At 55.6% G+C, this 111998-nt stretch overlaps 6 protein-coding genes across 8 annotated transcripts; 3 read left to right on the top strand and 3 right to left on the bottom strand.

Moving 5' to 3' along the window:
- Positions 1-455: 455 nt before the first annotated feature.
- LOC103535856 (nuclear envelope pore membrane protein POM 121C) lies at positions 456-13170 on the bottom strand. The gene is made up of 13 exons (XM_030462663.1): positions 12923-13170; positions 12616-12831; positions 12143-12301; positions 10284-10364; positions 9798-9969; positions 8623-8714; positions 7781-7851; positions 6985-7109; positions 6478-6580; positions 5995-6168; positions 3972-5690; positions 3207-3335; positions 456-2979 (listed from the first exon to the last, which is right to left on the bottom strand). Exons 1-13 carry the CDS (start codon positions 13168-13170, stop codon positions 2885-2887), a joined length of 3384 nt encoding a protein of 1127 aa, XP_030318523.1. The 3' UTR covers positions 456-2884.
- A 1261-nt stretch (positions 13171-14431) lies between these two features.
- HIP1 (huntingtin interacting protein 1) lies at positions 14432-61940 on the bottom strand. Of its 2 annotated transcripts, none has more exons than XM_030462717.1 (31): positions 40499-40683; positions 33133-33196; positions 32454-32596; positions 31998-32054; positions 31470-31550; positions 29386-29462; positions 29092-29153; positions 27434-27574; positions 26963-27020; positions 23685-23760; positions 23208-23339; positions 22490-22587; positions 22235-22307; positions 21743-21926; positions 21572-21660; positions 21375-21491; positions 21186-21287; positions 20333-20527; positions 20046-20193; positions 19819-19905; positions 19617-19724; positions 19282-19418; positions 19064-19174; positions 18894-18952; positions 18667-18760; positions 18185-18285; positions 17963-18068; positions 17522-17645; positions 17249-17310; positions 16611-16722; positions 14432-16310 (listed from the first exon to the last, which is right to left on the bottom strand). In XM_030462717.1, exons 1-31 carry the CDS (start codon positions 40514-40516, stop codon positions 16300-16302), a joined length of 3027 nt encoding a protein of 1008 aa, XP_030318577.1. In that variant the 5' UTR covers positions 40517-40683; the 3' UTR covers positions 14432-16299. The 2 variants fall into 2 exon arrangements, with proteins under 2 accessions (XP_030318577.1, XP_030318576.1); XM_030462716.1 differs by lacking the exon at positions 40499-40683 and adding an exon at positions 61801-61940 and having other exon boundaries at positions 16159-16310.
- A 2137-nt stretch (positions 61941-64077) lies between these two features.
- LOC103535853 (C-C motif chemokine 4 homolog) lies at positions 64078-74405 on the top strand. 2 transcript variants are annotated; one of them, XM_030462760.1, is made up of 5 exons: positions 64078-64178; positions 66175-66315; positions 72920-73124; positions 73376-73490; positions 74079-74405. In XM_030462760.1, exons 3-5 carry the CDS (start codon positions 73052-73054, stop codon positions 74176-74178), a joined length of 288 nt encoding a protein of 95 aa, XP_030318620.1. In that variant the 5' UTR covers positions 64078-64178; positions 66175-66315; positions 72920-73051; the 3' UTR covers positions 74179-74405. The 2 variants fall into 2 exon arrangements, with proteins under 2 accessions (XP_030318620.1, XP_008500180.2); XM_008501958.2 differs by lacking the exon at positions 66175-66315.
- Positions 74406-74846: 441 nt separating this feature from the next.
- Positions 74847-79548, top strand: LOC103535852 (E3 ubiquitin-protein ligase TRIM39-like). The gene is made up of 6 exons (XM_030462737.1): positions 74847-75355; positions 75878-75973; positions 77496-77726; positions 77857-77879; positions 78145-78257; positions 78542-79548. Exons 1-6 carry the CDS (start codon positions 74921-74923, stop codon positions 79111-79113), a joined length of 1470 nt encoding a protein of 489 aa, XP_030318597.1. The 5' UTR covers positions 74847-74920; the 3' UTR covers positions 79114-79548.
- Positions 79549-84173: 4625 nt separating this feature from the next.
- Positions 84174-85453, bottom strand: LOC103535822 (C-C motif chemokine 4 homolog). Its single transcript, XM_008501925.2, has 3 exons — positions 85257-85453; positions 84797-84911; positions 84174-84405 (listed from the first exon to the last, which is right to left on the bottom strand). Exons 1-3 carry the CDS (start codon positions 85324-85326, stop codon positions 84318-84320), a joined length of 273 nt encoding a protein of 90 aa, XP_008500147.1. The 5' UTR covers positions 85327-85453; the 3' UTR covers positions 84174-84317.
- Positions 85454-93660: 8207 nt separating this feature from the next.
- LOC115599398 (C-C motif chemokine 4-like) lies at positions 93661-95160 on the top strand. The gene is made up of 3 exons (XM_030462763.1): positions 93661-93780; positions 94303-94414; positions 94723-95160. Exons 1-3 carry the CDS (start codon positions 93708-93710, stop codon positions 94808-94810), a joined length of 273 nt encoding a protein of 90 aa, XP_030318623.1. The 5' UTR covers positions 93661-93707; the 3' UTR covers positions 94811-95160.
- Positions 95161-111998: the final 16838 nt, after the last annotated feature.

Below are 111998 nucleotides of genomic sequence, written 5' to 3'. Positions count from 1 at the left end.
TCACGGAAAGGGTGATCAGCCATTGGAACGGGCTGCCTGGGGAGGTGGTGGACTCTTCGTCCCTGGAGACATTTAAAAAGCGACTCGATATGGCACTCAGTGCCATGGTCTAGTGACTGTGGCGGTAGCTGATCAAGGGTTGGACTCGATGATCTCTGAGGTCCCTTCCAACCCAGCCTATTCTATGATTCTATGATTCTATGAAATAAAAGGCTTTCTCTATTTGATAGCTTTTCCAGCATGTTTGTGCAGTCTCCTCCTAGAACTGCTACTTACAGCAAAGTGGGGAGGAGAAGTGAAGGAACACTGAAGAAAATAATACCAATATTCCTGTCCATGCAAGTTGCTATTGCACAGGTGGGGGACAAAGACAAACGCCAGATGGTGGTGGAAAGCAGCACCTTGTGTTGCACCAGCAGTGCTGGTCAGGCCCAGGAACCAGGCACAGGCAAGACCAACATGAACAGTCTTTTATTTTAAATCAGGGACAGAAGAAAGGAAAAAAAAAATAAATTGCACATTCACACTAAAATCCTCAGCAGCCACACCAGGAATGATCCAAGTCTTGAGTTAAAACCCAGCCTCCCCCTGGATCCGTGCAGCAGCCAGGCACAAGGGTCTCTCCTGGCAGGGTCTGTGTGGCAGGAATGAGTCTGTGGGCAAGGGACCCAACCTTGCTGCTGGCTCCTCAACGGGGCAGCTGTGTGGGGGGCAGCCCCCTGGGATCAGCCCCCCCAGACAGTGCTCCCCAGGGCCCCCTCACCCTCTGGCACAAGGGTCTTGCTGAAGCAGAGCTGGCTGAACCCCAGCTCCCTTGCTGCACCCCAGCTCTCCTGCTGCTCTCCTCCCCTGTGCCACCATCATCCCTACAGCTGAGGACGTGTTTGTCCAGGCCAGCTCCTCCTGCCCTGCTCTGACAGTCCCCTACACCCCCACCTCCTTGACCACATTTTTGGGGGAAGGCTCTAAACCCCCTCCAGCAGAGGCAGAGGGGCTGCCAGCACATCCCTTGCAACCCTGCTCCACAGAGCCCTGTCACCTACAGCAAGAGACACCTTGTTCCTGGCAGACACTGAAACGTGCAAGAGCTCCTGCTCCTCACCCTCGGAGAAAGAATAAAAAATTAAGTTTAGTCACATTCACATACATCACATTTTAAAATGAAGGAGATGCTGCTGCAGGGGGTGCAGCACGGCAGTGGAGCCTGCGGGGGTCCCGGCCTTTCCCGGCACAGCTGGGTCCTGCGGGACATCCCTGGCTCCACCTCGGGCTGCAGGGACACAATGAAACACTGACAGCGCTGCTGGGTATGGCAACCTCACTGAACCAAGCTTGAAGGAACTCAAAGGCAATTTAGCTTAAATATAAAAATAAATTTTTACTTTGTTAAAAAACGTTTAAATATTTGTGATTTTTTTTTTAAACTTTTTTTTTTTTTTAAATTTAGACTTCAGCAGACACACACACTCACACGGCTCCGAGAGTAAAAAAACCTGGCAGCCAAAGCACTCCTGCAAGTGGTGGGGAGCCCCTGGGCAGGGGTGCCCATCCATCGCCCAGGGCAGGGTGGGAGGCAGCTCCCGGGTGATTCCCTGCTCCAGCAGTCTCTTCCCACTGGGGCTGTCAGTCAGGGAACGGCCCCACTCCTGGCTGGCTGAGAACAGGGGTGGCAGCACCACAGCTCCTTGGAGCTGGTAAAAACCAGGATGGGGATGAGCTTAAAAATGGAAAACCTGGATTTTGGGGTGTGTGGAAAATTCCCCCACCCTGGACTCCTTCAGCAGCTCCAGAGCATCCCGAGGTGGGGAAGGGCACTAAGAGAAGGGAGAGACTGCCAGGGCCAGAGCCCTCACGTCTGGGGGTCCAGGCTCCCTCTCCCCCACCCTGGCTGCCTGCCCATCGGTCACGACGACGAAGGGACAAGTCCCCAGCAGGAGTAGCCACGCAGTGATGCTACTGTCAACACCCAATTAGCCAGGGCGCATTCTCCCCAAAGGGACAGGCGCCCCCAAATCAACCCCAAACAGCAAATCCGGCATAACCAACATGCCGCCACGCACACGCTTCAGTTCTTCCTCCAAACTGGGTTCAGTGAGCGCACGGAAACGGGAGCATGAATACAGCAAAACAGAGAGGGGGGCTTCACACGAGTGGGGCGGGGGGAGCCACAGCCCGGCAGGCAGCAGAGAGGGCTGGGGGGGCTCAGGGGCTGGGAGAAGAGTGGAGGGACCCCCACCCCATGCCTCCAGCCCAGCCCCAGCTATGGCACATCCTCGACTGGAGGGGTTGTCACAGCTGCAGAGGCTGAGCTGGACATCCCCAGCACTGAGATGCCCACACCTGCTGGCACCAACCCCAGCTCATGTTTGGCAGGGATGGCACCACCACGGAGCCATCTGGAGGGAGTGTGTTCACCAGGGCATGGGATGAACCACTGGGGAAAGACTTGAGGACCTGGTGAAGACAGATCCCTCAGCAAGCTGGAAGAGTGGCCAGTAGAAACCAGCACATTTCCAGCTGCGCTCTGATGGGGCTGTGCAGCTCTGCTGGCTGCCATGGGCAGGGGGCTAACACAGGGGGCTGGGAAGAGGGCAGGGAACAGCTAGAAGCAGAGAGGGAAAAATTTACACATCATGGAACATGGCAAACTAGTGAGGGACGAAACACTGCAGATATGTACAGAGGTTCATCCAATCTTGGCTCTGTAACTGTTCAAGTAAGAAGAGTTTGATTTCTCCTGTCCCACACCTGTCTCTGGCTGGTGTCAGAGACGGGGGCCTGGCCCCATCACCACTGGTCCTGCCATGGGGACTGCTCTGGACCGAGCCCCCCCCACACGCAGGGGTCCTGGCAGGCTGGTGGCAGGGGCCCAGCAGCCTGGAGGTTACTTTTTGCGGGTGTGCTGTCTCCGTGCCTGCAGCCGCTGGCGAGTGCCCATCTTGGATCCTGCCCCGATGGAAAAGGCAGGGGTAGAAGAACCTAGAAGCAGAAAGGTTGCTCAGGTCTCAGCAGCCTCACTCAGAGCTGGCACAGGGGGAGTGTTATACCCATCCTGGGGAGAATGAAACATTCTGCGCCCCTCCAGACCTCAAGAGGTACCACCCAAGCCAGCCCAGAGCCCAGCCTGGCCCTTCCTGCTGTTCCCAGCCTGAAGGAACAACACAACCCATCACCCCTCAGGGCTGAAGCACCAACTCCTTCCTTACCAAAGGAAGTGCCAACTCCTCCAAAGCTCAAGGCAGGAGCATTGGGTGTCCCGAAGGAAAGGCTACTGCTCCCGCTCCCCGCTACTCCTGGGACAGCCGTGCTCTGCCCAAAGGTGGGTGCAGGAGTTCCTGGAAAGCAACACACCACTATGAGCTGGGGTTAGCAAAGCAGGGAGAGCCTGGGCCTCAGGAGCTGGCTGCATCCAAGGAAATGGTGGATCACCCTCCCTCTGGAGGCTGAAGCACCTCTGTGCCCCTGGACCAGCCTCTTCGCCCGAGAAGCCCTTTTAATGCAAGAAGTTGTGATTCCATGGTAATTCTTGGGCTCTCCTGGCAGGCCAGGAAGGAAAACAAAGGTCTCTGCCCTTCTAGATCAATTGCTAAGCATTCAGCTCTGTGGGAGGAGGCAGCCCAGTGGGGGTGTAAGGCAAGAAGTGACTGTAATCACTGGCTGGCAGCATTTCTACTAGTCCAGAAGCTCCAGATTGCTTTTAAACACTGGCAAGACCTCAGCTTCTGAAGGGCATCTGGCTGGGCTCCGCGTTGGCCCAAGACCAAAATTTAAGGATTTCCCTTCACCACTGAGGGCCAGGGGACACCAATGGTGAGTGACAGAAGCTCTTTGCATTTGCACACAAGGCTCCACACAGCACCAACACCAGGGCAGCTGAACCCAGTGAGCTAAGCATGGTCTGACAGGAAAACTGCTGCCCAAATCTAGCCCAACCCTTCAAGCCCTGAGAAGGCCCCTGCTCTCTGACTCACCTCCAAAGGCTGGAGCATTGCTGGGGGTGCTGGGCACGTTGAAGGCAAAGGGTGTGCTCTGACTCCGTGCACCCAGGGTGCTCTGCCCCAAGGAGGAGCCGAACGGCGCTGCCGCTGGAGCTGCCCCACTCTGCCCGGCCCCGAAGTTGAAGGCCACAGCGGGAGAGCCACTGCTCAGAGCGGGTGTGCCCACCCCAAAGGCGCTGGCCGAGGGGCCTGGCTGGGCAGCCTCCCCAAAGGTGAAAGGAGAAGGGGTGGTGCCGAAGATGGTGGTGCCAGCACTGCTGCTTGTAGTCTGGGTGGTGGATCCAAAGCTGGCGGTGCTGGGGGTGGCTGTCCCAAAAGAGAAGACCGATGTAGTGGTCCCAAACACTGTCTGGGTGCTGCTGGTGCCAAAGGATCCCTGGGAGCTGGCTGTGCCGAAGGCAGGCAGAGCAGTGCTGCCGAATGCTGGCTGAGCAGCTGATTGGGCTGGGGGGGCTCCAAAACTGAATGGGGGGCCGAAGGTGACAGGGCCAGTAGCGGGCTTGCTGGCGGGGGTCTGGCTCTCTGCAGCAGCTGCACTGAAGCTGGGCTGACCAGCTGCTCCGGGATAGGCCGGAGGCGGCTTCGTGCCTGTACTGAAGGTGCTGCCAAAAGCTGAAATGGAGGAGCCAAATGTCAACGTCGCTTGACCTGTGGTAGCTGAGGTGGTAGAGGTCAGTGTGGTGGTCCCAAATATACTAAAGCCCACAGTGGTGGCAGGAGCTGTTGAGTTTGAAGGTGCTTGGCCAAAGGCAGGGCCTCCAGGGATACTGGTGGTGGCAGTGGCCGTGGCCGGAGGTGGCTTTCCGAACTGAAACACAGGCCCTGGGGTGGCAAAACTGGTTTCTGTGCTGTGAGCTGAGCTGGCCGGGCTCCCAAAGAGAAAGGGCTGTGAGGTGCTGGTGGAGGTGGCAGCGGTGACAGTCAGGCTGGTGGTGGAGGTCGTGGAGGCAGGCGGGTTGAGTCCAAAGCTGAAGACAGGTTTGATGGTGGCATCTGTGGAAGCGCTCTGCGTGGTGGCGGTCGTGGCTGCAGTGGTGAAGATGACGTTTGGGAGAGCTGGGAATCCTGCCGGGGCAGTCGTGGAGGCTGCTGGCACATCTGTGGCTGAGGCCAACTCTGATGTTGGTTTGAAGGCAAAAGGAGAGACCTTCACTGGAGATGAAGCTGTGGTGACACTGCCAAAGACAGGCTTGAACATGGTGGAGGATGTCGAGGAAGGGCCTGAGCTTGCAGACACAGTGACTGTGGCAGAGCCAACAGCTGTAGAGGGTGCTGTGCTCTCGCTCTTTGGCAAAGCACCAAAGATGGGTTTGAAGACAGGGGCTGTGGTGGGCACTGCAACCGTTGTGGTGGGCACTGCAACTGTCGTGGTGGGCACAGCAGCAGCTGCAGTGGCTGCAGGCAGGCTGGCAGGAGGGGTGTTCGGTGTCCCAAAAAGGATGCTCGGCTTCGGGAAGGAGGGTGGCTTGCTGGGGGTCTGGCCCAGCTCGGTGAACGCAGGAGGTGCCAGGCTGCTGGGGGTCTGTGCCCCCAGGGCAGGAGCAGCAACAGGGACAGAGGTGCTCAAAACGGGCACAGGTTTGGTGTCAGCAGAGGTGGCAGGCAGAGGACTCTGTTCCAGGGATATGGCAGGAGCAGGCAGCTGTGCAGCTGAGGGAGGCGGCTGGGATGCTACTGTAGTTCCAGCTGATTCTGGAAAGGGAGACAGAGCTTGTTTAGGGACAGGGGACACATCCAACAGCCAGGTCGTCTGTCAGGCACCCACTCTGTTGTTGCAAAGCAGAGTACCTGCCTCTACCAGACCCAGCCCCCCACACATAATGCAACTCCCAACAGGACCATGGGCTTAGTGTCCCCAGAACTGTCCTCCTAGAACCTCTCTGCCAGCTCTGCTGCCGGCAGTGTTTCAACAGGGAGTTTTGCCACCTCTCTCCCAGAAGGAACACACAGAGCTCCCCTGTGCCTGCTTGGCTCTGCCCACCCTCCTCCTCCTCACCTGCTGGCACAGATGCAGCCTGGCTGCTCTGCATCTTCTTCAGGCTGTCCAGGAGCGTGTTGGTGCTGGCTGGGGCTGGAGCTGTGGAGGGAGGTGCAGGACTCAGGGAGGTGGCAGTGAACACCAGTGGTCCGGAAACAGGCACACTCTCTGCAGTGGTGCTGGGGACTGCATCTACTGGGAAGGATTAAGAAATCAGGATCCACAGCTTGTTGCAGGGCTCTATCTCTTAGCAGAACCTCCCTGGTGGGCAGGGAAATGGCATGAACATCCCAAAGTTCCAGCCCTGAGGAATGTACCCATCACCCTGAGGACTCTGGGCATGAGTTCCCCTGAATTTGGAGGCACTAAGAGCATTCCCAGAGCCAAGGACCAGGCAGGACTGGCCCAGGAGCTTCCCCATCCTGTGCTACACAGACACCCTGCTGCCCTGCAGGGTTTCCACTCCTCGCCATCCCCTCCACTGTCCCAACGTGCCCTTACCAGCCTTATCCTCCAAGACTTTGTTGAACCACTGCAACGCTGCCGCCTTCTCCGCGTCCAGGTCCTCCGACGTGATGGAGTAGCCCAGCTGAAGCGGCGGGGGCTGCCAAGAGAGAGCAGCAGCTTAGCTCCTTCTCAGGGAAGCCAGCAGAGCCTCTCTGAAGGTGTGCTGAAGGTTGGCCATCGCGAGACCCGTGAAGCAGGTGGCTCTGCCACGGCACGGCACCGCGGAGCTCTGATCATCCCCATCCGTGTTGGGCCCCCGGCTTGGCGCTGAGGGCACGGCAGGCCTTCCCCAGGCCATTACCTGGTCCGGCAGCAGGCAGCACAATCACGCACAGCCCACCAGACACTGGGGCTGGGGATAGCGTCACTTCCCACTCGGCCAAGGACGGGGCCTCCTTCCTGAGGGCAGGCAGGTCAGTCTCCCCCCAGCCCTGCAGAAATTGCAGTGAGCACATTCTATCGCCAGAGGAGGGCAAAAGGGGCTGCGAGACAGCGACGTACCAGCACCAGCTGGTCCCCCCGGCAAGATGACAGCAGCTGGATCTTCCGCTTGCGCTTCCCGCTGCTCCCCGAGGCCGACGCTGGGCTCAGGGAATTCTGCTTCTTCCGCACCGGCGTCTCCAACGCTACGGGAGGAGACAAGTCAGGACCAGCTATGGGCAGAGGAAGTGTTTGGCCTGTACCAACGCTGTCGTCCCTTCGAACTCCTCTCCAGGTGACCCACCTCAGAGGGCAGAGCCAAGTGCGTGGTTTTAAGGACAGAGGACGAGGCTGCAATGCCTTGGAAAGGCAGCGGGCAGCAGTGCGTCCCAGGGCAGTCTGCAGGGCAGTGCCACTTCCCACCTCCATGGACAACCCTTGCACATGCCCACCCAAACCCCAAACCATGCAAACTGCATGAGCAACATCCAGCACTGTGCCTCAGGACCCTCCCTGCGATGGGCACGTTTTAGCTGAGAAAATGCTGGAATAAGGTCAGTCTGGAAATATGAGCAGGGTGCTACTTGGATGACAGCAGATCTTGCCCCAGGGCTGTGCCCTGGACATGTGCTGGCTTGGGGGCCTGTGCCCCCTTTGCAGGCCAGTCCCCATTATCTGCCAGCACCCCTGGAAATCCCTTCTGGGCAGTCGCTGTGGGCAACACAAGCACCAGCCCCTCAGGACCAGCACATTCCTAGTTCCCAGGTGACATCTCAAACCAACCCCACCCGCAGACCTCAGCTACCTCTTGTCCTGCTGCTTGCTGGCACCAGTGGCCCATCCAACCTGGGCACAGAGGTGGCCCACTGATGCTCACCTTTCTCTGTCTGCAGCTCCTTGTCCGACTTCACCGGAGTGGAAGTGTTGGAGCGATGAAACTCCTCTTCCCTGTGCAAGTGGGAGAGCCAGTTAGGGTCAACCCTGGCTTGGCCCTGTCCCCACTTAACTCCCCTCCATATTCCATGGAGCACAAAGTCCTAAACTGAAACAGCTCTGGGACCAAACAGCCTCAAGACCCAACATGCTAAGGACTCTTTCCAGCATCCCTGGCACCTTTATTTGCCTGTGCCAAACAACAGATCTCAGGACAACAGCCTCACCCTTACCAGCCTTAGGTGGCTGCAGGCAGAGGAGCTGCTCCTCTTCCCAGGATCTTAGCCCAGCCGAGCTGCTGAGCCCACACCTCATCTGCAGGACCAGTAAGCCCTGGGGCTGAGCCAGCCAGGAGCTGCTGCCCCTCATAGGCTTGGACCCACCCTGTCACCAGGGCAGCTTTGAAATAAGATCAAGTCCTCCCTAAGCCAGGAGAGGGGAGAACAAGGGTCTGTGCTCCAAGGTAGGCATTAAAATTACTGTATTTTTGGTGAACTGGTTTTGAAGAGGTGGCAAAAATCAAGTCCTGTCTCTTCCTAGTATTCTGGCAACACAGGCCCAGCCAATGCCCCAGGGCAACCTCAGCTCAGCTCTGCCACCACAGGGACTCAACAAGGGAGTCTTCACACTGCTGGATGACCAAGCAGCCACAGCTCAGGAAGGGGCCTGAACTGTCCCAGCCCTGGTGGTGAGCAGGACAGGGGCACCAGGATGGCTGGGAAGGCAACTGCTCTCTTCCCAGCTGGCAACGAGGAGCGGGCACTCGCCAGGCAAGTGGCTACTGACCTGGCTCTCTTGAGAGGCCACTCTGGTGTCTGGGAGCGGGAGGACGCTGGGCTGGAGAGTGGGGACACGCTCACACCACTCCTCTTCCTCAGCTGGAAGGTAAAGAGAGACCAGCAGTAACTCAGTATGGGAGCTGGCAGGCAGGACAGCCTCTCATCCTCCTGCTCACCTGCAGATTAAATCCCATCTCCCAGGGCTGTGGCAAACAAGCCCAGAGTCTCGCTTCAACTCCCCTCCATGTTCCATGGAGTGTAAACTCTGGCCACCCCAAAATGAGTCTGCTCTGGGGGCAAGTGGCCTCCCTGGCTTGGCCCTGTCCCCACTTAACTCCCCTCCATATTCCATGGAGCACAAACATGCCTAAACTGAAACAGCTCTGGGACCAAGCAGCCTCAAGACCCAACATGCTAAGGACTCTTTCCAGCATCCCTGGCTGGAAGTTCCTACCTCACGGCCTGGCTGAGGACAGGGAGAAAGGATGCTGCTGGCCAGACACCAGCTCTTGCCATCATGTGGCACAGGCACCAGGCTGCCTTAGCTGCCCTCACAACACCCCTCCAACAGCTCTGAGTGGACAGACCCCACCTCAAGAATTCCAGACTCACCCCAGCCAGAGGAAACTATTCCCTGCCAACATAACCTGGAGGAAACCTTTTCTCACACAGATGGCAGAGCTCCATCAGCCATGGCTACAGCCCAACACTCTATCTGCAAGCCTGACCAGGATGTAAGCAGCATTTTACAATAGCTCAGCAGCTGCTGAGGGGACCTGGGTCAAAGTGGGAGCACACAGCTCCAATATTTGCTGACTCCAGATGAAAAGGTAGCAGTAAAAAGGATTTTTTTTTTCCATTCACCTGGCTCTATCCACCCTACTAGACTGGCCAAGTAGGGACAGGGAAAAAACCTCCTTCAAGCTCTGCAGCAGAACAGCTCAGCCTGGGGACTCACCCAACAGATACAGCTGGATATGAAGGATATGGCTGCCTGATGCTGCAATCTGGGCAGCCTGCCCGACCCAGGAGGAGGGGAAACTGCCCAGCAGAGTGGGGCTGGAGAACTCCTCACCACTCCCTCCTCCTCTGCCCAGGCCTGAGTTACAGGGGGCGATCCCATGGGAGCATGGAGCTGCTCTGCACTGGGCTCCAGCACTGCCCCTGCCCCACGTTTCCTACCTGTGAGAGGCCCCTGCTGGAGCTGTAGGAGCTGGCGATGGCGTTGCGGGTGGAGCTGGGGATCCCCCCAGCATAGGTATTGTTGAGGGAACTCATGGAAGAGGTGCGGGACCTCTTGTTTGAGCAGTCATCTGGGCAGTGAGACGCAAGGCCCCTCTTCAGAGAGCCAGGCCTAGAGAAGGTTAAGGAAGATTTTATGAGTTTCTCATCACTCTCCCACCCTTTAAGCATCCACTACATTTAAAAAGCCCTTTAAATGCATGGAGTGTGGAGGAAAGCAGTCCCACTCCTTCTCACAGCACAGGGCTTTGAAAGAGGCCTCAGCAGTGGCACAGCCACCAGCTGGCATTCAGGGGGACAGACTGGTGACACAGCTATGGTCCCTCTTGCTGGGCTCTCCAAGCAAAAGCCAAGTGCCCTTCCCAAGAGCCCACAGGCTTCCAGACCCCTCTCTCAGCAGCTGCTTTTGGCCAGTTAAACACTTACTTGGGTATAAGAGAGGCAGGGGTACCGTTGGCTACCAGAGGCTCAAACGCTGAATGCCCACTTCCACTGCTGTCGTGGCGCCTGTGGGAGAGATGGCAGAAACCTGTGGCAGTCCAGAGCCAGCAGAGGCAGTGGCTGCCCTCCCAGTCTTGGTAGAAGAACCCTTCCTGCAGGCTCAGCACTGAGAAAACAAGAATTTTGCTTTTTTTCTTGTGACCCAATGCCCAAGGACAGTGGCTTTCCCCATCCCCATCCTGCTGGGGATTTTCTCTCCCCCTGTTCCCATCCTGACTAACTCATCCCAGGTTCCCACCAGCAGCTCTACCAGCTGCCTACTGGGCAGAGTGGTTTTGATGTCATGAAATCTTTGTTCAAACCCATTATTCTAAGCCAAAACACTTCAGAGAATCTCAGCATCTCGTTTCAGACATGGACTTGAGATCCAAAATTCAGATCTCCTACTGCCTCCTAGGCAGTACCCTGGGCTGTACAAGTCAGAAACTGAATCCCCCCTTCACACAGTGATTCAATAAACATCTTGAATTCTGAAAGTCTTAAAGCAAACCCTACTGTGAAGCAGAGCTGGTGTATGACCAGTCCCATCACTGAGCCCAAGGGCTCAAACATGCTGACCCCATCACATGGGCACTCCAGTGCTCTCCAGCTGATGCAGGCTCCTTTCTGCCCTCCAAGGTCTCAGGATTTTCTGCCTACAAGCACTCTTTGTGCTTGCAAGGCTTTAATACCTTTGAAACTGGCCTCCATGGCAGAGCTGGGCATTGGCATGTTAAAAAAAAACAACAGAGTAAGTAAAAAATGAAGCTGATCTTGCCTGTGCACCCATCCTGTTGTCATTCTCAGCTCTTGTGGGGCTCAGATCCACCAAGGCAAGGTAAAGGTTCCAAGGAAGAGGGAAATGCAGAGATGGAGAAGGGGAGGGCAAACTGCAGCTCATCCTGCCACGTTCCCAGGGCCACTCAGCTCACAGCCCCAGCACAGCACATGGGGCAGAGCACTGGGTGCTGCCCCAAGCAACTCTGCTGCAGTCCTTCAGCTACTCTGCTGCAGCCTGGGCAGGCAGCACCAGCAGACAAGGGGCAGAGGTGCACAAGATGAATGGCCTCCATGCACCCAAGCAGGCAGAATAAAAATCAGGAGGGGAGGAACAGTGAGGCTGCGCTGTGCCTGGGCAGTCAGAAAGGTTCTGGCACACCTTGGCACCCAGGATTTGTGTCTTGTCCTTCCCAGAGCATGGGAAAAGACACTGTACACACTTACTTCTTGAAGCTCAGAGATGGAAATCCCTGACCTTGACTAACAAAAGCATAAGACAGTCTCATTTACCCTCATGTTTTTACCTCTTTTTACTAGCTACAGCCCACAAAGGAAGCAGACAGATCTTTAAAAGTGCTTCCACCTAGGGCTGTAAGGCTCAGAGATTCTGTCTCTCCTGGAAGCTCTGGGGCTGACTGAAGGATACAGATGATGAGCTACAGCAGAGCCCAGCATTTCCCACCATGTTTCACAGTCTGCAAACCTCTGTAATGACAGAAGCCTCTTCCCTGCCATGCTTCCCCAAACCACATCCCAATCTCTCCCAACCCCAGCAACTCAGGGAAACACACTTAATCAGACAAAAACTTAAACCACGTCCCTTTTTCATCAAGGGCAAACCAAGTCTCATAGGACTTTCTGACACAGACCAGAGACTGGTGATGGGTTGTGCTTCCCCTCTGCAGCTCACTTCCCACAGCACTTTTCCAGCCCAAACTCCCACTTGTCACCATTGAGGTATCAGCCCCATTTATAACCTTCCCAACACACTGGCAGTGCAGTGACCTGGACTGCTGGCTTATTACCTCCTCTTGCTCTCCTGATCATTCCCAAAAGCCTGCTCCTCCTCCTCCACCTCCACAGCCCTCTTCCTGCTCTCCTTGATGGCGTTCAGCACCGTCTCTCTCGCACACGGGTCCGGGCTGCTGGCCGGGAAGGCGGTGGGTGAGGTGAGCTGCTCCAGGCTGTGAGACAAAGCCAAGCAGGGAATTATGTGAGCCAAGTCCCCGAAGGGACACCCGGGGCTCCCAGGGAAGGGCTGACAGAGCTCTCCGGTGAAGCCTCTGCAGGAGATTCAGCTCACACCAACCCCCCTGTAAAGCGACGGATGCTGCCGCCGGGAACCGTGTGCTCCCCCCGGGGCTGCTCATCCAGCTACGGGCCCGCTAACCGGTTACCCACCCCCGATCGGTCCCACCAGAGAGAAGCTCCCTCGGCGGAGCCCACGTGGGGGGCGGACCGGGTCCCCGCTTCCCCTCCCCGGCCCCCCGGGACTCACGCTGAGGAGCGGGCCAGGCGGGAAGCCGGCGGGGCGATCCTGACGGTGACGGGGCTGCGGAGCAGGGTGGCCCGGCGGGCCCAGGGGGTGCTGCGGCCCCAGCAGCCCTCCCAGCGAGCGGCGGGCAGGCCCACGGGCACGGGGCTCCGGGCCTGCGGCAGCGGGTAGCGGCGGCGCGGGGCCTGCGGCGGGCAGCGTGGGGCGGCCGGCAGGGCCCTGCGGGGACACAGGAGGGGTCAGCGACACCGGAGTCCTGCCGAGCTCCCCGACCCCCCCCTCCCACCCCGCTCCCTCTCCCCCCGCTTACCCCAGGCCGAGGCGGCGCGGCGGGGCTCTAGCGGGCCGGCCCGAGGCGGCGGCCGGGCCACCGTTGGCGGCGGTTTTGGCGGGCGGTCCGGGCCGCATGGCGCACCAGGCCCCCGCCGCGCCCAGCGCCGCGGCCACCATCAGCGCGCCCCGCAGCAGCAGACAGGCCAGGGCCAGGCCCAGCGCCAGCCCCAGCGCCGCCGCGCCCCGCCGCCCCCCGCGCCCCGCGCCCGGCCCGGCCCCCGCCATCGCCCGCCAGAGCCAAGCCGAGCCCAGCGCCCGCCGCGGGCTCCCGGCATACACCGCGCGGGGCGGGGCCGGGGCGGCCCAGAGCCTCCCTGTCCTTGTCCCCTTCCCCGCCCCGGGGACCTTTCCCCAGCGGTGTTCCCCGGCCTCACCCGCACTCACTGGTGTCCCTACCCGGACCCCTGCGTCGCTCACCCCAACGCTGTGTCCTCCTGTCCCCAGCCCTCTCCCTCCGTCCCCACCATCTGACTCCTCCGTCTCTCCCTCCCCACATTCCCGTTTCTCCATCCCCACTCCAAACCCACTCTCCTTGTTCTCATCCCAATCCCCGTGTCCCCCCCTCCCCGATGTCTGTGTTCCTGACCTGTCCCCTACAGCCTCCCACACCGTGCCGCCCTCTGTGTCCCCCCCGTGTCCCACTCCCCACGGTCACCTGCCTGTCCCCACAGGGCCCACCCGGACCCCATCCCTGGCCGTGTGGGATCCAGCGCTGCGGACACTCCCGGCCACCAGGCCCCGGTCTGGCACCTTCCTGTCCCCTGTCACGGGACTGTGCCGAGGGGCCAGCATGGACAGCCCTGTCCCCCTGCCCCGGGGTGACACCACCACCACCAGCCTGCTCCATGGGGCAGGGCCCGTGGGGACACGGGAATCCAGGGGGTGTGGGTACTCAGGGGAGTGCTGCCTGCACTGCTGTGTCCCACAGAGCAGGGACAGTGGCAGGGACAACAGCAGGACCATGCAGAACACGGCCGTGGGACCAGGCTGTCATGGGGGGGGCTCCTCGCAGGCCAGGGGACTGGGTGGCCCTGGCAGGGCTGCTGCTCAGGGTGGGAGAGCAGCCTGGGGTGATACTGTGCTGCAGCATCACGTCTGGGAGGGGACATTCCTCTGAGCATCTCCTTGTCCTCAGGATCCCTCCTCCCCCCATGCCATGGCCCTGCTAAGGTCACCTGCAGCACGGCAGGAGGGTGAGGTGGTCTGAATGCCCCCCCCCTGCAGCATCACCCCCTCGGAAAGGGACTGGGTCAGTGGGGAGGCCAAAGCCAGCCCGGCTCCACGGGGCTGAGCAGGGACCAAGCCCATGTCCCCTCCCATGGAACAACAGAGTGGCCCTGGGGGCAGAATTAAGAGGGGGGCATCACTACCAAAATACAATCCATGTCACCTCAACAGCATTTCCTCCAGTTATTTTTTTGAGGCATACTGATCCTACCCCTGAGGGCAGAGCCCTGGGACCTCTCCAGTGACACCTCCTGAGCAGGGCAGGGCTGGCCTGAAGGCTTTATTGAAAAATCCAAAACACATGACATAGGAATTATTATTATACAATGAAAAAAAAAAAAAAAAAAGAAAAGAAAAAAAAGAAAAAAATTCAACCCACCCTGCAGTGGGTTGTGTCCCCTGCCATCCCCCTCACCAGCTGCCAGCACTGGGGAACACACAGGGGACAGTCCCCCCGCCAGCAATACAAAAAGGAGGAGAAACGGTTTTGGCCGAGAGCAGTGCCACTGTCCTCATAACCCCCCCACTGCCCCCCAGCCCCGACCCTGCCTGGAGGCCTGAGGTAGTTGGGGGCACCCCCATGCTGGCAAGACCCCCCCCTAGAAGAGCAGGGAGAGCTGTGGGGCTCCCCAAATCCTGCAGGAACAGGATGGTTGGCATTGCATCCAGAGGGAGTCCGCATGGGTCAGGGTACAGCCAGAGGGGTTCCCGGCAGGATGGGTGTGCTGGCGGCTGCAGTGACACTCTGGTGGTCCCTGCATGGTGACATTGCACTCTTGGCAGGCCTGAGGCCACGGTGAAGGCCCGGTGGGGCAGAGGGATGCAGGTGGGTCCCACTGCTCAGAGCGGCCCCAAGGGCTGCCCTGTGTCACTGGAAAGCATGTGGTGACAGCCCAGCCACTCTGGGCCATGCCACTGCTTCCTCAAGGGAGAAAAAACCAAATCCTGGCCCCTGGCACTCCAAGGGGGGTGGTCTGGCTGTCCCCCCTCAGAAGCAGTGGCTGTGTGAAGGCAGGTTCTGGGAAGGACACCCTGGCCCCACACAGACACTGGCAGGACCACGGCGGCGGCTGCAAGATGAGCTGGGGGGTCTGGAGCTGGCAGGCACCCCCTGCCCTCTGAGCCCCCTGCTCAAGGCACAAAGGTTCCTCGGCCAGTGCCAGCCTCATGGCAATGCTGGCACCAGTCCCCTGTGCACCAAAGAGGGTGGTCAGGACACCAGGATGGCACCAGCTCAGAGTGAGTGGGCACAGGGAACTTGCTCACCCTGGCTCCCCCTCAAACCCTCTGTGCTGCTGCCCTAGAGCCAGACCCTGTCCCCAGGAGCTGGTGGCTTGTGCGGTGGCACCAGGGTTGCCCCGACCTGCACCCAGCACCTTGTGGAGGGTTTATTGCTGGCATGAACACAGTGATCTGTTGGGACAGGGCAGCCCAGCTCCAGGGCAGAGGGGACATTGTGGGGACCTGGCATGGGGGCAGTCATGGCAGCATCCCTCCTACTGCCCACCCCACTCCCTCCTTGCTGCTGCTGACACCAGGATCTCACTGGCCAGGTTGTCCCATGGGAAGCCTCCTCCCCACCCTGCAGCAGACAAAGGCACTCGGTACCCCTGCTGAACAGGGGATCACACCTAGCACCAAGCCCAGCAGCACCCCAAAAGCTGGCTCACGACCCAGCAGCACCCCTAGGGCCCTTGACAGGCTCCTTTGCAGGGGCAGATGCTCGTGCCAAGTTAAGGCTGGAGAAGCAGCAAGAGGCAAAAAAGGCCCACACCGCTCTCACTCAGCCAGAGCTGGGCTCAAAGAGCTCCGAAAATCTGTGCAAAAACAAAACTAAAGGGTTAAAGACCCCCCTGGAGCCCCCCCCAACCCCAAGCAGCTCTAATAAATACAGGTGTGGTTTGCAGCTGGCGATGTCTCACTCCAGCCCTGGGGTCTGGCCGGGCAGCTCTGGGTGCTCTGGCGCTGGAGGTGGCTTGTGGCAGGGGGGACATGGAGGACATGTGCTTGGGGGGGGGAGGGGGGTGGCTTTTGCACCAGTTTCTTGTGGATCTTCCCAAAAGGCTGCACAGAGTTGGGCCCCAGCCCACTGCAGGGTGTTCCCTGTGGGCCGCTTCTCTGCCTGCGTTACTCTGCATCTGGAGCAAGGAAAGAGTGAGGGAGTGTGCAGCAACATGGTGCCCCACAGCATCTCCCTGGGGGATCACCCCCTCTCCCCCCTGGGATTTTTAACCCCTAGGAGCCCAGCACCCTGCTCAGGGCAATGTGGAGCCAGCAGGCTTTTGCCCAGATCAGGGCTTTGTCCACACGTCCCCCAGGCTCTGCTTGTGGATGCAGGAGCAAAACCCATGCCAGCTTGCTGCCTGGGGTGCAGGCAGGGCTTCCCCCCAAACCTGCCCCACTTCCTCCCGGTGGGAGCAGCACTGGGATCCACTCACCATCCTCCTCCCAGCCCTCTGCCACTCCTGCCAGCTCGTAGTGCTTCTTGCGCAGCTCCCCCAGCTTCTGCCTCTCCTTCTGCAGATGGTTTTCCAGCTCCAGCACCCGCACCTGAATGACACCATGAACACCATGGCCACCCTGCACCCTGGCACAGCACCTGGGACTCATGTGGGGCTGGGCACCCCCAGTATTGAGCCCAAAAGACCACTGAAGGGGCTCTGTGAGTGCACTGTGAGTGCTCTGATGGCAACTGTTCCTGGGAAGGGCACGGAGCCTGTGCAGGCAAGTGAAAGCAAGAGAGACCTGTGTGTGCACCTAGGTACAGGGAATTCCCTGGGGATTCTCCCTGCTGGGTTGCAGTGGGTGCTGTGGGGCAGCCCAGCAAGCACAGAGGGACAAGGGGAGGTGATGGGACTTGCACCATGGTGGGCACAGTGCTGGGGGAAGGCTCGAGGACCAACTACACTCAGCTACTGGGCAAGTTGCCTTCACACCTTGGGCTTTCCCCAAGAGCCGGTGTTGCTTGATGTCAGGCAGTGGGCAGGGTGCTCTCACCCACCTCCCCCCCAGCCTGAGCAACCTCTTGTTAGCCCAAGCAACCAGTGGGTGCTTCCCAAAACGTGGGGAAACCTACCTGTGAGTCCATCTCCTGACGCTTGATCTGGGTGAGTGTCATGCTGGAGAAGTCCATGTTGTCTGTGGAGAAAGACACATCCAGTCACTCCTGGAGCTCCACTACCTACCTTAGACCCCCCAGCAGCTTCCATTCTGGGTCTGCCACCACAGAACATGCAGGTGGCAGGAAAAGCTGCAGGCAGAGACCACTGGGACACAGACAACTGAAGATGGCCAGGGCAAAACCCAGAAGTTTCAGGGCAGGTCTGCACTCCTGCAGCCCTACACTTACCTTTGTCCTCCACCTGTGACTTGGCAGCCTTGGTGGAGGCCACCACACCAGCTGTGGCCTGGTTGACACCTCGGGAGGCTTGCTGGAGCTTGTAAAGGTTGGCGCTGTCTTTGTCTGCTTTCACCTGCCAGAGCAGTGAGGGGAGGTGTGTATGCTCCCCAAGCAAGAAGATGACCAGCCCAATGTTCACAGTGACCACATGGTATCCCCAGGGTCCCCCCAAAACCATGGCCAGGGGAGCTGCCTTGATGGATCACCTCCCAGAGCTGAGTGCAGGCAGTGGTGTGGGGGTGCTGCAGGCAGAGGTGTGGGGGTGTTGCAGGCAGAGGTGTGGGGGTGTTGCAGGCAACGGTGTGTGGGTGCTGGAGGCAGCAATGTGAGGGTGCTGCAGGCAGTGCTGTGGGGGTGCTGCAGGCAGCAGGGGGTGACCCGGGCACCTACCTTGGAGGCTGCCACCAGCTGAGCAGTGCTGGCAGCGATCTCCCGGGAACAGACCATCAGCTCTTCAAACGTCCCCTTGCCTTGCACCACCAGGTCAGCAGCGTCACTAGGGGGAAGGGTGCAGAGGGTCTGGAGCACCCTCCTGCCACCCCCTGTCCCCTCATCGTGGCGACAGCAGGACCCTGCCATCCTCTCCCCTCCCCTGGTGATGGTGGCACTTACACCATGACAGTGGCACCCCAGCCCACGGCCTTGGAGGCAGAGATGAGACCCTCGGTCCAGCGGGAATTCTTGGCGTAGAATTCCTTGGGGGATGCGGCACCCTGCCATCAGGAAAGGCACAGTCACACCTTGGGGACAGGGGCTGGCAAATCCAAACTCCCATACTTGGGGGAATGGAGTAGGTCAAGCTTTCATTTAGGATGTGCACAGGAGCTGGGGGGGACACTGAACCCAGGGGGTAACAGTGTCCCTTATGTGAAGAGGGAGGTCAGGGACCTCTGTGACACCCTGGGGACTGCAGCCAAAAGGAAACCCTGGGGCTGGGACAGGAGCTCCTGGCAGCCAGTGTGGGGCCAAGGCTCAGAGCAACATGTCCCCAGGGAGTGCACGGTGAACTCTGGCTGGCCGTCTGCCTCACACATCCCTGCCTGCACCCCTGCCTCACTCACACACCCCTGCCTCTGCCCCTGACCCCAGCTCACCCGTCCACTCTCCACAATCTCCCTCTGAAGGTCCTTGGAGGCCAGGACCAGGACGTGGATGGCCTGCATGAGACCAGTGCAAGAGCCCAGGATCCTGTGGGACAAACTCCACTGAGACCCACCTGTGGGGCAGAGGGACCCCAGAGCTGTGGGGCAGCAGCTCTGCCTGCAGCTCCAGGTCCCATCCTGCCTGCCTGGCTCTCTCCAGTGCTCTGGCCACTGCTCACCTCTCATTCACTTCCAGTTTGACCCCGGTGTCACCAGCCCGTGCCTTGCTCAGCATCTCCTGGAGGAGGAAGAGGCCAGGCTGAGCTCTGTGCACCATCCCAGCCTTGTGCCAGTGGTCCTGGCAGGCCCAGGTGCCCACGGGTGCCTCATGGCAAGTGGTGACCCTCACCTCGATGCGGGCAGACGCTGTTTCGATGGCTGCCGCTGTGGCTGCCATCTCCTTGTCCACCAGGTCACCCAGCTCCTCCTGCTTGACATCCAGCCCTCTGGGCCGCAGCTCCTGGGGACAGGACAGGATGAAAGGGACCATCCAGCGATGTCACAGCCCCTCTGGCAGTGCGTGCCACAGCCTGACCCTGTCCTGCCAAGCCCTCCCAGGTCACCCACCTCCCCGATAGCGCTGATCCGGCCCAGGCAGGCAGTCACCAGGCTGCAGTCAGCAACTTTCACTGTACCCGGGTCCTGCAGGGCACTGAGGTAGCTCACAGCTTCGCTGCCACACTGCCTGCACATCTCCAGCAGACCTGTACGCACACCATGACAGGCTGAGGGACAGAGATCCCCAGCCTCTGCCCCCCCATAATCCTGCCCACTACCCACTCCAGAATCTTGCCCACCTCAGCATCCTACTTGCCCCAGTACCCTGCCCACCCCCACCCCTGCCTGCTGTTGCCTCAGCCCACCCCAGCCCCTGCCCCTCCCCCTCCTCTGGCAGCACTCACGGTCAGCGGGCTCCATGGGGGCCATGTGGGAGGTTGCGCTGCCCTGCAGGAGTGTGTCACTGACCAGGTGGGCAAAGAGGGCCAGGCAGGGCAGCAGGGAGCCCACGGCTGCGGGCAGAACATGCACACACCTCAGCCCCACGCTGCTGCCCACCAGCACCCGAGCTGCCCCTTGGCCCTGCCCAGGGCCGCTGGCTCTCACCTGCACCATTGGAAAGGTATTTGCTGTGTGCATCCCGCAGCCGCTCCAAGCACTCTGAAGCCGCCAGCGTCCGGGACAGGAGACAATCTGTGAGCAGACAGCAGGCAGGGCCCAAACATGAGCATGGCTGCATGTGGCACGGCTGCTCTGCACTGCCAGCACAGCCCAGCGCACAGTGGGGCCGGGTTTGGGGTAATGCCAGGTTTGGCAAATCCCGAGGAACCCACCGGCCGAGCCGGTGCAGCCGATGTGAGCGGGATCCTCCATGTGAGTGAGGGCGTCCTGCACCATGCGCTGGGCCTCCCGTGCCGTGCCCTGCAGCAGGGCAAACTGCTCCGTGGCCTGGCGCTGCTCCAGCTCCTGCTCCCTGCTCTCCTGCAGTGCCAGAGAGGTGTCACAGCCCCACTGAGCCGATGGGAATCACACCCCAAAACCATGGCTGCTCCCAGCCCAGCTGAACCCCCGCAGCTCGGGGGGATGCTGGGTGTCCTGTGCCAGCAGTACCCCGGGGTACCTTGTCTCTCAGCTGGGTCTGCAATGTCTCCAGCTCCCTCCTGCTGCTCTCCTGCTCCTGGCTGAGCGTATCCCGCAGCTGCTGCAGCTCAGCCCGCAGAGCTGCCATCTCCTCCCCGTGCCGCTCCGCTGCCTGCCTCAGCTTCTCTCTCTCCTGCTCCAGGCTGGCAATCTGGGTGCTCTGCTTTGCTCCTGCCTGGGTGGCCATGAAACAGCAGTTGGGGCTGTGCTGAGGGCAAACCCTCCAGGTTGGGGGATGTGTTCATGGTCCAGGCTGTGGCCAGCCTGACTGTCCCTGATGGGTGTGTTGCAGCACTGTATCACCCAGCTGCACCCCTGCAGCACTGATGGCCTCACCCGGGACTGGCCAAGGCTCCTTGGGAAGACTTTTGCTTTTATCAGTGGAAATTCACTTTTACCATGACAGTCAGCACCCCAATGGAGGAGTGGATGAAGGGTGCTGGCTGTCCTCCATGGCCTTAGAGGCACGAAATACCCCCTGGCAGGGCAGCAGTCCCATGCAAAGTATGGCACTGTGATGGCACACTGCCTACACAGGTTCTACAGCTGGCAGAGCCGCTCTGCCAGGACCTTGCTCCTGCAAGATTCTCTGATGAACCCTACTCCTCATTCTTGCACCCAGAAGCCTTGAACCCCACAGTGCAATCATTAAATCCCTTTAGATGTGGGGAAGAAGAAGACAAGGAGTTATTTCTCAGGCTATCTCTCTCCTGCCAGGGGTGGGTCATGACTCCTGGACAGGTATCAGCTCACTAAAGGCCTGCAAAGGCAGGAGAACCCCCCCGGGACCCAGGCTGATGGTGGGGTTGATGGGGCCACCCACAGGCTCTCACCTGAGTGCTGGACTCCAGCGTGCCCTGGAGGACCTGCAGCTCCTGTCTGCTGGCTGCCAGCTCCCGCTTCAGTGTGTCCAGCACCTCTGCCTGCTCCTGGGACTGCAGGCAAGACGAGAGGTTGCTGGCCCCAGAGCCTCACAGGGAAGCCCAGCACCCGCTCCTGCCATGTCCCACATCCCGACTCACCTTCCTCTGTGCCTGCTCAGTCACTCGCTGGAAGGAATCCTCCAGCTCCTTCTTCTCCCGCTCCACGTCCCCTTGGGCCTGCCTGGCCACTGTCACCTGCTTGGTCACCTCTGCATTCTGTTGACAGCAGAGAAGGAGCTGAGCAGTCCCTGCTGTCAGGGTGTCAGGATGCTGGGCGGGTGTTTCTGGGAGCCCACCTTCCGCAGCAGGTCAGCATGGTTCTGCACCAGCTCGCTGTACTTCTCCTTCAGCTTGCTGTACCGCTGCTCGTTGGCCTGCGCCCGCCCTGCCACGCACAGACACCAAAGTGACCCCCAGCCCAGGGCTCAGCACCACCCTGAGGCAGGTGCCAGCTCTCCCCTGCTCACTCTCGATCTCTGTCAGGCTCCTCTGTGCCTTCTCAGTGTCCTCTCGCTGCTTCTTCAGCTCCTCCAGCTCAGCCCGCAGGAACTCGCTCTCATCCTGTGCCTGCTGCTTCAGGTGCTGCTGCTCAGCCAGCTCAGCCTCCAGCTCACTGCTGCGGCCCCGCAGCTGCACGGTGGCCCGGCCACTCTGCAGGGATAGCAGGCAGCAGCTCCTGGTGCTGTCTGACAGCTGCTGGCACCACTCGGTACCGTCCAGGCATCACCCTGTGGGTTGCATCCTGCAGAGCCCCACGTGCAGCAGGGAGAACCACTGAGGGTGCCGGGCAGTGGGGTTGGGTCTGGCCCGCACAGCTAGGATGTGTCCCCCACCCTGGCACACCTGGGGGCCCCCCACACAAGCAGGCACACTGTCACTCCCAATGTGAGCCACCAAGGACTCATTCTGCACCTGGAATGCCACGGAGGTGCTTGCTGCACCCAATGGGGGTCACCCACCTCAGCCTTGAAGTTCTCCATCTCCTCCTTCAGGGCTGTGATCTCCCCGTAAAGCTGCTCGATTAACCTGTCCCTGGGAAGGAGAGACACCAGGAACATTCTCAGTGCCACTGGTGCCATGGAGACACATCCTGAAGGGGAGGCAGCCCCCGAGCCTCCATGGCTGCTGTGACACAGCAAGTTGGCAGTGCCATGCCAGGAGAGGGCTCCAGGTCTGATCTCAGCTGCCTCTGCAGCATCCCTGGAACTGCTCACTTGTCATCCTTCTTCATCCCATTCTGGCTGTTGAAGTTGAAGGGATCGGTGCTAAAGGAGCTGCCGAAGATGTCATCGAACTTATTGTCAAAGAGGCTCTGCAGGGAGAGCAGCACAGACCTGGAGTGAGCCCACCACAGCCCAGAAGCCCTCATGTCCATGTCCCCTCTCTGTCCCAGCCAAGCCAGAGCTGACACTCCTACTGCCTGCTCCTGCTGCCTGGATACTGGGGCTGGATCCCACCCACTGCTCCCAGAGCACTGAATGGATTGAACATCTTGAACATGGAGCATCTCTGGGCTGTCCCCACCTAACTCTCAGGGGAGAGAAGATCCCTCAAGCAATGTCATGCTCCTTCCCCTCCCTCTGCCTCAGCACCTGGGGACAACCCTTGGTGGAGCAGGGTGTGAAGACAAGGCAAGCAGGCAGAGTGGAGGGGTGATGCTGAAAAGCCAAACATCATCACTGGAGGGCACCAAACCACCAGGAGAAGCATGGGGAGATGAATTTGCCTGGCTCAGACCTAGCAGCACCAACACAGGACACCCAGCACTCACAGAGCCCCCTGCAGTGGTGCTCCCCAGTAGAGAATGCTGTCCCCACTGTTTCAGCACCCAGCATGGCACCATTTTAGAGAAAAAAAAAGGTTTTGGAGCCAAAGGGCACCTGCTATCCCCTCCACAACCCGAGGGGCAGGGGCAGGGCTGTGGAAGCTCACCTGTGAGGCTGTGTCCATCTCCACCAGGTCCATGATGGGCTCACTGTCAGGGGAGGATGCCTCAGCAGGGATGACCACCACGGGGCTGATGTGCTCTGACAGCGCCGAGGCACGCAGGAAATTGGGAGGGTTCTGGGGAGGGAGAGGAGCATGGCTGGGGCAGGGGGAGGACAAGCACTGCTTGGGGTATGCTTGGTCCAAATCCTGCCCCCACACTGAGCTGGTTGTGACCAGACCCTTGGGAATGGAGCCAGGACCCCCAGGGATGGAGCCCATCAAGGTCTGAGGGTCAGTGAGAGGAGACCCCAGACCCATTCCACAGGATCCTGCCCAGGGAAGGAGGCAAAGATGAGCCTCACATTGCCATCAGCCCTGGGAAGCAGGTCATGGTGGAAGGCAATAATTTTTGGGCACTCTCAGTGCCACTGGCCATGTTGCTGTTCCTGGCCATGGGGTCTGGGGATCAGAGGGTCTCACCTCTGGCAGCTGCGGGATCTGAATCAGGCGCTTGAAGTACTGGAGGTTGCTGGAGCGGTAGAAGAGATCCTTGAGCCTGCAAGGAGCAGGGAACACTCAGGGATGGCTCTTGGCCAACCCAGACACCCCACCCCACATGTGGGGAGCTTCAACCCCTTGCCTGGCTTCACGAGGGTGTGACTAGGCCACCACCCTGTGTCAGAGAGGACTGTTGTGTGTGTTGTCACCAAACCCAGGATGGTTCTGGGAAAACCCCATCACAAGCCTTCCACCTCCAGCAAAGTCTGACTGCTGCAGCCTTTCTCCCATAAACCCAGGACCTGATGAGCAGAGAGAAGGACCTGAAACTTGAGTGACCTACTCTAGTAGGAGTAGGTCCCACTCCCACTCTCACTCTAGTGGGAGGTGTCTCTGCCCTGTTGGACTAGCTGACCTTCCAAGGTCCTTTCCAACCCAAACCACTCAGTGAGCCTATGAAACCTTTAAACACAGCAGAAAAGCTGCACTGGGTGGCACGGAGGTACAACCCCCTCTGTGCTGATCTCACCATGGCCAAAGCTGAAAGGGACATTGAAGAAACATCAACATTGCTCCCACTGCAGCCCCAGACATCAGTGGGCTCGGGGCTTACCCAGAGGCCACGTCTGCATCACCACCCTTACTTCTGGGAGGAGCAGGGCTGCCTCTCTCCAGGATTTCCAGAGTTTGGGAGCAGTGGCACTGCCCAGCTGTGCCTGTCCTTGCTCCCCTCCTCCCAACCACCCTGGCACCCTTGTGGGTATCTCAGCACTGGCAATACCTACCCCCAGCTCTCTGCCCTGGGTGGTCAGAGCCCACACACAGCCCTGCTGTCTGCTGACATCTATGCCTGGTGTTTTACCCACAGGCACTGCTTTACAGTTTGTGATCTTGAACTGAGCTGTCCCTTGGTGCCCTAACATCCTCCCAGTGGGTTCTCATTTCAGCTACCCCAAATAATCATGCACCAGAGACCACAGCACTGCACTGCCTGCTCTTTTTTCATCCTAGGTGACTGGTTCCAGCCCCATCATTGGGGGGGGGGCTGCTACAAAACCCAACCCAACCGTGGCCTCACAGAGTGATTTGGGTTGGAAGGGACCTTAAAGCTCATCCAGTCCCAATCCCTTCCATGGTCAGGGACACCTCCCCCAGCCCAGGGTGCTCCAACCCCCATCCAACCTTCAACACTGCCAGGGATGGGGCAGCCACAGCTTCTCTGGGAAACCTGGGACAGGGTTTCCCAGAATCAGTAAATAGTTGTGGTTGGATAGGACATCTGAGACCATTGAGTCCAACCATACACATGCAACAAGCAAAAAAATAAACCCAAAACCTGTACAATCTCGGCCACTAGAGCATGCCCTGAATCCACCACCCCCACCGTAAAACATTTCTTCTTATCTCCAGCCTAATCCAACCTTCATTCAGTTTAAACCATTGTCCCTTGCCCTGTCACTGCAGGCACTGCTCAAAAGTCTCTCTCCCTCTGTAAGAACTGAGCAGCCACAGGAAGGTGTCCCAGGAGCCTTCTCTCCTCCAGGCTGCACAACCCCAACTCTCTCAGCCTTTCTCCAGAGCAGCGGTGTTCCAGTCTTGAAACCATTTTGGTGCCTCCTCTGCACCTCTCTACCAGGTCCCTGTGTGTGCTGGGGACCCCTGAGCTGGGGGCAGTGCCCCAGGGGGGGTGAGGAGAGTGGAGCAGAGGGGGAGCATCCCCTCCCTTGGCCTGCTGGCAATGCTGCTGGGGCGGCTGCCCAGGAGACACTTGGCTTTCTGGGCTGCCAGCCCACAGTGACACCTGATGTCCCATTTGTCACCCACCAGTGTCCCCCAGGCCTTCTCCACAGGGTGCTCTCCATCCATCCCTCCATCCCCCAGTCCATGCTGACCCTGGTGCAGGACGTTGTACTTGGTCTGGCTGAATTTTAAGAACTTGTCAAGGACCAGTGGATCCTTGAGACCAGTGGGGGACAAGCTCCAGCCTGTCCAGGTCCCTCTGGATGCCATCCCTTCCTTCCAGTGCATCCACTGCACCACTTAGCCCGTGTCATCTGCAGTTCTCATGGTAGTTCCATTTTTATCAGAACTTCAGGAAATGAAAGTGTTCACTCCCACTGTGTCACCTTGCAGCAGCTCAGGACTTCCCATGGACCCAACACTCACCCCATCCCAGGCTCTGTTGTGTGAAGACTCTATCCCATTCCTCACTCCCTGGGGTGCCAAGTGCTGAGATAGCCCCTCCACTGCCTCCCTCCACTCTGCAGCCCTTTTTATCAACCAGCACCATGAGACCCCTCAGTCCCTGGGAACTGGCAATGGTCCAGCAGCACCAAAGCCACCCTCATGGCCAAGGTCTTGGGTCACTGGGTGACCACTTGGGTTCTGCCTCTCTCCTCTTGTACCTTTTATGTACTGATCTCCCTTTATTGATATCTCCATCTGGGACAGACACAGGTGCCACAGCCTCTACCCTGTCTCCCTGTGTCTCCACAGGGATGACTTTTCCCATCCAAAAGCCACCCCTGCTCCACTGCACCAGTCCTGGCACCCAGGCCTCTGTATGGACCACTCTGCTCTGCAGCACCTGAAGATTTCATCCTTTGGCAGCCCCATTTGATAGGCTCCCCTGGGTTTGTTTGAAATTCAGCAGGACTGGGAGGAAAATTCCTTTTCCCTGTCCTCTAGTGCCAGGGCAGACCAGTACCCCCCAGGGCCTGCAGCAGCTCCAATCACCTCCATCTGCTCATCCCATTCTCCTGCCAACACATCCCTCTCCCAGCCAAGCTGACAATCCCACAGCAAGCAGAAAATGCCATGGAGGGTGCTGAGCACCCTGCTCACTGAACACTCATCCCAGGGTGTCCCCTGGGTGTCCCCACTGGCAACACCCACTGCTTCTCAGCCCACGCCCAGCCTTTCATCTCAGCACATAAGCTGCAAATTGCACTTAAAACAGCAATTAAGGGGCTTTTCAATCATTGGATGTGCCCTCAGCAGCTGAACATCTTGTTAGAATTAATAATGCCATTATCTGGTAATTCCAGAGCTGTGGATTAGCCAAGCAGTGCTTGTCCTGGAGGGAGCCCCAGGGAAGCTGCAGCAGGATGGATTTCAGAGCCTCAAGCCAGATGAACTCCTGTCCTCCCTCTGTCTCCATCACTTGGCTGCTGAGCCTCCAGCATCACCCCGGGCTCACTCTGCCCTGGGAGCAGTCCAGGAGCATGGCCAGCAGTGGGATCCTGGGGATGGGCACTTACTTTCTGAACTGTTCCAGGAAGCGATCCCGGTGGCCTTGCAGTGTATCCGCTGGCAGACCTGGAAAAAGCAGCATGCAGAAATGTCCCCAGGCTGGGGAGGAGCACGGAGCAGGGGACAACCCATCGGCACAGCCACCTGGGGATGGATCTTTCCCACCCTCCTCCCAGGCTGTGAATACTCCAGGCTCAGCATCCCGCTGCCAGAGGGGATCAAGGACCCCCTGGACTGCCCCAGCTCCTGGTGGTCACTGGCCCCATGGCCCAGGGGCAGGGCAGGCTCCTGGGACAGGCTGTTCCCCTAGCACTTGCACCCCCTTGTTGCTTGCCCTGGCAACTCCCTTAACACCCCAAAAATGTCTGGGAAGGAGATGGGAGAACAAATGGCCCAGATTGGTGATCCCCAGTGTCCCGTCCCGTCCCCTCCCCTCCATGTCCTCCCCATCCCGGGGTGGTGGTGCTGGGCACACTCACAGGAGTGGAGCTTGAAAAGCAGCTTGACAGTGTAGTCGTAGAGGTGGCTGGAGTCCAGGATGACCTGGATGAGGGGGGCCAGGCGGCACTGCCCTGCGGCCGTCACCGACACCGAGCGGGACATGTCCAGGGAACTGAACACTGCAGGGAAGGAGCAGAGGGTCAGGCTCCAGCAGTGCCACGATGTGCTGGGCACAGCCACAAGTGTCACCCAGAGCAAGAGCCTTCAGTGTGATATGGCTGTTAAAAAGCCAAATCAGAGAAACATTTTGATTTGAAAGATTTTAAAGAGCAAGTCCAACCACCAACCCATCCCTGCCCAGGCCACCCCCACCCCATGTCCCTCATCCCCACATCTCCAGGGCTCTCAAACCCCTCCAGGGATGATGGGGACTCCAGCCCTGCCCTGGGCAGCCTGGGCCAGGCCCTGACAACCCTTTCCAGGCAGAAATTGTTCCCCAGCTCCAACCTAAACCTCCCCTGGCACAACTTGAGTTGTGCCAAAAGTTCCTCTTGTCCCATCCCTTGTTCCTTGGGAGCAGAGCCCGACCCCCCCTGGCTCCAACCTCCTCTCAGGGGGTTGCAGAGAGCCAGAAGGTCTCCCCTCAGCCTCCTCTGCTCCAACACCCCCAGGGCCCTCAGCTGCTCCTGGGCAGACTTGTGCTCCAGACCCTTCCCCAGCTCCATTCCCTTCTCTGGACACACTCCAACCCCTCAATGTCCTTCTGGTTGTGAGGGGCCCAGAACTGACCCCAGGACTGGAGCTGCAGCCTCAGCAGTGCCCAGCACAGGGGGATGATCCCTGCCCTGCTCCTGCTGCCCACACCAGGGCTGGTACCAGCCAGGGTGATGGTGGCCACCTTGGCCACCTGGGCACATGCTGGCTCATATTTAGCTGCTGGGGACCAACATCCCCAGGTCCATTTCCTCCAGGCAGTTTCCAGCCACTCTGCCCTCCATTCAGCAACTCCCCTCAGATGGGCAGAACACCAGAGCTCCTGGCATTGCTGGGCTCTGGGTCTGCACTGCACAGAGGAGTCCCCAGCACTGTCCCCATCTTGCTGTGCCCGTGTGTGGCCACCAGGCCAGGGTGCTGCTCCTTACAACGAAACACAGCCCTGTCCTGCTGCACCCACAGCCTGGCACCCGTGGCAGATGAAGGCTTCCCCTGAACCTGATGCTGCACAGGGAGGGGTGTGACAGTCCTGAGGGTTGGGACCAGCTTGTCTTTGCCCCCCTCCTGCCTGTGGGAGGGCAGGAGGAATGCAGGGTGCCCCCCTGTTTCCCCCAGCTCCCATGGAAGCTTACGACCACCACTAACAAAAATGAAAACTTGGCACAAGCCCACAGGTGAGACAGAAGAATTCCAGCCTAGGAAAATTCTGGGAGGAGGAGAGCCCTGTGTCTGGGTGGTGGAACAGATGGACGTGGTGGTGAGCAAAGGGATGGAGGATGTGGGGAGCGCCACAGCTGTGCCATGAGGCAGCACAGGCATGCAGGGATGTCAGCTACCAGTGATTTGGATAAAGTGCCCAAAAAAAGAGAAGAGATGATTCACAATGCCCTGAGAAAACATACTTTCCAGAACCTGCTCCCAGTGCAGTCCAGCCCCAACAGACCCCCCTGCCCACCCTCTGCCAGGGCTGTGGGGACCTCACCTGTCTGGAAGAGGTTCAGCTCACACTCCAGGTAGTCAAACATCTCCACTGTCATCTGGAAACTAGGAGAAAGCGGGGATGGTTGGGGATCATCCCTGGAGCCACCTGTGTGCTTCAGCCTCTGCCCACTGCCACCCCGGAGAGAGGAGCAGGGGCTGCAGTGTGGATGCACCAGCCCTGGGGGGTCCTGTCCCTAGCCTGGCTGCGTGATGCTCAGGGGGGGCAGTTCTGTGGCACCACCCTGCCCAAACCCACCCTCCTCCTCCCTCACCCCCACCCCACTCCTGAGCTCACAAGTTGTTGACATCGTTCTCCCCCGCCTCGTCGAGCTGCCGGTCGGACATCTGGAGGTTGCCGGGAAAGCGGGGATTCTGCAGCAGGAAACAGGAGTTGGGAAAGGGGTTTGGATGATCTGCTCTGGGAGCACGGGGGTTGCTGATCCTGCTGGTGGCCTTGGCACAAGAGACTGGGATGGCTCTTGGAACAGCGGGGAGGGGGAGCTGACAAACTCTGCTGAGCCCCAGGTGACCTCAGCACCCCCAAGCCATGGGGTCTGCATTTTACCCAGCCAGAAAAGCTGATTCTCCCTGGGCTCAGAGACCTGCAGAGGAAGGAGATGCTGCTACCAGCTCAGGCACAGCATCACTGAGAGAGGAAGGGGAAATAGCTGCTTGGGGAGGGCAAAGCCTCTTCATGCTGCACTGGCCCTTTGGGGAAGGTCACAGCACAGCTCCAAACAGAGCTGGGAGATGGGTATGGCCCAGCTTTGGGAATCACCTTTGGAAAGGTAGAACGTGCAGTGGAGACCAAACCACAACCAGTTGTTACTGTGAAGATGAGGATGCCCAAAGCCACACGTGGACAGGTCTGTGTCCAACCTCACCATGACTTTCCATCCTGCTCCTAGCAGGAGGAGGCCCAGTATTTTTTTAACACCAGATTCTATTTTATTCTACATGAAAGTAGCTGCCTCACTAACAAGCTCCAGTGATGGAGCAAGGGAGCAGCACTCATATCAACTGCAGCCAGCACAGCATGGGTGGAGCAGCCCCAGAGCATCATCTCCCAAGGCCAGCCCAAAGGGACATGCCCAGCACTGCTGCTCCAGAGGCTGAGAACAAGCTCCTGATGATGGGGAAAAGATCCCCTCTGCCAGTCCCCTGGATGTTCCCCCAAGAGCCCGATGGGGGGAGAGACAAAATGGTTTTGGTGATTGACACTGATGACTTCAAGCTGGGACAGAACCAGGTGGGACAGATGGGAGACTGTGGTGACTCTGTCCAGGACTGACCCCACAGAATGCTGTGTGCAGTGGTGGCACCAACAGGGCAGGCACTGGAGGGCAGAAGCCCTGGGAACACCAAGGGTGTTGGGGAGCAAGATGTTTGTCCTCGTTTCCTTGATAAATCTAAGGTGAGATTTATGGACTGGGTGTTCCTAGAGAAACCTTAATCCTGGGGCTGTGCAGAACTCTGCTAGAGAATGAAGCTGTGCAGGCTCACTGGTGCTCAGATTGAGTTCATCATTATTTCCCCATTGGTTGAATTTCCAAGCTGAAGTTCCAAGTTGCTACCACCCCACTTTTCCTGCTTATATCAGAACCATAGTTTAGGAAGCACTGGAGTAAGTTCCTTACATCCAGACTTCGGTCCCAAGCAAAGGGAGGTTTCTACAGACAACAGATATATTGAGTTTCTCCTTTGCTGACCACAGCAAATAACCCTCCATGCACCCCACCAGCCCAAATCCCAAAGATCCCTCCCCCCATTTGTGGGGATACAGAGGAGTCAGGCTCTGCTGCAGGGCTCCTCAGAGCATCTCCACCTTGGTGCTGGGCTCTGCCCTGCCTGGGCTGGCTTTAACCCTTTAACCCTTGCAGATCTTGCCAGGGCAGCACTGGGGATGGGCAGGAGCTGCTCCTCTGGTGTGGCACAATATGGCACAGCACACATAATCCCTCCTGACTCCAAAACCCCATGGCCTCTTCCACCTTTGCCCAGCTATAGTACCTGGGAGGGGACATGCACCCCAAAGCCGAGGGGCTCTTACTACTTTTTGTAGCCTCTCAACTCCCAGCCCAGGTGCCTCCAAGAAGCCCTGATTCACCACAAAACTGTCCATCCCTGAAGTGTTGATCCTTAGGCCACTTTTTATCCAGGCCTAAGGGAGATCCTGGAAGCCCAGAACATGTTTCATGGAGGCAGTGGAATGGCCAAGATGGAGGAAAAGACCCTTGGGGGTGACAGCACTGGGAAGGGTCTGCCAGCCCCTCTCCTGAATCATAATGTTGTCACTGCTTTTGCCCCAGCACTTCATCACCCACCCCTCGTTGTGCCCATGGAGCACAGGGGACAGGATTGGGACAGGATGACACTCACCTTGGTGTGAAACTCCATCTTGGTTCTCAGGAGTTTGAGGTAGATGCTGCAGAGCTGTCCATAGCCCTCACTCAGGTGGCCCTGGAGACACCAAAAAGCTGCTGCAACCTGGGGCAAGCTGTAAAAAACCCCTTCTCCCCTTGTAGCATGAGCAATTCCCCTCTTATCTCCCCCAAATCTTTGCCAACACATGGGCTGCAGCCTGGCTTCAAGCAAACGTGCCAAAATCATTTGGTCAAGACCTTCTCATCATCTCTGCAGACTTCAATGCTGCGTTTGACAGCCAGTGCCAGGTTTTATGGGGGTTTTGCCATAAAATAGGGAAAAGGCATTTGATTCTGGTGGAAGGAGGTATTGAACAAATCCAGCAAAGCCAGTCCAGGGAGGTCACAGCAGCCACAGATCAGAACCTGGTTCCTCCTGGGTGAGACCAGGGGTTGAGTCCCCCAGTCTCACTGGGGTGCCAGGTGCTGCTGAGGGACATCTGGGGTGTCCCCACTGCAGTGCCTGGGGGTGTCAGCCACTCACCCACATCCTGCTCATGTCAGTCAGCTCATTCTTGTATCTCATGGAATCTTTCAGGACCTGGAAGAATGAACATGAGAATGAGCACGAGCAGGCAGCATGGGCAGCAGGCAGAGCACCCTGGAAAGGCATGGAGCCAGCAACTGGGATAAGGAATGGGAGGTCTGGGTGTATTCCTGAGCCTGCAGCCTGCCAGTGGTGCCACTGCCAACAGCCCTAGGGTGCCTCAGTTTCCCCATTTGCACAAAGGGCAGGGGAATTCTTTGCTGATGGCTCCTGCACCAAACCCAACACCTGGTGCTGTGACACTGGGGTTGTAGTGAGGGGGCTGTGGGCAGAGCAGGGAGGTCCCCGCCCAGCACTGACCCCCACGAGGGCACAGACCCACCAGCAACCCCACCACCCTACACAGCCCCACGGGGAAAGGGTTTGGCCCTGAGGTGGGTGCTGGGGACTCACGTTGGAGTGGCCATCCCGGAGGAGTTTGTGGAAGACGTGGCAGAACTTCCAGCAGAGCACGGCGTTGCCTGACAGCGGCAGGCGATTCACCACCGACCAGAAGGTCTGAGCCCCCTTCTCGTGGTGTGTGCCCAGGATGCACGGTGGAAGGTGGTCAAGGAAAGGCTCTGCTCCCCTCAGCAGCCTGCCCGAAGCCAGCTGGTACCCCCAGCCCTCCCAGGACACTGTGGGGGCTGAGAAGCTGCCAAGCCCACACTGTCCCCAAGCGTGGCACGTGCTGTCCCCTCTCCTCCAGCCTCACACTGCTGCCCTGGGAGCAGCTCAGCCCTGGGGCTCTGTCTCTGCCCTGCAGGGTGCTGGGATGTACTGTGACACATACTTCTGGGGACTGAGCACCCTGTCCCCAGGCAGACACCCTGCTGCAGTGCCCACGGTTGGCAGCACACAGCCAGGCAGCCACGGACACGGAGAGGCCACAGCAACGGGAGCTGGGATGCCATCCCACGGCAGAAAACCCTGGATCATCATCAAGAGCCCCCCAGGATCCCATCCAGCCCCCTCAGCACCCCAGTGGCCAGCTCGTGGCACTGGCCCAGCACCTCTCCCCATGTGCCACTGTGCCTCTGCTCCCTCTCCAGGCCCCGCTCCCATGTCCCGTGGCCAACTTTGGGAAGGATATTTCTGGCATGTTTCTCCTTGACAGCCACTTCCTGGGCATTAATGGCCTTATTGATGCTGACAGTCTGCAAAAGAGAAGCGGGGCAGGGGGGTGAGATGGGAAGGGTGCACACTGTCCCCCTGGTCCCCCCCTCACCCGCTGAGAGCCCCCCAGCTCCACCAGCACCTGCTGGGGTCTGGGTCTCATCCAAGCCCCCAGCCCCTGCCCGTGCCAGCTGGATGCTGCCCGCTGCCGGATGCCTCTCTGGGATGTGGTTGGCATCCGCCAGGTTCAGCTGCTGCCAGGACTCACTTATTCAGCATAATAACGAAGCAATTAAAGCAGTGACAACAAAGGACCCTCTCCTGCCCTCAGGGTGCTGGGATGGGAAGAGAGAAGGCGATTCCCTCCTCTGCCCTTGGATCACAGGCAACAGCCACTGACTGGTTCCTGCTCTGCTTTCGGGGCAGGCTGAGAGGAGAGGGTGTTTTGGGAGGTGCAGAAATCTGGCAGGAGGACAGCAAGACCCCCCCAAGAGCAAGGCCAGGGCTGTCTGTGCTGTCTGGCAGCAAAGGACACAGCCCCAGCTGCAGTATTAGAGGGGCAGGAGATGGACCTGCTGCAGGCAGTGTGGGCAAGGCAGCTGCACCCCACTGTCATAGCACCACTGGGTCCCAGTGCTCAGAGTCCCCCAGCTGCTGGCAGGCAGCTCTCCCCAGCACATCCCTGCTCTGCTCCACCAGGAAGGGCAGAACCTTCTCCCCAGGTGTTCTGGACATCGAGATCTGAGGAGTGCAGGCAGAGCCAGAGCTCCCATTTGGCCTCTGGAGCAGCAGCTGCTGGAAGGATTTGCTGGGCATGATTTCTGCCCTGCCCCATTTCTGCCCCTCCAGGGAACTGGGCCAGGACACTGGGGCTCATCCTATGTGGCAGTGGGGATGCCAGCATGGAAACACCCTGACCTCAAGCTCCAGTGGAGCTGAGCACTTTGCTGGCACCTGCTCTGTGAGGATCCTGCTGCTGAGGGCCAGCACTCAGCTCAGCACTGCCAGAAGCAGCTAATTACTGATACAACCCAATTAAAGGAGCAGGATGAACCCCAGCACCTCCCTCTCTGCAATCCCTTTGGCACCCACCCTGCTCAGTCACTCCCATAGCCCCACTACAGCTTCACTGTGACCCACCCTGAAGATCTGGAGCAGAGTGGGGCCCACGGGCACCCCGTGTACAGCTGGGCATGGCCCAAACCCCCAGGGAGTCCCTCTGCCATCACTGCACCTGCCAGACATGCTGGGGATGGGATGCTGAAGGGCTGAGACAGCTCCTGATCTCACCCACCATTGCCCATGGCACCCCCACCCTAGAGCCAAGCACCCCCTCAGCCCAAAACCAGCAGCTGGGTTCCGCTGTCCCAGTATAACCCAGTTCTGCTGCTTGCTGAGGCCATGCTGGCTGCTCTCGAGCAGGACATGGATCTGCTGGGGACAGCTCTCCAGCCACTCCAAGCCCCTGCTTATGGGTGACCAGAGAGGTGACCAGTACAGACCATGGATATGGCCAGGAAGATCAGCAGGAATATCAGGAAGCTCATTTTGGGGTGGTAGGGGATGTGGATAGCTGGCTCCAAGGCACAAGCATCTCAACACAGACCAGACCCTGCATCTTAGCTTGGAAAGAAAGATGAGCAGTGGAGACACCTGAGCCCATCTGACATTCCTTCCTGAAGGCCTGGATGGAGCTGAGCAGATTCCCGAAGAGGACCGAGGGTAGGAGCCACCTCTGCAGCTCTGCCCAGCCCTGGGGCTCTGCCCTTTCTTATTTATAAAAACCATAAAATAAAATTTAGCATCAAAAAACTCCCAACAAAATTCTCAGCGAGGTGACAAACAAACCTCTCAGCCAGTGGTGGCAGCCTGGTCCATGCTCCAACTACCCTTGGTGACACACACCATAGATACAGCTCCAACCTGTCCAAAGCCAAAATCCCAGCCTACAGGCAGCCAGGAACAGAGTTCAAACACATCCTGCCCTGGAATGGGGGTTCTGGACCAACGGGAAGATGCCAAGAAAAGCTGGAGGTGGTGAGGGGAAGCTGGGGCTGGACGTGGGATGGGGGCACCATGGTGGCACAGGGCTGCTCCCTCATCCTTGACAGACTGGACAGGGGGCCTGGGGAGGGCAGTGGTGCTGGGGCTTTCACACTCCTGGGAAGGCCGGAAACTGAGCTCCCAGTTTAATAATAGTTTCCTGATAGCTTTTCCTGGTAAAGCAAGGACAAGTTTTTCCAACCAAAGAGGCTCCCAGTGCCACTCCAGAGTGGGGAGATGTGATGGCCACTCCTTGGCCTCCAGGAGCCCCCATCCCCAAGCCTCCTCCTCTGTTTGAAGCACATGTGATAACCTCAGAAAGGTTTTCTGAGGAAAAGCTGGATCCTGGGTTTCTGCCCTTGCCAGTGCTGGGGCAGCCACCTCTGCACCCTGGGAGGGCAGGGCAGGGCAGGGCACCCATCCTGGGAGCCCCTTGGACTTGGAGGTGCCCAAAGTGCCACCCCAGTGGCCCTGGCAGTGTCCACATGAGCCAGAGGAGAGATGGGCAGCAGCAAGGGACCTGCAGGTGCTAGTGTCACCTCTGAGGGACCAGCAGGGTCAGGGAGGGCAGCAGTGGCTGCAAGACTGGGGCAGGAATGAGGGAGATTTGGGGCTGCCTTGAAAAGAAGGCTCAGGCCTCAGCCAGAGGGAGGGTTTGTCATCCCAACCCATAGGCACCACCTCCCAGCATCATCCAGCACCTGCAGCTGATGCTGTTTTCATTTTGGTCCCCTGGCTCTGGTTCCTGTCTGATGGAGGGATGTAAACCTCTGGTTCCTGTCTCCATGCCTCTGAGCAGCTGCAAGTGCCAGGAATGCTGGAAGCCCTGGGAAAGCTGTAAGAACTAGAGTGGTACAAGGAACCCCCACAGCTCAGAGTAGGGAGAGTCTCAGGGGGTTTAGGGAAGGAGCAGGTCAGATAATACAGACCAGGGATGATCCAACCTTATATCTCTGCCCCAGAGCAGTGGGATATGCCCCAGCAGCTTCTCAACCTTTCTCCAGCACCCAAGGGGGGACCCTGAGTCTTTTCCTGTGCTTGGATTTGCCACCACAGCACTGTCCTGGGGGAATTTTGTGCTGTTCCTGTGGGACTCCAGGAATTCCACTGGCTGGGAGTGCTGCCAGCCCTTGGGGTGAGCTGGTCCCTATCCCACCAGACCTCTACAACTCTCAAACCTCACAGGAAGATTCCATGGCAGAACAGAGCCATGGGCAGCTCTGCACCAGGGGCACCCCCAAACCCTGGCTTGTGACAATCTCCACTCCAGGCACACACCCAGAGGAGGCCAAAAATGCACAGAGGGACCCAGGAGAGTGACAGAGTCTTTATGAGCCTCGGGAGACACCTCTCTCATCCACATGCACGTAAACCCACCCTCCTTCCATGCCAGACCTCCCCAAATTCCACTCTTGGTCTCCTCTGAAGAGCAAATCTCCCATCCAGCAGCAAAGAGCAGAGCTCTGCCAGAGCCGCACGGCACCTTCCCACTTTTCTCCTTCCATTTCCAAAAGGAAATCCAGTGTTGATTAAAGAATCCAGAGCTATTGCAAATTATTCCGAGAAACTGAGTAAGTCACGGTGCAAATCCTCTTAGTAATGCTCCTTAATTTCTTCTTAATTCCTTTCTATAAATGGAGCCCAGGGTCGGACCGTACCTCCAGAAAACCACGCGCAACCAAGCCCTGCAGTCACAGGGCCCCGGGGAAGCAGGCAGGAGACCTGACTACAAGTCTGGAGAAAAAAAAATATCCAGCAGCTTAATTAAAATGCAAATCCCAGGGCAGCAAAGCTTCACTCCAGTCTCAGAGGTGTGCAGGACCCAGGGTGTGGGGCAGCTTCTCAGAGGGCACACATCTCTCTGGAACCATCACTCCCCAGCAGCTAAAAGCAAATTGCAGGGGCTCAGGAAAGGTTTTTCTCTGTAAAAAATCCCAAAGCAAAGCAGGGACCAGGCTGGGTGACGCCAGGCTGTTCGATGTCCTGCTGAAGACATTAAAAATACCCTCCCATTGCTTCATCCAGGCTATTTGGCTTGATCTGCTGCCAGATCCATGAGTTTGGAAAAGCATGCACTCCTCTCCCAGTTATGTGCCAGAGCTGCTCTTGGGATGGAGCCTTTGACCAGGGCTGCCTGAGCATCTCCCTGAAGGTGCTGCCACCCTTCTCACCTCCAGCTCCCATCAGATGAGAAATAATCCCCCAGATGATACAAGTCTCAGATTTTCCTTTGCTTGGGCCACTGGAAAAAACACATTTTCCCCAAAGCAGTCTTGCCCTCTGGTGTTGGAGATCCAAGTACCTCACTGGTTTGCTCCAGTGGCAGTGGCTTGAGATGCCAATGCCAGCTTGAATGAGATGCCACCAGCTTGGATGTCAGCGGGAGAAGGAGGGAGAAGGGGACCAAGGTGTGCCAGAGACAGCCTGGAATCCCAAGGGATACCAGCATAGGAGCCTCAGAGGGTGTTTGGGGTCCCCTGCTGCCCCATGGCACATGGGATGCCCGAAGAGAAACACCAGGAAGGTGGCCACAGGCTCCATGAACCACACTGGAAGCCGACAGCATCGCCATGAAGCTCCCTACCCTGGCACTGTTGTTTCTGGGTCTGCTCTTCAAAGGTTGGGAGGATGATGAAATGCTTGCTCTACACTTTAAGCACTCTCTGGTGTATGGCAAACCCTGAGATGGTGTTTCCCAGGGAGAAACCACTTCAAGTCAGGCCAGGAAGGGGATGATGGTTCAGAGGTCTTCACCCCAGAGGGAAACATGAGAGCATGACAGCTGCCATCCTACTCCCTCCACGGCCTTTGCCTGCATCACCATGGCAGAAAGATGAGAATAAGTGAAGGACACACATTTGGATTGTATCTGAACAGATCACCTGACTACTCCCAGACTCTCCTGAGTGCATCAAAGCAGAGGCTGGGATCCAGAGCATGATGTATACCTGAGCTCCACGTACAAACACCTAATCCACAGCTCCTCCTTGACTTGCCAGAGCTTCCAGCACAAACAGTGAGTTCAACACCATCACCAGAGCTTGGGCAGGATGAGGCAGCACAACCTGATTGTTCCTTCACGGAAAGGTCAAGAATGAAGACAACCACTTAACCAACTTGTGGTGGGTTGCAAGGGCTCCAGTGAGATATCCCGTGGCAGGAGGGGAAAGCCAGGTTGGTCACCAGCAGCTGGAAGGGTTTGGTTCCACCAGTGCCAGAGATGAGAGCTGGCTACGTTGACCACATCACTGCCTTCCATTGGGAGACCAACACCAGAGCTGGACCACAGGGTTTCTCCAGTACCATAAACAATTTACACACATTATTACTTGGACATAGGGATTTTTAAATCCAGTTTTAAGAATATGGAGTTTTCCAACATATAGATAAACCTTTCAGGACAAGAAGACTGAGTTTGGGGAGAAGAGTTGGCCAGAAGGAAGGCCACAGCAGAAGGCAAAGCTCACCAATGACCACAGGGGAAGTTGACACCTCCCTTTGAAGGCTCCTGCTGAAATAACATCAATAAGAGAAGTCAACAAAGGCTGCAGAAGAGCTTGGGGAGAGCTTTGGTCACCTCCAGCCCTGAAATGGTTTTCAGGCCCTGGCCCAGGCTGCCCAGGGCAGGGGTTGAGTCCCCATCCCTGGAAGGGTTTCAAAGCTGTGGAGATGCTGAGGTCCCCAGCCCTGGTGCTGAGGGACATAGTTTAATGGTGGCCTTGGCTGTGCTGGGTTAACAGTTGGACCTGAATGATGTTAAAGGTCTTTTCCAACCAAAACAATTAGATAATTCTATGGAGCATCAGCATGGACCATGGTTCCCACTGCCAGGCACTTCCAACCCACTGCTACCAGGGAGCCAGGGCACAACCAGACCCCAGCACGGGTGGCTGGATCAGAGGAGAAGCAGAAAAGCAAGAGGCTCCTCAGAACCCCTGCACCCCTCCAGAGCTGCTCCCATGGAAACCAAGCGTTACTCTCCTCACTTAATTACTGCTACAGGATGCCCAGCTGGCCATGGCTGGGGCTGCTCTGCTAGTCAGGCTTTTCATTGTAAGTGGGGATTTTCTGTGAAGATAATCTCCTCCAGCAGTGATGATGTCTGTCTGGGAAGGGAGGATGGCTGTATTTTCCAGGGTCAGTGGCTCTGGAAGGTCTTCCATTGCCTTCAAGGATTCCAGAAACATTCCCAGTTATCCCAATCAGAATCTTCTCCTTCCCAGCAAAAACACTTTCGGGCAGTTTTTGGAACAGAAGGAAATAAATGAGCAAGGCTGGAGGATATGGGGAGCAGGCAGCAGGAGCTCACCTCTGGATGTGCACTGTGGTGCCCAGCTGCTGTCCCAGGACTCACCTTCCTTGGGAAGTTCTACCCCATCAGGAAGGCCTGGGCTGCACCTTGCCCTAGCAGGATGCTCCCAAATTCTGTGGCTCCAAGGATGGGGAGCCCAGGGCTGCCTTGGCAGTGTTGGGAGGTATCCCCCTGTGTGATGCCTCCAGCCAAGCAGCAGCTCAGTGCATGGGATGGGACCGGGTCTGGATCCAGCCCTGGAACCAGGACCATACCCAGGGGACCTTTGTGTCCCTAACCCAGCTCTGCCACAGCACCCTGAACACCAAAATCCCTGCTCCCCGGTAAGCATCGCAGGGGATGAACATTCCTCCCTGCAGAAACGGACCCTAGAAAAACCCTTTTTCATCCCAAACTCGTTTCTAACCCTAATGCCCCGGTGAATCGCTGCCCCCGGGGACAGCACCACACGTGGGAACAGAGGTATGCGGGGACACGCGGGGAAGTGGGGACACAGGTATTTGGGGACACGGGGACACGCCCATTTGTGTCACCACCCGCCGAGCCGGGGGACAGCGGGTGAAACTGATGGCGAGAGCAACCCTCGGCCCGGGCTGCTGCAGCACCGGGAGACGGCCGTAAAGATGGGGACCAGGCCCCCCCCCCCGACACCCGGAGGGGGTTGCCCAGCGACCGCTGCCATCCAGTCCCCCGTTCTCCCTGACCCTTCGCCGGCAGCCACCGGCACCGGGGCGCGCGAACTTCCCCGGGAAGGAGTTTCGGTGGATGCAAAGCCGTATTGCGGGACTGAACCTGGATGCTGGGGGGGCGGAGGCTTCCGGGGGTGTTCCGGGGGAATCCTCGGTAAGGTGCGGAGGTCCCGGGGGGGTTATATGGCGGGGTTCTGGATGGATGCCTGACGAGGGTTCCGGGGGGGTCTCGAGGGCGTATCCCGGGGGGGTCCTGGGGGGAGCTCCCGAGGGTCCGGGTACCGCGGCCGCGCACTTACCACCTTGCCCAGCTCCATGGCGGGGTCCGGCCCCGCGGCCGCCGGCGCTGGAAGGTTCTGCCGGGCGGCGCCGGCGGCGGCGGGGGGGGGGAAGGGGGGGTGGGAGACGCGAACCCGCACGGGCGCGCTCCCGCAAGGGGCGGCACAGCGGAGCCGGGGGCAAGGGGGGGTGTGCAGAGCTCCGCCGGGATAACAAAGGAGCCCGGGGGGGCGGGGGTAACACCGCCCCCGATGAACCGCTCCCCCCCTCCCCCCTTCCCAGTGCCGCCGCAGCACCGCCCCCAGCCCGCGGGGGGGGCGGCAGCGGGGGCGGAGCGGATGGGGCGGGGCGGGCGGGGGGCTCCGCTCCGCTCCGCTCCGCTCCTGCGGCCGCGATGCTCGGAATCTGTGCCACGACGCCTGACCCCCTCTGCCCTATCCCCTGCCCCATCCCCTGCCCCATTCCCTGCTCCATCCCTTGCCCCATCTCCTGCACCATCCCCTGCCCCATTCCCTGCTCCATCCCTTGCCCCATCCCCTGCCCCATCCCATTGCCCGGGGGGGTTGGGGGGCAGACTCCCCATCTCTGCCTGCTGACCTCACACGGTTCCCCCGGCCATCCGAGAGCAAAAGCAATTAAACGGGGCGGGGGTAAAGGAGCTCCTTGCCCTCAGACCCCCCCGTACTGGCGCCCTCCTTGCCCGCACGCCGGGAGGAGCGAACCCCCAGGCAGGGGGATCCCCGCTTTGCCCCCGCTCCTCCCAGCGCTGGAGGGGCACTTCAGCATCTGCTGACGGGGGACACGAACAATTCTATCGCTCTGCGAATCCCTAAAAACAACCCCCGAGCAGGGAGGAGGAGAAGCATCGCGGCTGCCCCTCGGCTGCAGGGGGAGAAGCTTCACAGCCCTAAAAAGCCTGGGGGGTTTTATCCTTCGGGGGTGCTAGCCTGGGCCTGGATTCCTACATAGGACCCGATGACCCGGGGACCACTGCGATCCACTCAGTGCTCACCACTGCCCCTGGGATGGATCTTTCTGAGATCATGGGATCCCACATCCCTGCGGGACCCCTGGTGGTTAGGATCTGCCCCCCTGCACCCTGCCAGCACCCAGCATCTCTGCACCCACCCCCCAATTATCCACAGCCCCTGGGGGGACAGCGTTGAGAGCCAAGCCCCAGGCTGGGTGCTCCTTAGGTGGCAGCTGAGAGTCCTGGGAGAGATGGGCAGACAGACAGACAGACAGATGTGCTGCTCTGCACGCACAACTCCTCTGTTGGTTTTTTTTTTTTTCTTTTTTTTTCTTTTCTTTTTCTGGACCAAGTATGTTTTGCTGGGCCAGATGGTTTCCAGAATCAGCCAAACTCCTCCAGTAGTGGAGTGTGGTCCCTGCTCTGAGCTTGGGGGAATCACAAGAGCAGATCCCAACTGTGGATCCCTGTCCCCAGCATGGATACCTGCCCCTCTGGAGGGGATCTGCCCCTATCACAAAAGTAATGAGGGACCTGACAGCCCCTGCCACAACAGGCATGACAGCATGTGTACTTGGAAGGCAGAGCTATGGGGGGGCACAGCACTGAGCCTGGCATCCCTGGGACAGGGCACCCCGGCCCCAAAAGTGGAGGAGACCGACCTGGAACTGAGCACCCTGGCTGGGAAGGGGCAGTGGGGTTTGTGCCCACCCCACAGCCAAGCCCTTCAGAGATTCTCAGCTGTGATTCTGGCATGGAAAATGAGACCCTGGGTCCCCACTGTGTGGCCAAGACCCCAGTCTGGTGGTCTCCCTGGATTAATGGGATACTGGAATTAATTAATTCACCCTTAGCTGGGTTTAGCATTGGTTTGAACCTGACACTGCAAGTGCTGCTGCCTTGCTTTTCTCAGGATATCCTATGAATGCCATACCCTCTTCCCAGAGCATCCCTGCCCTCTGGAGCAGACAAGAAGCCCCCAGAGGTCCCCAGAGGCCCCAGCCCTGCAATTAGTGTTTGGCCATCAGATTTTCATTTGTCATTTACATGAAGAAACCTTAAGGCAGGTATGCAAAAAGCACACCCTGCAAGGCAAGGTAACTTTTCCTATAATGCCATCTGCATGGCAAATAGATAAATATTGTAAACTCCTGTGCAGGATCCATGCTTTAGCTGTATTTACTGGTGACACCCTGTAAATACCACCAAAATGCATGTGCTGCCATGCCAAGCTGCCCACCTCCCACCAACGGGCTCTGTGCTCCCAACATCCCTCCTTAATCCCACAGATTGAGTCAACTCATCATCATCAACCTTGTTTTTCAAATTCAAGCTTTTACACCAACCAGCTCATCCCTGACCCAAACATCTTGCCTGTGCTAAAGGCAGGTCTGAGAGAAGATGGTTCTGGCTGCTGTTGATGCTGTGTCCTGTGGATGCCACTGAGCCTGAGTGTCTGATGTGTCACAGCCCTGGTCACTGTGTGGTTCCCTGCAGATGAGCCACTCCAGACTGGCAAATCCCAAATTCTGGGGTCCACTGGGAAGCACTCAGGAAAAGGCAGAGAGGACCAGGACCACTGGCTTCACAGCAAGGTGGGTCAGGGCAAAGAGCCAGGGCAGCTCTAGAAGAAAACCTGAAAATTAATTTAAAGGAAATTTTGGGAGGGACCCTGGAGCAGAGGGAAACTCAGATTCTCTGGGGACAAGCAAAGCTGTGCTCAACAAGCAGAGAGCACTGAGCAGGCACAGAGCCCAGGAAGGATCAGTGTGACCCGAGGAGACAAATCCCACCAGGAGACAAATCCCACCAGGGCAGGGGTGCAGCAGGGCACAAGGAGATTCCTTCTTGCTTTTCCCAGGGGAGTTCCCTGCTCTGGTTCCCTGCATCACCATAGGGAAATGCCAGTGCCAGCACAGAGATGCCCCTGCCCCACATGGTGCTCCTGGGCTGTTCCCAGGGGCTCTGTGAGGATGCCCAGGCTCTGACCTGCTGCTCTGTGCAGCTGCACAACCATCAGCTCTGCTCCCAGTTTCCTCAAACTGGAATTGTACTGAACTCCCTTGCACAAATCCACCCAGGGCTGTGCAATAGGTGAACTTAGGGCCCTGGTTTAGGGTGGCCTTGGCAGTGCTGGGTTAATGGTTGGACTTGATGATCTTAAAGGTCAACCAGAGGTCATCATTTTCCAACCATCATGATTCTGTGACTCTGTAATTTGCCCTAAAGCTCAGTGCCACTGTGGCACCCCAGTTCCACAGCCTCCATCCCAGGCTCCTGCATCCCATCCCAGCTCTTGGGTTTGAGCTTACAGAGGACCAGCCCTGGCAAGCCTCTCCAGGGCAGATCCCCGTGGGATGGGGGGAATTCCCCTGTGGATGAAGGCAGAATGGGATGCTGTGGCTGCAGCTGACAAGCCCCAGAGCATCAAAGGTGCTGCCCCCACCCACCCCTTCAGCCCAGGAGGAGGAAGGGGCATTTCCCAGCAGGGAATAGGGAAGGCAAAACAGCAGCTGCTTCCCTGGGGAACCAGGGGGTAGGCAGCCCCTTGCTCCTCCCTGCTCTCTGGGTTCCTTCATCAGGCTCCTAGGTGACCCCAAGAGGTGGAGAGCCCCCTCCTCTCTCCCCCTGGCTCTATTTAACCTCCTCCAGTGCTTCACCCCGAGACCCCTTACACCACCCTGGGAACAGCCCCTGTCCTCCCACAGCCCTGCTGTTCTCCTGGGAGCTGCCAGGATGGTGTGTGTATGCCAGGGATGTACAGACCAGAACACGATGGATGAAGATGAGAGGTTCAGCATCTTCCCTGAGCCCAACAGAGTCTCCACACACAGCTTTTAAACTATTTTGGCAATGGACTCCCACTGAAATGAAGGGAATTAGAGCTAAAACATCTTGGCAAATACGCCCTTTTGTCAATACAGCAGCTTGGCAAGATCTGTTGAGTAATGACCAGAAGGCATTCTCTCTACCTCTGTTTGAGCAAACCTCTGCCTGAGCTGGTGCTCTGGAGCAGGATGGAGCTGGAAGCCCAGGCCCCTCTGCTCCCTGCAGCATTTACATCTCTCTCCAAGGTCTCCTGCTTCATCCCCCACCTCCCTACTGTTCATTTTACCAGGTCTAAAAATACTCTGAAGCTTTTAAACCCTCTTCCCCTGCAGCCACCTCCCTCCTGGATGACTAATAATATCTCTTGCTCCCTCTTGATCTCTGCCCAAGTCTTCCCTGAGGGAAGGAACTGAATTGGTTGCTCTCAAACCACCCCTTGGATTCACAATCTCTTAAATTCATTTTCCCCAGGGAATGCCATTTTTTTCCAGCTGTCTCAGTGTAGGAGCAGTTTAAAGCCCCTCCCCAGTGCAGCTCTCTTAGATCAAGATAAACTTAGTCCTGTCCCACAGCTTAACTGAGCAAGATGCTGCTGGAGCATCTTCCCACTATGGGATTTCCAGGATCCTGGGGTTTTCAGAGCTCCAGATATAAAGCAGAATAGGAGAATCGTTGGCAAAACTACTTAGAAAATTATTTATTTTCCATTTTTCAGTTTTCAACTCTTTTCAGCATCTCTCCAGATCTGGAGCACTCTATAGCTCATTAAGCTGAGTTTAGTTTCTGGAGCTGACTGAGCATCACTGGCTATGCAAGGAGTTTTTTTTTTCAGGAGAGGGGAGCAATTGCCATGCACTGGGGTGTATTTGTGACAGGGTGATTTAGAAGGAACACTGTCCCCACCACCCCTCTTCATGGCAATGGCTTTTTTCCCCACTGATCTGGGAGGCTGGAGCTTCCAAACACTCAGCACTGATCCCTGTGCTGCTCCACATCCTTCCAAAGTGGAGCTGGGACCTGCCCCAGGCACCCTCCCCAGCATTGCACCCCAGGTTATTTGGGGCACAGGGATGGAGCAGCTGTCCTGGCAGCAGCTGAAGGTGCCTTGAGTTCCTCCAGACTCAGACACTGCAATATGGCCAAACACCCTGGGGCTGATACCACCCCACCCCACAGTCTTCAAAAGGGATCTAGCAACCATCAGCCTTCAGAAAACCCTCACAAAAAATCCGCCAGACCATCCCAGTTTGGAGAACCAGCTGCTTTCCAGTAACAGACCTGTTACTGGACAGACCTGTAACAGACTGGCACAGGAGGTGGCTTTACAGGGTGTTTGGGTGCTTCTGAAAATCCCCCTGGCCAACTAATGCCCAAATACCTTTGTAAATCTTGATTTAGGGAAAATATCCCCTCCAGAGTGGTGCTTAAAAAAGATCAAGGCCATTTTCAAATCCCTGTAATGCCACAATTTCCTGGGCATGTGAAACTGAGAGGAAAAAGCAGCTCAGGCTGCAGCGGGCGCAGGTCCAGGGCTGGGCTCAGCACCAAAGCAGAGCAGGGGGGGTTATTTCAGGGGGTACTGAGCTCCCCCAGCTCCACACCAGGTGGGACCAGTGAGGAGATTGCTGCCCTTCCCCATCACCCCAGCAGAAGGGACCCAAAGGGCTCGGGGGGCATCATCTCCCTGCTGGGCTGGGGAGGATCAGTGGGGATGCCATCCCCAGGGCATGGAGCCTGCTCCATTATCCCTCCTGCCTTCCCGGGAAGCTGCTTTGTTGTGTTGTCAATATACAGATTTTCTTGAAAAAAAAAATAAAACCAAAAATAAACCAGCCAGGGTTAGTGCTGCCGTTATTGATTGTTTGTTATTTTTAGCTCCTTGTTCAATCTTCAGCCCTTGGTGTTACAGGAACTGCACCAGACTCACAGACACCACTCAAAAAGCATCTGGGGGGAGCAGGAGCTCAGCCACCAGCTCAGCAAAACCAACAGGATTAAAAATCTGAGAGGGAAATAGAATGACAGAACAAACCCCCTGATAGGAGTCAGGACAGGACCCTCCCTGCTTGCTGGTTCTGCCTCCTGATGGCACTGGAAAAGGGAGGGATCCTCTCATCCAAACCTGGAGCAGAAGAAAGTCCTGTTCCCTGCCTGGCACAGAGGGCAGGAAACCAGAGAAAGGATGAAACTGAGCTGAGTGGGAAGGGGTGGCATCCAGAGGGACCTGGCCAGGCTGGAGCTTGTTCCCCACTGGATTAGGTGGGTGTTGGGTCCATGGGAAGTCCTGAGCTGCTGCAAGGTGACACAGTGGGAGTGAACACTTTTATTCCTGAAGTTCTGATAAAAATGGAACAACCATGAGAACTGCAGATGACATGGGCTAAGTGGTGCAGTGGATGCACTGGAAGGAAGGGATGGCATCCAGAGGGACTTGGACAGGCTGGAGCTTGTCCCCCACTGGTCTCAAGGATCCTGTGGTCCTTGAGAAGTTCTTAAAGTTCAGCCAGACCAAGTACAACGTCCTGCACCAGGGTCAGCATGGACTGGGGGATGGAGGGATGGATGGAGGGATGGATGGAGAGGACCCTGTGGAGAAGGGTCCACCAGTGGGACACTGGTGGGTGACAAATGGGACATCAGGTGTCACTGTGGGCTGGCAGCCCAGAAAGCCAAGTGTCTCCTGGGCTGCCCCCCCAGCAGCATGGCCAGCAGGCCAAGGGAGGGGATGCTCCCCCTCTGCTCCACTCTCCTCTCCCCCCCTGGGGCACTGCCCCCAGCTCAGGGGTCCCCAGCATAGGACAATGGTTTTAAACCAAAGAATGGAGGGGTTCAGTTGGGCATACAGAAGAAACACAACATAAAGTTTCTGAGCCCATACCCCAGGTTTCCCAGAGAAGCTGTGGCTGCCCCATCCCTGGCAGTGTTGAAGGTTGGATGGGGCTTGGAGCACCCTGGGCTGTGGGAGGTGTCCCTGACCATGGCAGGGGGGGTGGGACTGGATGAGCTTTAAGGTCCCTTCTAAGCCAAATGATCAAGATCAAGTCAATGATCAAGAGATGGACAGGGAAGGCAACAGCCAAAGCCCCAAAGAACAGCCTCCAGTAGCCATGTAAGTGAATGGTGGCAGTGGGATGGAATCCTGCATGCTTAACCTCAGCTGCTTTGTAGATGACCACTTGCACATCACCTGCAGATACTTTCTGTGTCCCTGGTGTCCCCATCCATACGTGCAGGTCACCTGTGAACCCTTCTCTACTGCAGCTGAGGCTCCCACTTCCATCACCCACACAGCAGCCCATGCAGTTAAGTCACTTCCTTCTTGTAACGCCTAATGCCAACACCACTGGGGGAAGTGAAACACCCAAAAGAAGGAAACAAGGTTAGCAAAGGTCACAACCTCAGCACAGAGCCCTCAGCACTCTGCTTGATGCTCCTGTGATGCCTCCTCACTGCTCCTCACTGCCAGCACCCACAGCTCCTCTGCCTCCTGCCTGAATCCCCCAACACCTCTCCCCACTGGTGGCAACATCCACCTCCCTCTCCAGTCCTCTGCTTTCTCCTCCACACTGCTCCACTTGGCAGCCCCCTCGTATCAGGGTCAGTACAGCTGATGGTTCAGATGATGGTCAATTAAACACAGGTCCCACCAATTTCTGTTGGAGGCCCCGAAGTTCTGCCCTGGAGGTTTCATGTCTGGGGAGCTGGTGCCTGAGGGGCTGGGGATGAGGTGATGTCAAAATACATTCAGAATCTTTCTCTGCCTCCCAAAGAGCACAGTCTTCTGCCTTTGGTAGTCTCCAAACCTCAGGTGACCTTTGAATTTCCCCATCAGAGGAACAATTTTAACCATCTGCTTCACTTGTCCCTTGAACTGAAGCTCTCTGACCCAGTGGCCATGCCCTGTGCACCATGCTTCAGCTGAGTGCCCAGCTGGAACCTGCTCACACCTTCCCCTGAGCTTCATTTCCAGGCAAACCCCAAAGCTGGGTGAGAAGGGGGAGGATGCTCTTACAGCTTTGCAGTGCCTGAGCACACCTCAGCACCCACCAGAGGCCCTAAATGGCAACAGCTTCAGCACATCCCCACAGGAAATGAGGAACAAAGTGGCCTGTAATGAAACCACCCGACACAGCAGGTTGGGTAATGTCACAGCAAATGTCATCACTGCCAGACCCTGCCTGCAAAGCAGAAAGGGGAGGCAGAGGCTGCAGCCAGCCCAGGGGCAGCAGGAAAAATGTTTGTAGGAAAGAGGCAGCAGGGAGAGCCTGGGACAGTTTCCAGCTCCTGTTGAAGTGCTGTGGGGATGCTGGAGCAAAGCAGGTGATGGCAGCTCACAGCAAGGCTGCAGCCTCCTCCAAGTGCTGCTGGAGTTTCTTCTGCTTTCTTTGGCTAAAAAAGCCACTTCCCACTTCACTCCCCACCCTAAACACCAAGACCTCAGTTTGCCTCCCCAGGCTGCTTCCCAGAAGAGATGTGGGTGCACACCCTGAGGCCTTCCAAAGGGGCAGGGGGCTTGTCCCCCTCCCAGTGGACCCAGTGGCATCCAGGTGCCCTGTTTTGGCCCAGGAGGAAAAAGGCAGAAGAAGTGAACTCATTTACAAATTACAAAAATCCCACTGTAATTCCCTGTGATGTGGATTCACCACTCAGCATCTGCCCACATGCAGTGGGCAACAAGTGCCAGGATGATGCCCCATGGCTGAGCCCCCTCCCCTCTCCCCCAGCAAGGAAACAGCTCACTCCTGGCAACTAAATCTCTGCTTCTGGGCAGGTTTGACCTTCAAAATTAATAAAAACAGGTTTAATAATGACACAAGACTTGGAGGTGTTGGTTGATCAGAAGCTCAACATGAGGCAGCAATGTGTGCTGGCAGCCCAGAACCCCCCAGAAACCCCCCTGCCCTGGGCTGCATCCCCCGCAGTGTCAGCAGCAGGGCAGGGAGGGGATTGTCCCCCTCTGCTCTGCTCTGCTCTGGGGAGACCCCCCTGGGGTAAAGCTTGGTCCAGCTCTGGGGTCCCCAACACCAGAAGGACACGGAGCTGTTGGAGCCAGTCCAGAGAAGGTGATGGCTTAGGACTGGAGCAGCTCTGGAGCCAGGGGGAGAGAGTTGGGGGTGTTCAGCCTGGAGAAGAGAAGGATCCCATGGGGAGACCTTAGAGCACCTTCCAGTGCCTGAAGGGGCTCCAGGGAAGCTGGGGAGGGACTTGGGACAAGGGCCTGGAGGGATGGGATGAGAAGGAAGGGTTTGCAGCTGCAAGAGGGGAAACTGACATGAGATCTTAGGAAGAAATTCCTTGGTGTGAGGGTGCTGAGCCCCTGTCCCAGGTTTCCCAGAGAAGCTGTGGCTGCCCCATCCCTGGCAGTGTTGAAGGTTGGATGGGGCTTGGAGCACCCTGGGCTGGGGGAGGTGTCCCTGATCATGGCAGGGGGTGGGACTGTATATTTAAGGTTCCTTCCAACCCAAACCTATTCTGTGTAATGCTATGATAGGACCTAAGCTGGAAGCTGACAGAGGGCTGGCAGCACCCATGCAGGATGAGGCTCCATGTGCAGCCCTTGAGATCTCCCAGCACTGCAGGGATGAGCACCCAGTGACAGGGTGTCCATTCCCCACTCAGGGGAGCAGGGGAGGGGCAGGGAAGGAACAGGGTCTGCTCTCTGCTGGGTGTATAACTGGGGAATATTCCAGTCCTGCTCGGGTACAGCTCTGTGCTCTTTCCAGGCAGCAGTGGGGGATGCTCCCCGGGCTGGACACCTCTCCTGGGTCTGCTGATGCTCTGCAGGTGATGGATGCTCCAGGTGAGGATCTGGGCTGGCAGTGCCCGTCCTGCTGCTGTCCTGCTGGGTGTGGGACGGTCCCGAGGAGTCGCGGAGCCAGAGCTGGAATTCCCGCTGGGACACGGGGTGGAGCCCGAGGTGGAAAAACCCCGTCTATAAAGGAAACTCTGTCTTACGTGTTGTTCCTGCCTGTCTGACACTTACCACGGGGAGAGGCAGGCCTGATTCCGTGCAAAAGGCTGCAAAATCCCTTCCTGAAGTCTAAAAACTCTTAAGTTTGTACTGATTTTCCTTGTTCAAAAACAAATGCCTCTGGCTTCCTACCCAGCCCCAGAAGAAAGGGCTGCACTGTTCAGCCACCACACTGCCTGGAGAGGAACCGAGAGAGTAAATCCCAGCTGTGGGTGTGGAAAACCTCCCTGTGCCTCCTGGCTGGACAGGGAATGTGGGTGAGAAACATCTGGATTGGGCATAGAGAGCAAGAGGTGGCTCTTTGGGGAGCAGGACAGGGAGTCGGGGATCTGCATCCTGGGGATGGCCCTGCCAGAGGTAAACAGGGGAAGAGCAGCCCCAGGATCTCCGTGTTGCTTCAGGAAATCTGAGGGTCTAAGCTGAGAAGGAAATCTCTGCTCTTGCAAGTAAATCACAGCACACAGAGCAGGCAGGATGCTGCCTGGCACAGGGTGAGCATCACTGCCAGGGACACCCACACAGCACTGAGCCAGGATGATGATGATGATGATGATGGAGTCCCCATCATCCCTGGAGGGGTTTCAGAGTCCTGGAGATGTGGTGCTGAGGGACATGGGGTGGGGGTGGTTGCTGGGTTAGTGGTTGGACTTCTTAAAGGTCTTCCCCAACCAAACCCATTCCACGGTTCTATGAAATGGTGAGGTAGCAGCTCTGAGAGACAGAATGTGTGTTCCTGAACTGAGACACCTCTTCCCAAACCATTTGTCACCACCCTTGGTGATACAGCCCAGGAGCCCTGATCCTGCCCTCCCAGACACCAGAAGAAGAGCTCTGCCTGGTGAGGTGAAGCCCTGAAGTTCTCCAAGCACTTAAAATCAAATTTCCTACTTAACCACACCCGATTCCGTCCTTTTGCAGCAATTCAGCAGTTGTTGCAGACTTCCAGGCCATACCTGGGATGTAGGCCTGTGGTCCCTGCTGCCCATGGAGCATCCTCCTGCAAGGGACATGCTGTGCTGGGAGGGACAAGGGCTCCTGTGGAGGCTGGTGGGTGACAGCCAACTCCTGGGACACAGAAGCCACAGGGATCAGGCTTATACAGGTGCTCACCAGTGAGTCTCAGAGAAACCAGGGAACCAGCTGGAATTGGCATGACCAGCACATTGCAACCAAGCAGCAGGACTGGGAACACTGCTGGTGAGACTGCCAGGCTGCCATGACCACTGCATGACCCTTTCCTACCCTCTGGGGCTGGAAAAGTTGGAGCTACCTAGGATAGGAATCCAAAGCAGACAAGTGACAGCAAGGACAAAACATTTCCCATGGGATGAAAACCCTGGGAAGCAGAGATGGCAGCCAGGGCACACCCCAAAAGGGTGGTGAAGTATTGGGGGATTAATAGGGAAGCCTTGAGGTGATCCAGTTCATTGTCTGGTGGGACAGAGGGGCAGAGATGGGGCTGCCCAGGGAACAGAGCCAAAGTCCTGGCAGATTTTACCAGGCTGAAAACTCCTGGGATTCACCAAACTCTCCTCTCCTTTTTGCTCTGGTTTCTGCCCAACTGAGTGGCAGATGAGGCTCTGCTGCCCTCCCAGTGGGCAAAAACTGCAGATCAGAGCTGCCTGAGCCCTTTGGTCACCACCTGGCAGCTTTAGCACACACCTGAGTGCTCATCCCCAGCCTCCCACCCCATATTCACTTCTGCAACACTGCTGGCACACAGGGAGAACCAAAGGATGAAATCTGGGGGTTATGGGAAATACAAGCAGGGGTGGGAGACCTCATTTCCTGGGAAAGCCATCCCATGGCTGGAGTGAGGGCACTGGGAATATGGCAAAGGAGAGAGGAGACCCAATCCGAGTGGAAAAAATGCAGGCCATGGTTCCCAGCTCAGGGCTCGTGGCACTGGGACTCTTCAAACTTGGACATTTCAGCTGAAAAAATAATAAAGCTGGAATGTCTAAGCAGAGAGCAGCCCTATTTCTAGCTGCAGCTCCTCCCTGTGTGCTTGGCCTCCCAGATGACTCCCAAACCCAAGGCTTCTTTCTGAGCTATAAAAAGAGCTGGAAAGGGACTGCAAACATTGGGCAGACAAACCAGAGGAGAATGTCCTCCTCGAGACCCAGAGCATCACACCAGGGAGCAGTGAGGACAGGGGATGCTCTTGGTCAGGTCCTCAGCTGATGTCACCTTTTGAGGTGCCCACCAGGAGGGCCATGGGGCACAACAGGAGCTCCTGGCTGGATCCCAACCACAAAAACATTGGGTGTGTCACATCCTGGGTCACTCAACCCCCTCTCACCCCCTCCTGCATGGGGAGAGGGGGTGAAGGTCCAGCTCCATGCAGTGCTGCATCCCCAGCAGGCTGGGTCCCTGGAGATGGGAGATGCTCCATGCCTGGGGAGGAGGCACAGCTACATCCCTGGGCATCTCTGGTGGGTACCCCAGGGAGCAGAACTGGGGCACAAAGCCCTTGCTGGGATCACTGGAATGAACAAGCCACACCAAAATGCAGTTCCTTGCTCCCTGGGCAGGCTGCTAATGGGGTTAAAAACCTCACCTGACACCTGCTCCACACGTCCCAGCAGGACAGTCTGGACCATACAAGGTTCAGGGAACGACCATAACATTCCCCAAGCTCAGCAACACCTACCTTTGCCCTCTCCAGACAAGGATTTGTCTGCACAGAAGCAGTCAGACCATGTTGACTCTGTTGGAACATTTCATTCCCATTTGTGAAGTGCACAAAATGTTTCTGGGTAGGAAAACACAAGGTCTCCAGCAGGTCACAGACTGGGAATGGCTCCAGCAGGAGTGATGACTTCTTCAATGACTTCATTGACTTACTCAGTGCAGAAGAAGTCATCTCTTCTGGGGAACCATTCCCAGTCTACAGGAACTTCACCAGTGCAGAAGAAGGACAAGTTCTCTGCTGCTTTTCAGTACTGCTTTAAGACCTTGGTGTGTGACTTCTCCTGTGAGCAGTTCTGGGGTTGTGGAGCTGGAGTAGGTGGCTCACAGGGAGCAGCCTGGAGGCATTTGCAGCACACTGTAACTAAGGGACAACCATGATGCCCATGGAGCAGAAAGGGCAGTGGGACCAGCAGCAGTGGGACCAGCAGCATGGGACCAGCAGCAGTGGGACCAGCAGGTTGGGGCCCTGCTGCCAAGTCCAGAAATGCTGAGCAGTGCTTGATTCAGTGGATTGCAGGAGATGTATTTATTCCCCACCCTGGATAAACCTTCACCAGCAGCAGGCTGGGGACCTGAGGGCCACATCTCACTTGTGCAGATGATGCTCTTTGCAACCATACCCAGAGCCCTCCCATGACAGGACCCTGGAGGAACACTGCCTGGTGGGAGCTGGACCTCAGGACATGCATCACTAGGTGTGTGAGATCTACTGCTGAGCTCTCAGCACTCAGACCATCACCTCTTTTCTGGTCTCCCAGGAGGAGGAGGGACAGTTCTGGGTGTCTCTGATGCTCTGGCACAAGCACCCTGCCAGCCTGTTTGTGCTGAGGACACCTGGTATTCCTGATCACTTCCATGTGAACACAGGGACTGGAAAACACTTTCTCAGCCACCATCTGCTCATTAAAATAAAAAGTGATGCCATGCACTGGAGAGAGAGCACTGAGCTGCTCGTGTGGAATCAAAGAGACAAATGGGAACAATAAGCAGCAAGTCTCCAGCCCAGCCCTGGCAGGAGAAGTCTGTTCTCCCAAAGCTCCCTTTGTTTGCTGCAATTTGCCTCTTTTCTGAACAGCAAATATCTACAGTGCCCCCCTGGGAGGTCCCAGGGGAACCCCAGAGAACAGAAACACATTTGCCAACAGCTTTTAATGCAGCATTGGGGCAGGAGGACCAAAAGCCTTCCAGGGGAGGGCAGAGCCTTATGCTGTGTGAGGGGGAAGTTGGGCTCTTCTTCCAAGGAACAAGGGATGGGACAAGAGGAACTTTTGGCACAACTCAAGTTGTGCCAGGGGAGGTTTAGGTTGGAGCTGGGGAACAATTTCTGCCTGGAAAGGGTTGTCAGGGCCTGGCCCAGGCTGCCCAGGGCAGGGCTGGAGTCCCCATCATCCCTGGAGGGGTTTGAGAGCCCTGGAGATGTGGGGATGAGGGACATGGGGTGGGGGTGGCCTGGGCAGGGATGGGGGAAGGGTTGGACCTGATGAGCTGAAAGGGCTTTTGCCACCAAACCAATTCTATTCTATTCTTTTAAATTGGGATTTATTGCAATCACATCAAGCTGGCTACCAGTCAGACTAGGTACAAATCACACATGAATTTATGAAAGGCCTGGAATAAAGTAGAAAAAACTTCAGCATGCATAGCAGAGTGGTGTTGGTTTGCTCAAGAGCCAAGAAAAAGTCACCTGCCCTTCAAGATCCACATTTGGCAGCTCTGGGCAATTCAAGTCAACCACACAACACAAGTTTCTTGACTGAGCTGAGTGAAGCTGAAGGAGCTCTGGAGCTCCCTGGTTTTGCAGTGACAGCTTTTGCAGCACTGCTATATTTTGTGTTGGTGGGGACAGATAATGAAATGGTGCTCATTTGTCTGAGCACCAAACCTGCATGTCCAGCCAAGGCAAGAAGGGACCTGCAAGTGAGCACCAAGCACCAGGGAAGGAAGAGGCTCCAGTGCACAGCTCATGGACAAACCCAGCCCAAAGGCTGTGGTGGGAAATGGGAAGTTATGGAAACATCTCTGTGCTGGCCATGGGCTGCAGCAGCCACAAGGAGAAGCCCATCCCCGTGGCACAATACCAACCATTAGGACTGGAGCAGCTCTGGAGCCAGGGGGAGAGAGTTGGGGGTGTTCAGCCTGGAGAAGAGGAGGATCCCATGGGGAGACCTTAGAGCACCTTCCAGTGCCTGAAGGGGCTCCAGGGAAGCTGGGGAGGGACTTGGGACAAGGGCCTGGAGGGATGGGATGAGGGGGAATGGCTTTAAACTGGAACAGGGAGACTGACATGAGATCTTAGGAAGAAATTCCTTGGTGTGAGGGTGCTGAGCCCCTGTCCCAGGTTTCCCAGAGAAGCTGTGGCTGCCCCATCCCTGGCAGTGTTGAAGGTTGGATGGGGCTTGGAGCACCCTGGGCTGGGAGAGGTGTCCCTGCCCATGGCAGGGGGGTTGGGACTGGGTGATCTCTAAAGGTCCCTTCCAACCCCAAACACCCCATGAGGCAATGATAAAACACTGAATGTCTGGCTGTGCCTTTGAGCAGTGACTTCACCTTTCTCCTGGGGAACAGGGCTCCTTCTCCCTCCAGAACAGCACACAAAGTATAATTAGTCTGGCTGTGGGCTGGGACTCACACATCCGGGCTAAAATATCAGTGTGCTGCTGGTTTCTGTTGTCACTCGGGGAACAGTCTGTCCCCAGGAAGTTTTATTATTTGGTGACTGTGCAAAATAAATCAGCCAAGCTGGTGGCAGAGATTAGGGGCAGGATCCAGCCCTTCCTCCAGCCCCTTGCTGCTGCCTGACCCCTGACTGCTGGCCCCGTGTCCTGACTGCCCCAACACCCCTTGGGGAAGAGTAGAGAAGGACCCAATCCCTTTGGGACAAAGGGGTTTTAAGTCAATTCTCCACACTCCACACTGGTCCCCCAGGGCTGAGCCTTCTCTCCTGCCTGCACCAAGGTGTCCCTGTGACAGCCCTTACCACTCTCCCACCATTGCCTGCTATGTGGTGAGATTTTTTTTTTTCTTAAACATAATTATCAATATTTTTTATTTCAAAACCCCACATTTTTAATTAAAAAAAATGTATTTTTTAAAGTTAAAGCATCAGGTTTGTATAACAAGGCTGCAAAAATGTGGCAACCTCTGGCTCCAACCACTGCCCCTGTCCTTGCTTCTGCTGATTTACAAACACTTTTCCAGCTCAGAAACACAGAGAAACACAGAGAAACACACGTGCCCAAGGACCTGGGCATCTGCCCAGCTCGGTCCCTGCAAGTCCAGGACACAACAGTGACTGAGTTACAGAACTGGAGGGGGTGATGGGGCCCTGAGCTCAGCTGGAAGGTTCCAGGATGGGTGATGCTCAGCCTGGCCCTGTGTCACATCCATGGGATGATGCAATGGGCACCTCCTCCCCATCTTCAGTTTCTCAATCTTCAACCAAAACTGTCTCTCCTGAACCTTCATTCCCCTCACCTTGATCTGTCCAGAGGGATTTTTTCCTGGAAGAGCACAAGTGGGACAAGCCAACCCCTCCTCATGACAGGCACCCCCTTCCCCCTGCCCTGTACCCCTGTACTTGGGGTTCAGGAGTCACTGGTGGAGAGGCTGAGGCTCAGCCCAGAGTGCTCTGAATGGGGACTTTGGTAAAACCAAACCCCTTGTCTGTCTGCTTCTCCCCAGCTGAGCAGGAGGATGGAGTTAAGTGGTTGAATTTCAGAAGGCAAAGTTTTGGGGCAGCCACAACTCCCAGACCTTGGCATCCCTGCCTGACTCCTCAGCCTCCAGTGTGACTTGGGGCAAAGTCCCCCCTTGTCACTTGGTGGTCCAAAGCCACCTGCAGCAGCCCATGAGACTTGGTGGCAGATGTCCCTCCCCTTTTAGCACCAAAATGATTCATCTCCTGAGGCTCAGCCACCTCAGTGTCCAACCCTGAATTAAAATCTTGAATTATTTCTGCATATATTAAAAAAAAAACAACAACCCAACCCCCTCCAGCCCAGATTGCACCAAAGAGAAAGTTATCCCTTACTGTAAGGAAATTCAAACTATTTTATATCCCTGGGGATGGAAATAAATTCCCCAGAGGGCCTTGCTGAGAAGAGCTGAGATGATTCATTCCTTTGCTGCTGGAGCTGCATTCAACCCCGAGCACCCCTCATTCACACCACAGAGAGGAGAGAGGAGGCAACGGGGGGGTTCACCCAGCACAAAGCACAGGAGCTCATTTTCCTGGAGATGAAAGAGCTGGGAATGAATCCCCTGTATCACCTCCTCCCCCAGGATGGGCTCAGCTGCCTTCAGCCCTCGCTCCCCGCAGCCAGGAGCTATTTTTTTCCTGTTCTTGCCAGTGTCAATATGTTTCTTTAAATATCTTTTCAGAGAGGCTATATATATATACAGCCCCACTCTGGTGCTTTGAAAGGAGCCTCATTTCCTGTGCAAGAACTGAAGTTCTTGGCAAAGCCACTGGTGGCTGCAGCATCCGAACCACAAAAATTGGGTTTTTTTACAGTAGTAAAATGGTATTTCCTCCACAACTGCAAATCCTCCTGAGCTGGGCCTGCTCTGAAACTAACAGGGCTATTGTGTATGTGTTATATTGCCAATTATGTAAATGATGGGGGAAAGGGGTTAATTAAATTCCTGGGGCTGCAACAGTGGCAGGGCACGACCAGGACAGGCACAGAGCTGCTTCCAACCTGCATGAGGTGGTGAAAAAACTTCAGACATCAAAAGGATGTACTAACCAAGACAGGGGGAGAGAAAAATGATAATAAAAATATCCATTTATGTTGACATCACTCTGGGTCTGATATGTTTTCTCCTTTCCCCACATGTTTCTGCATGCCTGAGCTTTGGGAGGGCTCCTCCTGCAGCAGGGCAGGGATCAGAGCAGCTCTCCAGGCCCTGGGTGCTGCCTCACGGATGCTCTGAACCTCAAAAACCTTTCTGAGGGGACGTGGCATCAGCTGTGCTCAGCAGGCTGCGTGTCCCCATGGGAATGTGCTGCATCTCCCCATGGGTTTGAAACTCCTCTGCACCACGCTGAGGACCTCTTATGATAGGAGCAGGGATGCAGGCAGCTCAGCAGTCAGGGTAATGAGCCAGACATTGCTTTCCTTGCTGGTTCAGGAGCCACACAGAGTCCTGAGGACCCCCAGAGCAGATCTGTGAGGGAAGGTGGTGGCCACGGGGAACCCAAACAGCCCACGTGTCCCTTGGCTGCTTGGTGACTTTCTTGGAAAGAACTTAAGAGTCAAAGAAGATAAAGAGCAAGCTTTTTAGATTTCCTGGAGGAATTTAAAACAAGAAATGTCTGCTCCCAACCTCACTGTCAGGACAGATTGTCCTGAGATTATCAGGGGGTCCCCCCAGGGACATGACGGGCAGGTAACATTGGTACAAGACCCTGGCCCAAAGCCCCAGAGGTCATGAGCTCTGGGGGACAAGCAGGAAACTTCTGCCCCCCTCCACAGCCCCAGGCAATGTCTCCACATGGATGTCTTCATCACTGGCACCCAGCACCACCTCCAGACTGGGCAGCCTGCTGGACATGAAGGCTCATGGGGAAGGATGGCCAGGGGAGCAACACCAGGATGGAGGGAACTAGAGGACAGACACACTGTCATGGAGCCCAGAGGATAACCTGCAATCCTCATTTGCTGCTTTCCTTCCCCCCAGAACCCACAGGGGAAGGATGAAGGACTGGAACTCACACACGTCCTGTTGAGACTACAGGAACCCTTCCCCCAGCTTTGCCCCTCTCTGGCATTCAGCTCCCCCAAAGAGGGAAGGGGACAGGGCAGGAGTAGCTGAGCAGAACCAGTTGGGTCAGGATGGAGACTTTCCACACCCCCAGCTTCCCAGGACCCAGCTGGTGCTTGAGGATCTCACATTCTCTCTCCATGACTGTGGTTCTGCCTGAACTGATGCCAACCAGTGCCTGGTCCTGCTGGGCACCTCCCTGCTGGGAACTGCTGGGAACTGCTGGGAACCCTGCTGGGAACTGCTGGGAACCCTGCTGGGACCCCCACAGCTGTCTGAAACCTGAGTGAAGCAGCAGCACAACTTGGCACTGTCACCCTGCTGAGCATCCTCCATGTCCTGTGTCCTTCTGACTCCATTTTCACCCTCAAGACCTTGGCTCTCTCTGCCAAACCAGCCAAGCAAGTCAGCACAGAATGAAATTTGCTCCTTGGCATCACCTGTGCTGAGGAGAAAGGGTGGGAGACCCAAGGAGGGAAGATCTGAAGGAGGAGACCTCATTCCCTGCAGACCCCAAACACCAGGACATGGTCCTCAATAGAACTGGGAGAACTTGCAGGGATGTGAATGCCAGACACAGAAACCATGTGAAATACAAATGTTTATGTAAACACATAGCAGAATTTTCACTTTTGGTGGGTTTTCTCCCCCCTTGGTCACCTTTGCTGTGCCCCAAGATTTATTCTGCCCAAGCTGAGGCAAGGAGCAGCTGTGAATCACAGCCCAGAGAACCACAAGCAAAGGGAGAAAGTCATTGCAGCACCTACCCCTTCCCCAGCAGTGATGCCTCCTGGGTGGCTGAGCATCTGGGGGATACCAGAACTGCAGGATTTGGTATCCCTGGTATTGCCCAACTTTCCATGAAAACGACCAGTGCTGACAGCAAGGGAAAGAGGGAGCCCTTGGCATGTGTCCTGGTCAGACAGCCCCATCCCTGGGGTTCTTGCTGAGCAGTGAGGACAATGCAGGGACACTGTGTTCCAGCGTGTCCTCAGGTTTCTCACATCTGCATCACCAGGAAAACTGAGACACCTCACCATCCATGGGAAAAGAAAACCAGGAAATTTGGTCCCATTTGTCCCCAGGCCCACAGACAGACAGTGTCAGGGCAGAGTCCATGTGCCAGAGGATGACAGAACCACCCCACAGAATGGTTTGGGTTGGGAGAGACCTCAGAGATCACAGGCAGAGACACCTTCCACAGACCAGGGTGCCCAAAGTCCCCATGGTGATGCCCACCAGGAGAGCACCCACCACCCCCAGAGCTTCACAGGGTGCTCTCAGTTTTCCAATCTGTGTCTCAGACCACTCAGATCAGGCAGAACCAAACCCAGGCATTGTTCAGGCTCACCAAAGGCCCATTTGGACCCACCCTCTGCCTGCTGAGGTTCTTTTAGAGCAGAAGAGTCTTGGTGGTGAGTGTGTGGCTGCCACGAGCCATGGAGCTCTGGAGATGAGGAGGGAATGGACCTGGTGCTTGTGCATCCAGAAACAGGCAGGATCTGCTTTTAAAAAGCCACTTAAGAGATTAAACTTCTCTTATGAAAAAGCCACTTTCAAAAATGAAACAAACAAACCAAGCCAACAAACCCCAAATTCCACCAAGTTTCTATTAAAAAAACCTCAGAAAGAAGAAGTTTGACAAGAACTGTGGTTGACCAGCATGAGGAGGATCTGGGGGGGGGGGATGGCAAGTTCTCTAAAGTGGAGAGAAAGATAAATATGAAATAAAAAAAAGGGGAAAAGAAAAAGGAGTAAGAAAGGGAATTGTAGGAGTAAGAAAAGGACTAAGAAACCTAAATACATGGAAGAATGAAAAGCTGGGCAGGGACTGAGGCCCTAAACACATGTGCTGTGTCATTTCTCTGCAAACTGGACAAGGAAAATTAAACACAGTTGGTATGGATGTGGTGTGAGGGCTCAGGATGCTGCAGGTGAGGGCTCAGCCTGCTCTGGGTCTGCCCTTCCCCCTGGGGATGGGTGCCCAGGGATCCCACCAGGTCCTTTTCTGACACAGGGGATCTGGCAGGTGTCTGCACACACAAACCAGCCCCAGTTCCACCTGCAGTGCTATAAATAATTGATTTTTGAGGTAACTTGAGCAGGGCAAGAGAGAAGCCTCCCTGTGTATAACCTCACATCCAGACTTAAATCCTGAGGTTTGTCTTTCTGAAAAAACCCAAACAACCCCTCAGAGTTGACCCTTGCTCTTTACTTTCATTCCTGACCCGTCCTCCCTGTGCTGCTCCCACATGGTGCCGGCTCCCAGCCAGACCCTGCTCCCCCCCAGGCCCTGTGTCCCCCCTCCCTGCTCCTAAAGCTGCTGTGCCACCCCCAGCCCCCTCCTCCCACACTTTCCCTTCTTCTCCCACGGGCTCAGGCCGGCACCACTTCACCTGGGCTTCCCATCCCTTGGGATGAGGAGTCCCCAGCTTCTCCTGCTGCCATCACATCCCTGCCCGCCCTCCCTGGGACTCATCCAGGCACCTCCCCAGCTGCTTCCAGGGCATCATCCTACGGACGCTTGTTTTTGTTTTTCGGTGCCTCTTCCCAAGAGCCACCCGCAGGGGCAGCCCCTGCCCGTCCCCTGTCCCCAGATGGTCCTTGGGGGTGGCACCCAATGGGGAGACCAACCCCTCCCCCAGCCCACGGGGGAGACCGAGGGCTCGGAGGGAAGGAGTGGGCTCCATCTTGTGCTTGGAGCCAAACCGCCCCCCAGCCATGCAGAGTGCCCGCATCGCCACGGCCACAGTGACCCCAGCCCGGAGCGTTCCACGCCGCGGGTGTCCCGGTCCCCTCGCGTGTTCCCCTCCCTCACGGCGCTGCCCCGCGATCCCATCCCCACGGTCACGCCCACCAGGGGGGCGGAGCCAACCCCGCCCCGCCCACTGCTCGCACGCCACCACCAGGGATGGCCCCGCCCCCCTAGGGAATCCCCGCCCACTCCTGCCAGCACTGACCAATTGGTGGCTCCATCCAGCCTCGCCCGGCCGGCCCCGCCCCCTGGGGTTCAGAGATGACTCCGCCCACCCCACCCAGCCCCGCCCCCATGGGCGCGCCCCCCCCTCCCCCTCAGCATCCCCTGCCCGTACCTGGGCCCTCTCGAAGCTCTCCCGCTCCGCCTCCAGGCCGCTGCCGCCCGCCCGCCGGCTCAGCACCTTGGGCAGTGGGTTGGACACCTGCTTCATGGAGCTGCTCACGCGGTCCATGGTCCCGCCGCGCCCGCCGCAGCCGCCGCTTCAGCCCTGCCGCGCCTTCCCCGCGGCTCCGCTCAGCGCCGCCTCCGGCCAGACCCCGCGCCATTGGTCCGCACAGCTGTCACTCACACTGCGGCACGCCCCGGGCCCGCCCCTACCCCCGAGGCTCCGCCCACCTCCCTGCCCCTTCACTCTCATTGGCCGCTGGCACTGCCACTCAGGAAGAAGGACGTCCGCGAGACGGCTCGGGCGGCCGCATCACGTGACTCTCTCCGAGCTGACGCGCCAGTTCTGCCGCCACTCAGCGCCGGGTCCCGCCCCTCCCTCGAAGCCCCGCCCCTCTCGGCACCGCCCCTTTCCCCGCCCACCCATCTCTCCAGTCCCGCCCCCGTGCCTCAGCACTCTCCTGATTGGTCTCTGCGCCTGCCACTCACGCTCTGCTCCCCCCCTTGCCCCACGCCGCGTGTCGCCCCCTGCAGGCGGTGCGGGGGGGTGCGGTTGTGCGGGGCCGGGCTGGGACCGGGCTGGGACCGGGCTAGGTTCTGTCTGCCCGGCGCAGTCCCGGGGCACCGCGACCTCCTGGGCACCTTCACCCGTTGGGCTTTGAGCTGCGGCCGGACCCGGCCCGGCTGGGCACTACCGGGGGTTCCCCCAGGCCCGGCTCCTGCTGCGCTGAGGCCCCGGCCTGGGCTCCCGGCCCGGCCCGGTCCCTCCGCGGGGTGTGCTCTGCGCTCTGCCCCCAGCTCGGCCCGGAACGCGCAGCCGAGGGCAGCCCAGGAGCGCCGTGTCCCGGCCGGGGCCGCTCCGCTCCCCCGGTCCCGCTCGGCAGTGACTGTGACACGGCGGGATGCGGGACCGGGAGCTGGGGGACAGCGTGGCGGGGATCAGGGTGTGGGGAGTCCCGGAGAGGAGGCTGTGCTGGGGCTGGAGGCATCTGGTGGAGCAGAGCCAGGGGGATGGATCAGTCTTGAGAGGAGACCTTAGTGCGATGTTCCGGTACCGAACGGGTGGATGCAAAGATGGAGACTCCGTGGTTACGAGGAGTCACAGGAACAGGACACGGGCAATGGGTGCGAGTGGCTCCTGGAGAGATTCTGGTTGGAAATATCCCCCCCTGAGGACAATCAGACTCTGGAATGGTGTCCCAGGGGAAGGGGTGGATTCCCCCACTTTGGGAAGTTATAAACGAACTACATCTCATATAAACTACAAAAAACCCAAATATCTGTTACAAATATTTGAAAACCAAGGAAAAGAGGGATGGGCAAGGATTTTTGCTTCCCCTGAGCAATGGCTGATGACTGAGATGCTTTTTTGCACAACCTGACCCAGACTCATGTCTTGGGTCCTTTTGCTCTTTAGAGACTTGTGCTGGGGCTTGATGTTCACCCTCTGGAAACCCAGCAAATTGCTGGACTGTGCCCAGCTCCAGAGGTTTTGACCAGGAATCCTGTCCCTTTCTGGAGGTGAATTTCCCACTTGGACCTTTGCCAGAACTTGAACATTGCCGCAGAACGTGGACAAATAATAATTTTTGCAATGAGTCTGAAAACTCAGCCTGCTCCCCTGGTGATTACCAAAAGGGCAAGGGTTTTGTGCTGGGTTTTGTTCCTCCATCCTTAAAAGCTGGTCACAAAATCAGAGTCTTTGCTCCAGCTGGGGAGTAGCTGTGCAAACCCATCCTGCCTGCTGCTGTGGAGGTGCTGGGGCAACCTGGGAACAAGAGTTTAGGATGTGGGTTGTCAGGAGCTCTTGTGCAAGCTCTTCTCCCTGCATAATTCACTTTTATGGCTTGAATCAATTGCCACATGAGCCCCCTCCTGGGGTGGGGGGTGTAGAGAGGCTGTTTGCACAACAGCCCTTACCCTGCTCTGCCCTGGGAATGGGTTCCCAGCTGATGGGAAGTGGCCCACCCTGGGCAAGGCCACCTCCTCCCACCCTGTCCCACCCCACTCCCTGTCTGCCTTCTCTCTAATGCATTTCCTGGACACCTGCCTTTTTCCTTGGGGCTGCTCCCAGAGGAGGTTTAATGGGTTTTATTCAGCCACTAGTGCAACAAGGTGATTAATAATTGAAGGAATGAAGTCACTGCTGAATAGAGATGAAGGAAAGGGAGAACAGAGGAGGGCATTCAGTAAAGGACAGATCCTTGTGGTCTGCCTGCCTCTCCCACCCCTCTGCCTGGATGAAAGCATCCTACTCCTGCATCACCTCTCCAGCACCAGCCTGGGGTTGGGAGGGCTGGAACTCAACCCCCAGGCAGAGACCTCAAGGTTTGTTTTATCTGCTCCCCTCTGATGAAGAGCAGAGACACATCCTCTCCTCCCATGGCAGAGGCAGGTGCCCATTTTGGGACCTGGGCTGCCCAACTGGGAGACTCATGCCTGGGCAGGAGCAGGGGAAGGCAGCTGATGTGGGCCAGAATGCTGCTCCTTGTTGCTCCTGCCTTCTCCAAGACAGAGGAATGGGATGGAGCCAGGATCTAGGCCACAGGCAGCTGTTTGGCCCCCCCTTGGCTGCCCCCATCCTCTCAGTAGCTCTGCTAGGTTGTGCTTTGGGGTGCTGGCCCAGGCTGGGCTGCTCTGCAGGCACTGGTGGGACCGTGTGTTTTATTTTTAAGTTGCTCTGCAGGGATCTGGGGGGCTGGTCTCTGGTGGGAAGGAGTACCTTGCTCTTAGGCAGGCTGAGATGCTCTGGAGGTGGGGGAGGCAGAGGGCTGTGCCTGTTCCAGGGGGAGATGGTGGAGAAGGGCAGAGGGAAGATGGGTTGGGCATCACTGCTCTCACCCAGCAGGTCCTTTTCAGAAGGCACAGAGAGGTTTTACTGCTTGGTTGCTGTGTGCTCCTCTCTCCTGTCCGTGAGGCTGGACTGCAGCCTGGGGGCAGAGTGATGGGAGAGCCTGTCATGGGGTGTGTGGCCTGTGTGGGGACACAAAGTGACTTCCTCAGTGCCACCCACCCCAGTGCTTACACTTTGCTGTGACAGAGGATCCTGAGCTTGGGCTGTGGAGCATGGTCACCTTCCTCCCTTTCAGTAGATGTCTGGATTGTCTGTGTGTCTTCTGCAGGATGGAGACCAGGGCTCTGGTGTCTGCTGGGACATGAAGAGGATGCTGTGTCCCCTCTCTTCTTCCCTTTGGGCAGCCAAGAGCTCACCAAGTGCTGGGCAGGGGGCTGGAGCTGGGCATTGCCCCCCCTCCTGCTGCTCAAGTGTTCTGAGGCTTTGGCCCATATCAACCCTAAAGGAGGCTGCTCCCTCTTCACCAGGAGCCCTAAGGACTTGTGAGCAAAGAGAAGGAAGAAGTGGCAGGAACGGGGCCAGAATGGCCCTGCCTGGAGATGCTCTTTTCCCAGGCTTTGGGAGCTAGAGGCTTCTTTCCATCCCCCATCCCCAGTCTGAGCTGGGAGAGTCCCAGGGTGCTGCCACAACACTCCTCATCCTCCCATGGCTGGCCCAGGCTCAGGAGAGCACAGATCCCCCTTGTTTCAGCAAGAAAATAGAGGCACAGAGAGCACCACAGTCCCTCCTCTGTTAACCAGAGGCTGTGCTGAGATCCTGCTCTCTGTTCCCAGCCAGAGGGGAGCTCCCACACAGACCCCTTCATCACCCCATGGAACTCCCCCAGGCACAATCTCCTGAGCCCAGTGGCTCATCTTCTAGAGAGCCAAGGAATGGGAGGGCAGTGGTTGTGAGAAGCCTTCCTAGTCCTGCAGCCACAAATAGAGTCCTGCCCTGGTGAAGGGAAGTTTGATTTAACCCTGGGACACAGACACCTCAGGAACCCTGTTCCCCCTCCAGTGCAGGGTGGTGGCCCAGACCCTGCAGGAGGGCACATGGAGCATCACAGGGCACCAGGGGGAGCCTGCTTGGGGGCTTTCAGGTTTTGAGTCCGTTTTTGGAATGCTTTTGGCAAATCAGAGGCTTTTGATTTCTGCTGAATCCTTGTGTGCTTGTGCTGTCAGAGCCCTTGGCACGGGGCAGCCAATGGCAAAGGGGTGGGATGGGGTGGGATGGGATGGATGAGGTGGGATGGGATGGGTGGGATGGGATGGGGTGGGATGGGGTGGGATGGTCTTGGTGCAGGAGGGCCACCTCCCACTCAGGGACTGACTGAGGCAGAGCAGCCACTTGAGGACTGGGAGAGGGTCTTGGAGAGGGCTGCTCGGCTAAGGGAATATAAAGGTCTGAGGGGCTTGGACCTCTGTCCTGGGTGAGGTCTCTGGCTTGCCCAGCTTTTACAAGGAGGGATGTAACCAAAAACATCACCAGGTGTGTCCTCTGCACTGAAGCCTCAGCAGCTGCCTCTGCTTGTCCAAGAATTCCAAAGCAAAATGAAGCGTGTTTCCCAGCTGGATCTACAGGAGAGGACCCGAACCCATCGGCTGCAGTTCCGCAGAGGTGGCTGCGTGGGTGAGAAGGTGCCTGTGGGTGGGAGGTGTTTGCCATCTGCTGGAGAGCTGCCCCATTGCAGGGACAGCGGGGCCACCGGGGCCACTGCACCGACCCCTGCACCAGCCCTGCGGGTGGACACCTCATCCCGGCTCTGGGAAAGCCTGGAGAAGAGAAGGATCCCACAGGGAGACCTTAGAGCACCTTCCAGTGCCTGAAGGGGCTCCAGGAAAGCTAGGGAAGGGACTTGGGACAAGGACATGGAGTGACAGGACAAGGGGGAACAATCTCAAACTGAAAGAGGGGAGATGGAGATGAGATCTTAGGAAGAAATTGTTTGTTGTGAGGGTGCTGAGCCCCTGTCCCAGGTTTCCCAGAGAAGCTGTGGCTGCCCCATCCCTGGCACTGTTGAAGGTTGGATGGGGCTTGGAGCACCCTGGGCTGTGGGAGGTGTCCCTGACCATGGCAGGGGGTGGCACTGGACAAGCTTTTAAGGTCCCTTCCAACTCAAACCAGTCTGTGGATCCATCTTTCTTTTAAAGTCTGCTCTCTCCCCAGACAGGACATGGTGAACTTGGTTGCTGTGTTCTGAGGCAGCTTTTGGGCTGCTCACTCACTCAGGGTTTTCAGGGTGTCCCTTGTCCTGTGCAGGGCTGTGTGTGGGACCCCTGTGCCTGCTGCATGAGGGGACAGAGGGATGTCGGCATGGGCTGCCACGGGGACCCAGTGTGCCCCTGTCTGCCCTCTCTGACATGGCCATAACCCAACCTTCAACTGCACTGCTCTTTTCTTTGTTTTCTTCATTCCTGAAATCCTAGTTGGAGGCATCACCCTCAGCTCCAGCTGGGGAAAAACAGGAGGCAAACTTTGAAAGTACAAAGAGCCACATAATGCTTTGGGGCTCAGAAACATCAGGTCTTGGGGTCTCAGAGCTCCACCAAGATGTTTTCCTCTTGGTTTCTCTAAACCACAGCTGCTGTTGCTAAGAGTCACACACTTTCTGTAGCTGCTGGGCAGGTTGTGCTCAGTGCTAGGGGCATCTTCAGAGAAGCAAAGGTGGGGGGTACATGCTAAGGCAGTCTGTCTGTCCTTGGAAGAACCACCAAAGTGCTGGGAGTGCCACAGCCTGACCACCTCCCACTCTTCGGGCACTTGGTCCAAAATTGAGGCTTTCCAGACACCTCAAATCTGGCTTGGAGGATCCCACAAACTGCAGCAACATCACTTCTGCCTTGCTGTGTGCTTAGGGACTGTTGGGGTCTTTCTGTTGGCATTTACCAAAAATACTCATCTGGAGGCATATCCTGATATCTAAATTTCAGTCCAGGGATTTCACAGGAATTTCCCAAGATACTGTACAGATCATGCAGTCCTGTAGGACCAGTTGTCCTGGGGGACAAACAGGGACAGTCCCAGGGGATTTAGACCAAGGGTCCATCAAGCCCAGCCTTAATATCTCCAGGTGTGGCAAATATTTGTGCTGCCCCCCTCGAGTGCACTCACAGCCTCCAGCCATCCTCACTTCACAAACCTTTTTGAGCTCATGGCTTTGGAATTCAAACCCTGCCTCAGACATGTGGGAATTCCCTCGTGATCCCCGTGTCCCTTGGCAATCAGCTGCTTCCTTCCATTCTGAACCTGGCTCTTTCCAGCTACTTTCAGTGGCCCAAGGCTCTTGCCCTGTGAGAGACAGAGAGTAAACACTCCTTTTTCCTCTTTCTAGGCCATAAATTTGCAGACTTCAATTTCCATTCTGGAAAGTCTCAATCCCTCTGGAAATGCCTCTTCTCATCTGAGACCTTGCTTGTCTTGCTTGGAGCTGCAGTCCCCTGCCATCTCTGACTCCCCACACTCATTATCTTTCTCTTTCCAGCTGACCTGTTAAAACCAGAGTCAGTTAAAGTCAGTCCCAGTTAAAACCAGAGTTTCCCACGTGAGTGATCTGGCAGCTCCCAGGGGCCCTGGGATAATGGGATCCCTCAACACAACTCCAAAGGGAGACTCCAAAGGGCTTCCTCCTGCATCCCAACCCTGTTCTGGTGATGGATCCAAATATACCATGTGTGGTTTCTGTCAAAAGCTGAAACACACCATAAGGCAGAGGTTTTATGGACTCCATAAATAGCTGCTATTTGGGATGCATGATATGGAGGAGGATTTAGAAATCAAAATATTTGGAGATTTGCATTATTTGTCTTGGCAGGAAGGAGCAGCCAAGACTGAAATACCAAATCTTCCTTCAAGAAAATAACAGAGTTTAGGAAAACAGTGAATAGGGGGAATAACAGAGGTGTCAAAACCTCCAAGAGTTCCTTTTATGATGAATGAAAGCAGGAAACACAGCCTGGTATGGCTCGGAAAGGAGAGAGAATTCATTGTAAATGTTTGTTCCTGATAGAAAATATTGATTTTTTTTTTCAGAACAAATCTAGACATTTCCAGCAAGCCTACATTTGAATAATGCAAGAACATCCAGAACATTCAGCTAAAAGCAGCTCCAAGCTGGGCTGTGTTGGTGTGAGCTGCATCATCCAGGATGTCTCCAGCTCATTCCCCAGCCTGTTCTCCTCCTCTCAGTTTTATTCTGGTCCCTGTGTGGAGATGTGGAACAGGATTGCTCAGAGGGGGGGATGTGTGCAAGTGGTCTGAATGCACTGGCAGGAATGGCAGGAGGAATGGAAGTGGCAGATGTTGGAGGCAGCCAGGTTAGCAGGCCAGCAGCTCAGCAGCAGCAGCAGCCTGAGCTCAGTTTCACCTCTCCATGTGGTTTTCCAGGCTGGCAGATCTGTTCCCACGCCTGTTTCTGGCACTCCCAGCTTCAATCTGTTCCTTCAGCCAGGGCTGTCACTGTCAGTCTTGGTCTGTCACCTTGGACACCTCAGTCTGTCCCCTCCTTGTCCATCTCTGTCATCTGTGGCCAGCCCCATGGGACAGGGCTCTGCCAGGCTCCACTTCCAGCTTCCCCAGCATCCCTGAGCAGCACCTGGGGAAAAAGTGTGCCCAGAGCTGCTGGAGGTGGGGGACACCTGTGTGCAGGGTGAGGGGAGGCACTTATGGCCTGGGTTGGGGTGCAGCTTTGTCTGAAGTGGTGACAGGGATGGAGTTGCTGAGTCTCTGTCCCAGATGTCCTGGGGCCAAGGACAGACACATGTCATAAGAGCTGGAACAGGAAGGCAGAGGGGTGCAGGGTGCTGTGGGTTTGGGGTCAGGGCTGGGCATCTGCCTTCCTGCCAGAGTGGCCCTGCTGCTGGTGCTGAGGTCTCTTGGTGGGTGTGCTGCAATCTCCCACTCTCCACTGGAGCAATCTCAGTGTTTCAGGCAAGATGAGCAACTCCTTACTGCCCCAGGGATGGACCAGCAGCAAGCTGGTATCTTCCTGACCCCTCTCTATGGGACTGAGGGGGTCCAGCCCAGGACATGGGTGCTGGGACCTCTGGAGGGGCAGAGTTTCATCCTAGCATCTGGATGGGCTATGGAGCACAGGGCAAAGTGGGTTACAGAGCAGGATCCCAGACAAATCCTGAGATACTCCCTCAGCTGCTCCATGCTGGGTACTTCCAGTCCTTCTCTGCCATAGGCAAGTAAAGCCTCAGCCTTTGCTGGGGCTGTCTGAACTCCCTCTGAGAGTTTAACCCTTCAGCATGATCTGTTGGCTGCAATCCCAACAGTGGAGTAAGAGAAATGCAGAGAAGCAAAGGGATGGGCCAAGGGCATCCCTGCTGCAGAGGCAAAGCTGTGGCAGCTCTGGTGGCTGCAGAGATTCAGGGTCTGTCAGTGGGACAGGCAATGCCTGGCCCTGCTCTGGGACTGCTGCTCCAAAAACCCCATGGAGGCAAATGCCCTGGGGTCCCTCTGTGGGCAGACCCTCCCTGGCTGCCTGCTCGGGAGCATCTCCAAGCTCCTGACCTCCATGGCAGGAAGGAACCCATGGGTGGGCTCCCTCAGTTTTACTTGGTAACGGGGCATTTCAGTGAAACAAAAGGCTCTGTGGAAAACCGGTCCTGCAATGCTACCGTCTAACAAGCTGCCTCACTTCTTTCAGAGTTTGGTCTACAGAGATGGAATCCATCAGGGATACCTGGAGCATGTGGGAGCCACAGGCCTGGAGTCAGCTCTCTTTCAGCTGCTCCAGGAAATCATAGAATCATAGAACTGGCTGGGTTGGAAGGGAACTCAGAGATCATCAAGTCCAACCCTTGATCCACTCCCCCGTGGTTCCCAGCCCATGGCACTCAGTGCCACATCCAGGCTCTTTGGAAAGATCTCCAGACACGGAGAATCCACTACTTCCCTGGGCAGCCCATTCCAATGCCTGATCACCCTCTCCAGAAAGAAATTCTTTCTCATCTCCAACCTAAACCTCCCCTGGCACAACTTGAGACCCTGCCCTCTTGTCTTGCTGAGAGTTGCCTGGGAAAAGAGCCCAACCCCCCCCTGGCTCCAACCTCCTTTCAGGGAGTTGGAGAGAGTGATGAGGTCTCCCCTGAGCCTCCTCTTCTCCAGCCTCAACACCCCCAGCTCCCTCAGCCCTTCCTCACAGGAATTCTGCTGGATCCCTCCACAGCCTCCTTGCTCTTCTCTGGACCTGCTCCAGCACCTCAATCTCCTTCCTGAGCTGAGGGGCCCAGAACTGGACACAGGACTCAAGCTGTGGCCTCACCAGTGCTGAGCACAGGGGCAGAATCCCTTCCCTGGACCTGCTGGCCACGCTGTTCCTGAGCCAGCCCAGGATGCCATTGGCCTTCCTCATTTGCCTTCTGGTTGCTCCTCTGGGTTCCTGCAAGGCCACTGCTTTGGGCAGGGGGTTTTATTTTGTAATTGTCCTCCCCTCTAGAGGAGCTGGATCCCTGTCTGCACTGGATGGCTGTGACAGGCAGACTGCTGACCTTGCTGGGGTTGTCCAGTGCCTGAACATACTGCTGCCACCACGATCACCTTGCTCTTCCTCTGTTCCTCTAAGGCTTCATCCACCAGCCTTTGTCTGAAGTCCAGAGAATCCTGTAGGGATGGAGCACTTCTGGCAGACACCAGCCCCATGCCAGGCAATGGGAGCTAAACCAGCAAATGTCAGTTCTACAGTGGTGGATCCAAACAATCATCTGAGCCAGCTCTGCTGGGCCATCAAGGTCCTGGACTTCCAAAGCTCTTTTCAAACATTATTGGCTCATTCTCATGTCCATGGATAACATGGCACAGTGTTAACTCTCAAGTGGTACTTGGGAAACTGTGGGTTGCAACTGGTTTTCTCATAACTCTCTGCAAGTGATGGTCAAGTCCAGAGGAGCCCAGCCCTGGGATGCTCTACCCTCTGCTCTGCATCCTTGCATGCTGTTGGTTTCCCCTGGAGAAAACCCCTGGCTCCCTGGGTCAGGGTATGGGTGCTGCCTGGTGGGCAGTGGGGAGGGCTGCCTGACCCATGGGCTCTCCCTGCTCCAGGGAAGTAAATTGTCCCCAGTTTGTCCCTGATGGGGATATTCCAGTTTCAGGGTTTAACACTGGCCCAGCAATTAAACCAAATAACAGATTCTCTCTATTAATCCCCATCCTCTCCCTGATAAAGAAAGGAGAGAGACTGATGGGTTGGAAACTAAACTACACAACTTTAATAAACAGTAATGGTAAACAGGAAAAATTACTAAATCTATACAAATATACAGGAAAATTGATGCTATGTTCCTTCCTCCCTTTTCCCCCAATAATTCTCACATCACCACCAATGCTGCAGGGCAGCCCTGGGAAAGTCCAGGCTGGAATCCTGGGGTCAGCAGCAGTTGGGAGCTGGAGGCAGGAACACACAGATTCAGGCTGGGATGGATCAGGAGCACAGGCAGAGGAATGGATGGAATCCTCCCAGGATGCTGAAGCAAAACAGGGACAGGGAAAGAAGGGGAAGCAGGAAGGGGTTTGACCCTTGTGATCCCTCAAATTTATCCTGAGTATGAGGTGTATGGGATGGAATCCTCTGTTTGGTCAATTCTGGCATCTCTCTTGTCTGTTCCTCCCCAAAGGAGGCTGCAGGTGGGACCTCTTTATTCCTTCTGGAGGGTAAAATGTTCCTCAGAGCTGAGCAGTGTCCTTGGCTCTGCACACCAGGCTCTGGCTGGAACTATAAACATCAAGTGTTATCAGTCCCAGCAGCAGACACTGACTGAGAAACTTGCTGTTAATTTCAGCAAGTGCAGCTGCTTACAAAAGACTGAGCTGAAAGCAAAAGTAGAAGACAGAAAATCACCTTTATTCAAAGCAGGACATCCAGGAAACATGGGGGTGTGGCAGCCATGGTTTTCTCCATCCATTGCCACCACAGAATCACAAAATGGCTTTGGTTGGAAGGGACCTCAGGGATCCTCTACTCCAACCTTCCTGCCATGTGGGAGGTCCATCCATTAATCCTCTGAATCATTACTTGGAGTTTCTTTACAGAGTTCTCTGGCCCATGGAAAGGTGAAGAGAGGTCACCTCCTGTTCTCCCTCCTTTCTTGGCATGATGTCAGTATATAATATGCCACACCAGGGCGCCCTGGTGTCACTAGGGCTCTGGGTACTTCCCTCCCCAGCGCTGCGCAGCACCCCTGACTCAGCCCTTTCCCCACTGCATCATGGCATGGTGCAATGTTTCCATCAGGTTTCCATCCTCCCAGTCTGCCTCCCTCCCTATAAATTGGGCTGAACCCAGTGGTCCCACACCAGGCCCAGCAAGGAGCACTCTGCAGCACCCCAGCCTGACTGCTACAGCTCCTCTCCACCCAACAGGACCATGAAGACCTCCACAGCTGCCCTGGCTCTACTTTCTGTGGCTCTCCTCTGCTATGAGGTCTCCTCTTCTCCAGGTGAGTCCAAGCCCAAGGATCTCTCTTTCATTCTGCCATATAAAGTCTGGTAATACTGGGCACCTATTCCTCCTGCACCTCTGCTGTGGGAGAGGAGAGGCATGGCTTGCTGCCCCTTGGCTCCTTCCCGAGGGAGGGATGACTGGGCTGGGAGCTGACCATGGGAGCAGCACCTCCTCCAGTGGAGACCTCATGGTCTTCTGACCCTGCTTCTGGTCTGGCTTAATGAGAAAACTTAACTTCTCTTCCAGCTGCTGTCAACTTTTCCGGTCTCTGCTGCACCCAGTACCACTCCAAAGCCCTTCCTGCCAATCGGGTGGTGATGTATCAGCACACAGACAGCCACTGCCCCCAGTCAGCTGTGATGTGAGTACATCTTCTGCCCAAATCCTCTGGAACCCTGCTCCACTGAAGGATGGCAGTGCCAGGAAAACCCACATCACACCCCATCCTGGCAAGGCAAAACACCAGGCTGAGCTCTCCTATGTTTGGAGAATGGCCTGGAAACATCTCAGAGGCCAATCCCACACCCCAAGCAGTGAGTTTCTGGGCCTTCCTATTAGATTTAAGGTTAAACATCTTCTACTGGTCACAGCCCCCATCCCCAGGTAGTGGAACTTGGGTAAGGACAGTGTCCTGGCTGCAGCAGGAGTGCTGGGGAGGTGTCTGGCTTGATAAGGTTCACCAGTGGCAAGGAGCAGGTGATCTCTCCTCTCCTCTCCTCTCCTCTCCTCTCCTCTCCTCTCCTCTCCTCTCCTCTCCTCTCCTCTCCTCTCCTCTCCTCTCCTCTCCTCTCCTCTCCTCTCCTCTCCTCTCCTCTCCTCTCCTCTCCTCTCCTCTCCTTCTCCTTCTCCTTCTCCTTCTCCTTCTCCTTCTCCTTCTCCTTCTCCTTCTCCTCTCTCCTCTCTCCTCTCTCCTCTCTTCTTTCTCCTTTAACTGCATTTCATTTTGCAGATTTACCACGGTGAAGGGCAGGATGGTCTGTGGCAAACTTGGTGACAAGTGGGTGCAGGACATCGTGAATCCCCCTCAGCAGCAGCCAGGCAGTGGATGAGCATCCCCTGCTCCCTCTCCAGGCATCTCCTCTGCAAGGCACCTCTGACACCTCCACGTTCTCTGTGCCTGACGATTTGGCAGAGTATTTAATACAGCGTTCAGCTCTTTTTTTGTGACGGACGCTTTAATTTATTTGGCACTGTCAGTGAGTCTTTTCATTCTAATTTGTGTATAGTTTGTGGTGACTTTATTTTTCATATAATAAAAAGGAGCAAAACCTGCGGCTTCTCCCACTGTCTCTGAGGTTGCTTCGTGGAAGGGTCCTGGTGGACCCTGGATGGGTCTGGTGGCAGTGGGGTGGCTCCCAATGGCTCCCCAGCCCCAGCATTGCGGATCATGGCTCCTGGCAGGGCTCTGGGCAGCTCCGGAGCCCCCTGCCCTGCCCTGCCCTCTCCACACCCAACCTCTTGGCTCCTCAGGGTGGGCGAGGGCCATGGTGGGTGTTTGGGGGTGAGTGGGCAACGTGGGGATCCCCGAGCTCGTCCGGCACCTTTGGGCAGCACCGGGCCCCCTGCTGCCATGGGGGCTGCTGGGCTCAGCCAGCACCCGGGACGGCCCCAGGGACAGGGATTATTCCTGGCACTTCCCTCCGGCCCTCCCGCCCTCAGAGGAGGCTCAGCTGCCGCTGTCCCGGCCGTGCCACGCTCCTCCCCCGGAGGCTCCGCGGCCACCGCCTCTCCCGCCTTCGGTCCGTGACCCCGGGGGAGGCAGCGCGGGCCCGGGCCCGGCCGCAGCCCGGCATGGCCCTGGCGGGTGCCCTGGAGCGGCTGCAGGAAGAGGCCATCTGCCCCATTTGCCTGGAGTACATGAGCGAGCCCGTCAGCATCGACTGCGGGCACAACTTCTGCCGGGGCTGCATCGCCAAGCACTGCCAGGACAAGGGGCTCTGGGCCGATGGGCCCTTCTCCTGCCCGCAGTGCCGGGCCTCCTGCCACCGCAGCGGCCTCCGCCCCAACAGGCAGTTGGCCAACATCGTGGAGAGCATCCGGCAGCTGGGGCTGCGGGGCGGTGCGGGGGCTGCCGAGCCGGGGACCCCGCTCTGCGCCCTGCATGACGAGCGCCTGAAGCTCTTCTGCGAGGAGGAGGAGGAGGCCATCTGCGTGGTGTGCCGGGAGTCCCTGCACCACCGCTCCCACACGGTCTACCCCATCGAGGAGGCTGCCCAGGTCTACAAGGTACGGGAGGTCCTGTCCTGTTGGCACCGGGAGCTGCTGCTGCCCCTCTCCTGCGGGCTCCGGTGGCTTCTAGAGGAGGGGGTGGCAGAGTCAGTGGCACCCACCTGACAGCTCCCATCCCAGGGATGAGGCTGCACCCACCACCTCCCCAACTGGGTTGGCCCCCAGGACCACTGCTGCCTGTCTGGGTGCATGGGAGCACCCTGGTTCCCTGCACCCCTGGAGAAGAGGGGTGTTGGGCGCTGTCCTGTGGGTGTTTTGCCTCAGTGGAGGGGTGCACCCAACCCTTATGTCCCAGGTGTGCTTCCAGCAGCAACCCAAGCTGAAGAGTGAGAAAACCACGGGGAAAACGCGGGGAGCAGGGAGAGGGTTAATGGTGTGAGGGGAGTGAAGAGCACAGCTGCTGGTGTGGGTGCCAGGGCTGGCACTGCCTGGCACAGGGTCACCGTCCCCTGGCTGGCTGCTCTCACTGGCTGTCAGGGTGCTGTTGGGGTGAGCTGAGCCATTTTCTTCTCTTTTCAGGCCAAACTCCAGAAATCCCTGGAGCATCTTTCAAAGGAAGTAGAGGATGTGAAGAAGCGTGAGTCAGCGGAAAGGATGAAAACCCAGGAGTGCAAGGCAGGTGCCTGGCTTAATTCTTGAAGAATGAGCTTCTGAGATATCAGCAACTAGAAAAAACTAATCCTGAATCATCTTGTGAGGGGCTCTGAATTTGTCACTGTCCTCAGGATGGGACATGTCCCCATGTGCTACTCTCCTACGGAGCATCAGGGCTGGAAACCAGGCTCAGTGGCCATGTGCAGCTCTATGTAAACATAGAAAGCTTTGCAAAGAAATGTTTTGCACACAGCAGCACACCAGCTCCTCCGAAATCACAGGGAGCTGGGTGCTGAGAAAAAGAAAGACATGAGATATTTTTTATTTCCTTTCTGTTTTACAACATGTGCCTGAGCTACAAGCCAGGTGTTAGCTGTATGGCAAGCTCTGCTCCACAGCACCAGGAACCAGAAGTTTTTCCACCAATAAAAAGAAAAGCTGAATTACTGCACCCCTGCCTGACTCCAGGTAGTCTTGAGGAAGTCTGATGCCATCATCATGGCTGCATTTCGAGTCCCTCCATGCTGGAATCTGGAAAGTAAAAGTAACTGCAGAAAAGGAAACGAAACTGGTGGATCCAGTTATCCAGCCCTGAGCTAGAGCTGATGATTCATCAGCTTTGGCAGGGAGAGCAGCTTTCTCTAGGCTCCCTTAGTTATGTGCTCAGCTCCCCAGCCTGTCTGCCCCAGCCCTGCCAAGTGTGTGATGGCTTTTTGGGGGTGCCCTTGCCTGCCACCCCCATGTGGAAGCTGGGAAGGAGCTGTGTCAGTCTCCCCTTCCTGCCTGAGTCAGGGGTTACAGCTCAGCTTCCTCCTGCTTCCTCCTGGCCTGGCAACTGGTTGCATTTTTTCAAGAAAAAGGGAAAAAATGTCCCTTGCAAGCAGCAAGAGGGAAGAGGCCATGACAGTCCTGGCTGATTGAGCCTTTGTGAGTCAAGTCCAAGAAATCATGTGTTTGGATGGGAAAAAAAGAAAAAAAAAAAAAGAAAAAAAAATGAGGAGCAGTTTTGTCCTGACAGTCCACAGTGTATTTTCTGCTACTTCAGGTTGCCAGCAGAGTGCCAATTTTTAGGACTCTGGTGAAAACTCCTAAAGCTCTGGCAGCCTCTGCCTGTTGCTGGCTGCAGTGAGAGCCCTGGGACACCTCGTGTGTCCACCCTGTCACCCACCACTCACCAACCCTGGGGCTTTTCCCACCTCTTTCCCCTTGCTGTTTTTTTCCAGTGTTTCCTCTGAGCTGTTGTAGCACATTTAATACAAAATGACCCCAACACCCAGTGGCATCTCCTGGCAGCCCAGCAACCTCCCCACCCCCCCCCTGTGCTGCACTGAAATGTCACCACATGTCTGAGGTCAGGCAGTGTCTTACAGCTGGTAAACTGAGGCTGCCAAGGGGCTCTCAGCCCAGGTGAAAGCACTAATAGATGCTTTTATCAAAAAAAAAGTGTTTTCCTGGGGCCTGGTGCTGGATGTGGCATCCAGCCCCATCTCAACTGCCTGGCTAATGTTGTCTCCCTTCACCCCATTTATCTTCTTATTGCAAGGAGGTGGTGAAGAAAAAGAGGGAGAAGATTGTGAATGAGTTTGGGAAGCTGCATCGGCTGCTGGCTGATGAGGAGAAGCTGCTGCTCCAGAAGCTGGAGGAAGAAGAGAAGAGAATTCTGCTGATGATCAATGAAAATCTGTCCAGGATGGTGGAACAGAAGTCCTTGATGAATGATCTGATCTTGGAGATAAGAGAGAAGACCCAGCAGCCAGCAGATGTGCTGCTCAAGGTCAGGTTATGCCACCAACACCCCCAACCCCAACCTTTGCCATCTGGGTGGGTGGCCTGGGCCAGGCTGTCTGCTGGGCACAAAGTTCTGGAGCCCTACACCCAGAATGGTCTTTCTCTTCTTCATCTAGGACATGAAGAGCATTCTGAGCAGGTAGGTACCCCTGCTCATTCCTTCTACCATCCTGTCTATGTCTGGGATCTAAGTATGATGTTTGTGTCTGCTCCATGCCAACCACCCCCTCTCCTCTTTGCCCAGCAAGGGGTCAGGGGGTCCTCTCTGGGGCTGACAAAGGTCCTAGGACTAGTGGGGGCTGGCAGAAGAGACTCCATCCCCTTCTTCTAGGATCCCAGAGCCAAGGGATTGTGCTGGAGTGAGGTGCTCTGGATACAACCTGTGGGCACTGCTCTCATTTCAGGTGTGAGGGGATGAAGTTCCAGTCCCCCAGAGCTGTGTCTGTGACCCTGAAGGAAAACTACAGCATCCCCGAGCGGTGCCTGGGCATGAGGGACATGCTGAAGAAGTTCAAAGGTGAGGGAGCTGCATTTGGTCTGTGGTGCCCCCTCCCCACACCCTGGGGCACGGGGAGGTTTTTTTCAACAAGTTTAGCCCATCTGGTCCCACTTTGTGTCTGAATGAGTTCAAGCTGGTTTCCTGGTGGGGAACCCTTCCTCATTCTGATCTTGGATGGGCTGTGAGATGACCCTGGAGACTAAGAGGTCACTGAGGAGTGTCAGGCTCTGTGTTACCCTCCAGCTCTTGCTTTCACTGCTGGCTGCTTCTGAAGCTGTCCTTCCACCCTTCTCTTGCTCCAGTGGATGTGACTCTGGACCCTGAGACAGCACACCTGGAGCTCATCCTGTCCGAGGACCGCAAGAGCGTGCGGCGTGGCAGCAAGAAGCTCTTCCTGTCCTTCTTTGACAACCCCCGGAGGTTCAGCAACACTCCAGTGGTGTTGGGGAGTCAGAGTTTCTACTCGGGCCGCTGCTACTGGGAGGTGCAAGTGGGAGACAAGCCTGAGTGGGGCTTGGGGCTGTGCCAGGAGTCTGCCAGCAGAAAAGGCAACATCCACTTCTCTCCTGTCAATGGGTACTGGGTGCTGAGGCTGCAGAACGGGGGCAACTACGAGGCCCTCACCTCCCCTGTCTCTCCACTGACCCTCAGTGTCAGACCCCGGCGCATTGGGATCTTCCTGGACTACCAGGCAGGAGAAATCTCCTTTTACAATGTGAGCGACCACTCCCACATTTACACCTTTACTGACAGATTTTCAGGCAGCCTCCGGCCTCTCTTCTTCCTGGGTGCCTTTCTGGGGGGCAGAAATGCGGAGCCCTTGGTCATCTCCTGGGTCAGCGACACACAGGGGTCCGGGTGCAACATCCTGTGACAGTGGCTGCCCTGACTTCTTGTTGGTGAGCAGAGACCTAGGAGCCTGAGCAGCTCCTCCTGTGAGCAGGGCAGCACCAGGGAAATAGCTGTGTGCTCTGGCGAGTGTCATGGGAGGGTCCTCGTGGATGGGTATTGGACATCTGACCACCAACACCTCAAGACCATGAACTGCTGATCATTATGCAGTTGTCCTGGTGCTGACTCAGCAGTGTAGAAGTGTTTGGCAATCACTGGCCAGCAGCCAAGTGTCCTTCCCCCCCTTGTGTGCTCCTGGCTGCTGGGGATGGCACCCACCTCGTGCCAGGCACTTTGCAGGGGGTGTGTGCCATAACCTTCTGCACTGCTGCTCACCTCATGGGCTGCTGGAGAAGGTTCTGCTTTTGGTGTGAATTGCTCTGGAACAAAGCAATAAAGGGTTGATTTGGGGAGCTTCGTGTGGTGCATCGTGGTTCTGTGGTGCATCCATCCCAGCTCGTTAAGCCCAGATGATCCCCAGGATCTCAGAGAACAAGGAGTGCTGCTGGGTCTGGTCCTCTGGCCCAGGGAAGGTCCTCAAGAGATCCCCCTGGGACAGGTAGATGGGCACCTGCAGCAGGGACTGGGTGGCAGCAGCTGTCTGGGTTGTTGGCCATGCCTCATCATCAGGGTGCTGGTACCTAGGGTGAAGGCAGGGAGACATCTGGGTGCTGGAAGTCCCTAAGCTGCTCCCTCTCATCTCTGGCCAGGGGATGACCTTTAGACCTGGTAGCTCCAGCCCCTCCAGATCCCCTCACCAGCCCAATGGGTGGGAAATCTCCAAGCATGGGAAGCTCTCAAGCATTGCCCACTCCAGGATGGGGACACTCTGAGGGCTGCAAAACAGGGAAAGGATAATAACCTACCCTCTGGTGATGTCTCCAAAGATCAGCCCTGGTGTTTGGTCTCTCTGTCCCCTGTGTGAGGCAGGGCAGACTTGAGACAAAAATCATGAAGCTCCTTAAGTTAAACACCATTTTACTTGAAGAAAATGTGATTTGGTAAAGCACGATCTCAAAATCTCAGCAGAATTTCTTTGGGGATGTCCTGGATGATACTTTAGGAGGCTCCTAGTAAAGAATCACGCTGGACCTGAGATAGCCTTTCCTCTTAGCTGAGTTTTGCTGCATTTTGGGGAGTGTCACCCTCTTCCCTTCAGATGCAGGCTGTTATTTTGGAGGCTGAATAGCAGAAAGGACAGACCAGCTGGAACACCCCAGCCCCAGCTTTGTCATGGCCCAAGAAGGAGAAGGGCAAAGGTTGGCTCTGCAGCTCATTGACCTCCATGGAGATCTTACAAGAGGGAGCATGAGAAGATAAGGAGGGACATGAGCTTTGCAGTCATGGCAGAGGGCTGGGAGCAGAGTTCTGGGGTAGCTGTGAGGACAGGCAGGGGAACTTGTGCAAGGTGGCAGCTGGGCAGGGACCAGACTCAATGTCACTGAACCAGGGGTGGGAGGAGGTGGTGGGATGGAAGCTGTGCAGGAAACAGGACTAATCTGACTGTGACAATGTGACAGATGAGTGGCACTTGCTGCGGTGCCATAAGAGCAAGGCATTTCCAGAAGAGACAGGAGAAAGTGCAGCAGTCCAGGGATGTTGCAAACGAGGGAACAAATGAGCAGGAAGGATGTGGACTTGTGTTCCTAGAAATCATGAATCTGCCTCTTGCAGGAAGGAGGGCAAAGGTTGAAGGGATGAGATAGCTCTGAATATGATGTAAAATTTTCCATCTGATGGACTCTCAGCAACTCAGAAACTGCTCAGGGCAGGTGCCAGTCTGCCCTGAGATGCCCAGACTTGTTGGCAATGGACAGTGGGAGGAAAGCTGGGACCTGGCTTTTCCAACTCCTAACATCAAGCTAAAGCTGCTCTAAAGCTGCTTGCAAGAAGGTTTCTGTTGAAGTCATGACAAGTTGAGCTTACCCCTGTCCTTGGTGGGATTTTGTTTCCTATGGGATGGCTGCAGGACACAGCACAGCCTGAGCAGAGCACAGGGGTTGGGTGCACAAGGGCTCCTGTTCCCCAGCTCCATCCCACTGGTGACCTTCACACAGCATCATAAGGGTCTTGTTATTAAAGGGGCTCCTGTGTGTAGCAGGTTGATCACAGTCACACCAGCTCCTCCTGGTCTCCATGTGAAGGAAGACAGGCAGATAGATGAGTAGATGCATGCTCTGCAGGGACATTTTGAATCTGTCCCCTGCTGTGGTGGGTCCTGTGACTGATCTGCTCAAGGTAATCCCCTGGGGGACCACATCTGGCAGGAAGGCCATGGGGTGGGTGGGAGGTCAGGAGCTGGGTTTCTGAGCACTCAGTTGATTAATGTCAGGATCTGGGAGTGGTTTGGTCACCCAGAGGCACTGACTGTGTCCCCTTTAAGGTTGTCCATGGACAAATTTATAGGCTGGTGGTTTCAGAAATGTGCTTTTTCAGCAAATGTGAACATCTTTCTTTCCCTTCTAGTACAGTGGAAAGGCTTTGTCATCTCAGGGGGATGGGAGTTGTTGTCTGCATCTTTCTAAGAACTGAGCAAAAATGCACTTTCAGGTCTTCATGGCCACCCTGCCTTCTGGTGACCCTTATGGGTAAGGTGACAGCCAGGCATCCTTTCCAGCATAATACTTCTGTGTCTTCCTCAGCCCTGGAAGTCTGGGATATATTGCTGGTGTGGGAAAACAGTACTTTTGTATGCAGCATGCCAAAACACCCACTGGTACAAACCATTTTGGATGCTGGCCACCCAGAAGAGACCCAGTCCCCCATCCCGGTGTCTCTGGGAAGAGCCATTTTGGGTGGAGGACTGAGCCTCCCCAGATCCTGGGGTGGGTGTGAAGGCACAGGGCTGGCACTTGTGAGCACAACAGCATTTTGGCTGCAAGGTGTCTAATTCCTCTCTGGAAAAACAGATGTAAAGGCTGCCAGGCCATGAGCCCTGCTTGCCATCAGCCACCACCTCCATCAGCAGAGCCCAGCTCCTCCTGTGCAGTGCTGGACTCTGACCTCCCACCCCACTGGCTCTCATCATACCTCAAAATGCCTGTGGGGCCACCAGGGTGATGTAAACAACAAATACCTGCAGATCTTCAGGTATATGATACAGATGATGTGATTCTTATCATTGCAGTAATTTTATTTTTCTTCCTGGGGTTTGCATTACAAACATTTACTGCCATACACATTGCACAAAATAATCAGCAGACACCACATTCTGCTTTCAGGATGAGTCTTCCTTTTAGTAGTTTACACATTCTGAAACCCTTGATACCACTGCTATTGTCTTGGCCTGAATTCAGTGGAAATCCCCTGCAGACCCCCCAGCCTCCCCCTCCTCATAATCCTGTTCCTCCAGCTTGTTGCCCTCTGCTTCTTCTGTTCACCTGCCCTGTCCCCAGTGGCTGCTCCCTTGTCCTCCTGTGAGGCTGTTGCTGTTTCTGTTTCATCATCAGGAGCTCCTGAACCCCAGGCATGAGCATTGGGACATCCCAGGGCTTCTCGGGGGGCTGCACAGTGTGGAGGTTTCCTGGCATCTCTCAGCTCCAGTGGCAAAGGTGGCCTCAGGAAGCTGCACCAGCAAATATAGCAAATTGTCCCCTCTGCTCCACCCTGGGGAGAGCTCCTGGGATAAAACTGGGTCCAGCTCTGGGGTCACCAACACCAGAAGGACACGGAGCTGTTGGAGCCAGTCCAGAGGAGGCCCTGGAGCTGCTGGGAGGGCTGGAGCAGCTCTGGAGCCAGAGGGAGAGAGTTGGGGGTGTTCAGCCTGGAGAAGAGAAGGATCCCATGGGGAGAGCTTAGAGCACCTTCCAGTGCCTGAAGGGGCTCCAGGAAAGCTGGGGAGGGACTTGGGACAAGGACATGGAGTGACAGGACAAGGGGGAAAGGTTTCCAGCTGCAAGAGGGGAGATGGAGAGGAGATAGGAGGGAGAATTTTTTTGGTGTAAGAGTGGTGAGCCCAGGTTGCCCCGAGAGGATGTGGCTGTCCCATCCCTGGCAGTGCTAAAACAACAGGTTGGATGGGGCTTGGAGCAAGATGGGCTGGTTGGCAGGAAGCTGGGACTGAACGATCTTTTAGGTCCCTTCCAACCCAAACCAGGCTGGGATTTTGTAATGATTTTTTCCTTGGTCTGCCCTATAGGGACTGGAGGTCCAGTCAGGAGGAACCCAAAGCCTTGCTCATCCAGCAGCACAGGACACAACAGGACATGAATATCAAGAGCTGATCAGAGGATCCTAATGTCATCAGTGGTGTGGGAGCTGTCTCCTCCAGCTCTGGTAGGAGATCATTCCCAGACCTCCAGTGTCTCCTTGTGGGGTTGATCTTGCCCTGGGATAGGTCTGGCAGGGTAATTGCTGGGGGGCACTGCATCCCTGCACAGGCAGCTCCAGGGATGCACAGATTTTGGAGGCATGGAGAAGCAACACCCTTTCATTCCAAAGACACACCTCTGCTTAGCATCATGTCCCAGCTAAACCAGAGTTTAATGAAATAATTCTAAAAATCTTATAGAGAACCATTTTTTGCATCCTTAGCTCTGGAGTAGCTGATCCATTTTAGCTGAAGCTCACAGAAAACTTCCCCTGAAACAGCCAGCATGTAAAAAATAAGGCCCTAAAGGTAACACTTTAATTGCCTATAATGTGGCTGAGCATGTAATTTAAATAGCTGTAATGAGCAGTGATTAAACACCTGACAAAGAGAGCAAGCCAAGCTACCTGAGTGTAATCTGTGCCTTTCTCACACCTCCTCCTTCAAGGTTTTTCTCTTCTTATTTTCCAAAATAGGATGTTCAGACAAAAAGCTCGTGGGGGATTTGACAGTGTAGAACAGCAAATAAAGAACACCCAGATTTTCAGCTATTGTCATTGTGAAGAATTGTAATGGAAGCAAAGACACAAAGTTCTTAGAAAAATATTTATTTCTTGAAATTGGAATGAAATATTAAATAAAAATACAATTAATTAAATATAGGAAATATAACCTGAGCATGAGTCTTGATTTAAAAAAATATATCTATTAAATAACATTCTGATCCCTCCTCTAAAAAAAATAAATTACATAGCAAACACCGAAGTCAGGTTCTGGAACATTTTCAGTTTCCAAGCTCTCTTCAGACAAGCAGTGTCAGGAGCTGAGGCATTGCCCATGGTGACAGGCAGGCAGGTGGCAGGGTGGGTTCTGTCCCCTCAGTTCAGCTCCAGGTCACTCACGTACTGCTGGACCCAGCTCTGCTCGGGGTCAGCACAGACCTGGCGGCCCCTCCTGGTGACAAACCTGGGGGTGCAGAGAAGGGAGGGTTGGGGTGGGGGAGCACAGCATGGAGAGGAGCCCTGCCCCAAACTCGGCCTCTCCTGAGGCTCAGCAGGGTTTGGCCATCACTGGCAGCTTGGTGAAGCAGGATGGGTGCCATTCAGCCCCTGGGTGCTGAGCCAATGCACCCTCACCTTGCACCTCATCCCCCCATCCCTCCCATCCCCTGGGATGTCTTTTGGAAAGGGGTTTTTCCTTCTCCTAAGGGAGAGCCAGCACTACCCTGAAGGGGATGGCTGGGAGCAGCCTGGGCTGCTGGGGGGTGTCCTGCCCGTGGCAGGGGCTTGGAGCTGGATGAGCTTTGAGGTCCCTCCCAACCCAACCCAGTCAGTGGCTCTGTGTCTCTGTGACTCACACGACAGCAGGTTGGGGACACTGGCTGTTGGTCTCATAGTATTCCACCACGAAGCTGCGGGGCAGCTGCCGGGAGGTGTAGGTGAAGCAGCAGGAGGTGGGTGGGTCAGAGCCAACTGTGGAAAGCAAAGGTAGACATCAGGAAGCAGGAACAGGGAGATGGAACTGCAGGGAGGTGGGGAGGACAGGGAGGAAGAAGAGAAAAGGCAGGGTCTTTTTTCTTCTTCCTTCAGTTCTTGTCTTCTGAGTTCACCCTGAGCTGGCACTGCCATGGCCTGTGCCATGCTGAGCTCTGCCTTTCCCGTGGCAGGAGAGCATCAACAGCCCTGGAACTGTGGTTCCAGAGTGTGGTCTGACACAAGAAGGGGCCAGGGGGGGAAGGGTTGGCAGAAGGGACCCTGTTCCAGTGTCAGCATCTCTCCTGTCCCCAGTTAGAGGTGACGGGGAGAGCCGGGACTTACGTGGTGCAGCAGAGATGTGACAGCAGCAAGTGGCGAGGAGAATGGCGAGGACAGACACAGAAACCTTCATGTCAGCTGAGGAGTGGTGGCTGGAGCTGTAGGAGGCAAGTAGAGCTTGGGAGAACCTCTGCTGTCTGGTGCTGAGACAGTCAGGAGCTCCCCAATTTATGTGGTGAGGAGGTCCCAGCAGAGGTTGTGTGGGTGTGGTGGAATTTCCCCCAGAGAAGAGGCTGCTCATGGTGCAGTCCTCTGGTGGAACCCAGCAGCAGGTCCAGCCCCACAGGGATGAAGCTCCCCCCCCTTGATTCAGAGCCTCCCCCATGACGTAGGATAGGAAACAGCCACCGTTGCTATTTCTGCTTCTTTCCTGATGTCCCTTAGTAAGAAGTTCCCCTGTGGGTGTTCCTGCATGTGTCAACTGTCCCCTGTTACCCAACATGGAGCTGGGATGTCAGTGTGTTGGTCCAAGCTGAAGAGCATGGAGCTGGGATGAGGCCAGTTGGGAAAAAGGGGCTGAGGTCTCCTTGCCCTGCACTGTTCCCCTCCCTCAGGGCTGCCCTGGGAGCAGGAGGTGGGAGCTGTCACCACTGACATGGGCTCATGTCCCAGCCATGCTCCACATGGCCTGAGGCCACCCAGGGCATGTCCTGCAGCTGGGGCAACACTGGAGACAAGCACAGGTAGTGATGGGCATGAAATAAGAGTCCCAGAAGCTGAAACACTTGAGTTTCCTCCTCAGTTTAAGGGAAAGAAGAGCTGAGATGAAGCTGCAATCCAGGTCCTATGAGGGGACCCAGAATTGCAGTGGCTACTGATAGGTGATGCCCATCATTGATGGTCATGGAGCTGCAGAGAGCCCAAAGAAGTATAGAGACCCTGAAGATGAGGTGTAAGGAGCTTTGGGAGCAGGGTGAGGAAGAAGACCATGAGTGAGTAACTGGAGGATGAGGGCAGGAACTGGGGTTTCTGGCAAGAAAGGAGTATCTGGTCTCAGCAGAAAAGATAAAATTGTCACGGCCTCAGACCAGGAGGAATGAGCACTTTGTATGGGAGCTCAGAGATCTCTGAGGGCTGGGCAAGGGCTGCTCAGGGGGGGCTCACAGGGATTAAGTCCCACAGGGCTGCCTTGGGGGTCCATGAAACACCTCTGCCCCCAAGGAGGAGAGAGAAGGCCTGGAATGGTGGTGATGGATGCTCTGGGAAGAGCTGGGAGCTGTCTGTCCATACCAAGGTGTTCCCAGAAGAACCTTTACCAACAGGGAGGCAGTTGCCTCTCTTGGCATTGGATCCCTTTAAGTATTTTCAAGGCATCACTGAGTGGTGATATCTTGGCAAATGATACCTGCAGGTCAGTGGAAGGATTCTGCTGTCAAGTGAAGGAGCCCAACTGCACCCCCAACACCTCTGCACCGCTCTGCACCCCACGTTCCCATTAAAGGCTCCTTCTGTAAATAATGGGGTCTATTCCAAATCTCACTCACTCCTTCACCTGCTGCACCAGGCTGGTTCCCTCCAGGTTATCTGCTCTGTTCCATGCAGACAGAGAGGACTCTGGAAGACAATGTGGTCCTGGAACTGCCCAGGAGAAGTCCCAGAGGTGGCCCTACCCTCAGGGTGCCAGGTACCACCCTCAGGGTGCTCCTGCTGCTCCCCCTGTTTGCAGAAGGCAGAAGATACTCCCCCAGAGCAATGCTGGAGCTGCCCCAGCTGAGCTCAGCCTCCTTACTGCCCATACCATGGCCAACCTGGGCCCCTCTCCATCATTCCCTTTGCCTCCTGCCCCTTGCAGCTCCTCCATCCATTCAGACCCTTCTCCCTCTTCCATTTCTCAGGGGGGCCGTCCCCGAGCACCCTAAGAGGATGAGCAGAGTCTGTGCCCACAGAGAGGAGGTGGGAACCCAGCACTCAGCTGGGCACCAGCTGGACCCACACTGGGCACACTGGGGGTGGCTGCTCGGCTCCTTTCTCCAGATGCTCAGGGAACAGGAAGAATTTCCAGGTCTCTGTGGTACCATGATTTCAGCTGGTCCTTGTGCTTGTGCCTTCAAACATTCATGGGTCACATCCTGAGATTTTGCCACCTGCAGCCATCCAGCTCTGTCCTGCTCCCCTGGCACCAGGGGTTTGTGATGCAGAAATGTTCTGGTGAAAAACAGGTTTTATTAGAACAGAAGAATTACTTGGATACCTGCATTGATTCTTTGAGTGTTCCCAATGAGATGTTTTTCCATCTCAGTCAGCTGAAAACCTCTTTGCCTCCATACCCTTGTCAGCAAGCAGATGCCAAATGGTGTTGGACAGTCAGGGATCATTTTTTAATTCATCACCCCCCCAGACCATTTCCTTAGTGTAGCTGAGTCAGTTTAGGATCAGTGTAGCCCAGATAATGTGTGTGACATGGGCCAGGCAAAGCTTGAAACTTTTCTACTGTTGAAAGCTCAAATTAAGCAATTAACCCCAAGGTCAGGCTTGATGCTTCCTGGGGGTCTGGTTTTTAACTTAGAAATCTGACAAACATCCCCCACCCCCACTCCTACCAACTCTTTGCAGGCTGGATAGAGGTGGGAGGCTACAGGCACATTGGTGACTCCTAAAAAATGTTTCCTTACTCATTTCCCTGCATTCCTGTCATGCTGAAACAAGAAAGTGATTTCTTTGAGCTCTTCCCCCTTTCAGAAAGAGAGGTGCTGTGTGTCCCTGAGGAGGGACCATTTAACCCAGGAGAAGCTCTGGTCATGAAGAGTGGCTGGAGCATCTCAGGGGGACTGAGGTCCGTAGCACAGCAATAGGGTCGGTGTGAGATGGAAGTTTTCCCAGCATGGTTTCTGGATTCATGGAATCCTAGGATGGTTTTGCTTGGAAAAGACCTTTAAGGTCATCAGGTCCAACTGTTAACCCATGGTACTGCCATGGCCACCCCTAAACCATGGTCCTCAGCACCACATCCCCAGGGCTCCCTGACCCAGGCTGTGGTGTCCCCTGGCAGGAGGCAGTGCCAGGGCCACCCAAAGCAGCCTGGCTGATCTTGCACCACTTGACATAGAGGGATAGCAAACCCCCCAGAAATCCCAGAAGCAGGTGCTAAGTAAAACAACTGTCCAAAATAAAGTTGGTGAGAGCAGAAATGGAAATTCTCATGATAGAAAGAAAGGGGAACCCTGAAAAAAATCCAAACAGTGAAATTGGATGATGTAAGTTGCTATTTATAGCAGGTTTTAATGCTGAGGAGTCAGGATTCCCTCAGAAAAGGAAGTATTGAAAATTTTATTAATTCAGAAATTGCCTTTAGGGGCAGCTCAGCTGCTGCCTCCAGCAGTCTCCATCCTGCCCTGCACAGAGCTGGGCCACCACTGCCCTTCCATCCACAGCTGGAAAATTCACTCTCAACATTCTTCACATTTCTGGAGAAACGTTGGAATTTTTGAGCTGATGTCATGTCCCGGAGCTGGCTCCAGTGGGAACCTGTGCTGGGGGAGTGATTGGGAACCATCTGCCTCAGGCCCAGCTGGACAGTGTGAGCAAGCACCCCCAGCTGGGATGTACAGGAGGCTGTGTCATGTTCCACCTAAACTGTGCCCTGTCAGGAAGGGGATTGTTGTCGGTAAGAAGAATTAACCTTGTGAAAGGTTCACACTTCCTCCAACAGACACGTTTTGTGAAAAATGTACCCTGGGAATATGATCACTTTCTAATGGGGATGCTTCAGATTTTTTTTTCTCCCCCTGGCTCCAGAGCTGCTCCAGTCCTAAGCCATCACCTTCTCTGGACTTGTTCCAACAGCTCCATGTCCTTCTGGTGTTGGGGACCCCAGAGCTGGACCTAGCTTTACCCCAGGGGGTATCCCCAGAGCAGAGCAGAGCAGAGCAGAGCAGCGGGGGACAATCCCTTCCCTGCCCTGCTGGGGATGCAGCCCAGGACAGGGGGGTCTCTGGGGGTTTCTGGGCTTCCAGCACACATTGCTGCCTCATGTTGAGCTTTTCATCACCCAACATCCCCAAGTCCTTCTCCTCAGGGATGCCCTCCATCCATCCATCCATCCATCCATCCATCCATCCATCCATCCATTCTCTGCCCAGCCTGGACTTGTGCTTGGGATTTTCCTCACCCAGGTGCAGCACCTTTGCACTTTGGCCTTACTGAACTTCATGGAGTTTTCCACCAGCACCACCTTGGGCAGCTCTTTGCTGCAGAGATGTCCCTGGTGTTGGTTCCTTCCAGGCACTGTCAGGGTGTAGGAAACCCACGGGGAGGTGTGAGCCCTGTCTCCAGCAGAGGGGTGTGAGATTTCCAGCTGGGGCCTGGCAATGCAGTCTCACCATTTATTTTGGGGCTGCTGCAAGGCCACAAACCACTTCCCCTGTGTGTGGGGGCTGTTTGTAGGCTGGGTGCTCTGCAGCATCTCTGGGAAGCACAGGTCCCATCCTGGTCATCGTGCTGAGGCTTTTGCCACCCCGGATGGGCTCCTGCCCTTCAAAAGGGCCATTGTCCAAGCACCACAGGCTGTGCCTGGCACCTGCATCCCCCTGGGAGAGGAGAGGGATTGGGAAGCTCCAGCATGGGCCTGCAGCCTCCCCCTGTGGCTTCTGCAGCCCTCAGAGACCCTGCAGAGATGCAGCTGTAGGAGGGATCCCCTGGGGATGGTTTTGTGAGTGGAAGTGACCTGGGCTTGGTCAGGGATCACTTCTGCCCCAGGGCTGCAGGCAAAGGGACAAAGGAAAAGGCTGGGGGAGGGGATTGTCCCCCTCTGCTCCATTCTGGGGACACCTCCCCTGCAGCTCTGGTGTCCCCAGCACAAGGACACGGAGCTGCTGGACAGAGTCCAGAGGAGGCCACGGGGCACTTCTGTGACATCCTGCCACACAGGCTCCTCTTCAAATAACTTCAGCTTTCTTTTTCTGCCCTGCCTGCACCAAGGCAATTCTCATGTCCCAGTCTGGGTCAGTTTGTGCCAAAATAGTAAAAAATGGCTCATTTCCAGGAATAATAAAGGAAGCTTGAGATGGCAGCTTATAAATACTTCCGCTGCAGGAAGTTGAAGTAGAGAGCTCTGGGATTGGACATAGAAGTGAAAACTGGTGTGCAACAACCCAAAACTGGAAAGAGAAGCTGGCCACAAAGGGTGGTGAGGGTGAGTGGCTCTGGAGCAGCTGGGCTGGTGGCTGGGCTGGTGGCCAGTGACTTGATGCCAGGGGCCTGTGGTGGGGGTCAGCAGTTGGGGTGGTGCAGCCCCCATGTTCACTGGGCCATGCTGCAACATCATCAATATCAACACCAACACCAACATCAACATCATCAACATCAACATTAACACCAACATCAACACCAACACCAACACCAACACCAACACCAACATCAACATCAACATCATCAACACCAACACCAACACCAACACCAACACCAACACCAACACCAACATCAACATCATCAACACCAACATCAACACCAACACCAACATCAACACCAACACCAACATCAACATCATCAACAGACAGCTGGGGAAGTGTGGTTATGAGCTGTGAGTTGGAAAGGGACCTGACCTTGGGGTGTTGGGTGACTGTGACTCAATGTGAGTCAGAAGTGTGTGCAGGTGGCCAAGAGGCCAGTGGCACACTGTGTTAGGAACTCAGTGGCCAGCAGGGACAGGGAGGTGATCATCCCTCTGTGCTCAGCTCTGGGGAGACCACAGCTTGAGTCCTGTGTTCAGTTCTGGGCACCTCAGTACAGGATGGACAGAGAAGTGATGGAGATGTCCAGGGAAGGGCAACAAAGCTGAGGATGGGCCTGGAGCACAAGTCCTGTGAGGAGCTGAGGAGCTGGGGGTGTTTGGTTTGGAGGAGGTGAGAGGAGACCTGATGTCTCTGTGCTACTGCATCAAGGGAGGGTGGAGAGAGGAGGGAAAAAGCCTCTGCTCCTGACGGATGGGATAGGAGCAGAGGGAATGGATGGAAGCTGTGCCAGGGGAGGTTCAGGATGGATGATAGGAATATTTTTTCACTGAGAGGGTTGTCAGGCATTGGAATGGCCCAGACCAGGGGTGGAGTCACCATCCTTGGAGGCATTTAAAAGGTGTTTGGAGCTGGTCCTTAAGGACATGGTTTGGTAGTTAGGTTATGGTGTTGGTCAAATGTTGGACTGGATGATCCTGGAAGTCTCTTACAACCTAAAACATCCAGTAATTCTCTGGAACCTGGGACTAGGAGTGGATCCAGCCTCTCCCAGACTCCTCTGAGAAGGAGTTTAGAAAGTGAAGGGGTCCACTCTGTCACCTGTGACTCAGTGGGGGAACCTTCCTCATTCTTTTTCCCTGATCCCTGTGCAAATCACTCCATCCCATTCCTGACTCAATCCCTGTATCAATCATCCCTGATCCCTGCATAGATGACTCCCATCCATTTCCAACCCCTACACATCCTTTCCACACACTTCAGGGACAGGCTGACCCTCTCCAATTACTGTTCTGTCACTGTAACTTTTTTCCTCACTTGCAGCTCCAGGGGATTTGTGTTTCCTCAGTTGGAACTCCAGGCCCTGGATCTCACCCTCAGACCTGAGCATCCCCTCTGCAGTGGAGAGGGGATCCCACACCCAGTTGTATCCCCAAGGCCACCACTCCAGCCTCAGGGACTTTCCAAGCCTTGAAAGTGTCTCCCATGCCATGCAGGTTTTCCACTGCTCATTTCTCACTTTTTAGCCAGAAAATACACCTTGGACTCCAGGGAACTTTCAGAGGCAGCAGTTCAGGTTAGCAAAATACTCCCATGCTCTGCCAGCAAACTGCCCTCTGCCCTTGGGGCTGAGATTGAGGGGTGAGGGTGAGGAAGTGGGGTACAAAAAGCCCCTTCTGCCTGCAGAGCCCTGCAGAGGATAGGCAGATCCTGTCTGGGAGGCTGTGGCTGTCAGGGTGGGTGTGAAATGAGATGGCTGGCTGGGGGCAGAGCACCAGGTGTTTGTTTTGACTCCCCATAGCATCCTCCTGGGCAAAGTGATGAAGCACACAGCAGATAAATGGCTGTGAGAAGGACTGAGAGGAACAGCTGGGCTGGAGGCTTGGGTGGCACAAAGTCCAGCTGGATCCAGAGGTGGATCCTGGCTAATGTTTAGTGTTTTAATGACCTGGATGATGGGACAAAGTGCACCCTCAGCCTGTCTGCAGTTGACACAAAGCTGGGAGGGGTGGTTGGCACAGCAGAGGAACGTGGTACCATCCAGAGAGCTCCTCAGGCTGGAGAAATGGGCTGGCAAAAACCTCAGGAAGCTCAGCAAGGAGAAATGGAAAATCCTGTCCCTGGGGAGGAACACCCCAGGCACCACTATACACCAGTGCTGAGAAAACTGGAAAAAAAAAGAAGTTTGGCATAAAAGGGCTTGGGAGTTCCTGCTGGACTCCAAGTTAGACTTGGGCAGCAATGTGCCCTCGGCCCAAAGGTGTCCAGCAGGTTCCTGCACAGCCAGGAGGTCAGGGGAGGTTCCCTCTGCTCATCACTGCTGGGGCAGCTCCTAGAATACAGGGTCCAGTTCTGGGCTCCCCAGTATGCAAGAGATATGGACATACTGGAGAGAATCCAGCAAAGGGTGTGAAGATGGTTAAGAGACAGGAGTGTCTCTCTTAGGGACTGTTCATCCTGCAGAAGAGATGGCTCAGGGGTTTCTTATCAACACGTGTGGAGCAAAATAGCTGGAGCTCAACTCTCCTGTGTGTTGGTCAGTGAGAGGACAAGAGGCACAGGGAATTTTATTTAAACAAGAGATAACACTTTATGACTGAACACTGAAACAGGCTGCCCAGACAGGCTCTGGAATCTCCATCCTTAGAGATATCCAAAGCCCACCTGGACATGGTCCTGGGAAGCCTTCCCAGCTGTCCCAGAAGGTGCTGGATTGAATGATCTCCTGGGATGGCTCCAGTCTCAGCTCCAAACTGGTCCATGCTCAGCCCAGTACTGCTGGACTGGTGGGAGCTGCAGCTCAGCAAACCCAGCACCCAAGAGCATGTGCAGGCTTTGGAGACTGCCAGGTTTTGTTTTCCAGAGTTGCATAATCTGAGACTGACATCGTGTCTTTTGCTATACAGACTCAGAGGGAAAATCCCTCCTGTAGTTCTCCTCTTTGTGGCTCTGCCACTTGGTACAGTTTAGTTTCCTTTCGATTTGATGAAATCAAAAATGAGTGCTGAGTCAGAGCTCCACATACTTGGCTCCAATGTCAGCCCTATCCCATTCCTCCTGACTTCTGGCTTTGTTTTCGTTTTTTTTTTTTTTTTTTTTTTTTCTTGTTCCCTGTGGCCATTTCACTTTCGTGACATCCTCTATCCTCATTCTGGAATTTCCACTGGAGCTTTTCCCAGATGCTTCCAGGACTCCCTGTTTAAAAGGGAGCTGAATCCATCTGCTGCAGTCTGAGCTGTGTCTGCTGGAGTTCCAGGTCCTGCTCCTGCTCTCACCCCCCAAGAAGATGAAATTCTCTGCAGCAATTCTTGCTCTTCTCCTCATTGCAGCCTCTTGCTCCCAAACTTTCTCTGGCCCGGGTGAGTCCCTTTTTTTTGTTTGTTTGTTTCTTCATTTCTGAAGTGAGAATGGAGCTGAGCCTTTGTTATAATTTCTTGAATGGCAGATTGGAGATGGGAATTTTTCAGCATTTGTGCCACTCTGCACTGAGATAATTACTACTTCAAACCCCAGAACTGGAAAATAATCCCTCCTTCCCTTCCTCCAATCATCCATCCATCCATCCATCCATCCATCCATCCATCCATCTCAGGATCCCAGTACTTATTTCTGGCTAAATTTAGGGACTTCAATCTCTGCCCTGGGGCTTGGAAAGGTGGGGAAAAGAAACTCTGAGCAATGACTGGGTGGGAATCTCCCCCTGAACCAGACACAACTATTCCTGCCGTTGGACCAGACAATCCCACACGCTCATTTCAACCTTCATTATTCTCTAATTCCACACCACCTTCCCTGCCAGCACAGCTCCCTGAGCTGATATTCTGGCTGCTCCCAACACACAGCCTGGCACCCGCTCACATTTCCCTCTGTGCCTCTTCCAGCTGGATCCGACCTCCCAACCTGCTGCATCTCCTACACCCACCACAGGCTCCCAGGGAAGCTCATCCTGGGTTATTACAGCACCAGCACCAGCTGCAGCCTCCAGGCCATCGTGTGAGCACCAGCCCTGGGCCCTGGGCTTTGGGGGGCTGTGGAGACAGAACTGGGAGGGAGAACCCCAGGGGGAAAGGACTTGGGCAGGGATTGCCAGGGATGCTCTCATGGAAGTGCCCAGGGATGCTCCTGCAGGAGCTGTGGGGTCAGTATGGGAAGAGGGGTGGGAGAGGGAGAAATAGCAGCCAGACCCTGGTGTCAGCATCAGCTTAGGGCTGATGGGGAAGGGGGGGGAGAACATCCTGCAGTGCCCCAAAGCTGGAATTCAGGCTGTCCTGGGATGCAGGTCGAACCTCCCTGTTCCACAGGTTCATAACAAGGAGAGGCCGCCAGGTCTGTGCCAACCCCAGGGACACCTGGGTTCAGCATCACCTGAAAAACTTGAAGCAGAAATGAGTGAATCAGGACTGCAGGCATAGCTGCTGCCATGAATGAGCCACCTGATCCTGAGCTCCTGGAGCAGGACCCTGGGGCAAGAGGAGCTGCACGAAGGGGCTGCTGGAGCCTCCTCATGTTGGGTGCTGCTGCCAGGCTGCAACCTCATCTCTGACACCTCCACCTGTGGCCTGCCCATGGGACTGCACCTCTGTGCTTCTTATAGTATTGTAAATTATTTAAGAAAACCTCATATGGAATAGGCAGTACTTTCTCCTGGGAATGATAATGCTCTTTATGGGAGGGAGGTTGAAAGTGTATTTATAGGAGGGGGGCTCAGAGTCCCAGCCTTGGATGAGGGATGGCCCTGCCTTACATGTGTGAAATTATGATTCTGGAGAATAAAGACTTTGGACAAGATCTCTGTTTTTTTCCCCTTTTCTGTGCCTCTGTGTGGTGCTCACCAGCACCAAGAGAGAACCTCACCCTAAGCCTCTCAGCACATGCTGATGGGAAATGGTTTGAAGAAAACCATAAAGTTTCCATACTGCAGACATATGAATATGCTCCAAAACCTCATTCCCCCACCACATACACCCCCACCTCCCACATCCTCTGCAGAATTAGACGTGTTGGTTTGCACATGTGAGCCTTCGAAACACAGGAATGTGCTCTCCACACAGACCCCAGGCATGTCCCAGCTCCTGGCCCCCCAACGCCATGTGCTGCATCCCCTGGGTGTGTGGAGGTGACAGGACACGTTGCTATAAGGGGTAAAATCCTGTCAGAGGCTTTGCTGGAGAGAGTGGATTATGGTTGGATGGAGGGAAGCAGAGAACATGGATCTGCCAAGGAGCTGGGGCTGCCCTGGGAGGCAGCAGCTACCCCTGTGCTGAGGGGTCCCTGCCCATGGGCACCTCTGCCAGCTCAGCACCAGTGTGTCCCAGCACAGAGCACACAGGCATCCACATGCACACTCAGTGTCTCTCCTCACATGAGATTAGAAGAAATTTCTTCATTAAAAGGGTTGTCAGGGCCTGGCCCAGGCTGCCCAGGGCAGGGCTGGAGTCCCCATCATCCCTGGAGGGGTTTCAGAGCCCTGGGGATGTGGGGATGAGGGACATGGGGTGGGGGTGGCCTGGGCAGGGATGAGGGAAGGGTTGGACTGGATGATCACAGAATCATAGAATCATCTGGGTTGGAAGGGACCTCTGAGACCATCAAGTCCAACCCTTGATCCACTCCCCCCGTGGTTCCCAGCCCATGGCACTCAGTGCCACATCCAGGCTCTTTGGAAAGATCTCCAGACACGGAGAATCCACTCCTTCCCTGGGCAGCCCATTCCAATGCCTGATCACCCTCTCCAGAAAGAAATTCTTTCTCATCTCCAACCTAAACCTCCCCTGGCACAACTTGAGACCCTGCCCTCTTGTCTTGCTGAGAGTTGCCTGGGAAAAGAGACCAACCCCCCCCTGGCTCCAACCTCCTTTCAGGGAGTTGTAGAGAGTGATGAGGTCTCCCCTGAGCCTCCTCTTCTCCAGCCTCAACACCCCCAGCTCCCTCAGCCTCTCCTCACAGGATCTGTGCTCCAGTCCCTTCCACAGCCCAGTTGCCTCCTTTAGACCTGCTCCAGCACCTCAATCTCCTTCCTGAGCTGAGGGGCCCAGAACTGGACACAGGACTCAAGCTGTGGCCTCACCAGGGCTGAGTACAGGGGCAGAATCCCTTCCCTGGACCTGCTGGCCACGCTGTTCCTGAGCCAGGCCAGGATGCCATTGGCCTTCTTGGCCACCTGGGCACACTGCTGGCTCATGGTCACCTTCCTGGCAATCCAGACTCCCAGGTCCCTTTCTGCCTGGCTGCTCTCAGCCACTCTGTGCCCAGCCTGTAACAAATTTAAAGGTTTTCCAATCAAACCAATTCCAATCAAAACAATTCCATGATTCTAGGATCTGTTCCTGAGATATCACCACACCTCTGACCACAGCAGTGCTGCCTGGCCTGGGCAGGGACCCCAGGTTCCTTTCTGGCCACCTGGGGGGCTGTGCCTGACTTTTCCACAAAGGGAAGGGCTCAGGGGGGGAACAGCCACCTGGAAACCTGCTGCAGGCATTACCAAGATGTGGGTTTGCACAGGGACATGGATGGGAGGGAGCAGGTCCCAGGTGCTGGGCAGATCTTGGCCATGGCAGTCATGCTGCACATCCTTCACACTGAGAAGAAAACCCCAGCAGCAAGGTCAGCCAGCACTGCCTGGCTGTGCAGCCATCTCTTGGCATTTCCTCTCCCTAATGCAAAAAAAAAAAAAAAAAAAAAAAAAAAAAAAAAAAAAAAAAAATCCAAACCAAAACATTATTTAAAATCTACAGTATAAACATCCTCTTATTGTTTCATTTTTCCCCTGCAGCTATAGATCAGACTTAGCAGCCCTGAGGCTGGGAAGCACCTTCCTATCTTGTGATTTCCTTCCAGCCTTGGGTTGTCCTGGCTGGAAAGCAGCTGTGAGCAGGAGAGCTGCTGGGGCATCCCAGGAGCAGCATCCCAGGGAAGGTCTGATCCAGGCTGTGTGCCAGGACATGGGGTTCACATGGAGATGGCTCCATATCCATGGGGTGGATCCAGACTGCTGTGCTGGGAGGATGATGAGGGGGAGGCACACACACACTGCTCACCCTGGCAGGGTCCCTGCAGAGAGGGTCAGGCCAGGCAGGGACAAGGAGGGTCAGCATGAGGGGGATCCCGAGCAGGAATTCCCAGAGTGGCCACAGTGTGCTGGTGTGGGTGGGCAGGAGCTGCTGCCACAGGTGAGGATCCAGGGATTGGGGTCCTGGGGTCCATTCCAGCCCTGGTGCCTGCTCCATGCTCCGTCACTGGTGGAGCTGAGAGGGACTTTGGTGTTGCAGGAGCCTAAACCTGAGTCTGATGTGAGGAGAGCAGGGGGGGCTGAGGTGTTCTCCAGACAGGACAGGCTGGAGAGGCAGGAGGATGAGGTGCTGCAACTGGATCTTCCCCAGACAGCCCCTGGATGGGAGCCTGGAGCACGTGGGAATATCCCTCTCCATCCTTTCTGGTTTCAGTTTCATGGAGCAGCAGCAGCCAGGCCAGCTTGCTCCAGAACCCTGCTCCAGAACCCCTGCTCTGGTTCTGCTCCAGGACCCCAGGTGCCCCTGGCAACCCCAGAACAGGTCCCTCTGCTGTGGAGCACATTGTCCACATCTCCTCCTGCCAAGTCCACCAAGCATGGCTGTGGTTGGGGTGGGCCATGGGGCAGCATCCCTGGGGCTGTAAATCCCACTGACCCCCACAGGCTCTTCCCACCCGAGACCTGAGCTTCAGGGTCCTCTCTGCATCCTCCCTCTGCTTTCTCATCCCCTCCTCTCTGCTCCCAGCCTCCCAGCTCTCTGCCTCTTGTGTCTCTCCATCCCCCTCACACCCTGCTGTCCTCTGCACCCTAGGGTGCCCTGAACCCACCCCCCAGCACCCACCGTCACTCCCCAGCACCTTTCTTCTCAGTCCGCAGGGACAGCCACCCTCTTCTGCCTGGGGCTGTGACACCTTGGGCCCCCCCAGCAAGGTTTTGGGACCCCCCTCTATCCATGGCTTCCTGGCTGGGGGAGCCCCATCCTCTTGGGGGACCCTCATCACTGGGAGCCCCCCCAGTGCCCTCAGGCTCTGGGAGGTTTTGGCACCCATTCCCTGCTCTGGTAAAATAATCCCAGGCTGCTAAGAGCTCTGGTCAGAGCTGTGGAACAGACCCTTTGGGGCAGCTGATGAGGAACTGCAAGAGGAAGTGCTGGGGAAGAATCAGGGAGACCTCTGGAGAGGTGCTGATAAGCAGAGGAGACAACTTGTGCAGAGCAGGGTGACACCAGTGGGATTACAGACACCACATCTCACACTGGTCTGCACTGGTGTGCTCACTCCTCATTTTGGGTGATTATTAGTTGCTAGTGATGGGGAAGGCTGAGAAATGACTCCCAAGGGTGATGAGTAACATGTTCTGTGGTGGAAGATTTGATGTGCTGCCAGGTGGGCACACTCCTGGCCAAGGGGCCATACAAAAGCTGCTGAGTTTTAGCTTCAGACAGCCCAGGGGGTGCCCATCCCTTCCCTCAGCTTAAGCTGGGAGATAAGATCCAGCAGCTCAGTTCTGAACCCACAAAGGTATCAGCTGGTTTCGAAAGCAAACCACAGGCTGACAAAGTGCTTCGGGTGGTTCTTCTTCGTGCAATGAACCTCTTGGGATCTTTGAGCTGAATTTAGGTTTCCCTCCCAAGGCAGCAGGTGATCAGTGCCTGCCTTCTGCAGAGAAACTCCAACAGAGCATCCCCAGAGCTGAGCACAGCTCAGGATGGGGCCCTGGAGGAGTCTGTGCTGGGAACCTGCTCCCAGGGAGGCCACGTGGAAGGGAAGGGTTTAGGGCTAAGGAGGCTGAGCCATTCCCAGCCAGAAGTTTGGCTTCTTGCCCTGCTCAGAGTGGTTGTGGTGGGGTCCTCTCTGCCCTGTTTTCCCAGGCAGGAGTGGAACAGCCCTTTCCAAACCTGGCACACAAAGAAAGAAAAAAAAACCACCCCACCTTTATTTTTTGGGCACCAGCAAGAGACAGAGTTTTGAGAACAAAGCTGAACAATGTGGTTGCACAATGAGCATCCTTTTAGCAAGGTCCTCTGAGGAGACACATCCTGCATCTGTGCTGTGACAAGAGCCACCTGGCTGGCTGGGAGGCAGCACAGGTACAGGGCAACACTCCCTGACAGGCAACTTCCCACAAAGAACTCAGGGGATAAAATTCCCCTCCCATTCCAGCAGTGGAGGCAGAAGAAGAGGACAGTTTCACCACATGTCACACAGCAGCCCATGCCAGGAGGGGTCTGCAAGGCCATGAGGTCTCCAGCATCACAGCTGCTCATCACAGTGGCTAAATTATCATAGATAAATGACATTTCTGCAAGACAAAAGGAACCTCAGGGGTCCAATGGAGGCTCAGCAGGTCCTGGTGTGCAGCAGCAGGATTTCTAGGTTTGTGTCAAGATTCTGCTGGATGGTCTTGCAGGACTTCTCCAGGGCAGAGACCTCTCATCTCCCCATGCTCACTGCAGCTCCAGGGCACTCATAAATTCTTTCACCCACCTGGCATCAGGATCTGCACAGACCTGGTGGTCCTTCCTGGTGACAAACCTGTTGAGTCAGGTAGGGATGTGTTACAGACCAAGAGGGGAAAAGGATGTGACAGCCTTGGGTCATCTCCTGGGCTCCTGCTGACCCTGTGGCCTGGGATCCCAAGGACATCATCTCCCTGCCAGGCTCCCAGGGCCCAAACCTTCAAGCATCAGGGGTCTGCAGAGACTGCTCAAACCCAGAGAGCAGGGAGAGATCAGTGTTCCCTGGACAATCCCCATGGGGACATGTTCCTGGCCATGGTCAGGGTGGAGGGGAGCCTGGATGCAGCACAAGGACAGTGGCTTCTCAGAGGGGCTGTGGCTGCCCCATCCCAGGGACAGCTTCAGGCTGAGTTGGACAGGGCTTGGAGTGACCTGGTGTCCCTGCTCATGCCAAGGGCTCTTTAGATGGTCTTTAAGGTACCTTCTAACCCAAACCAATCTGGGATTCTGGGATTCTGGGATTGGGCTGTCCTGCTGGCCATGCAGGGGCCTCCTTCCCACACCTTATTCTCAGCACCAGGATGGTTCAAGAGGACCAAGGAGACCAGCTGAGGAGGATTAATGGTCACAGGACCTGTGGTGGCTGCTTCCTTTCCCCACTCCATAGTTCCTTACACCACCATGCTTTTGGCCCCATTGGACATGAAGAGCCCCAGGGCTGGCAGAGCCTTCCCCCTGTGCCCAGAGAGGGGATGGCACTCACACCACAGCTCCAGCTGGAAGGGATCAGGAAATCCAACATGAGCTTTAGTCAATAAACTGCACATTCCCCAGCCAAGAGCTTAGGCAGCCATCCTCTTCATTACCTGGGAGCCCTCTTCACTTCCCAGAAGTTTTTCCAGAAACACAGAGAGAGAAATTGCTGTGAACACCCAAGCTTAATGAAAGCCCTTGCTAGAATTGCTTGTTAAATGTTTTCCACTCCAATGATAGAAATCTCTCTGGTCACTCAGGGGTTACTCTCAAAGCCCAACAATAAAACCAGGGGAGATGGGACCTGAGATCTTTGACGTTTATCAGTAAAATAAAAGGATGCTAGAAAGGAAGTGCAGTCCCCAGGGAGTGTGGGAAAGTGTTCACACAAGTTTCCAACCTTTGCAGCTGCTTTTTTCCCAGTTCTGCTTCAAAATTAGTGGGAGTCAGAGCAAAAATCCATCTCAAGAGAGCAGAGAGAGCTGCAGAACTCATGTGGTGCTGGAGAGGCCTGAGGAAAGAGAGCAGGAACAAGGAGGATGGAGAGGAACACTGCTGAGACCTTCCTGATGGACAGGGATGAGCTGCAAGGGAAGGAGGACTGGAGCAGATTCCTGCTGCATCTGTTGGGAGGTGCTGGCTTGGTGCTTGGGCTTTTTTAGGGAGGGTGGCTGACCCTGTCAGTCAGATTTCAAGGCAAACACTTGGAGTTTCCACAGCACAACAGAGCTGATGTCATGGCACCTTTGCCTCAGAAATGATGAAAAAAAAAAAAAAAAAAGGAAGAAGCAGGTCTAGGAAGTACCAGAATAGCCTTAGTGTGAGGGGAGGTAAGTCTGAGCAAATCAGCACCCATGTGAGGGCTGTACTGACCAGGACAGGATATGAAATCACCCCTGAACAACAGGTTCACACTTCGATTCACCAACACAACAGCTCTCACCAAACTCACCTCAGCATCTTCCCCAAAGGACCAGGAGGGCCTCAACTCAGTCTCCTTTTCCAGGACCTTGGTGTGGGCAGTGTGGGCAGCAGAGATGGGTGGCACCCTGGAGATGTGGCACCATAAACCACACAACTCTTGAAGCTGTGCTCCCAGTAAGAACCTGGGAACCTCCAGACTCTCCTAACAGACCCCCATCCACCAGTAAGAAGCCCAACTTCTCCAGATCTGCTCCCAGAGGCATGGAGCAGCCCCCAGTGTGGGTCTGGGAGGAGGTGGGATGCAGAAGGCAGAGCAGGAGGTTCCCTGCCCAGGGAGGTCCAGATGATGTCCCCAGCCCCTCCTGCCCACTCAGTGTCACGGGGGGTGTGATGTTGTCCACCCAGAGCTCCCTGTGCTGCCCTTGTCTCCAGGCCATGGGCTCCTCAGGATGCTCCAGGGACCATTTCCCATTCTCCCACCTTCCTCTTCTCTGCAAGAAGAACCCTGTTTGCCAGCTCACAGCCTGTGATTTCTGTGGGTATTTTCCTGCAGAGTGACAAGTGCCATTCATGAGGCATCTCCAGCTCATCCCCTGGGATTCCCTCTCTGTCCCACGGCCCCAGTAACACAGCAGGGCCCATGGGGCAGAGCTGCTCTGCTCCCAGTTTCTCCGCTTGCCTTCTTCCTCACCATGCCACATGGGTCTGCACGGGGACCTTGGAGACCTCTCTGAGTCTGGGTGTGTTGTGGCTGCCTCCCCACAGTGTCCCCTCCACTGCAATGTCCCCAGGAGGGGACAGGAGGGTCCCCATGGGCCATGCCAGGGGCCTTGGTGGGGTGAGCAAGAGTCCATGGTTTTCCAAACCCATCCCCCCAGGATCTGTCCTCATGGGACTGGGGGTGTCCTGGGGACCCTGAGGACTCCTGCCTTCAACAGGACATGAAAGCCCTGGGGATGAACCAAGAGAGGAACCAACCCCAGGGGTTGTCACAAACACACAGGGGGGGATCTGGGGGCAGAACAGCAATGGGCTGCAGGTGCTCAGGCTTTGCAAGGGCAAAAATTATTATTTATTGTTACTCCTGTATTGCATGTGTTCCAATACTGCAATTAGCCCAATGTTCTGCCTAATTAACATAGCAGGTCTGAGCAGGGTTACAGAGGCAGGTGATGTGTCTCTGGGCTACAACAGGTTTCTGGACTGAGTCTTGGGCTGATCCTGGGGATGTGACCTGTGCCTGTACAAAGTGTTTCCATCCCTACCCCCTGCTTCACCACACAGCCCTGAACACCCCCGGGCTCCAGCAGGCACCTTCTGGGCTTCCTCGTTGCATTTGGGGGTTTGGGGCTCATTCATCTCCCCTTCTTTTGCCATCATGTATGGAACCTGTCCTGCTAGGAGATGCACAAGTGAATCTGCTTTGGTGTGGCTGCATCTGCCAGAGGAGCTGTTACTGTCTGTGACAAAGCATTTGACAGCTCCAGATAGAGATCTAAGAAACCACAGAGTGATACTGACACTGCACCAACCACAAAGCTGTCAGAGTTCATGTGCTGTTCAGAGATGCAACCGAAACCATGACATTTGAGGATCTTTCTGAAAGCACAGGGCAGCTGGGCCTCTTGCCCCCACCTGATGTGCTCAAGGGATGCCATGATCGTGTAGGACCATAGCACAGCTCATCCTTGCCCCTCATTGGGGGATTTTGCCCTGTGCATGGTTTTGGAGGTGCATTCTGCAGCCCTGACTGTCAAGACACAGATGCCAGAGTGATAGGAAGATGCCAGACCACTCATCCTGGCTCCCTCCTTGCTCCAGGCAGCTCTTGCTGGAGGATGACACTTCCCCATCCTCTCCTCCTCCTGCTCTGTACTCCTCCTAAGTGACCTCCTGTATCCCTTCACCATCTCCTGCTCCCTGCAGGGCAGCTCCTCAGGGAAATGTGGTGGCAAAGGCAGTGGCCAGTGATGGAATCCAATGCAGAGAAACCAGGGAAGAGATTAGAGCAGCAAGGGGACAGGGGAGCTGGATGCCAGGTTTCACACTGTCACCCCTGGTCAGGTCACAGAAGGGCTGCAGGGAGAACTGTAGGAACAATGCCTGTTTTACTTCAAGTCCTAGAATCATTGAAGTTTTTTGCATTGGAAAAGACCTTTGAGATCATCAAGAGCAAACACCAACCTATCCCTTCCCAGGCCACCCCCACCCCATGTCCCTCATCCCCACATCTCCAGGGCTCTCAAACCCCTCCAGGGATGATGGGGACTCCAGCCCTGCCCTGGGCAGCCTGGGCCAGGCCCTGACAACCCTTTCCAGGCAGAAATTGTTCCCCAGCTCCAACCTAAACCTCCCCTGGCACAACTTGAGTTGTGCCAAAAGTTCCTCTTGTCCCATCCCTTGTTCCTTGGGAGCAGAGCCCGACCCCCCCTGGCTCCAACCTCCTCTCAGGGGGTTGCAGAGAGCCAGAAGGTCTCCCCTCAGCCTCCTCTGCTCCAACACCCCCAGGGCCCTCAGCTGCTCCTGGGCAGACTTGTGCTCCAGACCCTTCCCCAGCTCCATTCCCTTCTCTGGACACACTCCAACCCCTCAATGTCCTTCTGGTTGTGAGGGGCCCAGAACTGACCCCAGGACTGGAGCTGCAGCCTCAGCAGTGCCCAGCACAGGGGGATGATCCCTGCCCTGCTCCTGCTACCCAACACCAGGGCTGGTACCAGCCAGGATGCCGGTGCCTTGATGCCCTTCTTGGGCACATGCTGGCTCAGATTCAGCCACTGTTGACCAACCCAGCTCCTTTTCCACCAGGTACTTTTCAGCTGCTCTTCCTCAAGCCTGGGGTTGGGGTTGTTGTGACCCAAGTGCAGGACCCGGCTCCTGGCTGCCCTCAGCCCATGGATCCATCCTGTCCCCTGCAGAGCAGACGGAGACTTCCACCGGGTGTCCCCGGGGCTGCACGGCACAAGACAAGCCCCAGAGCTGTTTTCTTCTTGTCTGCACTGATCTCTGCTGGTCACAGAGATTTTGTCGTTTTCCTCCCCTCCCAACCACACACACGAACATCCAAGGAGCACCGGGCCCTCTGCTGACTCCTGCGGGGAATGTTCCTGGAGCTCTTCAACTCAGCTGCAGCTCGGTCAGGGCTCATTCTCCTGGTTTGGGCCAGGATAAAGGGGATTTTCTGTCTTGTACTTTTGCTTTCAGCTCAGTCTTTTGTAAGCAGCTGCACTTGCTGAAATTAACAGCAAGTTTCTCAGTCAGTGTCTGTGTCCAGGACTGGTAACTCCATGTTTATAGCTACTGATGGAGAGTGTTCTGCAGAACCAAGGCCACTGCTCAGCTCTGAGGAACATTTTGGGCTCTAGAAAGGTAAAAGGAGTAAAGAGGTCCCACCTGCAGCCCTCCTTTAAAGGGGGAGTGGAGACGATAAATGACAAAACTTGGCCAAACAAAGTATTCCATCCCATTAACCTCATACTCAGGATAAATTTGAGGGATCACAAGGGTCAAACCCCTTCCTGCTTCCCCTTCTTCTCCTGTCCCTGTTTCCTTGGGCATCCTGGGAGGATCCCATCCCTTCCTCTGCCTGTGCTCCTGATCCATCCCAGCCTGAACCTGTGTGTTCCTGCCTCCAGCTCCCAACTGCTGCTGACCCCAGGATTCCAGCCTGGACTTTCCCAGGGCTGCCCTGCAGCCTCGGTGGTGACATGAGAGTTACTGGGGGAAAAGAGGAGGAACCTGGTATCAATTTTCCTGTATATTTATATATATTTAGTGTAGAGAGACATTGTCAACCAGGTGCCTTGAGTTGCCAAAGAGTGGGTGTGAGTCCACCTGTGCCTGATTAGGACAGGCCCCTATTGGGCATGAGCAAGACCAGGGGGCCAATAAAGGTGGGACACACACCCACAGAGAAAAGCTCAGCTCACTCTGGTGCAAGGCATGGAGAGGTCAGCAGCTCGTCGAGCTTCTGGAGCAAGAAAGGCTCTTCCTGCTACACTTCTACCCTGGAAGCGCTGTGGGGTGGCTGGAGTCCTGGAAGAGACCAGCAGCTCGTCGAGCTTCAGGAGCAAGAATGGCTCCTCCAGCTACAATTTAGTAAGTTTTCCTATTTCTCATTACTGTTTCATTAAAGTTGTGTAGTTTAGTTTCCAACCCATCAGTCTCTCTCCCTTATTCTCTCTCCTTTCTTTATCAGGGAGTGGATTGGGATTAATAGAGAGCAGCTGTTATGTGGTTTAATTGCTGGACCAGTGTTAAACTGTGATAAATCCAACGTGGGGCTAAGTTAATTAGCTTGAGTCCAGTTCAAATTTTGACTCATTTATCTGAATAATTTGAATTCCAGCTCCAGTGGGAGGATACCCAGATGGCTCTGCTGAACAGGAATCAAACTGTTTCCTTTGGAATGTTCACAAGGTTGGAAATTAAACTGATGATGCCACACATGTGGTATCTAGGGTATGTAATATGCAGCTTTGCAGCTGGGATGAGTGGTAATGTTTTTAATAAGCACTGCTCGAGAAAAGTAGTTGTGATATTGTCTGCAATACTGATGTGCAGTACGTGGTGCAGTGGTGTTTCATACAGGGATAAAAAACTTTGTTGGCAATTACATTTTCAGTTTTAATCTGAGGCATTATACCACTCCGTTTCATCTTGGGTTGAGTTCACCAGATTCCAGTCAAAATGGCATTATGCTTGTTATAGTTCTGATTCTCCTGCTTGCTGTCAATATTTTTCATATGTGTGTATGTATTCTCATATATTATCACATATTAATGAGGAGTCAGACAGCTGCAATTAGGGGAATGAGCACACCTGGTACAGACACTGCTGTTGCTGCCTCTGCAGCCACTGCTCACACTCCTCACCCCACTCAGATGGGGTCACTGAGCATCCCTGCTGCCTCCCCCTCCCTAAGACACTGCTGCTGACACCACAGCCCCTGCTCCCCAGCCCCACAGCTACTGCTGGACCCTGTGACTAGGAGAAAAGGAAAACCATGGAAAGCAGAAAATGTGTTTCTCTTGGTGGAAGCAGGTCCAGGTATGGCTGATGGAGACATTCTGATACATGGACCAGGATTTGTCCTGTGTCTGGCTCTTGCAGACTCACATGGTTTCCAACAGGTTACTGTTTGCCTTTTGGCTTTTGGAAGAGGGAATTTGGAGGAAGGAAGAAAAGGTGGCTCTCAAGAGGAAAGCCTTGTGGAGGGAGATGTGGTAGTGACCTTGGCCTCTCCTTTGCAGACTAAACATCCTATGTGGATGGCAGCTCATGTCTGTCCCTTGTTTGGGTAGGAGCTGGCTCTGGGAGCCCCTCCTGAGATATTCAAAGGCCTCTCTGGGTTCCCAGAGTTATGCCCAAGACATGTGCAAGTGTCAGTGCCACCCCATACCTCTCCCATGGGGTCTTCTCAGCAAGGAACAGCTTGGATGGAAACCTCATGGTGTAGGAAAAGTTCCTCTGCACTGAGCTCCCAGCCCAAAGGAGGCTGTGTCTGCATTGCTACCTCTCTTGGGCTTCCTTCCTCCCCTCTCTAAGAGGGAATCTTGTCCTGGGTCAGGCTGGGTACAGCCCCACAGGCACGGGTGGATGCCCAGGCAGAGGTGGGAACTGGTTCAGATGCATCTTGGAAACCAGATGCTCAGCCCAGCTCCATCCGTGACACATCAGAGAGTGAGCAGAGCAAGTGTGATAGAGCTAAAAAAGAGCTAAGGAGAGGAGTCAGGGTGAGGGGGGATATCCTGCCTTTGAACAATAATGTAGAGATTCAGAAGAAAAGTTAAGTTTAATCAATCCCTTTCAATTGTCCAGGTTTCCTTTCCCCTCTTCTAGGCACCATATTCCCATTCCAGAGTTGGGAGATGCATTTCCTGAGCCTCCTGTTCAAAGCTGGAAGTCACTGACACCCTGATGGGCACAGAGAGTGAAGATCAGGGCTGTGGTCTGGAAGGAGTTGTTCCTTCATGCTCCTTTTGAGGAGGAAGTGCTGGGCATTTGGTATCCAAAGAGGTCTGTTAGGGTGAAGTTTCATTTCAGGTTAAGGGTTTGAACTTGATGAAGTTGGCAAATGGGGGAACTTGGAGGGACTGGCCCAGGGCACAGGGACCTGCACATTACTGGAGCCTAAAAGGAGGGGTCTGGAGGGCTCCACAGTGCATATGGAAAGGACAGGGGGGGTCCAGACCCCAAATGAAGGACCTAGAGAGGATCAGAGGGGGAGCAGGGGGTCCTGGAGAGCAGTGTTACCCTAGCTGGGGAGACTGGAGAGAACCAGACCTAGAAAGAGAGGTATAAAGGGATGAAGGGGGGTAAAAGGTGTGGTCTGGAGACCCCTGGAGCTCAGACAGAAGGGTCTGAAGGAAATCTGAGGAGTCAAATATTGTTCAGCTGGTTCTTGTAGCCTGGCTGGACTCACACCCCCTCTGCTCTGCCTGGGCTTCCCACCATATTTCTCGGAATGGTTTTTCTTTAGTTGTCTTTTTTTCCTTATCTAATCTTGTGTCATCACCAGTGAGCACCTATATCCATCTGCAGTTCTTGTGGTATTTGCAAACAAAACAAGCTTGCCTGGTAGAAAGAACAGGATGTATTTGTAGAAAAGTCTGAGCTCAATAGAGAACTGACAGCTCTTCACTTGTAATAAATGGCACTTTCCAGGATTAAGCAATATGGAAAACCACAAGCTCTGTCATGAGACAGGCATTATTCTTCTTCAAATAAATGTACCAACTCTGCTTCTGCTGGTAAGTTTTCACTGTTTAATCTTCCAGGTTTCACAAAACAGCAGCTGCCCTGCTCCAGTGGTCACCTTCAGTGCTCTGTCCCCTTACCTGGTACGATGTTGGAGATGCTTTGGCCTCACCATAATACACGGTTTCAGCCTCCCCCTGGCTATAACTTGGGGGCATATGATGACCAAGAGGCAACCACTACTTGTGAACTGTGAATCCTAATGAATCCTGCAAGTTCTGTCTGTACAGACATTCCTTCCCGTGGTTAAAGCAGTAAACCAACCCCCAAAATTTGTGTTCATTTTTGACATCTATTCATGTATTTGACTTTCTAGAAATTAAGCTGCAGTCCAGGGAAAAAAGTCCCCTGGAGCCAATGAGTGCCCTGTCTGCCAGCTGAGGTGGCACAACAAAAACATCAGTGAGAATCTATAGCTTCTTCCACTCACCCTTTGATTAAACAAACCCCTGGTGCTTTTTCATAGCATCATATCATAGAATCACAGAATGTCAGGTTGGAAGGGACCTCAAGGCCCATTTGCTCCAACCCTTCTATATTATTGTTTATCTGAGCTGTCCCAGCTCCCCAGGGAGCTGAGTCTTAAAACTTTCCAAAGTGGGGGAATCCACCACTTCCCCTGGGAGACCATTCCAGTGTCTGACTGTCCTCCTGGGGAAAAATCTACCTCATGTATCCAATCAGAATCTTCCCAGGAGCACCTTGAGCCCATTGCCCCTTGTCTTTTCCATGGAAACGGGGAGTCTCCATCTCCTCTGTAGCCCCCTTTAAGTACTGACCATGGTCAGAAGGTCTCCCCTGAGCCTTCCCTTCTCAGGGCTGAACAAACCTCAGTCTTCTCAGCATCTCCTTGTATGCCAGGTACCCCAGTCCTCTGATCATCCCCGTGGCTCTTCTCTGGAATCTTTCCATCCTCTCCACATCCTTTTTGTACAGCAGGAACCAAAACTGGATGCAATAGTCCAGGTGTGGTCAGACAAGAGCTGAGTAGAGCAGGTGATGAGTTCTTTGGCTGCTGGTGATGCCCTCAGTGATGCAGCCCAGCATCCCATTGCCTTTCTTTGCTCCTGCAGCTCACTCTTAGCTCACGTTGAGCCTGGTGTCCAGAAGGACCCCAGGTTCCTTTCCACAAGGCTGCACCCCAGCCAAGTGGATCCCGTAATGAGCTTTACTCCTGAGTTGTGTGTTCCCCAGTGCAGGACCTTACGTTTTTTCACACTGAACTTCATAAAGCTCCTGCTAGCCCACTCCTCCAGTCTGTGTAGGTCACCCTGGAGGGTGAGTCTCCTTCTGGGGGGTCAATCTCTCCCCTCATCCTGAGGTCATCAGTGAACTTCATCAGGTTGCTCTTGATCTCAATGTCCAGGACTCCTATGAAAATGTTGTAGAATCCTGAGAAGAATATTTGTCTCAAAACAACCACCCTGACAAAGTGGACATCTCACTTGGGTGGAGGCCTCATTCAGGAGCCACCTGGACTCTGTTCCCTCAAGGAGAGACCCTCATTTGGGGAACCACCCTGATAAATGGGGCCCTATTCTGGCAAGAGCTCCTTCAGTGGCCATCCTGGCAAGGGGAGCTCTGTTTGGTGGCCACCCTGACAGGGGGACACTGTCCTTATTCCATAAGGGACAGGGCAGGCAAGGTATCCCCTGCAGAGTGACATCCTCTGTGTGCCCTGGGGAAAGCCTCTGCGGAGGGAACCTCAGCAGAAATCAGGGAGGTGGCTTTGTCATCCCATCTGGAGGGGCCCAAGGGAACACCTGGCTGTACAAAACCCCCCCCAAAAAAAGGTGGGGTCAGGAGGCATAAAAGAGACAAACTGGGAATGCTGGATGTGAGCCCAGCATCCAAGGACCACAACTTCCTACCCAGAGTATCCCTGGATCCCAGGGAGGGGAGATCTTTCCTATCTCTGCTTTATTTTTATTTCTCTCTCTGTGTCTCTGTTTCTGACCTTAGCTCAGCACGTGAGGGTAACACAGTTTCTGACTTTTACTCCCCTTTGCTTTGTTAAATTGTGTTGTAACCTCTTGTTTTGACATCTTCCTTGAGTTTTGATAAATTATAAACCATTGCTTTGAGTGTTCCATCATTTATAATCCTGCTGGTTGTAACCTCACATCCTGCAGAGCTCACGTGCTTCTCACAACTCAATTAAGTGAAGTTGTGTTTTATACAAACCTCCTGGGTAACAACCTCACTCCTGAGTACTGCACAGAGAATTCCCCAACTTAATCTCTCCCAATGGGTTGTTACAAGAGATTAATTAGAGGAGGAATTGGGCCCAGACACACACAGGCTCCTCTCTGAAGGAGTTCAGTAAGAAAGGGGGTCCAGTCCAAAACTCCCTGGGTCGACCCTCACTCTGGGGAGCTCTACCCAAGGCCACTCTGTGGGATGGGATATTTGGGTTGGTCCCACACCTGGGGGGCTGTGCTCACTTTGTGGGGTGTGACAAGTGTTAAACAGCATTGGGCCCAAAATCCATCCCTGGGGAACTCCACCTGTGACTGGTTGCCAGTCCTAGAAGGAGTTATTTACTGTTATCCTCTGGGTATGGTCTGTCAGGCAGTTCCCCACCCACAGCACAGACCACTTGTCAAAGCCATAATGAGTCAGTTTCTTCAGGAGGAGAAAAAAACATGGATTTTTTTCAAGCCATATATTCTACCCGTGGCTTCCCAGGGTCCTGAAAACTGCTTCTGCTTTGGTGTGTGGCAGTGTCCCAGATTCCTGGATAACATGAGACCTGGTTCCAAGGCAGTAAAATAAAATAAACTGGAAAAAAAATGGAGAAACTGTTCTCCTTTTTTGGATAAGCAGCGGCTGAGGTCTCTTTCTAGACCTGCCAATCCCATCTCCAGAGAAGTCATCTCACAAGGTCACAAGTCTGAAAAAAAAAAAGTGGAAGGGATGGAAGAGAGGTTTCACTTAAAGATGGGGCAGGAAGAAGTTTGGGTCATGAGAAGGAGCTGAAGATTTTATTCGTGGAGAAGAGAAGGATTTTGATCCATGGGAAGAAGAAGGGACCAGCCCTGAGGAAGAGGATCTGCTCACTGGGAAGAGGTGTGCTGGGTGCTGGCAGGACATGAGTCAGGTTTGTACCTTGCAAGCTGAAGGCTTCCCATGTGGATGTGAAGGAATTGGGACTGGTGGGACTGGTGGAAAGCTGCAAAGTCACAGATGGTTTTCCACAGCTTTTCTGCCCTGGGAACTGTGACTCTGGCTCGGGGCAGAGCCAGGGATGGGTTCCCTGCCCTGTTGAGTGACATTGATTTGGCAAAGCACTGTGACTGCAGGGAAGGCTGAGACCTCAGGATGCCCCTCAGCCCGGTCACCCCATGGGGTTTTCTGGGAAGATTTGGACCCAGTGCAGGCTCTGCCCAGCTGGTGGATGCTCCTCTTCCTCCTTGGCAGCCAGAGCCATGGGCTGTGTCCTGGCCATGGGGTGGGCTCCATGGATAACAGAGGGAAGCACTGAAAACCTCTGCAGCCTTGGGTGTTGCTTATGTACATTTTGTACCTGTAGATGGATGGATGGATGGATAGAGGGATGGAGGAATGGAGGGAGGGATGGAGAAGGCAGAGCACCTTCCAGGGTGACTGGAGTCTTTCTGAGACCATGGGCCAGCTTCTGATTTTGGTTTTGAATTTCTCTTTAGGGAAGAAAT

This window comes from Calypte anna, chromosome 19 (genome assembly GCF_003957555.1).
Source record: "Calypte anna isolate BGI_N300 chromosome 19, bCalAnn1_v1.p, whole genome shotgun sequence".
In the NCBI taxonomy this organism is placed as follows: domain Eukaryota; kingdom Metazoa; phylum Chordata; class Aves; order Apodiformes; family Trochilidae; genus Calypte; species Calypte anna.
Note: the sequence above shows the minus strand (reverse complement) of the source record. Positions and strands in the feature narration are given on the sequence as shown.

Bases quoted from the DNA above. Each gene is read 5' to 3' on its own strand.
- LOC103535856 (XM_030462663.1), bottom strand. From the start codon at position 13,170: ATGGCGGGGGCCGGGCCGGGCGCGGGGCGCGGGGGGCGGCGGGGCGCG. The intron at 12,302-12,615 runs GTGAGTCCCGGG...TTTGTCTCACAG, and splicing joins CGCCTGGCCCGCTCCTCAGC to CCTGGAGCAGCTCACCTCAC. The intron at 2,980-3,206 runs GTAAGGAAGGAG...TTCTGCTTCTAG, and splicing joins AGGAGTTGGCACTTCCTTTG to GTTCTTCTACCCCTGCCTTT.
- HIP1 (XM_030462716.1), bottom strand. From the start codon at position 61,917: ATGGACCGCGTGAGCAGCTCCATGAAGCAGGTGTCCAACCCACTGCCC. The intron at 22,308-22,489 runs GTGAGCAGTTCC...TCTCCTTCCCAG, and splicing joins GGGATGAAGAAGGATGACAA to GGACAGGTTAATCGAGCAGC. The intron at 20,194-20,332 runs GTACCCCGGGGT...CTGGCACTGCAG, and splicing joins AGACCCAGCTGAGAGACAAG to GAGAGCAGGGAGCAGGAGCT.
- LOC103535853 (XM_008501958.2), top strand. From the start codon at position 73,052: ATGAAGACCTCCACAGCTGCCCTGGCTCTACTTTCTGTGGCTCTCCTC. The intron at 73,125-73,375 runs GTGAGTCCAAGC...CTTCTCTTCCAG, and splicing joins TGAGGTCTCCTCTTCTCCAG to CTGCTGTCAACTTTTCCGGT. The intron at 73,491-74,078 runs GTGAGTACATCT...TTCATTTTGCAG, and splicing joins TGCCCCCAGTCAGCTGTGAT to ATTTACCACGGTGAAGGGCA.
- LOC103535852 (XM_030462737.1), top strand. From the start codon at position 74,921: ATGGCCCTGGCGGGTGCCCTGGAGCGGCTGCAGGAAGAGGCCATCTGC. The intron at 75,356-75,877 runs GTACGGGAGGTC...TTCTCTTTTCAG, and splicing joins AGGCTGCCCAGGTCTACAAG to GCCAAACTCCAGAAATCCCT. The intron at 77,880-78,144 runs GTAGGTACCCCT...CTCTCATTTCAG, and splicing joins ATGAAGAGCATTCTGAGCAG to GTGTGAGGGGATGAAGTTCC.
- LOC103535822 (XM_008501925.2), bottom strand. From the start codon at position 85,326: ATGAAGGTTTCTGTGTCTGTCCTCGCCATTCTCCTCGCCACTTGCTGC. The intron at 84,912-85,256 runs GTAAGTCCCGGC...TGCTTTCCACAG, and splicing joins TCACATCTCTGCTGCACCAC to TTGGCTCTGACCCACCCACC. The intron at 84,406-84,796 runs GTGAGTCACAGA...CTGCACCCCCAG, and splicing joins TGTCCCCAACCTGCTGTCGT to GTTTGTCACCAGGAGGGGCC.
- LOC115599398 (XM_030462763.1), top strand. From the start codon at position 93,708: ATGAAATTCTCTGCAGCAATTCTTGCTCTTCTCCTCATTGCAGCCTCT. The intron at 93,781-94,302 runs GTGAGTCCCTTT...TGCCTCTTCCAG, and splicing joins CCAAACTTTCTCTGGCCCGG to CTGGATCCGACCTCCCAACC. The intron at 94,415-94,722 runs GTGAGCACCAGC...CCTGTTCCACAG, and splicing joins TGCAGCCTCCAGGCCATCGT to GTTCATAACAAGGAGAGGCC.